The sequence below is a fragment of the Lithobates pipiens genome, unplaced genomic scaffold (genome assembly GCF_037356315.1).
Source record: "Lithobates pipiens isolate NorthernLeopardFrog02 unplaced genomic scaffold, aLitPip1_a1.2 Scaffold_8, whole genome shotgun sequence".
Taxonomy (NCBI): Eukaryota; Metazoa; Chordata; class Amphibia; order Anura; family Ranidae; genus Lithobates; species Lithobates pipiens.
Window position 1 is genome coordinate 468,636,957 of NW_027507903.1, and position 121,896 is coordinate 468,758,852.

Below are 121,896 nucleotides of genomic sequence, written 5' to 3' on the forward strand. Positions count from 1 at the left end.
GAGGTGATACTGGCCAGCTCAGTAGATTGCTTTAAAAAAGTCCTGGATTCTTTCCTAAATGTACATAATATAACTGGGTACTGACATTTATACTGCGTGCACACGACCGTTTTTTTCCCTCAAAATAAACTGAAAACGGAAAAATCTGCCGGTTTTTCCGCAGGAGTTCTGCCGAAACGGACATGCCTACACACGATCACACCAAAGTCCTATCGCTCACAATGCGGTGACGTACAATGCGTACGACGGGACTAGAAAAAGGAAGTTCAATAGCCAGTAGCCAATAGCTGCCCTTGTGTCGTTTTTGGTCGATCGGAACAGCATACAGACGAACGGTTTTCCCGATAGAAATTGATTCGGAAAGATTAAAAACATTTTCTATTTCTAGGTCCATCAGAATTTTCGAAAAAAAAAAGTCAGCTGAAACATGATCGGAATGTCCAATGAAATGATTCCGTCTGACTTTTTCTGCCAGAAAGTCCGACCGTGTGTACACGGCATTATAGGTAAAGTTGATCAAGGGAAATTCGATTGCTTCTCGGGGGATCAGGAAGGATTTTTTTTCCCTGCTGTAGCAAATTGGAGCATGCTTTGTTGGGGTTTTTCGCCTTCCTCTAGATCAACTGTGGGTGAAGGATTGTGTATATGGGATGTATGATTTATTTTTTTTGGTTGAACTAGATGGACTTTTTTCAACCGGACAAAATATGTAACTACATAACTCTGTGTGAACGCTGCCTGTACAGACCCCTGGCTTGTCCCTGGAATATGCCACTGTCTGCTCATCTGCTCTGCTGTTACTGACCCTGGCCTGTTTTCTGACTACTCTCCTGCCTGCCGTTTGAGCATGATCTACTCGCTAGTTGCTGACCTGGACTGTCCGACTCTGTCTTGTGTTTATCACTGACTCCTGTTCCCTCGCCAGTGTGTCCAGTCCTGCTATCCTTGCATTCCAGACGCACTTCTTTTTTGTTTAGCACGAATTGGCCAAGATTCTAACCATGTATGGGCAGGCTGAATGTACCAAGTTGATCGATTGATCAACTTGGGTACAACCAGCATGTCGGGTTTTACCTGCGATTATCACTAGCGGCTGCTATAACTGCTAGCGATAATCACTGTCTTCTCTGGGCATGGACAGCTTATGGTTATGGTTGCAGGAAAGAAATTTGCTCCATAAATGGCTGACCTAAAGAAAATAAATGTCAGCACCCGTCGGAGCTGCTGTACTAACTATGCAAAGTAAGTACAGCGATCTCCCCCTTGCTGAGCTTTTGTGTTCTGACAGGGCCCCCCCCCCCCCCACCAGAACACTCCGATCAGCGCTCCCTGCCATTGACAGAGAGCGCTGATCGGGAGTTGGTCTGCTGCTGGTTTTCGAGCATGACAGACCAACATGTGGCAAATGTCGACTATTTTTTTTTGGAGCCAACAAATGTCTCCCGACATTTGGCCCCTGTGTACTCGGCTTAGGTCTACTGGTTTTTGATTATACTGGACCATTTGATTATAGGATTGTGATGGGGCATTAAAATGTAATTTCATGAGGCCAGGGACTGACATGATTAGATTAAGGAACTCTGTAAATGTTGACACTATCTAAGGATAGTAATTCTTCATTTCATCCATTTGTAAATTTCAGCTTACTATGACAGGCTCAAGAGGTCAGCTACTATTATCTGACTGCTGGTAATTGTTAGGACACAGATGTATTACCAATTCTGGCCAGCAGATGCAGATAGTGAACTCTAGCAGATTCATTTGAAATTACTGGACTGTAGCAGTGATTGTAAATATTGGCTAGTAATGTATTTAAACTTCATTTGTTAACTGTGAGGTTTTGTATATATTTGCTGGGCAGAGAAGGAGGAAAACAAAAAAAGCCATTTTCGGCCTCCTTCAACACCCATTCATTTCTCCTGTGTGTATAGGAGCTTTGCTTGACCTATTAAATATTCATCCCATTGTACTTTAGACCACTTATGGACTGCTAAGTGCAAAGCGATTGCCAGCACACTTCTTGGTCCTCTATGAATGCAAACCTTAAAGTGTACGTTAAGGTATTTTTTTTTACATTTTTTTTTAATATTGTGTAGAAAACTTAGAACCTCTTTTTTTTTTTTTTTCTTTTTTATTGCGGTCTGCCTCCCCTGTAACCCTTCATTACTCTATCCAAAACTAATAGGAATAAATAGTAGCCAATGAGAAATAATGCCTTTTACTTATCTGCCCTTACCAATAAAAAAAATCATAATTGATCAATATCACACATCCATTATGATGGCTCTTTGCTTTTCTAAATAGGTTATATTAACCCTTTCATGACTAAGCCTATTTTTGGAATTTGGTGTTTACAAGTTAAAATACATATTTTTTGCTAGAAAATTACTTGGAACCCCCAAACATTATATAGATTTTTTTAGCAGAGGCTCTAGAGAATAAAACGGAGATTGTTGCAATATTTTATGTCACACGGTATTTGCGCAGTGGTGTTTTAAACGCAACTTTTTGGGAAAAGGGACACTTTCGTGAATAAAAAAAAAACAAAACAGTAAAATTAGCCCAATTTTTTTGCGAAATGTGAAAGATAATGTTACGCCGAGTAAATAGATACCAAACATGTCACACTTTATAATTGCACGCACTTGTAGATTGACGACAAAGTACGGTACCTAAAAATCTCAATAGGCGACGATTTAAAAATTTTTTACGGTTACCAGGTTAGCGTTACAGAGGAGGTCTACTGCTAGAATTATTGCTCTCGCTCTGACGATCGCGGCGATACCTCACATGTGTGACTTGAACACCGTTTACGTACGCGGGCGCGACTTCCGTATGCGTTTTCTTTGCTTCGCGAGCTCGCGGGGACGGCGGGCGCTTTGAAAATTTTTTTTTTATTTTTTTATTTATTTTATTTATTTTTAAATGACTAAATTGTTTAAAAAAAAAAAAAAAACATTTGATCACTTTTATTGCTGTCACAAGGAATGTAAACATCCCTTGTGACAGTAATAGGTGGTGACAGGTACTCTTTATGGAGGGATCGGGGGTCTAAAAGACCCCCCACCCCTCCTTTACACTTCAATGTATTCAGATCGCCGAAAACGGCGATTCTGAATACCGGATATTTTTTTAAAACCGGCGCCATTGGCAGCCGAGTAAACGGGAAGTGACGTCATGACGTCGCTTCCGTGTTTACGATGAGGAGACTGGAACGAAGCCGATTACGGCTTCGTTCCAGTTCCTCCCCAGCAGCCAGAGCCGACGGATCTTTAATCGGTGCTCCCGATCGAGCGGGAGCACCGGTAACAGCGGCGAGAGGCGGCGGGAGGGGGGGACGTCCCCTCCCGCTCCTCCGGCATAACAGCCGAGCGGCTTTTAGCCGCATCGGTTGTTATGCCTGGATAGCCAATCGCCTGCTGTAAAAAACGGTACCGGGATGATGCCTGCAGGTGCGGGCATCATCCCGGTATAACCCCCGGAAGCCGAGTACGCAGATGTGCGTACGCTCGGCGGGAAAGGGTTAAGGTAGCTGTAAACGCTGATTGAATGACATTTCGATTTCTAAAGCCATGCGTATCATAAACAGATGTTATGTTTGTTTGTTTGTTTTTTATAATATACTTATCACCGTTTTTATGCTTCGTTGCAACTCAGTGCTGCAGATCTCCTATATCCTCTTTGCAGCCACCTTCTGTCTACATGCACCCCAATGATGACTGAGTTGAATTTCTCAGGGCAGGTTCTTGGATGTTGACAACAGTAATCCATGTCTGCAAAATGTGTTTTGAAATGGCCAGTGATAATTATGTGTTACATGTCACAAACTGAGTGGGACAGATTGAGAAAATGTGGACTTACATATCCCCTACTTGAACTCACCTCCTATACCCTTTGTAATATCCCTTAACCTGATGACACTCCCATACTCACCCTAGTTGCCACCTCATCCATTTAAACCCGAACACCTTTGAATTACACAGGTTCTGAGGCTAATTAAATGCAGATAAGGCATAAGGGTTACATCCCCTACCCACTTTATCTGGCTCAAGTGGGAGCATCGGGAGGATTTGAGGGTATGGCACTTGTTTCTGGAACACTGGCCGATCAGTGTGGATGTCAGGGCCGGTGAGTAATTTTTACCTGGAACTCTTTACAGAAGAGGCTGGGTCTTCAGGCTATGGAGCTTTTTACCATGGGCATTGGAGCGTGGAACCTTGGCTGCATTCCAGAATAGCCGCAGGTTTGATTGGTAACATGGTTCTCCTGGAGCTTTTCCGGTATTGCTGGCCTTGGAAATATGGGGCGAGTCGTTTCAAAACTCTAAAATCTGTTTGAATTGTGACAACATGGGAGTGGTTCAGGTTATTAACTGCATCTCATCATCATCGCAACCCGTCATCAGGCTATTGCAGCACATGGTGTTACGCTGCCTTTAGTTGAACATATATTTGTATTCTGTGCACCTCCCGGGGGTAGAAAATACCATAGCTGATGCCCTGTCTTGGTTTCAATGGGACAGGTTTCGGGAACTTGCACCAGCGGCAGCAAAGTCGGGGGGGGGGGTCCCTTGTCCAGGGTGACTGTGGGGAATTGCCCTGGAGCCATCGGGGGTCAGATCAGAAGGTCTGTGAATGAGACTACATGGACGGCCTACTCCAAGGTAATCCAAGATATGGTGGGAATGGGGTGAGGTGTTACGCTTAGCTGGGGTGGAGCAGGGAGATTCGGAAGTACGGTTGCTGGTTTTATATTTTGTGTCTAGAAACATGGCGCAAGGAGTGTCGGTGTCCGCTCTGGAGTGAAAACTGTCAAGTTTGGTGTTTTTCTTTAAAGCTCCATACACACTATCAGATTTACTGCTGATTTTTTCCTTCAGATTTACCAAAACCATATAATATGAGGTCAAACCTTAGGAGTTTCAATTTCTATGCAATCAGGCAGGCCCTTGCACTATATGGTTTTGGTAAATCTGAAGACAAAAATCAGCAGAAAATCTGATAGTGTGTATGGGGCTTAAGTTACAGGATAGGGTGGATTTTACGAAGGATTTTTGGGTTTGGCGGGTGGTAAAATGGTATCGTAAATCTCATAAGCACAAGGACACGAGACGGCACATGTCATTTATTCATTTACAGGCCATATTTGAGGGATTGGGCTCACTATGTTCCTCCGTATACGAGGTTGGATTATTCAATGCAGCCTTTTCCTTGGCATTTTTTGAGGCGTCCGGATCAGTGAGCTGGTCAGCCCATCTCTTAGGGTCCCTGGGGGATTATTGGTGCAAGATGTACTCTGTAGCGGGGAACGGTTGCAAGATTTGCTGCGCAGGTCAAAGACAGACCAGGCGGGCAAGAGTGTGAGGGTCGAACTGCTTACACTGCTGAGTTTCCCAGTCTGTCTGGTACATGTGGTGTGGGAGTTCATGCATAGGCGCCTGGTTGTTGAGCGTCCGTTTCTAATACATGGGGATGGGTCCCCATGTATTAGGTTTCAGTTCATAGTCATATTCAGGAAGGGGCTTCGGGCAGTGGGCTTGGAAGTAAAACAGTATGCTTTGCACTCCTTCCTCATCGGGGCAGCCACAGAGGCTGCGCGGTGCGGGTTGGATGAGGTGGCTGTTAGGCAGATTGGCAGATGGAACTCCAAGAGGTTTAGTTCCTACATTCGCCCACATTTGTTAGCGGATTGAGCATTTGATCAAGGAGGTGGTGTCCTATGGATGGCTGTTGTACAGTGTGGTTCTTGTCATGTGAGGTGAGTATTACTGGGGAGATTGATTTTATCTGGTGGTTTGTTCTCTTCCTTTAGATGGAGTGCAGCCATGCCTTGTCTGGATCTTGGGCCACTCCTATGTTTTTAGGGGGGCCAGGTGGGCGGATGTTAGACCTGATGGGAAGCAGCTGGGGATTTCCAGGAGGGAGGCGTGTGTTCGATGGTTGGGAGTACCAGGAATGACGTGGAGCAGGGCCGGCCCGAGGCACATTATTTTGCACGCCTTGACAGGCCACTCGACATATTAGTGCTTCATGTCAGTTAGAACGATCTGGGGGTTTGTTCCAGTAGAGAGCTCATTTTGGACATCAAAATCGATTTCCTTAGGCTCCGTACGGCCTTCCCCAATATGATGGTTTTGTGGTCCGACATGGTAGCTCGGATGACTTGGTGCATGGCGAGGTTGGTTGTCCGAATCAACAAGACTAGCATAAAGGTTAATAAAGTGGTGGGGCATTTCTTTATTGGGAATGGTGGCATGGTTATCCGCCACTTGGAATTGGAGTCGGACACTAGGCTGTACCTGAGAAGGGATGGTGTCCATTTATCTGCAGTGGGAATAGATTTATGGTCCCTGGGGTTGCAGGATAGAATTTAAAGGGCATTGTGTGGAGGGGCCTGCAAGGGTAAGGTGTCATCCTTTTGGGCGGTGGCAGTGGTTGGTCTTTTGACGGTGGAAGAAAATACATTAGAGATGGAAGTGTGGGGGACCGTCAGTGGTATGTGTCCCACTGGTGTATTCCTTTTAAATAGGTTAACTGGAATATGGTAATGGTTGCACTGTGGGTAGTTACGGTTGTCTCTGAACTGGTGTTCGTGGCTGGAGGCCTATAATGGGAAATGGCCCATGGTGCAGGAGTGGAATAGTACTGGATTTCTGGGTACTGTCAAAAGACCAATCAGGCTGAAAATAATGTTCATTTTAATAAGTGTTTTGGTTAATAAAGAAGGCTGTTATGGCCAGTGGCGTCGCTAGGGGGTGGCTATTGAGGCTATAGCCCCGAATCTGGGGCCCATAGCCCAGAGTCTCTTGTTGCAGGGGTCACTGCCTAACCAGCGAGCCGTGGCCTCCCTGCAACCGGGCCGTGGGGGCGGCGGGCAGCTGCATGAGAGAGCTGGGCAGGTGGATGAGAAAAGGAAGTGGGCGGACGAGCAGAGATGACAACTGTGGCAAGTGACACAATCGGGGCACCCACTGATTCTGCATTATGGTGAGTTGAACCATTTCATTATATATTACAATGAAATAATAGAAATAATGCTCTTCAATCAGCCTGAAAGCATGTCAACCATGTCATGATGATTAAAGTGCCAACACCAGCCATAGCCCATGAAAAATTGCTTAACCCCCGTGCCCCCCCCCCCTCCGGGCCTGAAAAAAGGTTGATGATCACTGCTATGGGCTCTTGCCCTAGATCTTTTGCAGACCTAGCAACGCCCCTGGTTATTATGACCATTTCTACTCCATTACAGGTGTGGTCTCATTAATTGGAATTAATATTAAGGGGTAAGCTGAGTACGGTGGTTGGGCAGACATAGAAGATTGGTAACATATGATCTACACCGGTCATGCATTGCAATAGTAATTTACAGGCATAACTAATTACCTAGGCAAGCTGGCCAACCCCAAATTTCTGATTTGTTGTAATCCTGTGTCCCCTCTCGGTACTCCCTAAGTTTGGTGTCCCTGTCACTTATGGTTCGGGAGCAGTGCCAAGTCAAGCTGACCAAGATATTCCATGGACTCCTATGTATCTGTACTCACGAGTGTACGTAAAGTGGGGTATGCCTGTACTTATTTCATAATGTTATATTGTACCTATAATATTTACCACGTACAACTTTGAGCACATGTATAGACCCTCTATTTTGTATTCTCTTTTTTGTGTAAAATTCTTAATAAAGAATCATCTGATTAAAAAAGAAGTGACTCATACAGATAGCAGAAGAACAAAGTAGCAGACAAAAATGTACACACTTTAGATGGATATGTTTTCTTCATATTTCATGTCTGAGGTTTATAACCACTTTATTAACATTTCTGGACTCACCTCCTACCCACTGTATTTTATCCTTTACCTCTAAAAATGTCCCAGGCGGGGCAAACAATCCTCCTCCTGTCTCCTCTTCCTGTCTCCTCCTGGTGCTTCACAGCAACTTCCCCTGCATCTCCTCCCTCCTTCTCCTCAGCGGTCAATAGGAACGCTTCTCCTCTCGGCCAGTCGGGGACCCGCGTCCTGATTGGCTGGGAGGAGAATCAGGAAGACAATAACGAATATAAATTCTCTATTGTCACACAACTGGGTGGGCTCAGGGGTGCAGTGCTCTCGTGCTTCTAAGAAAAAAAAAAAACACTGGAATCCATGTGCCCTCCATTATGGGCCACCACTGCTCCTGATAATGTCCTTGGACTCACGATCTATAGCCTTCATATTTTCCCTTACCCCTGAGAACATTCCCAGACTCAGCCCTGATAGTGTCCCTGGACTCATCTCCTATTCTGTTTATATTATCCTTTACCCCTGATAATGTCCCTGGACTTAAATCCTATCATCTTTATATTATCCTTTACTGCATATCATGTCCCTGGACTCTTCTCCTTCTATCCCTTTTTATATTATTCCTAAAGCCAACCACAGGTTGCAGGAAAACAAAATCACTTTATTCCCCCATCACACATCCTGTGGAGGTATTTGGTTCTCCTGGCAGGGAGGTGGAAGGAGGCCAACCTCCACTTCCCAGGAGAACACAGTTATTAAAGCTATAAAAGCCGCAATAATTGCATATAAAACGTGTAAAAACTGACAGGTTGGTTGCACCCAAGTTGACCAATCGATCAACTTGGGTACATTCAGCCTGCCCATTCATGGTCTTAATCTCAGCCGGTTCCTGCTAAACTGGCCGCGATTTGAACCGTCTATGGTTGGCTTTACCTTGGGAATGTCCCTGCCCTGGACTCACCTTTGTCCCTTTTATAATACCCCTTACCTTGATAATGCCCCTAGACTCATCCCTATACCCCTGATAATGCCCCTGGACTCACCTCCTATCCCCATACTTGTATTTTCCTTTACCCCTAATATTGTCCTAGGAGTTGTCCTCCCCCAATCAAACCCATAATAACTTCTTAATTGCTTTGATAATGCTAAAATGTATTTGGTCCTGCCAATGACTCCTATTTTAATTGATGGCATTTACATTTTGAGAGACAGAGACATAGCCGGAGGGAAGAGAGAGGGATGGGAGAGAAAGAGAGGGAGGAGAGCGAGAGACAGAGGGTAACAAGAGACAAAAAAAAGAGGGGGGGAAGGAGGGAGTTAGCGATAGGGAGAGAGAATAAGAAAGGGATATAGAGCAAGAAGCAGAAGGCGCTAGGAAGTGCAGTGCACTATGAAGATCCAGGATGTCAGAATTGATGTGCACAGTTCAGTGTTTTCCGTAAAACACTGTGAAAAATGTCTGTGTTGCCTACATTAAAGAAATGAATATGAGACAGATAATAAATGCAATTGGAGGGGAACGCAAAAAATATCATTAACCAATTTTTTTTTTACACATGTAGCGCTGCAGATGGCGACTGGGAATGTGGAAGCCTGCTGGCAGCCAACGGGTTAACCTAGTGCTGCAACACTTCACCAACCCGTTACCAGCAGCCACAACAAACGAGCTGGTGTGCAGGTTCTGTTCTTGCGGCAAAGAAGAGACCATTTCAAGGGGAGTATAAAATCCACGTTCTGTATTAGTACATTTATGTACTGTGTAGTCTACGTAAAACAGACATTTTAAAGGTATGGCCCAAAGATCAAAATGAGAACATCCGTGCTTTCTTTATAATATGATAAACAAAGGATTCCCCGTTCTTTGCTCTTTCCTACCCTTCCCCCCATGATTTGTATGACTTGTTGTCTTCTGACCCTCTGTAAGGTCTTGATATAAATAGCTCCTGGAGACCCCAGGGAGAAGGCTCGGTTTATATTTAGCACAAGGTTGTGGGAGTATTCATGTTCTCTGTAATGACATCATTCATTTTCACTGCAGTGAGGGGCTTTCCTGACAAGATAGGTGCCCTTTGAATTCATTTATCCTCTCCAGTGTGTCGTTTAACTCCTGTCATCTGAGCGATGGCGGGATCATTGTCAGCTAAAAAGATTAACGGCATACCTGCAAAATAAGCCAGAAAAATATGACTGTATACAAAAGATAAACACATATTCATACAGTATCTCACAAAAGTGAGTACACCCCTCACATTTTTGTAAATATTTTATCATTTTTTCATGTGACAACACTGAAGAAATGACACTTTGGTGTACAGCTTGTACAGTATAACAGTGTAAATTTGCTGTCCCCTCAAAATAATTTAACACACAGCTATTAATGTCTAAACTGCTGGCAATAAATGTGAGTACACCCCTAAGTGAAAATGTTCAAATTGGGCCCAAAGTGTCAATATTTTGTGTGTCACCAGAGCTTCACAGGTTGTCTCTGGAGTCGTCTTCTACTTCTCCATGACGACATCCTGGAGCTGGTGGATGTTAGAGAACTTGCGTTCCTTCACCCTCTGCTTGAGGATGCCCCACAGATGCTCAATAGGGTTTAGGTCTGGAGACATGCTTGGCCAGTCCATCACCTTTACCCTCAGTTTCTTTAGCAAGGCAGTGGTCATCTTGGAGGTGTGTTTGGGGTCGTTATCATGTTGGAATACTGCCCTGCGCCCATTCTCCAAAGGGAGAGGATCATGCTCTGCTTCAGTATGTCACAGTACATGTTGGCACTCATAGTTCCCTCAATGAACTGTAGCTCCTTCGTTCCGGAAGCACTCATGCAGCCCCAGACCATGACACTCCCACCACCATGCTTGACTGTAGGCAAGACACACTTGTCTTTGTACTCCTCGACTGGTTGCCGCCACACACACTTGAAACCATCTGAACCAAATACGTTTATCTTGGTCTCATCAGACCAGAGGACATGGTTCCAGTAATCCATGTCCTTAGTATGCTTGTCTTCAGCAAACTGTTTGCAGGCTTTCTTGTGCATCATCATCTTGTGCATCATCATCTTCCTTCTGGAAAGACAGCCATACAGACCAATTTGATGCAGTGTGCAGCATATGGCCTGAGCAATGACAGGCTGACCCCCCACCTCTTCAACCTCTGCAGCAATATTGGCAGCACTCATACGTCTATTACCCAAAGACAACCTCTGGATATGAAGCTGAACATGTGCACTCAACTTCTTTGGTCGACCATTGCGAGGCCTGTTTTGAGTGGAACCTGTCCTGCTAAACCGCTTTATGGTCTTGGCCACCATGGTCTAGCTCAGTTTCAGGGTCTTGACAATCTTCTTATAGCATAGGCCATCTTTATGTAGAGCAACAATTCTTTTTTTCGGATCCTCAGTGTTCTTTGCCATGAGGTCAACTTCCAGTGACCAGTATGAGAGCGTGAGAGCGATAACACCAAATTAACACAACTGCTCCCCATTCACACCTGAGATTTTGTAATACTAACAAGTCACATGACACCGCAGAGGAAATATGGCTAATTGGGCCCAATTTGGACATTTTCACTTAGGGGTGTATTCACTTTTGTTGCCAGCGGTTTACACATGAATGGCTGTGTGTTGAGTTATTTTGAGGGGACAGAAAATTTACACTGTTATACAAGCTGTACACTCACTACTTTAGATTGTAGCAAACTGTAATCTTCAGTGTTGTCACATGAAAAGATATAATAAAATATTTACAAAAATGTGCGGGGTGTACTCACTTTTGTGAGATACTGTACATATGTAGAAGCTAAACCATGGCATAAACAACCTAGTAGGAGGACTTTTATTAAAGCAGTTGCATATTAAATAATGTTCGATTTTCATTTGCCAGAACTGCCACATTCCCAGTTAAAATAAGTCCTGGATAACTGCACCTAATATATTGCCACTTGCAAATACATTTGTCCTTAACCTGTGTTATAAAATATAGGGTATTGGGGTATGACAAATTAGCAAACACAATAATTACGATAGTATTGATACATGTGCCCGAGTGACTTAAATGTGCCTAAATTTGCTAAGCTCAACAAAGTTATAATATTTAGAGCTGAACTCATTCCTAAAAACATATAGAATGTACTCCTGTATTTATCTGATTTACTTCACTCAAACCCACCTAGGTGCGGAGCAAGGTAGATTACCTTCCTACTGGGGCATCAAAAAGATTCAACTGCATTAAGATACTTGGGTGGTGGTGCTCAATAATGTTTGGGTTGATATTCTTGAGAAATAGGACTGAGGGTCTTGTTGAAGCAGCTGAAAGGCAACTGTTAGCATGTGGTAAGCCCCCTGGCAACCAGAGGTTGCTGTGGCTAGCCAGGGGCCTTACACCTAAAGGAATTCTAATTTCTCTTGTTATGTTGTTCCCAAGCTATGGGACTGCAGCAGTGCTCCGACTCCAAAATGGTTGCATTTCAGGAGGAAATATGCAGAACACCAGTCTTCCTACCAGCTCTCTTCTCACACATATGACCTTATGGCAAAGATAGGAGCACACAAGTCATAATGAACATTTGCAAGGCCTCGCCAATCCATGGTTACAACTGGGTCCCTGGGACTAGCTCAATACCATGATTGAGGACTATATTACAGTAACCCAGCTGTCTGGTGAGGTTCATTCTGGACCCCCCCACCATTGGGACTGTCTGCCACCTGGCCATCACCGTTCCCCAGTAGTGTATTTAGGTTTTGTGCTGCCCTAGGCCTGACTAAACTCATGCACCCCTAATTTAAATATGACCCACCCCTTCCTGTCAAAGCCACACCCCTTTCTGTTTAAGACTCGCCTTGACATTTTTGAGTGGGGACTATAGTTCTGAGGGCCTGGGGGGGCAATGGATTACCTTAATTTTCATATATTTCCTCTCACTTCCTATTTGGCTATGGGGCAGGAAATGAAGGGAAATCTCTGCAATGGGACAGGGACAGTAAAAAATAATCTGACAGGGATTTTAACCCTCCCTTACTCTATCCAAAATGAAAAAAAAAAGTGTTGCCTATAGTTCTACTTTAAGAAGAAATTTCTGATAATTTTATGGAGAGGACTAAGAAGATAACCAGGCCAATGGTGCAGCAGAAAACATATAGCACAGTGAAGAAGGTTTGTGGTCCAGGATGAGAGGACAGTCAAAATTAGAAGCAGCGCCCCCCACCCACAGTTGCGGAAGGGCAGCTGCCAGTAGACCGGAAGCCGTGCGGCCGCTTTATGGGGGCGCTTTACTAATTTGCCTCTCAGCCCAGTCCGCCCCATCAGACTGGTGCTACACTAATGCCTCGTACACACGATCAGATTTTCCGACAACAAATGTTGGATGTGAGCTTGTTGGCGAAAAGTCTGACCGTGTATATGCTCAGTGAAAAAAAGTTGGTGTTGCGCTCCTAATATACTGAAAATAATTAATCTTGTGACAATAAAATACCATATGTAAACAAAATAAATAAATATCTATCTATCACTGTATCTCCTATATGGAGATCAAAATATCAAATAAATATGTAAAAAGACATATTGCTCATGAATTTTCATTTAGTATAAGTGTATAAAGTGCTGACGTGCTAATACAAATTCTCATGCAACTGTGAATACACACAAACAATATAAGAGCAAAAGGTGACTATAGTGGATAATAAATATCTTGATCCATAAAAAGAATAATAAAAAAAAAACAGAAGTCACAAAAAAACAGAGTAGCTTATAGCTATCCAAAATAAATAAATGTATGGACACGAATCAGGGTCCAAAGTGCAAAGTGCAAATGAGTGAAAGTTCTTATGGGAACAACAGGTGAAGGCTTCCTAGGTAAACCACATCTGGTGATATTGTGAAGAGTGATCCTTCAGTGTCAATAACACCCGTGGCATTTACTGAGTAATTGCCTTTCTGCTGTAAGGTAAACAGTATTTGAAAAATGTCCATATGCCTCTCTCCTATGCGTTACGTCACTGTCACGTGACTTCAGCGTGTGTATGCTCCATCGAGCATTTGTCGTCTGACTTTTTGCCAACAAATGTTGGCTAGCAGGTTCTCAAATTTTCTGCCAACTGTTTGTTGTCGAGTTTTCCGATCTCGTGTGCTCAAGTCCGCCGGACAAAAGTGCACGCATGTTCAGAATCAAGTTCGAGCCGGAGATATAACTAGCGTTCGTAATGGAGCTATCACGTACGTCTTGTACGTCACTACGTTTGTAATTGTTGGGCAACATTTGTGTGACTGTGTGTATGCAGGACAAGTTGGAACCAACATCCTTTGAACAAAAAAAAACACGGTTTTGTTGTCAGAATGCCCGATCGTGTGTACGGAGCATAACAGTGTAGCGCAAGCCGGCGGGGACTCTTTCCATTTTGCTCCCTTGCAAAGTGCTGCCCTAGGACTGAGCCTTGTCGGGCTAGGCCAGGATACAGCATTGCCGCTCCCATCCCAAGATGTGTGCATTCCTCTTTTAGTATCATCGCAATATTTTTTAGACAGGGCTGAGGCCCATCCCAGGATTATTCACACAGTTTCTCAGGAGACACAAAGCCAGGCAATCGGTGTACGTTCATAACTTTACTGGTTTCCAAAAGTAACAATAACATTTCCAAATACTGGTCGTAACAATCCTTAAATAATGGCAAATACAATGCAGTCAATGCCTAACAACAATCCTGGCTGTTTGCAATATATAACACTACTTTATCTCTATCTTCTGGGATGCAACATCCCACCTCCCATGTACCACATTCAGTTCAAGTCCATAGAGAATCATGCCTATTATGGGGAGGAAAAAAAAAGTCCTCTACATTTTTATTTCAGAACCTTCTCAGTCCCCTCAGCCATCTATCTTCTCTTCTTGTATTTATAGCCTCAGTACAAAGGGATTAAAAGACTTAAAACCTACAGGGGGGGGGGGGCACCATAGCATAGCCTGTGGGACTACTGTGAAACGCTGCATCCAATGAGTGTGCAGCCCCTGCTGCCCGTGAAACAGTTTCACACTGAGCAGATCATTCTGCTTGCTGTCAAGTAATGTAACTGAATGCAGAGAGAGACCAGCTGTCAAAATTGAGCGTTGATGTCGGGAGTAGGCGAGATCCAACTGCTATAAAACACCAGCCAATGGGATGGGATCTGGATAGGCTGCTACATGTATGTGGCCCCACCCCCTTTCTTAAGCAGCCCAATCTTTGGCTGGTGTTTGATAGCTGTTGAGTCCTGCCCACCTCCGACATCGCCACTGAATTTTGACAGCTGGTCTCTCTCTGCATGACAGTGTCACACACAGTTTCACTAAGCGTCAATATCTGCTCAGTGTGAAACTCCCTCTTCCCTGTCAGTGCCAATCTGTGCCACCTGTCAGTGCCACCTGTCAGTGCCAGTGTTTCCAATCAGTGCCACCTGTCAGTGCCAGTGTTTCCAATCAGTGCCACCTGTCAGTGCCAATCAGTGCTACATGTCATTGCCAGTGTTTCCAATCAGTGCCACCTGTCAGTGGCAATCAGTGCTTCCAATCAGTGCCACCTGTCTGTCAGTCAGTGCTAATCAGTGTTTCCAATCAGTGCCATCTGTCAGTGTCTATCAGTGCTGCCTAATACTAGTGCCAGTGTTTCCAATCAGTGCCCATCAGTGCCACTTATTAGTGCTGCCTATCAGTGCTGCCAATCAATGCCCATGAGTGTCACCTTTCAGCGCCCATCAGTGCTATAAGTGCTGCCTATCAGTGCTGCCTATCAGTGGCAATAAATACCGCCAATCAGTGCAGCCTATCAGTGCCATTAGTGCTGCCAATCAGTGCAACAGATCCATGCTAATCAGGGCCCATCAGTGCAGCCAATCAGTTCCAATCAGTGCTTTCTATTAGTGCCAATCAGTGCTGTCTGCCAGTGCTGTCAATCAGTGCACTGAGTGCAGAGATGGAGCAATGAACTCAGCAGCTAGGCACATTGTCCATTGGGGGCCGACCTGGTGGGGCACAACTGAAATCTGTTGATGTTTATTAATTCCACATGCTGATCGTTAGTATAATAGGTACACAATATTTACAATAAACTACTGGAGGTAAAATAGAAAAAAGTGTCAGTAAAAGGCATGCTGCTAAGCACCTTTTATGTGTTCCCAAACCACAAAAAAAAAGTGCAGCGCTAACTTACTTGGTAGTAACTATCCAGATGTATGACAAGCAGTATTTTTGGCAGCAAATCTTGATTTTAGTTTTACTCATAGTCTTTTTACTAAAATGCCATTTTAGTTTTAGTTGCATTTTAGTCATCTACAATTGTTTTAGTTTAAATCATATTTAGTCTACAAAAATCTCCATTACATTTTAGTGAACTAAAATCGAATGTGTTTTGTTAAATTCTAATGCATTATTTAAGCATTTCTCTAGACTTTCAAAACTCATTATACACTCCTTGAGCAAAAAAATAAAATTAAAAATATGTTATTATTTATGGTAAGGTTTGAAACTATACAGACACAGATTTAGCCATTATATAATGTCTTTACTCTGTAAAACCAAGTCTTGTTACAAAAATATAGCTTTTTTGAGTTACAGCTTCATTCCTTGCTGTAAGTGCATGCTACTTTTCTGTTGTTGATTGAATAAAATAAACCTGAACACATATATATTGTTGACGTGCATACATCAACAACAGAGATTTTAACAAGATCACTATTAACCACTTGTGGACCGCCCGCCGTCATTGTACTTTGCCTGTTTGAAGTGGAATACTGTTGTTATGGCAGCAGATAGCTGCCATAACCCCAGTATACTCTTCAAGGGTGGACAATCCTCTCTTATATAAAAGTGGTCTCTGTGGCAGATTTACCGGAGCCGCCAATAGCGGTGGAAACAATCAGGTCCTTTCTCCTGTGAGGCTGGATGCCGAGTGAGGGAAAGAGGGAAAGATGGCCCCCCACTCGGCTCCATACCATTGGATGACGGAAGCGTCGTGAAACGTCGCTTCTGCCCAATAGTCTTAAAGGGGAATTTTTACAAGATGAATATATACCATCATATGACTGAAGAAAATAAACAAAATAGAAGGAACTAAAAAAAACAATAATGTCCAATGACCAATGAGTCCCACTAAATACGTGTTGCTTTTAGGGATACACATCTTCACTGGTCTCACGATTCGATTCAATTACAATTATCCTGTCCATTTGATTAGACTCCTCGATGCATCACGATGCATCACGATTACGGTGCATGGTTTTTATCCAAAAATTCAAGCAGTCAGAAAAGTTAAATTTTTTTATTTTCATTTGCTCTTAGTGCAATATCCTGTTTGGAGAGGGTAATTCTCATAACCATCCAAAAATAGGGCTTCAAGTTATTCACTTTGAGTTCATTACAGAGAACAAAGGGGCATTCTTTACATCTAGAGGAAAAACAGAAAGGCTTCTTTGCCATAAGAGCTGTGAAAATGTGAAATAAACTGACTCTCTCACAAACTAGTTCTGGGCTGCTCAGTAGAATTGTGGTGGAGGGATGGGATCAGGCAGAGGGATGGTGTGATGGATGGGATCAGGCAGAGACATGGTGGTGGGATGGATGGGATCAGGCAGGGGCATGGTGGTGGGACGAATGGGATCAGGGAGAGGCGGGGGGGTGGGCAGTGACACTGGCACTCACCTGCTCTCAGTGTCAGTCGATGTGTCTGTGTGTCTCTGCCTCTCTTCTCCCTTGGATTTATATCATAACCAAGTTAACTCTTTGAGGGCCAGAATTGTGAGCACCAATTTACTCTACACCGCTGGATGTACCATTATTGTTGCCATGTATTTTAGATGGTATAAACAAAAAAGCAACAGATACAACACATGTTAGCAAACAATTAAAAAAATAGAAAAATTAAAACAATCTGTGTGGCGTTTTTACAATTCATTAAAAAAATATCACTAATCACTCTCTATCTTCATAGTGACATCTACTGGGTTATATTGTTACTACACATATGAAGATCAGTATAACTAAGGTTACATATATTAAAAAGATAGCTCTCTTAAATAATTACATACTAAAAAATGAAAAATCATGTAAAAAAAAAATATACTGTATAAATACACACACAGTATATACAGTGCCTTGAAAAAGTATTCACACCCCTTGAAATCTTCCACCTTTTTTCATGTAACGACCAAATATGTACATGTATTTTATTGGGATTTTATATGATAGATCAGTGATGGTGAACCTTGGCACCCCAGATGTTTTGGAACTACATTTCCCACGATGCTCATGCACTCTGCAGTGTAGTTGAGCATCATGGGAAATGTAGTTCCAAAACATCTGGGGTGCCAAGGTTCGCCATCACTGTGATAGACCAACACAAAGTGGCACAAAGTTGTGAAATGGAAGGAAAATGATAAATGGTTTACACGTTTTTTTACAAATAAATATAAAAAAAAAAGTGTAGCGTGCATTTGTATTCAACCCCCTACTGTGATACCCCTAACTAAAATCTAGTGGAACCAAATGCCTTCAGAACTCACCTAATTAGTAAAAAGAGTCCACCTGTGTATAATTTAACCACTTCAATACAGGACATTTATATACCCTTCCTGCCCAGACCAATTTTTAGCTTTCAGCGCTCTCACATTTTGAATGCCAATAACTCAGTCATGCAACACTGTACCCAAACAACATTTGTATTATTTTTTTCATACAAATAGAGCTTTCTTTTGGTGGTATTTAATCACCACTGGGTTTTTTATTTTTTGCCAAAAGTGAAAAAAGAGTGAAGATTTTGAAAAAAAAACACTTTTTTTTGTTTCTATGATAAAATTTTACAAATAAGTCATTTTTGTGCGGTTACATCTCTTTGGTAAAAATAACCCAAATTAGTGGATATTATTTGGTTTCTGTGAAAGTTAGAGAGTCTACAAGCTATGGTGCAAATCATTGAAAATTGATCACACCTGATGCACCAATGGCCTCTCATTTCTTGAGGCCCTGAAATGTCAGAAAAGTACAAATACCCCTCAAATGACCCCTTTTTGAAAAGTAATCAGTCAAAGGTATTTAGTAAGAGGCATGATGAGTTTTTTGAAGTTGTCATTTTTTCCCACAATTCTTGAGAAAATTAAGATTTTTTTTTTTCAAAAAATTGTCATAAGTTATTTCTCACACACAGCATATGCATACTTCCAATTACACCCCAAAATACATTCTGCTACTCCTCCCAAGTATGGCGATACCCCATGTGTGTGATTTTTACACAGCCTGGCCACACAGAGAGGTCCAACATACAGGGAGCGCCATCAGGGGTTCTAGGAGCATAAATGACACCTCTAATGTCCTAAAGACCTATTACATTTGTAAAGGCCCTGGAGCACCAGGACAGTGGAATTACCCACAAAATGACCCAATTTTGCAAAGCAGACTCTCCAACGTCTATTCTATGAGGCATAATGAGTCTTTTGAACTGTTAATTCTTTTCCACAAGTCTTCGGAAAACGTGGAGAGAAAATTAAAACATATTTTTTTTTTACACAGAGTGGTCAGTTTATAAGATATTTATAACTCAAAACATGTATATAGCAAAAATTACACCCCAAAACACATTCTGCTACTCCTCCTGAGTATGACAATAACACATATGTGAGACTTTTACACAGCCTGGCCACATACAGAGGCCCAACATGCAGGGAGCATGGTCGGGCGTTCTTGGAGCATTAATGACATCTCTAATTTCCTAACGACCTATTACAATTTTGAAGGCCCTGGAGCACCAGGACAATGTAATTACCCACAAAATTACCCCATTTTGGAAAACAAACACCCCAACGTATATTCTATGAGGCATTATGAGTCTTTTGAATGGTTAATTTTATTACACAAGTCTTCAGAAAACATGGAAAGAAAATTCAAATCTTTTTTTTTTTTTTACACAAAGTTGTCAATTTATAAGATATTTCTAACACATAGAATATATATAGCAAAAATTACACCCCAAAACACATTCTGCTACTCGTCCTGAGAATGGTGACACCAGATGTGTGAGACTTTTACACAGCCTGACCACATACAGAGGCACAACATTGAAATAATACCTTCAGGCATGCTAGGAGCATAAATTACACATCTCATTTCATTCCTACCTATCACACTTTTGAAGGTCCTTGAGCACAAGACTGTGGAATTACCCACAAAATGACCCTGTTTTGGAAAGCAAACACCCAATGTATATTCTATGAGGCATGGGCTGCAGATAGGTACTCGGGTACTCTGTTGGGCTGGAGACAGGTACTCTGGTACTCTGATGGGCTGGAGATAGATACTCGGGTATGCTGATGGCCCGGTGACAGGTACACGGGTACTTTGATGGCCTTGTGACAGGTACTCTGATGGCCTGGTGGCAGGTACTCTGTGTCAGAAACCATGAATCAGACTGAGACAGGAGTACAATTAAATCACACTTGTTTATTAATAAAAATAAAAAGGTAACTAGAAAAAGAGTAGTCAAAGCATAGCCAGAGTCCAGTAACCAGATAGCCAGGCCAGAGTTCAATAACCAGATCGGGTAGTCAGCCAGGCCAGAAGTCAGGGATCCAAGTAGAGCAACAGCAAGCAGGATAAGGAGCCAGAAGGGATGTCAGCAAGCCAGTCTTAAAACAGAACTGCAGGAGATGGTTTCTTGTGATGTGACCAAGGTGAAGGCAGAGGTGAAGTGAGCTGGATGGCTTTAAGTAGGCAGGTCAGATGAGCATGATTAGGAACAGCTGGTAACTGTGGAGAAAGAGATGAGAGCTGGCAATTAGCCGACAGCTGAGCAGCCAGCCCAGAGAAGGAAGGGCTAAGCCAGCCCTGACAGTACCCCTTCCTCAATGACCCCTCTCCCTCGGAGGGCCACCGGGCTTGAGGGGAAACTGTCTATGGAACTTACGGAGAAGGACAGGGGCATGTAAGTCCAAGGATGAAACCTAGGAGCATTCCTCCGGACCATACCCCTTCCAATGCACCAGGTACTCTATGCGCCCACAGAACCTACCGGAGTCAACAATGGATTGTACCTCATACTCCTCATGGTTCTCAACCTGAATAGGGTGAGGACATGGCACCGAGGTGGTAAATCAGTTACAGACCAACGGTTTCAATAAGGAGACATGAAACACATTTGAGATGCGCATACTAGGAGGAAGGTCCAATGCGTAAGCCACTGGGTTAATCCTGCAAAGGATACGGAAAGGCCCAATAAACCGAGGTGCAAACTTCAGTGACGGAACACAAAGCCGGAGGTTGCGAGATGACAGCAAGACCCTGTCCCCAACCTAGTAGGAAGGCGCAGGCAGGAGTCTGTGGTGAGCATGGAGTCTGTACCTATCATTAGCATGACGCAAAGCCTCCTGGACTTGTACCCAAGTGGAGAGAAGACCACGGAGATGCTCCTCTAATGCAGGAATACTCTGCGGAACAAACGAGTCAGGCAACATGGAAGGTTGGAAACCATAATTCGCCATAAATGGAGACAATCGGGAGGCAGAATTCAAGGTACTGTTATGAGCAAACTCGGCCCAAGGTAATAAGTCTGACCAGTTGTTATGATGGTCAGAAATATAGCAACGTAGGAATTGCTCCAAGGACTGATTGGCTTGTTCCTTGGCCCCATTAGACTACGGTTGATACACAGAAGAGAACGCAAGCTTGATTCCCAACTGTGCACAAAAGGCTCACCAGAACCGGGAGACAAACTGACTGCCCCTGTCCGAGACAATCACCTTGGGTAGCCCATGTAAGCGAAAGATCTCCCGAGCAAAAATGGAAGCCAGTTCCTTAGAGGTAGGCAACTTCTTAAGTGGAATACAATGACACATCTTTGAGAACCGGTCAACCACCATAAGGATAACAGTGTTGCCTTGGGAGTTTGGCAAATCCACAATGAAATCCATAGACAGGTGAGTCCAGGGCCTCTCTCCATTGGGTATGGGTTGTAGGAGGCCCACTGGAAGGTGTCCTGGAGTCTTACTCTGAGCACACATGGGACAGGCAGCTACGAAGGCAGTAACATCAGCCCATAGACTAGGCCACCAGAATTGTTGGGAAATGGCCCAAATTAGTTGATTCTTCCCAGGATGGCCAGCTGCCTTGGGAGAATGGTAAGTCTGGAGCACAGCAATACGGAGACTCTCTGGGACAAAGCAGCAGTCACAAGGTTTCTCAGGAGGAGCATGGACCTGAGCAGCAAGAATTTTGTCACCCAAAGGAGAAGTAAGACTGGTGCGAACCGTAGCCAAGATACGATCAGGAGGAAACCCAGGAACCGGAACCGACTCCGACTTGGAAGCGGATTAAAATTGTTGTGACAAGGCATCAGCCCTTACATTCTTTGTACCGGGTAAGAATGAAACAATGTAGGATCAGGATATGCCAACACAGGAGCAGAAACAAAGGCAGCCTTGAGAGTCTCAAAGGCCTTAACCTCCCTGGCGGTATGATTCAGTCTGGAATTAGGTGCTGGAAGCGGTACAATTATTTTGCATGGAAATCTGGCGTTTTATTTTGTAGTCCTGTAATTCTTAGGATGCATTGCACAGACCACTAGGGACAAAGGGGGTGTGTATTTTTTAATACAGTACTGTAATCTGTAAGATTGCAGTGCTGTGTGTGTTTTGTGTCTTTTTACATTTTTGAATTTGCCGCCCTTCTCCGCTCCCGTGCGCCGTAACGTCGCAGGGAACGGAGCTCGGCGGCATTCGGCACTGTGAATCGAGCAGAGGACAGCTCGATCACACAGCGCGGAGGACATTGCTGGATCCAGGGGACAAGGTAAGTAAGTCTCCCTGTGTCCTCCCCTGCATCCAGCGGTGCGATCCCGAGTCTGGCTCGGGGTTACCGCTCCTGCTAGTAAATTCCCAACCCGAGCCAGACTCGGGATTACCGCTAGGGAGGTTAATGGACTCCGGAGACCAACTCTGTGGGTTTCCGTCCTTTCTGGTCATATCAGTCAGGGGCTTGACCAGAGACGAGAAGTTACGAATAAACTTCCGATAGTAGATGGCAAAACCCAGGAAACGCTGCAGAGGGCGTAAACCTACGGGTCGAGGCCACTGTAGGACTGCTGAAAGTTTCTCTGGGTCCATCGAAAAACCAGCAGTGGAAATGAGAGCCCGGGAATGTAACCTGTTCACGATGGAACTCGCACTTCTCCAGTTTACAATAGAGATTGTTCTCTCTTGAAGCACACGACAGACATCTGTGTGGTGGCTCTCCAGGGACTTGGAAAATATGAGGATATCATCGAGATAAACCACCATACATAACTGCAACAAATCTCGGAGGACATCGTTAATAAATTCCTGGAAAACTGCCGGGGCGTTACAGAGGCCAAAAGGCATTACCAGGTATTCATAATGGCCTGTTCTGATATTAAACGCAGTTTTCCACTCGTCGCCCTCCTTAATGCGCATGAGATTGTATGCCCCTCTCAAGTCAAGCTTTGTGAAAACTGTTGCTCCCTTGAGGCGGTCAAATAACTCTGTAATCAATGGAATCGGGTAGGCATTTTTAACCACTTAAGCCCCGGACCAATTGTCAGCCTAAGGACCAGAGGTCTTTTTACAATTTCGCACTGCACTGCTTTAATTGGTAATTGTGCGGTCATGCAATGTTGTACCCAAACGAAATGTGCGTCCTTTTCTTCCCACAAATAGAGCTTTTTTTTTATGGTATTTGATTGCCTCTGCGATTTTTATTTTTTGTGATATAAATGGAAAAGACCATACATTTTGAAAAAAATAAGATATTTTCTACTTTTTGTTATAAGAAAAATCTCAATTTTAGTCATACATTTAGGCCAAAATGTATTCAGCCACATGTCTTTAGTAAAAAAAAATGTCAATAAGTGTATATTTATTGGTTTGCGCAAAAGTTATAGCGTCTACAGTACATTTTCTGGAATTTACACAGCTTTTAATTTATGACTGCCTATCTCATTTCTTGAGGTGCTAAAATGTCAGGGCAGTACAAAACCCCCCAAAGGACCCCATTTTGGAAAGTAGAGACCCCAAGGAAATTGCTGAAAGGCATGTTGAGCCCATTGAATATTTTTTTCTTTTGGTCCCAAGTGATTGAATAATGACCAAAAAATAAAATGTTTACAAAAAGTTGTAACTAAATGATATATTACTCACACATGCCATGGTTATATGTGGAATTGCACCCCAAAATACATTTTGCTGCTTCTCCTGAGTACGGGGATACCACATGTGTGGGACTTTTTGGAGGCCTAGCCGCGCACGGCACCCCGAAAACCAATCACCGCCTTCAGGATTTCTAAAGCCCCATACACACTATCAGATTTTCTGCTGATTTTTGTCTTCAGATTTACCAAAACCATGTAGTGCAAGGGCCTGCCTGATTGCATACAAATTGAAACTCCTAAGGTTTGCCCTCATATTATATGGTTTTGGTAAATCTGAAGGAAAAAAATCAGCAGAAAATCTGATAGTGTGTATGGGGCTTAAGGGTGCAAATTTTTGATTTTACTCCTCACTACCTAGCATCGTTTTGAAGGCCATAAAATGCCAAAATAGCACAAAACTCCCCCAAATGACCCCATTTTGGAAAGTAGACACCCCAAGCTATTTGCTGAGAGGCATGTTGAGTCCATGGGATATTTTATATTTTGCCACAAGTTGCGGGAATATTACAAACTTTTTTTTTTTTTTTTTGCACAAAGTTGTCACTAAATGATAAATTGCTCACACATGCTATGGGCATATGTATTTACACCCCAAAATACATTCTGCTGCTTCTCCTGAGTATGGGGATACCACATGTGTGGGACTTTTTTGGAGCCTAGCCGCGTACGGGACCCCGAAATCCAAGCACCGCCTTCAGGATTTCTAAGGGCATTAATTTTTTATTTCACTCCTCACTACCTATCACTACCTACTACAGTTTTGAAGGCCATAAAATGCCAAGATGGCACAAAACCCCCCCAAATGGAAAGTAGACACCGCAAGCTATTTGCTGAGAGGCATGTTGAGCCCATTGAATATTTTTTTTGTCCCAAGTGATTGAATAATGACAACAAAAAAAACAAAAACATTTTTTTTTTACAAAAAGTTGTCACTAAATGATATATTGCTCACACATGCCATGGTTATATGTGAAATTGCACCCCAAAATACATTTTGCTGCTTCTCCTGAGTACGAGGATACCACATGTGTGGGACTTTTTGGGAGTCTAGCCGCGTACGGCACCCCGAAAACCAATCACCGACTTCAGGATTTCTAAAGGTGAAAATTTTTGATTTCACTCCTCACTACCTATCACAGTTTCGAAGGCCATAAAATGCCAAAATAGCACAAAACCCCCCCAAATGACCCCATTTTGGAAAGTAGACACCCCAAGCTATTTGCTGAGAGTCATGGTGAGCATTTTACAGCTCTCGTTTGTTTTTGAAAATGAAGAAATTAAAGAAAAAAACATATTTTTTTTCTTTTTTCAAATTTCAAAACTTTGTGACAAAAAGCAAGATCTGCAAAATACTCACCATACCTCATAGCTTGGGGTGTCTACTTTCCAAAATGGGGTCATTTGGGGGGGAGGGTTGTGCCATGTGGGCATTCCATGGCCTCCGAAACTGCCAAACTAATTGGCAGTGAGGAGTGAAATAAAAAATGTACACCCTTAGAAAGCATGAAGGTGGTGCTTGGATTTTGGGGTCCCGTACGCGGCTGGGCTCCCAAAAAGTCCCACACATGTGGTATCTCCATACTCAGGAGAAGCAACAGAATGTATTTTGGGATGTAATTCCACATATGCCCATAGCATGTTTGAGCAATATATCATTTAGTGATAACTTTGTGCAACTTGGTGCAAAAAAATTTAATAAATTATTTTTCCCACAACGTGTGTCAAAATATAAAATATTCCATGGACTCGACATGCCTCTCAGCAAATAGCTTGGGGTGTCTACTTTCCAAAATGGGGTCATTTGGGGGGGTTTTGAACTGTCCTGGCATTTTATGCACAACATTTAGAAGCTTATGTCACACATCATCCACTCTTCTAACCACTTGAAGACAAAGCCCTTTCTGACCCTTTTTGTTTACATGAAAACTTTTTTTTCTTTTAAAGAAAATTACGCTGAACCCCCAAACATTATATATTTTTTTTAAAGCAAAGGCCCTACAGATTAAAATGGTAGGTATTGCATTTTTTTTTCCACACAGTATTTGCGCAGCGATTTTTCAAACGCATTTTTTGTGTGAAAAAATACATAAAAGCCAATCATTCCCTGAAAAGAATGATACCAAGATGATACCTAAACCCGCAGGCATCATTCTGGTATAACCATTCAAAGTTCAGCAAAATACCAGTAAGTTGCTGGTCCTTGTTGGACATATATTGTAATCTTTTTTTTCATGCAGCCTGTTGGCTGAACAAAAAAAAGAGATTGATCGGTGGGTATGCCCACCATTAGAATACCTCCCTTTATCCACGCACTTCTAATGATGGGCATACATGCACTATTTATATATGCCGAAGCATGGGGGCATCCTCCCGCAAAAAAGTTATGCCGCGTACACACGGTCGAGCTTTTCCATGGGCAAGCCCTCTGTCTGAATTTCGACCGTATGTACGCGGCATTAGGAGCAAAATCGCTCCTCCGCCCCTGCTGCCCCCATGCTTAGGCATTTATATGCTCTTTTTTTTTTTTAACTATAGTGGTGAAATCACCTCCTACAGCGTTGGAGTCACGGCTTTATGTATCGTGGGAGCAAACGCTGTTGCTGTCAAGATAAATAAATCTGCACTGCAACTGAATGGCATACCTGCTAAGAAAATTATGGTTAACATTAAAACAAAGTAACATTACAGTATAACAGTAAAACCTTACCATACCATAACTGCAAAGCAAATACCAAAAAAAAAAAATAGTAAAAAATAAAACATTTTTTAACTCAACCTGTGCCTAAAATATATATATGCCGAAGCATGGGGGCATCCTCCCGCAAAAAAGTTATGCCGCGTACACACGGTCGAAATTTTCCATGGGCAAGCCCTCCGTTGGAATTTCGACCGTATGTACGTGGCATTAGGAGAAAAATTGCTCCTCCTCCCCTGCTGCCCCCATGCTTCGGCATATATGCTCTTTTTTTTTTAACCGTGGTGGTGAAATCACCTCCTACAGCACTGGAGTCACGGCTTTATGTATTGTGGGAGCAAACGCTGTTGCTGTCAAGATAAATAAATCCATGCTGCAGCTGAATGGCACACCTGAAAACAAAAAAATGGTTAACAATAAAACACACTAAACAGTAAAGTATAAAAAAAAAAATTACATACCTGAAAAGCAAGCATGATAAAACATAATAAAATATTTCAGAATAGAATACAGTAAAAAAGAGCAACAATAGAGAGAGAGAACAATAAAACGACAACTATTTTTGGTTTTTATATTTTATATATATATATATTTTTTTACTTTGTTTTATTTTATTTTTTTACACTTTTTTCTGGAACTGCAACAACTGTAACGGTTCGGGTCTCTCAAAATGCGATGGCATCTTGGGAGACCCTATGTAAGTGTGTCCTAGCCTGTGAAATGCTGTACCCTATGCTAAAACTTTACTAGTGTGTGGTAGCGTTCAAAACAAAACCAATGCAAAGACCAGGATTGCCAGGACAGCATGGACAATAACAACGGGTGTCACGCCTATATCCACGCTTGGTACAGACACGACATCTTCTTTGGGGGGTTCGTTGGGTAGGGGTACTCTCTAGGACATACGGAAAATGCCTCTCATGCAGCCGGCTTACTGCATTTGGTTGGCAATGGTGAGGTGCAAAAACGTCTGGATACAGAAGGTCTGTGACAATCTCTTTCTGGAATAAAAGAAAGGATAAAGTCCCGCCTGAAGCTCTGTATAGCACATGAGTGTTCAGCAAAGCCAATTGAAATAAGTAAACAGACAGTTTTTTGTACCAGCGTCTGGCCTTACAGGCAACTAGATACGGCGCCAACATCTGGTCATTGAGATCCACCCCTCCCATATTTTGGTTATATTCGTGGACACAGAGGGGTTTCTGTCATGTCTGCATGAAGGGAGGTAAGAACGAAAACATTCTTATCATCCCACCACTTCATAGTGAGCAAGCTATTACACCGCAAGCAGGCTCTCTCCCCCAGCCTAAGACAGGAATCTACAAGCCCCTGCGGAAAGCCCCGGCGATTAGGTTGCACGGTGCCACATGCTCCAATCTGATGATCAAACAAAATACTAAACAGTGGCATGCTCGTGTAATAATTGTCCACGTACAAGTGGTACCCCTTTCCGAATAAGGGTGACACCAAGTTCCACACTATCTTGCCAGCGCTCCCTATGTAATCTGGGCAGTTCTCCAGCTCTACGTAACTATCTTTTTCCTCATAAACCGTAAAGCTCCATGTATAGCCTGTTGCCCTGTCACAGAACTTATAGAGCTTGACCCCATATTTGGAATGCTTGTTGGGAATGTACTGTTTGATTGACAAGCGGACAGAAAATGTAATCAGGGACTCATCAACGCAGACAACTTGATGGGGAATAAATAAGGCTGCAAAGCATTGGTTGAAGTGGTTTATGAGGGGCCGAATTTTGTAGAGTGCCGATTGTATTCAGGGTCTCCACGAGGACGACAAAGTTCATTGTCCTTGAAGCGCATGAACCGCAAGATCTGCTCGTATCGTTTCCAGGACATGGAGTTAGAGAACACGGGCATATGGTCAGTCGGATGCGTGGACCAATATGTCCGCAACGTCATGAATTTATGTGTGCCCATGTTAAGGGGAAAGGCCCAGAAAGGTCTTAAATTCGGAAACCGTAATTGGTTTCCAATCTCTAGCAAGGGAAGGCAACCGGGGATTAGCGGCGATGTGTTGACCAGCATATAAATTAGTTTGGTCCACAATAGATCTATAGAGATCATCCGTGAAAAACAGCGAATAAAAATCAAGTGGCGTAAAATCAACTGTTTCCAGCTGAATACCGGGTCGGCCAGTGAATGGGGGAAGTACTGGTGCTGCAGAAGTGGTGGGCACCCAATCAGGATAGGCGAATTCTGCAGGAACGGCACTATGGGAACGACAGGCCTGCCTTTGTCTTCTTCTTGGTGGCAGCGGGACACTACTTGTGCTTGCCACCTCGCCAGCTTAAACTGCACTTATGGGACTCGCCACGTCACCACGTGTTACTGCAGTGCTGGATGTACGTCCAGGGTGTACTAGGCCGCTGGTGCTTGCCAGTTCACCAGAAGCATGAGCGGCACTAGTACTGGCTCTCTGCTCCATACGAGGGACCTGCGGTTCTTGCACCTCAACAACATCAGAAGATCGGGGTCTGGTACGCCTGACCTTAGCAGGGACTTCACGTTCGTCATCAGAGCTATCTGTTATGGAGCCGCTGTCCTCTACAGGATCGTATTCTGAGCCTGAATCTGACAGATGAGTGACTTCCTCTTCACTATCTGTCATGCTCAGAAACGTGTAGGCCTCTTCACTAGTGTACCTTCGCCTTTGCCATTTTGGGCTCTAAATTTAGTGGTACACTAGTGAGATTCACAGGTAAAAAAGCACCTAGGCTGTCAGCGACTGTATAAAACGCTACCAAAAAAAACTGTTAGCGATCACAGGGATCAGGCCTGACTCTGCGAAGGCTGCAGTTATGTGTGTTGTGTTTTGTAAGTGACAGTGATCGATCGATACTGCACTTGGGAGGGCTGGACAGAGGGGCAAAATGCAGGTGCTAGCAGGTATCTAGACTGACCCCGCTAACAATGCGTTTTTGGAACCCTAAACTGCTGGGGACGCTAGTATAGATCTGATCAAATCAGATATTGATCTGTTCAGATACTATACCACTAACGGAGGTGTATGCTTTGCGCGTGGGTGTTAGCGATACTGGCACTAACCCAGCGCTGCCTGGGGCGACGCAGACCCTATCTGACCCTAAAACCTAATTGATATCACCCGCCGGGTGATCAGGGGGTTAAACCTTTATTGGGTAATAAATTGCGGGTGCCCTGATGCTATAAAAAGCAAACTAAGCGTCACCCGTAACACTTATACGGTGATCACTGGCGAAAGGGTTAACTAGGGGCAATCAGGGGGTTAAAACCTTTATTAGGTAGTATATGGGGGTACCTGACGCTATATAAAAACCTGAAGGGGATCCTGACTAACTAAATAACTAACTGGCTAACCAGCGCCACCAGTGACACTTATACGGTGATCATTGGTGAAAGGGTTAACTCTAGGGGCAATCAGGGGGTTAAAACCTTTCTTAGGTTGTATATGGGGGTACCTAATACTATAAAAACCTGGCGGTGAACCTAAAAAATAACTAGGTACCTAGTGGCACCAGTGATCAGAAAAACGTTTTCTTAGTGACACTGACAAAAGGGGGTGAAAGGGTTACCTGGGGGGCAATCAAGTGGTTAAACCTTTATTAGGGGGGTAGGGGGCTACCCTGGACCTAAAGGGGCCTAACACTAACTGCCCTGACACTTTTTACAGTCACAACTGACACTAAATGCAGTGATCAGTAAATAAATGATCACTGCAATCAGTGACAATGTGACTGGGGGGGGGGGCAGAGGGTGATCGGGGGTGACTGGGGTGAAAAGTGTGCCTATGTGTACCTACGTGTCAGTGTAGTGACTGGTGCACTTACTTGGATGTCTTCTCTCCTTGCCGTCCGGCCAAAAAGACTGCCACGAGGAGAGTGACATCACTTCCTCCTGCCTGTGTTTACACTTACACAGGCAGGGGATCGCGAGAGGATGGCCAGAAACCAACGGCCATCCCCTCATCCCGGAACACTCCTGAAGGGAAACGGACCGCCGCAGCCAGCGGGAGGGGGTCCGATCGGACCCCCCACCCGCTGGAAGGCAGGCACGTATGGGTACGTGCTTGTGCCTGTCCGTGCCATTGTGCCGACGTATAATTACATGCAGCGGGCCTTAACTGGTTAATCGTGACACGATTGAGACCCCTATAATCTATACAAGGTCTCAGTTCACCACTCTTCTTCTTCACAAAGAAGAAACCAGCACCAGCAGGAGACAAGGATTTGCGGATGAAACCTCGAGAAAGTGCGTCAGCAACATACTCCTCCATGGCCTTATCCTCCAAGACCGACAAAGAGTAAACCCGGCCAGGAGGAGGTATGGCACTAGCTTGAAGGTCAATTGCGCAACCATAAGACCGGTGTGGAGGCAAACTACCGGCTTGACCTTTATCAAAGACATCGCTAAAATCACGGTACTCCTCCGGCAGGGAGGGGAATGAAGAGGTGCACAGGACCTTGGATACCTTCAGGAAGCATGTCTCACTGCATTGTGGTGACCAGGAGAGAACCTCAGCACGGAGCCAATCAAAAGAGGGGTTGTATCTCTGTAACCAAGGATAACCAATAACCAGCGGAAACCTGAGTGAGAAAATAACTTGGAATTGGATTATCTCATGGTGAAGAGCCCCTACGGCCATGGACAACGGAACCGTCTCATGAGTCACATGGGCAGGCTGTAAAGGTCTCCCGTCAAGAGCCTCAATGGCAAGTGGAGTGTCGTGCAGCTGCAGCGGAATCGAGTGTTGTGAAACAAATGCAGCATCAATGAACAGGCCTGCAGCCCCAGAGTCGATTAGAGCCTGTATCTCGATGGACGACTCAGCCCAAGAAAGGGTGACCGAAACCAGGGGCTTATCCTTCTGGATAACTGGGGACGAAACAACGCCAACTAAGGTCTGTCCATGACAGGACCTCAAGGCTTGGGCGTTCCCTGGACGGGTAGGACAAGACTTCAAAAAGTGACCTGCCTGGCCACAATAAAGGCACAATCTATCCCTCCTCCTAAAGGCTCTCTCATGCGCAGAGAGACGCATGAAGCCCAGGTGCATGGGTTCATCTTCACTGACCGACTCGGTACCAGGAGGCATGGGAGGTGAGGGAGGCATGGGTGGGACTACAACGCTCAAAGGCAAACATACAGGAGGCTTCCGCAAGCGCTCCTTAAGAGAAAATCTTTCTCTGAGTCTGGATGAGGATGGCAAACGAAATCAAGCTCTCCAGCTCAGTGGGTATATCTCGGGCTGTTATCTCATCCTTGATGGAATCCGAGAGACCATGAGAAAAAGCAGCCATGAGGGCCTCATTGTTCCAAGCAACCTTTGCTGCCAGAGTACGGAATTCAATGGCGTAGTCGGCAACAGTTCTCGTACTCTGATGGACATGAGGCACTTGGCAGCAGAAGCAGAGCGTGCGGGAACGTCAAATACCCTTTAAAAGGAGGCCACAAACTGAGGATAACTCAAGACAACAGGTTTTTGCGTCTCCCATAGAGAGTTAGCCCAGGCCAGGGTTCTCTCAGAAAGCAAAGGTATCAGGAAACCTACTTTGCTTCTGTCCGTGGGAAACGCCTGGGGCAGCATCTCAAAGTATATCTCAACCTGAATGAGAAACCCTCTGCATTGAGCTGGATCACCCCCAAATCGCTGAGGAAGTGGAGCGGAACCAGACATACCTCTTACAGAGGTAATATTCGAGGCCGGTGCCTGCACAGAGACTGGCGCAGCAGCAGGGATGGCCTGTGACTCGGGTTGTACCGAAGCAGCCACCGTGGAGGATTCCAGGTGAGCTGTGAGACTCAGGAGAATTTGTAACGCCATGGCAAACTGATCCATGCAGTGATCTTGCTTATCCAATCCGGAAAAAATATTACCAACAAGTGGATTGACTGTATCTTATGAATTCATGGCCTTCACCTACTGTCAGAAACCATGAATCAGACTGAGACAGAATTACAATTAAATCACACGTGTTTATTAATAAAAATAAAATGGTAAATAGAAAAAGTATAGTCAAAGCATAGCCAGAGTACAGTAACCGGATAGGGTAGTCAGCCAGGCCAGAGTTCAATAACCAGATCGGGTAGTCAGCCAGGCCAGAAGTCAGGGATCCAAGTAGAGCAAAAGAGGCAAAAGGAGCCAGAAGGGATGTCAGCAAGCCAGTCTTAAAACAGAACCGCAGGAGATGGTTTCTTGTGATGTGACCAAGGTAAAGGCAGAGGTGAAGTGAGCTGGATAGCTTTAAGTAGGCAGGTCAGACAAGCATGATCAGGAACAGCTGGTAACTGTGGAGAGAGAGATGAGAGCTGGCAATTAGCCGACAGCTGAGGAGCCAGCCCAGAGAAGGAAGGGCTAAGCCAGCCCTGACACTCTGATGGGCTACAGATAGGTATTCGGGTACTCTGATGGGCTGATGACTGGTACTCGGGTACTCTGATGGGTGCTGACAGGTACTCAGATGGGCTGTGACAAGTACTCAGGTACGCAGATGGGCTGTGACAGGTACTCAGGTACTCTTGTACTCAGATGAACTGTGACAGGTACTCAGGTACTCAGATATACTGTGACAGGTACTCAGATGGGCTGTGACAGGTACTCAGGTACTTGGATACTCAGATATACTGTGACAGGTACTCAGATGGACTGTGAAAGGTACTCAGATGAACTGTGACAGGTACTCAGGTACTTGGGTACTCAGATGTACTGTAACAGGTACTCGGGTACTTGGATACTCAGATGAACTGTGACAGGTACTCAGATGAACTGTGACAGGTACTCAGATGGACTGTGACAGGTACTCAGATGGACTGTGACAGGTACTCAGATGAACTGTGACGGGTACTCAGGTACTCTGGTACTCAGGTATACTGTAACAGGTATTCAGATGGGCTATCACAGGTACTCAGGTACTCAGATATACTGTGACACGTACTCGGGTACTCATATGGGCTGTGACAGGTATTCAGGTACTCAGATATACTGTGACAGGTACTCAGATGGACTGTGACAGGTACTCTGGTACTCAGATGGGCTGGGACAGGTACTCAGGTACTCATTTATACTGTGACAGGTACTTGGGTACTCATATATACTGTGACAGGTACTCAGGTACTCAGATGGACTGTGACAGGTACTCAGGTACTCAGATGAACTGTGACAGGTACTCAGATTTTTTGCAATACTGCACTGCAATACTATAACTTACAATTGCACAGTGCGACACTGTACCCAAATAACATGTATGTTCATTTTTTTCCCACAAATATAGCTTTATTTTGGTGGTATTTGATCACCTCTGTGGTTTTTATTTTTTGTGCTATAAACAAAAAAGACCAACAATTTTGAAAAAAAAAACAAGATTTTTTACTGTTTTCTTCCAATAATTTTTTTTTTTAAATCTAATTTCTTCATCAATTTAGGCCAATATGTACTCTGCTACATATTTTTGGTTAATAAAATCCCAATAAGTGTATATTGATTGGTTTGCGTTTTTTTAGCGGGACTGCAACATTGAAGCAGACAAATCTGACACTAAATTACACTTTTTTGGGACCAGTGACACAGATACAATGATCTGTGCTGAAAAAATGCCATGACACTGTATAAATGACACTGGCAGTGAAGGGGTTACCATCAGCGGTGATCAAAGGGTTAACTGTGGTCCCTGTGTGTACTTTCTAACTGTAGGGGAAGTACTTTGACTAAAGGATAATAGATCCATGTTTATGATCTACATTTTGCAAAAGACTTGAGACTGGGGTTCACCTTCCAGCAGGACAATGACCCTAAAAATACAACCAGAGCTATAATGGAATGGTTTAGATCAAAGCATGTTTATGTGTTAGAATGGCCCAGTCAAAGTCCAGACCTAGATCCAATCGAGAATCTGTGGCAAAACTTGAAAATTGCTGTTCACAGATGCTCTCCATCCAATCTGACAAAGCTTGAGCTACAGTGTCTTACAAAAGTATTCACCCCTTGGCATTTTTCATGTTTTGTTGCCTCACAACCTGGAACAAATGTATTGTTTGAGGATTTGCATCATTCAATTTACAGAACATGCCCACAACTTTGAAGATTTATTTTTTTATTGTGAAGCAAACAACAATTAGGACAGAAAAAGAACAGCTGAAAAGAACAGAAAAAGTCAATGTGCATAGCTATTTACCCCCCTAAAGTCAATACTTTGTAGAGCCGCCTTTTGCGGCTATCACAGCTCCAAGTCGCTTTGGATAAGTCTCTATGAGCTTGCCACATCATACCACTGGGATGTTTGCCTCTTCCTCCTTGCAAAACTGCTCCAGCTCCTTCAAGTTGGATGGTTTGTGCTTGTGAACAGCAATCTTTAAGTCTGACCACAGATTTTCTATCGGATTGAGGTCTGGGCTTTGACAAGGCCATTCCAGCACATTTACATGTTTCCCCTAAACCACTCAAGTGTTGCTTTAGCAGTGTGTTTGGGGTCATTGTCCTGCTGGAAGGTGAACCTCCATCCTAGCCTCAAATCACACACAGAGTGGTACAGGTTTTGCTCAAGAATATCCCTGTATTTAGCACCATCCACCTTTCCCTCAACTCTGTCCAGTTTCCCAGTCCCGACTGCTGAAAAACATCCCCACAGCATGAAGCTGCCACCACCATGGTTTCACCGTGGGAATGATGTTCTTTGGGTGATGTGATGTGTTGGGTTTGCACCAGACATAGCGTTTTCTTTTATGGCCAAAAAGTTCAATTTTAGTCTCATCAGACCAGAGCACCTTCCGCCATACATTTTGGGAGTCTTCCACATGCCTTTTTGCAAACTGAAAACATGCCATTTTTTTTCTGCTGAAAGTAATGGCTTATGTACAGATACTCCAGTCTCCGCTGTGGAACTCTGCAGCTCCTCCAGGGTTTCCTTAGGTCTCTGTGCTGCCTCTCTGATTAATGCCCTCCTTGCCCGGAAGTGAGTTTTGGTGTGCGACTGTCTCTTCACAGGTTTGCTGTTGTGCCATGTTCTTACCATTTGGTTATGATAGATTTAATGATGCTTCTAGGGATCATCAACGATTTGGATATTTTTTTAGAACCAAACCCTGACTTGTACTTCTCAACAACATTGTCCATTACTTGTTTGGAGAGTTCCTTGGTGTTCATGGCAGTGTTTGGTTAGTGGTGCCTCTTGCTTAGGTGTTGCAGCCTCTGGGGCCTTTCAAAAAGTTGTGTATATGTAATGACAGATCATGTGACACTTAGATTGCACACAGGTGGACATCATTTCACTAATTATGTGACTTCTTAAGGTAATTGGCTGCACCGGAGCTTTTTATGGGCTTCATAACAAAGGGGCTGAATACATACGCACATGCCAATTATCAGTTTTTTTAAAAATAGTTTTATGTATATATTTTTCTAATTTTACTTCACCAACTTAGACTATTGTGTTCTGATCCATCACATATAATTCCGATTTAAAAAACATTGAACTAAAGGCTGTAATGTACAAAATGCTTAAAAAGCCAAGGGGGTGAATACTTTTGCAAGGCACTGTATTTTGCACAGAAGAATAGGCAAAAATGTCACTCTGTAGAGACATACCCAAAAAAACTTGCAGCTGTAATTGCAACAAAAGGTGGTTCTACAAAGCATTGGGCTGAATACAAATGCATGTCACTCTTCCCTTAATATTTAAATTGCTAAACAAAAGTCATTATACTTACTATGCCAAAACCCATGTACAAATAAATACAAGAAATTATATAAATTAATCTAAAAAGTGTGCAAGGTTAAAAATGACTGATAAAACATTTAAGATTGATCTAAATATTGAGGCCTTGAGGTATTAGGTTCTGCAATTAATAAATTCATTTGGTTTCATTAGGAGAAATATTTCTTTTTAAATTGGACCCTTGCCAATGTTTTTCAACTTTATCAATGGTATAAGAAGATAAATGTTTAGGGTTTTTTTCATGCAGTAGTCGAAAATGGTTTGAAACACTGTGCTTTTTGTACCCCTCATGTAAAGTTATTTATTTGTGCACCTATTCTTTTTTACAACATACGTGTATGTGGGTCCTTCCCACAGGTTTCTAAGTCCTGAAGCTCTCCTATAGACAAAGGCCAGTTTGCTCTGTAGGACTTTTCTTAATGTTATTCCCTCTTCATATTGACTGTTATACCCTGTAACAAAGGTCAGATCATATGGTCTATCTCATGTTTCCTTACCTTCCAGAAATGATTCCCAGATTACAGTCTGAATGCTGTACAGGTGTAGTTTGGCCTATGGTCCCCGTTAAACTGCCCTACAGAACATTGTTTCCTGTTGCAACTTGTTATTCTTCTAATCTAATTGGTGGACAGCACAGAAAGGAGAAAGTATCCCCCAGCATGGAAGAGTGGTGGCCATTTTGGTGCTGTCCAAGGCTGGTGAGAGCACTTTCAATGGCTGTCGCCACAGCTGAGTGGGAAGCCCACCCCAAATAATGGGAAGGGAGGGGAGTCCCTGCTTGTTGAAGAGTGTTGCTGCCAGGACCTGTGTGCAGAGAAGGGGTGGGTCCTTTTGCCTGAGCTGAATCAGCATCAGTGGTGAGATAAGCACACCCCAGCTTATCTGCTGTTCATACCATTTAACAGTGGTGCTGGTGTTCTGCTAATATCAGACCATCTAGGCTTGTGGCCAAGGCATAGTGTTACCATTAGAGGTTGCTGGCTTTCATACTATGCCTCCTAACAGCATTCCAAAATTCATCTGTCCTATTTACCCTTGTGAGTGAACTGCTTCTACTTTTTAATATTTTTTTTTACTGAATTCACTTACTACACTATGCAGGCTTTGCACTATATATTTTCCGCTCCCATTTGTGCATTAGATGGAACTCCCCCTCCAGGCTACCCAGCAATACTCCATGAACGGTTAGATCAATTTATACTTAATTGGTGTTGGGCTCCCCACATACCTTGTGTTCGTTGTGTAGCCAAGTCCCCATAAGGGTGGCTAAATTTGGTGGTTCACCTGTCATCCTGCCCAGCCAGACATCCATCTCTCAGTCAGAGACATAGAACAATCCATAGCTTTGTTTTTTTTATTTGAGGGGATTCAACTTAGATGGGAAATTGGGAATTATGGGATGCCCAGGAATATTTAGTGCAAACTTGCTTGGGACTTCTATATACACTCCAGTATATACACTCCAGTCTTCTCTGCAGCACAAACACTTGCTGCACACCGCTTCTCCTCTAGAACTTCCCTTGCTGCAGACTGTTACTCCTCCAGACTAACTAGCAATGCATGGGTAAGCCTAGACACTACTTCAGCCAAGCCTCAATGAACTGCTTTTTGTGGGCAGGGACCTCGAGCCCCCATGGTAGAAATAGTTCAGGTGCTAGCTGTCCTCTATTCAGCTACCACTCCCAGATATCTCTCTTCAGGTCCTGCCAACCAGCCTGGCTGCAAAGACCTCTTTCCACTGCCCTTCCCACAATCAAACTGCAATCTCCCAGTAATCTCAGGCGTGCCTCCCCGTCCTCACTCAACAACCCTCCCGGCTGCGACCAGTTGTCATCCCTGGAGACTCTTAGAAGTGTTCTCTTGTGCTGTTTTCTCCTTGCTCTCTCATGTGCCTCTCCATCCAGGATCTCTTCACTGCTCCTGGATGCACCCGAGCCCTGGCCAGGGTCACCCCCCCAGACTGCGGAGCTCCCCGTTGGACACCGACAGCCTCCACACTCTCACTCTAGCTCTGCCTCCCGACAACTCCTCCCTAGCTGGGCTGACCTCAGGTATTTGAGGAGGTCTGCCCACTGCCAATCCAAGTTGGGGATTGGTCAAGGTTCCTCAAAACACCCCAGGCATCCCCACCTCTCCTCTCCTCCTTCCCTTCTAGTATCTTCTAGAAACAAGAGGAAGACAACAGCGATGCCACCTTTGAGTCACCCAGCCCTGCCCTAGGCCACTCCCAGCCCAGAATGAAAACAAACAGGCCTAGCCACCAGCTAGGCCTGCCTACATTTCCCTGCTCTCCAGAAAAACCCTTGCTCTAGCACGTACCTAACTAGAGGGTGCTACATTTGTATGTACTCAGTTTTTCTATTTTTTATTTTTCGCATTGGTTTCAGTTGTTAATACCTCCATTTATTATGCTAAGTTGATAACATTTCAAAGTACCCTAACCACTTCAAGACCACAATTCGTATATATACATTACGGCCTCAAAGTGGCCTACTGGGGTTATGGCTGAAGCTATCAACTATCAGCCATAACCCTGGTATTTTGTTTTTCAGCCAGCTATTCTTTTTCTCATAAAAGCAATCTGAGCAGCTGATTAGCCACGGAATCACCGTAAGCTGGTGTTTCTTGGGCTTACTACTCTTACCAGTGAGCCCAGGAAACAATACGGCGGTTCACACAGCTTGTCACAGAGGTGAGGAGAGACCAGATTATCTCTAAACACCTCTATGATCTAGAAGGACCAAAGTGACATCATTACATCACTTCCAGTCTAGGGCGGAAGTAAACACATTTTTTTAAAGCATAAGATCAATTTTTTTTTTTGCATCTTTTGCTCTCAAAGGTAGAGGAGAGATTTGGGGTCCTATAGACCCCAGATATCTTTATAAAGAGAACCTTGTAATAAGAATAAAAGTGATAAAAAAATAAAAAAATAATAAAAAATTTCCCTCCATGCTTGCGCACAGAAGCAAACGCATACTTTTAAAGATTTTTATGTTTTGTAGTTTGTCACCATTCCACAAGCTATTTGCTACTTACGCATAACATCTTTTTATACCTTACCAAAAAAATTGGGTTATAAATTGTGTTTTTTTGCATTAAAATTCATCAAGTGTATTTATTCAAAAAAGTTGCATTTGAAAAACAGCTGCACAAGTAGCATGTGAAAAAATTGCAGCAATCGCCTTTTATTCTCTAGAGTCTCTGCTAAAAAAAAAAAAATATATATATATATATATATATTTTATGCAAAAGTTATAGTGTCTACAAAATAGGGGATATATTTATGGCATTTTTATTATACTTTTTTTTTCTTACTAATATTGGTGGTGATCAGCGATTTATAGCAGGACTGTGGCAGACAGATCAGACACTTTTGACACTTTTTTGGGACCAGTGACTTATATTCCCATGATCAGTGCTAAAAGTAGCCACTGATTACTGTATAAATGTCACTGGCAGGAAAGGGGTTAACACTAGGGGGCGATCAAGGGGTTAAGTGTTCCCTAGGGAGGTTTTCTAACTCGCGGGGGGGGGGAGTGTAGTGACTGGAGGAGGAGAGAGATCGCTGTTCCTAATCACTAGGAACAGCAGATCTGTCTCTCCTCCCCTGACAGAACGGAGATCTGTCTGTTTACATTGACAGATCCCCAATCTGTCTATCTCAGGAGTGATCGTGGGTGGCCAGGGGACATCGCAGCCGCCGGCTACGTGCATCGGCTCTGGCATCATGCCCCCTAGAGCTCTTACAGCGGCAGACCGGTGATTCACCCAGGAGAGCCAATCTGCCACAGTACAACTGCGGTGGCTGGTCTGAAAGTGGTTAAAGTAATTGTAAATGATCACCTTGTAAACCAACTATTCAGTTAAAAATAGAAATGAAAGGGAAAACATTTGTGTGTAGACATAAAAAATATATATAAATACCTTTTTCCCTTTTTCATAAGTGATTTCATTCCTTCTGTTCTCAGCTACATAAGAGCTGGGGGAGGAGAAGTAGCAGCACACTGAGCTTCCCAGTGAATTGCTGTGCAGTGGGGTCATGTCAGGAAAAGGCTGATCATTAGAGGAGAGTACAATGAGTTCCTAGCATAGCTAGAGAACTGACCAAGGTGTGCTATCCTGTTACTGTGGTGAGTTTTTAATAGGAAAGCAAGGGGACTAGCAGGAACACCAGAGATTTCACATAAAGGAAGCAATACAATGAGAACTCAATACTTTCTCATATAAGTACATGGTACAGCAGGCATATATCTAAAATATGAAGTGTTGGGTTAACAAACATTTTAACTATATTGTGAGTGCTTGAATGAAGTTAAACTTTATTTGTAGTTTGACTCTTTTTATTAATAATGACATTTTAGTGACTGGGGTAGTTAAAATCGGGGAGTGGTAACCTTACTATGTATTCCATACATTAATCCTACACACCATCCTTATAATTTTTCCAAATTGCAAATAAGGTACTTTATCATTGGTGGCATTGTATATAAAGACTGTTTTTATTGTATGGGTGGCCCCATTTGTCCTCTCGCAGCACACCTGCAGAGCAGAACATGCAGCAGTGGAAGTCACAAGTTAAGCTGTTTCGTATTCGTTGTGTTCAGCATTTTATAGAAGAGAGAAAGAAACACAAGACACAGTGTGCAGAATGCTGAATCACTGCTATCCCCAAAACACTTTCCTGTGTTCCTGAAAATCAGGATAAGAGACAAAACAGTGAGAAAGCCCAGCTCCTGATTTCTGCCCATTGTTATTATTATTATACAGGATTTATATAGTTTGCACAGCTCTTTACAACGTGAGGGCAGACAGTACAATTATAATATAATTATAATATAATTCAATACAGGGGGAATCAGAGGGTCCTGCTAATTAGAGCTTACAATCTAAAGGGGAGGATCAAGTGATACAAAAGGTAATATCTGATTGAGAAAATATAAGTACAGTTGTTAGATGAAGTCGGGATAGGCTTTTTGAAGAGAAAAGTTTTCAGGGATCGCCTAAAAGTAGGAGTAAGAGATAGTAGGACAGGTTGGGGTAGAGAATTTCATAGGATGGGAGAGGCTCGGGAGAAGACCCGGAGGCAAGCATGGGAGGAGGTGACAAGGGAACTAGAGAGCAGGAGGTCTTGGGAGGAACCAAGAGAAATATTTGGTTGGTATTTTGAGACTTGGTTAGTGATGTAGCTGGGGGCCAAGTTGTGGTTGGCTTTGTAAGTTATTGTTAGTATACTGAATTTAACATGTTCGGTAAGTGGCAGCCAATGAAGGGATTGGCAGAGAGGGGTGGCAGACACTGAATGGTTGGTAAGATAGATGAATTTGGCAGCAGAATTCATGAAGGACTGAAGCCTATGGGAGGGGGAATAGCCTATGTAAAGGTAAGCCAAGGGAGTTGTAGTTTTCGGGGGCAAGAGATAACCAGGGAGTGAATTAGGAGCTTTGTGGTGTCATGTGACGTATTTTAGAGTTGTTGCTGGGGTTGAGGTGGAAAGCTTTGAAAAGTGATTGGATGTGGGATTATGCCCAGGATTACACCGAGCATGGGACGGGTTGATGGTTGGTCCATTGATCTTGACAGAGAAGTTAGGGAAAGGGGCACATGGGGGAGGAATTATAAGCTTGGTTTTGGACAGGTTGAGTTTGAGGAAGTGGTGTGACATTCAGACTGATATGTCGGTCAGTAAATTAGTGATGTGTGAGGAGACTGATGTTGTGAGCTGAGGAGCAGAGAGATAGATTTGGGTGTCGTCGGCTTAGAAATAATATTGAAAGCCATGGGAGGCTTTCAGCTGACCCAGGGAGGAGGTAAAGATTAAAACTAAGGGAGATCCGAGAACAGAACCTTAGGGGACTCTGACAGAGAAAGGAAGAGGAAACAGGGTAGAATGAGAGTCAGCAAAAACCACAGTCATGGATACCAAAGGAGTAGAAGTTTTTTGAGGAGGAGGGGGTGGTCAACCATATCAAAGGCAGGCAAAAGGTCCAGAAGTAGGATTATAAAATAGTGTCCATTGGTTTTTGCTGTTAGGAAATCATTTGTGATTTTTAGGAGAGCAGTTTCTGTGATGTGTTGAGGGCAAAATCCAGACTGAGGGGGTCAAGAAGGTTATTCTTTATGAGGTAGTCACTCAGTTGGTTGTAGATCAGGTGTTCAAGGGGTTTGGAGGAAAAGAGAAGCAAGGAGATGGGGTGTGGGTTGTTAAAATTGGTTGGGTCCAAGGGAGGCTTTGTGACTAGTGCATGGTATAACTAGATACTAACATTTATAGGTAAAGTTGATCCAACTGGGCCTTTTTGCCTTCTTCTGGATCAACTGTGGGTATAGCATTTTGTATATACGATTGTAAGACAAATTTCCCCTTTCATTGGTTGAACTAAATAGACATGTGTCTTTTTTAAACCAGACTATGTATGTAACTATATGCGACTATGTAAGCCTATGATAAGACATTTGTTCTGAGGGGTGTAGCTGTTGTTACTCAGCTACGGTAGCACAAAGCACTGCAGGAACGAATCTGTATATTTTACTGAGAGAAAAAGCTGTTTTTAAGCATTCCTTGGAGAAATCCATCACAAATTATAACATGCAGGGTTACAGGGCTTTATAGAGATAAAAAGGTGTGAGACTTCAATTTTAGGTAAAAATAATTCAGTTCAAACAGAAGAATGGTAATTTAATTTTGAAAAGACTGCAACTTTTAGAAGATTTGGCTGACCTAAAATTGGTTAAAATTGGTCTTCTGAGGTGAGTCACTCAGTGGCTTCTTCTATCTGTTAGACCCCCAGCAGTAGAGATGGCAGGCAGGACGCACTATGAGAGTATGTTTAAGAACATAAGCTGATCCATAAGCTGTGCTTGGGCTGGTTTACTGGTAAAAAGGACCAATTATGTGTTCACTTTCCAAAGTTAGGGCAAAGTGGGATCCCTGTGAGTCTGAGCTCCGAGAGCAACTCCTGTGTTACATTACTGCCCTAATAAGGAAGTACTATACTTCCTTGTAATGTGCACCTAAGTCCTACACAGCTACCTAAATAAATGACTTTGCAGGGTTGGGACTCTTGTTCCATCAACACTGTGACATTAGAACTGTGATTGTGTAAGAAAAGCCTGGTACATATTGGAACTAGAAGACTACGGCATGCTCAGAATTCTGAGCAAAGGCTCACTGCAAGAGGACATTGGCATGCATTCGCAAAATTATTAGCGTGCGCACAAGACAGAATGTGCCCGGCCCTGGCATTGAAGCTAAACAGCCTACTTAAGCTGGAACTATGACATGAACAGACTGCTGAGTTATTTCCTGCCTTGCCTACGCTGTAACCTGCTATATTTACCTTCCTGTGCATGACCTGGCTTGCTTCCCCTAAATTCCTGCCTGTTGTGACCTCGACTTGTACCTTGACTCTGCTTCTGCCCTTCGTTCCTGTAATTTTCTGCCCAGCTGTATACCAATAGTGGCTTGTATCCTGACTCTGCCTATTGTTCCTGTGCCTTGATGATCCACGGTCATCTGCATCCTGCAAACACCTGCAGACACCAGCTGACACACTATGCTACACTGGCCCTTGTGCCATTCCTCACACCTCCTTTTATCACTACTGGGGGTGTTGGACAAGGAATGAAAGAGAAGCCCCCTCTCCACTAGGTAAGCGACAGTACCACTCAGCCAGATCTCAGAGACCTCTCAGGTGATCGGGACAAGTTTCAGGCATTTAAGAATGCTTGTTTGCTGTATTTTGCCCTGTAGCCACAGACTTTTTCTCTTGAATCTACTAAAGTGGTATTTTCCATCTCACTACTTCACAGGAACTCACAGTCCTGGGCTCATCACTTTCTGGAACAGATCAATCCTGTCTTGAACACTATCACGCATTCTTTGAAGCTATGGCTCAGCTCTATAATGACCCACAGTGATTTTCTACTGCCAAATCCACCCTACATGGGCTCCAGCAAAGTCACAGACCTGTTGAAGATTATGTTGCAGAATTTCGCAAGTAGAGCTCTGACATTGGCTGAAACAATGCAGCACTACAGCATCATTTCCATTTGGGCCTCTCTGAAGGCCTTAAAAAAAAAAAAACTTGCTAAAGTGGGGGTTACCAGTTCTCTTAATGGCCTCATAAGTGTTGCTATCCAGCTTGACTGCAGATCAGGGAGAGGTGAACTGAAAGATCCAGTAGTGCCAGACCTACCTGGATATTGCCACAAAAGTCATCTGCTCCCATACTTCCACCACCTGTCAATATACCCAAGTCTTCTGATGTCGCAATCTAGGACTCATACATTTACCACTTGCTAGTATGAAAAGACTGCGTTAATACCAGAATAACCTATTCCTTTACTCTGGGGAAGCAGGCCACTAACTTCAAAAATGTTCTGTGAGACCCAGTAAGTCTAAGTCTGCTCCCTGTACTTATTTCGCTAACTGCTCTGTGGGAAGTCAGTCTACTAACATTACCTTATCTCTCTCACTACAAATTTCCGGAAAGTAAAACCAGGTTCGAGCTATCATTGATTCTGGAGTCTGCAGCTGTTTCATGGACATCAGCTTTGCTCAGCAGTCCCAGATTCCCCTGCAAGCTAAGCATCAACAATTATCCATCCACCTGGCCAACTGATCTCACCTTAAGTCTGGAATAATAACTCAGTAAAATTGCCCGCCACTGACTTTATCTGATACCAGTCATCGAGAATATTTTGGATTTTGGGCATTATCCCATGTCCCCTGTTCCCTGGCATTCTGTGGTACAAGCACACAACACTTCAATAAACTGGGGATCAGAGAAAGTGACATTTCCTTCTGTTTCCTGCTGACAGTATTGCTTCTAGTCTACGTACATTAAACCTTCGCCCTTTCCTGGCCTCTACTCTGATTGTTCTGTATCATAGTTTGTTCCTCCAGTGTACCATGAGTTCCTAGATGTTTCTTTAACAAAAAAAAGGCTGACCAGGAGCTGAAATACCCTTTGGGCACATTCTTCTCCTGTCTGAACTAGAACTTGAAGCCTTACACCAATACATTATTGATAATCTTGAGAAAGGTTTCATTTGACATTCAACATCCCTTGCAAGAACCAGAATATTCTTCATGGAAAAGTCAGATCATTCTCTGTGTCCTTGTGTTGATTACAGGAATTTTATAAAATAACCATCTGTCAGAAACCATGAATCAGACTGAGACAGAAGTACAATTAAATCACACTTGTTTATTAATAAAAATAAAAAGGTAAATAGAAAAAGCGTAGTCAAGCATTGCCAGAGTCCAGTAACCAGATCGGGTAGTCAGCCAGGCCTGAAGTCAGGGATCCAATTAGAGCAACTGCAAGCAGGATAAGGAGTCAGGAGGGATGTCAGCAAGCCAGTCTTGAAACAAACCGCAGGAGATGGTTCCTTGTGATGTGACCAACGCGAAGGCAGAGGTGAAGTGAGCTGGAAGGCTTTAAGTAGGCAGGTCAGACGAGCATCATCGGGAACAGCTGGTAACTGTGGAGAGAGAAGAGAGCTGGCAATTAGCTGACAGCTGAGCGGCCAGCCCAGAGAAGGAAGGGCTAAGCCAGCCCTGATACCATCAAAAACACATATCCCTTGCCCCTAGTTCCAGAACTCTTTCAGCATTTTAGAACTGCTAAAATATTCACAAAACTTGACTTACAAGGTGGGAGAAACTTGGTACGGATTTGTGAAGGAGACAAATGGAAGACAGCTTTTCGCATTCGATTTGCCCACTTGGGGTATCTAGTCATGTCCTTTGGGTTGTGTAATTCACCAGTAACCTTTCAGCATTTCATAAACTATATTTTCAGAGACTTTTTTGATCTCTTCATAATCATGTACCTTGATGATATTCTCATCTTCTCAAAATCTATAGAGGTGCACTGTAAACATGTTAAGAAGGTACTTGGACATCTAAGCCCTTGTACACACGGTCGGAGATTCCGACAACCAAATCCGCCGGATTTTGTCAGACGGATCTTGTCCGAAACTGCTGCATACACACGGTCGGACAAAGTTGTCGGAAAATCCGATCTTTCAGAACGTGATGACGTAATTTAGTTACGATGGGACTACGTTCAGGCTAGTTGCCAATAGCTTTGATGTAGGAATTTGATCTGAGCATGCGTGGCACTTTGTCCGATCGGAATTCTCTACACATGATCGGAGTATGTCCGATCGGAGCATTTTGTCGGAAAATATTTCCGGCAAGTTGGAAAAGTTGGTTCGACGGATATTCCGACGGAAACAGTCCGATGCAGACCACACACAGTCGGAATATCCAACAAAACGCTCCGATCGGACACATTCCGTCAGAATCTCCGATCGTGTGTACAAGGGCTAAGAGAGCATGGACTGTATGCAAAAGCTGAAAAGTGTGAATTTGAAAAAGAAACATTCCTATTTCTGGGACTTATTGTTTCTACTTTAGGTATTTCTATGGATCTACAGAATGTCAAGTCCATGCTTACATGGCCTGCACCAATGTACAGAAAATCATTTGTAGTATTCACCAACTTCTATCGCATGTTTATTAAGAATTTCTCTGCTCTCATTTGTCCTATTACTTAGTTGACATAGCAGAACACTCAATTTCAATGTACACTGAGTCACAGCACAAGCCACATTTGATCAGCTAAAGACTTTATTCACCACAGCAACAACAGAATGTGCAAGTGCACGTCCCCTACTGGCATTGTTGCCAAACGGCCTATATAAGCTGGACTATGACATGAACAGATTGCTGAGTGGTCTTCAGCTAGTTCCTGCTTTATATATGCCCTGACCTGCTATATTTGCCTTCCTATGTACCACCCGATTTGCTTCTGACCTGCCTGTGGATTTCTGCCTGCCTTTTGTAACCTTGGGTTGTATTCTGCTCCTGTCCTATATTCCCGCACCTTGCTGCTTAGTTGTGTACCCATCCTGGCTTATATGCTGATTCTGCCTCTTCCTATTGTTCCTGTACTTTGCTGCCTGGCTGTTGTTAACCTTCTGGATTGTGTCCTGGCTCTGCTCATGTCGGCCAATCAAGTGTCATTGTGTTCTGGTTCCTGGTCACTGCCTAGTAAATTGTTTGGAACGCGTTTTAGTAGTCTACTGCTAACCTGAGCATATTAAATACTCACTCAGCAGAGTAAGTACAGACTTTAGCTATTGTTCACTCATCTTCGTCCTGAGTTTCCGCTTCCTTGAAGTTCTGGGTTTCACTATTCCTCTTGCTTTTTAATTATACTGTACAGAATGAAAAAAAAATCAAAGCTGAGAGCAGAACCCCCTTCTAACTGCCCTGGAAGAGGTTCAGGGTGGGAAGTTATTCCAAGAATTATGAGGTTTTGCAAAGCATTGCTCTTGGTCTAACTTATAAAAGAAAATTTAAATTGTATATACTAATATAAATGTTCATAAAGCATCAATAAATTTGAGAGATAGAACTATGATGCATGACCTTATTGGAAGGAGATGCAAAATTTTAAAAAGGTGACTTCCATGTGCTGAAAACTGAAGATTTGGGGGCAAGCAGATACATCCATTTTACTGTATATAAGGGTCCAAGACAATAGGCAAATCTTCATAATTTAGGAGGCATTCCTAATAGGCTCTAATCATTGTAGAATGTTCAAAATAAAAGTTGTATTTTACCCTCAAAAACCACAATTACAAAGGCTTCTTGTGAGTTTTGTTCAAAAACTTTAGTAATTTTAAAATTAGACCAGGTGTTTGTCTCCTTAGGAATTATTATTCTATATCCAAAAATGCTCTTTGATTGTGGTAAACTTTTCCTACGTGTACTCCTTTTCAGAAATTGTGATCTGTGCTGTGCTAGGCTGACCATTGCTATCAATTTAGGAGCTACAGGAATGACATTTCAAAAAATTGTAGTCACATGGTTGCACTTGCACAAAGTTATGGAACGAAGAAGCTATATGTGTCATATTTCAGTTCCCCATGCTAAAGATTAATAAAAAATCTCGTACTACTCGCCATGCAACCATTTTGGAGGATTGTGCCAATATCATTTGTACAACTAAAAATGAGCCATAGAAGTACAGTACAGTAACATGTTCCAGATCTGGGGATCACGTGCATGTAATTTTAGCTGCATGATTGTACAATCACAAGTTGCCCCCCTGTAACTCTAGCCTTTAGACGATCTAGTGATCTATATGTCTGGAACACCAATTGAATATTTTAACGCCAGGAGGATGTAGGATGAAGATTAATCCTGAAAAAGATGGAAAAAGGCTATTAAATACAGCTGAGTATGTGAAACAACAACGCTTAGGCAGCTGGATGGTACACAGTGGATAGGAAACAGTGAACTTGGGCTTTGAGAAGGTTATTCACATTGCATACTGTAACATTCAGAGCTCCAAACAAATCCCCTACATTCTGCAAATGCATCAGTTTCCAAGGTCAGCGGTGATACTCCAATCTGGCAAGATGCTAACTGTATGCCAGGAGTAATCTACTACCTCAAAAAACAAAGCTGTTAGGACGAGGCTGCAATTCTTCAGATGCTGTTTAATCATTCTACTTGAAATGCTTCTCGTTCCTCATGCTTTAAAATCAGTTCAGGGATCAGATGTGCTTGGTGCACACATTTAGGTGATACGTTTTTCTAGCAGATTATTTTGTGTGTTCAATTTAAGCCCAAACTATTTTCTATGTAATATCAATTTCATTTTGTGGTAATTTATTTGTGATAATCTTTGAAGTTATAATTTTCAATGTTACATTATACTTTAGGGATAGATCGATAGATAGATAGATAGATAGATAGATAGATAGATAGATAGATAGATAGATAGATAGATACAGGGCCGTCTTTAAGGCAGGGCAAAAGGGGCAGCTGCCCTGGGCCCTGTCATTGTTGTGGGGCCCAAAGCAGCTGCCTCATGCTTGCCAACTATCCCAGTTTACATTCCCTTGTCCCTTGAGGTTTTAGTCCTGTGCTGTGTCCTGATATCTCAGTGTGAAGTGCTGCTACTAATGCTGCTCAGCTAAAAAATAGCTGAGCTCTGACCTATTGTTGTGTACAGATGACTCACCTGCAGACCCTGTGTTGACATGTAAATAACCAGCATTCATATGTAAATAGCAGTGACATGCATATGTAAATAGCTGAGGCCAACGGCATTGATATGTAAATAAGGCAGCATTCATATGTATATCATGCCCCCTGCAGTGAGGAGATAATGTGCTGCAACCAGTGAGCAGTATTACTGTACAGTAATCTCTAGCAGCCAATCAACAAGCAGAAATCATGTGCTGTAACCTCTAGCAACTAATCAGTGAGCCTTAAGGAGTGCTGTAACCTCTAGCAACCAGTCAGTAAGCAGTAATGATATGCTGTAACCTCTGGCAACCAATCGCAATTGCTGCCTGATCTGATACAGTAAACTGATTTTAAGTCTAGCTGCTATTTATTGTATGTCTCAGAGAAGGTGGAGAGCGAAATTGCATGGGGGGAGGGGGGCCCTAAAAAAAATTTGCCCATGGCCCAATCAATATTAAAGACGGCCCTGGATAGATAGATAGATAGATAGATAGATAGATAGATAGATAGATAGATAGATAGATAGATAGATAGATAGTATACTACAATTGTATTGTAATATTTACATTTTTTTATTCATGTAAAAGGGGGGGGGGGTGTTCATTTTCTTGTAATGTTTAGGGCTAAAGATTTCTATTTAGTTACTTTCCTTTTTTGTCCATCAGCTCTATTTTAATGATATTTAATTTTGTTAGCCTTCCTTCCTTCCCTTCTCAACAGCATCAACAGAATAAGGTTGTTAGCAACACCACAAAAAGCTTTTGGAGGGCATGCTTTGAAGGAACTTGACTACCATCTTTCCAAAGGCTGGCAGTATATTGTTTCATGGAAAATGGGGCATAGATCCGGTTGTTGTTGAAAGGGAGGTGTAGAGGTGGGAGTGGCCGACCAGAGGGTTGAACAAAAATAACTAACCTGATTCCCTTACCACCTCAAAAATCCTCCCCACTGAGCTATTGTAATCTGACAGCTGGGAGACGTCCCCACCATTAGAATACATTAAGTAGGGAAAATTCGACAGCAGTTGTACAAAGGTCCATTGGTAGATTGACAACCACACCGCCCATACATGCATCAAAAATTTGGCAGGTCCCTGCTGAACTGGTCGAATTTCAATCTATGCATGGCCAGCTTAAGCAAGGCATTTAAAACAAGGCATTCTTTCCCCAGTGCCCAGAATTATCCACTGCCATATGGTGAGGGATTACATGGGGTCAAGGGCGAATGTTGACACCCTTACAATGGAGATCCCACTTGATGTCTGGTTAATCGGGATGGACCACTGACCAGAGCGTCCCCAGTATGCAATTGATCTGCTGGGCTGCATGCAGCCAACGTCCTCACTGAGCATACATTTAGTGATGCAGGGGGCTTAGTGATAGGTAAAAGAGGTTGTCTATACCCATACACAGTAGACCGTCTTACATTTGATGAAATAAACCAATCCAGGGCTTCTGCTACCGAAATTATTTATTTCTTGTACAGCCTACACCAGGGGTGGCCCGCCACGTCTTGCTCCGAGATGGCAGGTCAGCAAGCCCAGATCACGGGTTCCAGACCCGGCATCTCCAAGCATCAGCGCGAAGAACTGCGCCACCGCTAGAGGAAGTACCTGTGACAGGAAGCATCAGCTCCACTCTCTACTGCAGCCGCATGCTTCTGTCACACTAATTCACAGGAACCCACAATCTTGGACATCAGCCAGCAGTGCCAGAGCCAGCAGTACCAGTATCAGCCACCAGTACCAGCCACCAGTACCAGCCACAAGTTCCCGCCAGCAGTACCAGTACCTGCCAGCAGTACCAGTACCAACCAGCAGTACCATTACCCGTCAACAGTATCAGTACCCACCAGCAGTACCAGTACCAGCCATCAGTACCAGTACCCGCCAGCAGTACCAACCAGCCACACCAGCCAGCGGTATCTGCCAGTAGTACCAGCAGGCAATACCCAACAGCCCATTCCCCTCACCTGGAACGCAAACATGGCGGCATGCATTCCAGGCATTGTAATTGATCAGGAACGCTGTTTGCTATGCGGGCGTGCTTACAGCTGTGATGGAGCAGCCCTATGCACGGTAAGATCCTCTATCAGTCACCCTAAAGAGTGCCAAGAGCCCTAACGTTTTTGCTTGATTGAGTATTGTTGCAGCAGTTCAAATGTTTTTGCTGCTGGTAGCCGACAATGACTGCCTAGTTGTAGCCTTTTGTATTTTGTGATGTCTAATAGCACATGCAGTATAGGCTTAGTGATGCCCCTGTCAGTGGGAATTTTATTGTTTGGGCCGCCCACTGGGCTAAGTGGGAGTGGCCTAGGCCTTTGCTTGATTGATTGATTACAGGTGCATATGTGCATACACATGTGGCTACATAAGTGTGTGTGTGTTTGGGTATTAATATGGGGACTGCTGAGGGATTACCCACTGCTGAGCTCTGAGGAAGAAGGGATGGTCCCTTCTAAATGCTTCAGTTGGTAGTGAGTAGTGTGAGCTCCTCTGTGACCTCTGGAGAGTTCCGTTCATCTGTGACTAGATGCTGCTACTTGACGACTATTCATATTACAAGAATTTATACAACTGTGTGAGTAGTTTACTTTTTATGTTTTCAATAAATACATATCCAAAGGATAATGCACAAGGCTGGTGTGCCCTTTTTTCTCTTTTTTTTTTTTTTTTTTAGTAGCCAACAGCAGTACCAGCCCTGGAGGACAGCCAGCAGCAGCCACCAGTTATAACTACCTGGGGGACAGCAGAAACTAGCTGCAGGAATCATGAGGAAGAAGTGAAGATCAAGGTCAGTTGAGATGCAGGTAAACCGCCATGCATCAGTGTGAAAGCAGCCTTAGGCCCTTTCACATGATCGGTCTGATTGGGTCTGCCTGTCTGTTTTTCAGGCAGACCCAATCGGACCCTCCATTCACCTCTATAGAGCGGCAGATGTAAACAGACTCGTGTCTGCTTACACCCGCTTATCTGCAATCCGATCTGCTTAAAAAACAGAAGGGGATCTGTCCCCTTCTGTCTGGGCAGATCAGAGGGCCCTTAGGGTAGAGTGGGTTGCATCTGTGTCTGTTCTACATATGCAGAGTGGACACAGACCTGCCATCCGCCCGCTGCGCTCATTGTGGCCTGTGACCTGTTACCAAGTCGTTAAAGTGGCCTTTGCTCCTCAAAAGGTTGGGCACCCTTGGCCTACACCTCTCCTTTCTTCTCTGTAGGCCTGAAGAAAATCCCACCTCCAGCCCCCATGAATACACTCCACCACCGTTAAAGTATAAATTCACTTTTAGGATCATGTTTCATGTTCCACCCATATTTAGGGTGGAACATGTAACATGTTCCAGCTCTTGCAGCTCTCCCTCTGCTCCCTGCCTCAGTGTAACAGCTGGTGAAAACATTGTGGCCGTGCGGGTGTCATTCATTCACAGTTTCCTGTGAATGGATAGATTACAACTATCATCAGCCACAACAGCTGATGGCCTGTAGTTCTGAATAGATTGCAAGATCTCTGATGAGGGCTTGACTGCAGAAGCCTGACATTGCACCCCTGATCCCCTGATTATGAATGCAATCCTTTCCAGGCTCCTGCAGGAAAAATAAATGCACTTACTTTATGCAAAAATATGTGCATTTGTTATTTTTTTCGTAAAAGATGAATTTCTCCTTTAACACTTTCTTCCACCACTGCTGGCCTGGCACTACCACCGCTGTAGGCCCATCATCATTACCATTTGATTTTGTATTTATTGCTGAAATATCCCTGCTCTTTCACTAAGAAATAGTTGTCTATGCGAGTACTGCTTGGACCTTGAAGAAGGGGACATACCCCGAAAGCTTGTCCTGAAAAATTGTATGTTAGTGCAAATAAAAAAAGTATCACGGACAGTACTCAATTTTCTCTTGTCTATGCAAAAAGGCTTAAAATGTCTACTTGAAATAACTTACATTTTTGTGATATAAATTTAAAATAAAAATTGAATAGTCTGCTTTTTTTTCAGATGCAAGCTACCTGCTCATTCCCTTAACACTAACAGCTAATCCTAACATGGATTAAAGGCTGTGCTGCAGTTCTTTATATTGTTTCTCTCTTCTGTATGGAAAGAAATAACCTGAAATATATATATATATATATATATATATTTAAATAAGCAATCTGCTTGTTGTATGGCTGACATTTAGCAGCCTGTCTAAACAGGATTAAAAGCCGTGTGGCCAGTCTGTTAAAATGTACTGCCCTGTTTCACTCTTGGAAAAAAAAGAAAATAATGTATTATTTCTATCTGCAATCAACTTGCTCTCTACCTCAAAAAGCACCCTGGCCAAAAAGGATTACAAACAGTAACAAATCTGTCTAATTTGTTTTAATTTAGTCTGTGTAAAAGAAAGCTATCGTTTTCCTTGGAGATGTAATCTGCATAAATATGGAAAAAATGCCTTGCGAGCTACCAGAGTTTATCACAGAAAATGATGATATATATCCTGGAAAAATATATACCACTGCAGAAATTTACAGCTGCTAGCACTAATCACACTCCCATATCTTTGTGCTCAAAAAAAACATAAACCAAATCAATGTGCCGCGCTATACATAAAGATCAACATCCTTAAATGTGCAAAATATCATATATCGTTTACAAAAATTAATCCATTTGGGAAGTATTGGTTACTTTACATAAAGTGCAAAACGTGCCAAATATTAATAATAAGTCTTTAGGTAGATGCAACAAAGTGTTCAAAAAAATATATAATTCATCAATAAAGTCCTCTTCATGTATAGTGTGGCACATTGATTTGGTTTATAGATGTAATCTGCATATTCTTTGCCTCAGAAAGTGCAGCCTCTTCTAATGAAGGCTTGAAATGCATGGTACAATTCTGTTTAATGTATATATTTTTAATTGTACACAAAACAAATCTACTGTTTTTGTTCCAGATGCAATATGCATGCTCAGTCGCTCAGAAATTGACACTAGACCATACATCTGTAGTTCAAATCACTAACTCGTCTTCAGTCTCCAAAACGAGACACTTATTTTTTGTTTCCAGATGCAATGTGCTTGCCTTAGAAATGTTGCCTATCCAAAAAAAGGTTACTTCCACCCTCCGTGGAACGCACGTCGAGCCGCCACGAACACAGAAGAGCCTCATGATTGTTTCATGCCTGTTTTTACTTGGAATCCTGTATGTGGATTCATGTTATTGCACAAATAAATAGTTTTAAAAGTACCTCATTATGAGTACCATTCTGTTTTATTGAGTTTGGTGGATATCCCATTTGCCCCAAGATTAACATTTTTGGAAACCCTATTGAGGACGCCAAGAGGTCTAGCACACCCATCAACAGATATAAGCACATTTGACCCCGAAACTGAAAAGCTGAGGGTCAATTTTCTCTGGTGAGTAGGGATGCGAGAGGGGAGTGTGGCACACTGCACAGCATGTTTATATGAAGCACTTCAGCACTTTTGTATGGAATTTGGAGCACTGAGCACTTCATATGAAGATTTTTGGAAAGACTTTGATTTTGTTAAATACCTTTTTTATTTGCACTGTTTCATATATGCAAATAATTCGATTTGTAAGCACTGTATTATTGCATTAGTACAGTATATGGCCAGCTTTACTTACAGATAAAATCTTGCAAGTCTTGAAAGTCTCTCCATCTTCCATTGTGGCCTAGCAAACTTGCTTACATGGTGAGCAGTGTGTACGTGAAATATTTCTGGGTCTTGACTGTGAAATAATGAATAGATTTTTTTTTTTCAGAACGACATATGTCTCATCTTATCCTATAACATAATGGCTAAGCAAAAATACTTGCATAATGTGCAGCAAGTGTTTACAATATATATGGACACTGTCTTTGAAATATCATACTTCCCAAAACTTCAATCAAGCTGCTTACATATTCTCCAGCAACTATGCTGTATGCTTGGCTGTTGTTTATGAAACATTGCACTGTAAGTCTTTTTTAATTAACTATACCTTAACAATTGACTGATCTTTGGAATGTGGGGCTGTGGTTTCGAGGTGTTTTGATGTACTCTGGGTTGACATTTTGTTAAATTTTGTACACAACAAAGTGTGGCACTGAAAAGAAGATCACGAGCTATGCTATGTAATATGTTTTGACACTGTTTGGCAATTTACATGAAGTTGCTAGTGTTAGCTTACATTTTTTTTCAAAGTATATACTTTGTGATATATTTTAGCTATAATGTCCCTGCTCCATTATGATCCATCACACAGGGGCAACTTTGGATCCGACTTGAAGTTGCCCCAAGGCGCCCCTAGTCGCGCAACATGATAAAATCAATGTAAGTGAATGAGAGCCATCTTAATGCACACTACTGAAGTCGCTCCGACTTCAGAAAAGGTTCTTGTACTACTTCAATCTGACTTCTAGGCGACTTGTACCCATTGATTTCAAAGGAAGTTGCCTCCAAGTCGGATCCCCTGTTTTAACTGAAGCAACTTTCCAGGAAGTAAAAATAGTTTTCTAGGCAAACCCCTTCCTCCCACAAAGCTGATTATTATGTGATTGGCCACTGGCAAAGTCCCCTGTCCTGGAGGCAACTTCAAGTTGCATTGTAAGTTGCCCCAAGTCACGTTGTGATTCATACTCAAGTCGTGTCCAAGTTGCTTCCCAAAGTCACACTGGAAGTCGTATTGCCCCTGTGTGAATGGACTCTAAGTCCTACTATGGTTGTCTTTGAAAAAACGACCTAATAAAACTTTTTTTGGAAATCAACCATATTAGGTTGTTGCTCCTGTATGTAAGACAATGAATAATGTAAAAGTAAACAAAATAATTTCACATGCAATTTATGTGATGTCACGGTACAGTGTTGTTGTGCTCATGCTGTCCCTGGGAATTGTAATGTTCTGTAAAACCAAATACAGCTTTAGGGCATCCCATAAGAATGTAGTTTGAAGAATTTATATATATATATATATATATATATATATATATATATATATATATATATATATATATTGGTGCACAGTCTGTGCAGGCCATGAGTGAGTTTGGGGTAGAGGAACTTGACTGGCCTGCACTGAGTCCTGACCTCAACTTGACAGAACACCTTTGGAATAAATTAGAGTGTAGACTGCGAGCCAGGCCTTCTTGTCCAATAGCAGTGTCCGACCTCACAAATGTGCTTCTGGTAGAATGGTAAAATATTACCATAAACACACTCCTAAACCTTGTGGACAGCCTTCCCAGAAGAGTTGAAGCTGTTATAGCTGCAAAGGGTGGGCCAACTTAATAGTAAACCCTACGGACTAAGACTGGGATGACATTAAAGTTCATGTGTATAAAAGCAGGTGTCCCAATATTTTTGACCATATAGTGTATTTATGTTCATTTTCTAACTTGCTTTCTCTTTACTTGCTACAGCAGGCTGCCCAATTCCATACATACTCTGCAACAGTTGCATTGACTCTGATTTCATCACAAACAAGAGCACCTCAGTAACCACAGTAACCAAAAGTAGTGCACTTACTAGGGACAGCACATAGAATTGGGTTTGATTTTTAAAGAAGAACCCAGTAAGAGTCTTCTCATATTTATGGGGAATCAGTGATGACAGGCACATGGAACCTTGTGCTGCTGACAGTGACGTCACTAGGGTTGGTGTCACATATATATATACTGGTCTGTATATGATGTACAGTATGGTGTCAGGGTACAGTCTGGCCTGTATATAATGTACAGAATGGTGCCAGGGTATAGACTGTACATTATATGTACACCATACGGTACATTATATACAGACCAGTCTGTACCTTGACACCATACTGTACATTATATACACTGGTCTGTATCTAACAAGAAGAGAGATATGGGGGAGAGAGAGAGAGAAAGGGGAAAAAAGAGTTGACCAAGGGAGAGGGAGGCAAAGAGACAAAGTGGGGTGAGAGAGAAATGGGGGGAGAAAAAGAGAGAGATATGGGGGAAGAGAAAGAGAGAGGTAGGGAGAAAGAGAGCAGGGGAGAGAGAGAGGGGGGGGAGAGAGAAAGGGGGGAGAGAGAGAGAGGGAGAAAGAGAGAGAGGGGGAGAGACAGGAGAGAAAAGTGATGTGAGAGTGGAGGGTAGAGGAGCAAGTCAGAAGGGGAGAGAGAATGGAGAGATGGAGACAGAGGGGAGGGGCAGTGCAAAAGGTGGTGGGGGGAGACAGGGGTTTTGTTCTGTGTGCAAAAGTTTCACTCACCAATTATGCCTCCCTCCTCTCAGGCTGGTTCCCCTTTAGATAGCTTATGCAGCTATAGCAGCCATTGTTTCATATCTCCCACCCAGCTGCTCACAAAACCCTCACCACAGCTCATTGCATGCAGGGGGTTGGATTGTGGGCGGGGTTGGGCAGACACAAATGAGCACTTGCAGCCTGACTCCCATGCAAGATGGCTCTCCTGGTGACAAGTCAGGCAGAGCTATCTGCCCTTGGTAATTACTGCGAGGCAGAGCAGAGATAGGGCACTGGCCACCTGCATCTCTGATAAAGAGATAAAAAGTGCCACGGCTCCTACCTCCTACCTGCCCACATGGACGGGCAGTGCATACTTACGGTAGCATGGTACCCCGGTGCGGCCCGCACCCCTTGTACCCCCCTAACGATGCCACTAGCTGCCGATTTGATTTTTGAAGCTGCAGACTCCAGGGCTCTTATGTTTATCCTGGCTTCACTATCATGTGAGTCACTAGTCAGAACATATGAGCAAGAAGGGAGTTTGCATTTAATGACAGCATGCCTTTTCCAGGGTATTGACTCCCTGCACCTATAAAGTGATACAAACTGTTTAATTTACATTGTCCCTTCTATTTCTGTTAATGGATGATGGCACTGTAATTATTTTAATTAAAATAAAAAAAAAATCTAAGTGCCTTTTTCCTAATCCATATACAGCTGTCGCAGATCCCAGCTTCTTCCTAGCCTGTCTACTGGGAAACATAAGCAGGAGGAGCTTCCAGACCTCTGCTGCTGGTCACATGTTCAAAATAAAAAAACAGTCTTTGGAATACAGAGTAAAAATAAATACATAATATCATTAAACTGTTTTAAATTGCCATACAAATATGTATCTGAAATCAAATCCTTATTATTTTGTGGAAATAACATGTAGTGATGGCCGAACGGTTCGCCCGGCGGTCGTTTCGCGGCGAATTTCCGACTTTCGCCGTCCGCGGGTTCGAACGCCTTTTTCCGTCGTTCGCCCCGGCGGACTTACGTGTTTAATGTATACAAGAACTTTAACCTTTCGTGACACGTTTATCATGTGTTACAGGACAACCAATTGAGACATGACAGCTCATGGACACTTGGACATTCCCCCTAACCTATAAATACACCCGATCCGGTGGCCATTTTACATTCTTTCTTCTGTCACTGTAGGGAAAGGATCCTGTGTGGAGTAGGGACAGAGAAAACGCTAGCTATTTGGTACACAAAAGTTCTTTTCAGGACTGGTATAGGTGTTAGGTCAGCAGCCTGAGTTTCTTTTGTCAGTTTAGATAAAGGGACAGAGCGCTGTATGCTGCTATTTTAGGGACAGCTCAGCCAGATTAGTCTTTCTTCATCATCATCATCATCATCATCATTAGCTGTTACTATCAGGTCCACAAAAGAGCTGTTCCAGCTAATCGTTCCAGCCTACTCTTTTTTGCCAATTTGTATAGGGACAGGCAGGAAGCAGTGTGTCAGGCAGTGAGGATAATTTTAAAGACTTGCTGTTACTATTAGTTCCACAAAGGTTCTTTTCAGGACTGGTATCAGTGGTACGGTAATAGGCTTGTACACGTATAATATTCTTTCTTCCAAATATAGAAAGAATATTATACTTGACTGCTGCCCTTCTGCTGCAGTCTGCTAATCATTCACAACTCACTTGTTCCACAAAGCTCTTTATCAGGACTGGTAACTTGGTCTGTCTAGGGTGCTACGGTACATAGGCTTGGGTGCGGTACAGTCTGCTGTTCTGTAAGGACCGCTATCGGTCCACAATACATAGGGTTGCCGTGCACTACTGCTGACCGCTGCCCTATACTGCAGCAGTCCTTCATTGGTATAGGGACTGACGTACAGTCTGCTAATCACTAACACACAACCTGCTTGGTCCACAAAAGTTCTTATAAGGACTGGTAACTTGGTATAGGGTGCTACGGTACATAGGCCTGAGTGCGTTACAGTCTGCTGTTCTGTAAGGACCGCTATCGGTCCACAATACATAGGGTTGCCGTGCACTACTGCTGACCGCTGCCCTATACTGCAGCAGTCCTTCAGCGGTATAGGGACTGACGCACAGTCTGCTAAACACTAACACACAACCTGCTTGGTCCACAAAAGTTTTTATAAGGACTGGTAACTTGGTATAGGGTGCTACGGTACATAGGCCTGAGTGCAGTACAGTCTGCTGTTCTGTAAGGACCGCTATCGGTCCACAATACATAGGGTTGCCGTGCACTACTGCTGACCGCTGCCCTATACTGCAGCAGTCCTTCATTGGTATAGGGACTGACGTACAGTCTGCTAATCACTAACACACAACCTGCTTGGTCCACAAAAGTTCTTATAAGGACTGGTAACTTGGTATAGGGTGCTACGGTACATAGGCCTGAGTGCGTTACAGTCTGCTGTTCTGTAAGGACCGCTATCGGTCCACAATACATAGGGTTGCCGTGCACTACTGCTGACCGCTGCCCTATACTGCAGCAGTCCTTCATTGGTATAGGGACTGACGTACAGTCTGCTAATCACTAACACACAACCTGCTTGTTCCACAAAAGTTCTTATAAGGACTGGTAACTTGGTATAGGGTGCTACGGTACATAGGCTTGAGTGCGGTACAGTCTGCTGTTCTGTAAGGACCGCTATCGGTCCACAATAGATAGGGTTGACGTGCACCACTGCTGACCGCTGCCCTATACTGCAGCAGTCCTTCAGCGGTATAGGGACTGACGTACAGTCTGCTAAACACTAATACACAACCTGCTTGGTCCACAAAAGTTCTTATAAGGACTGGTAACTTGGTATAGGGTGCTACGGTACATAGGCTTGAGTGCGGTACAGTCTGCTGTTCTGTAAGGACCGCTATCGGTCCACAATAGATAGGGTTGACGTGCACCACTGCTGACCGCTGCCCTATACTGCAGCAGTCCTTCAGCGGTATAGGGACTGACGCACAGTCTGCTAAACACTAACACACAACCTGCTTGGTCCACAAAAGTTTTTATAAGGACTGGTAACTTGGTATAGGGTGCTACGGTACATAGGCCTGAGTGCGTTACAGTCTGCTGTTCTGTAAGGACCGCTATCGGTCCACAATACATAGGGTTGCCGTGCACTACTGCTGACCGCTGCCCTATACTGCAGCAGTCCTTCATTGGTATAGGGACTGACGTACAGTCTGCTAATCACTAACACACAACCTGCTTGGTCCACAAAAGTTCTTATAAGGACTGGTAACTTGGTATAGGGTGCTACGGTACATAGGCCTGAGTGCGTTACAGTCTGCTGTTCTGTAAGGACCGCTATCGGTCCACAATACATAGGGTTGCCGTGCACTACTGCTGACCGCTGCCCTATACTGCAGCAGTCCTTCAGCGGTATAGGGACTGACGCACAGTCTGCTAAACACTAACACACAACCTGCTTGGTCCACAAAAGTTCTTATAAGGACTGGTAACTTGGTATAGGGTGCTACGGTACATAGGCCTGAGTGCAGTACAGTCTGCTGTTCTGTAAGGACCGCTATCGGTCCACAATACATAGGGTTGCCGTGCACTACTGCTGACCGCTGCCCTATACTGCAGCAGTCCTTCATTGGTATAGGGACTGACGTACAGTCTGCTAATCACTAACACACAACCTGCTTGTTCCACAAAAGTTCTTATAAGGACTGGTAACTTGGTATAGGGTGCTACGGTACATAGGCTTGAGTGCGGTACAGTCTGCTGTTCTGTAAGGACCGCTATCGGTCCACAATAGATAGGGTTGACGTGCACCACTGCTGACCGCTGCCCTATACTGCAGCAGTCCTTCAGCGGTATAGGGACTGACGTACAGTCTGCTAAACACTAATACACAACCTGCTTGGTCCACAAAAGTTCTTATAAGGACTGGTAACTTGGTATAGGGTGCTACGGTACATAGGCTTGAGTGCGGTACAGTCTGCTGTTCTGTAAGGACCGCTATCGGTCCACAATAGATAGGGTTGACGTGCACCACTGCTGACCGCTGCCCTATACTGCAGCAGTCCTTCAGCGGTATAGGGACTGACGCACAGTCTGCTAAACACTAACACACAACCTGCTTGGTCCACAAAAGTTTTTATAAGGACTGGTAACTTGGTATAGGGTGCTACGGTACATAGGCCTGAGTGCGTTACAGTCTGCTGTTCTGTAAGGACCGCTATCGGTCCACAATACATAGGGTTGCCGTGCACTACTGCTGACCGCTGCCCTATACTGCAGCAGTCCTTCATTGGTATAGGGACTGACGTACAGTCTGCTAATCACTAACACACAACCTGCTTGGTCCACAAAAGTTCTTATAAGGACTGGTAACTTGGTATAGGGTGCTACGGTACATAGGCCTGAGTGCGTTACAGTCTGCTGTTCTGTAAGGACCGCTATCGGTCCACAATACATAGGGTTGCCGTGCACTACTGCTGACCGCTGCCCTATACTGCAGCAGTCCTTCAGCGGTATAGGGACTGACGCACAGTCTGCTAAACACTAACACACAACCTGCTTGGTCCACAAAAGTTCTTATAAGGACTGGTAACTTGGTATAGGGTGCTACGGTACATAGGCTTGAGTGCGGTACAGTCTGCTGTTCTGTAAGGACCGCTATCGGTCCACAATAGATAGGGTTGACGTGCACCACTGCTGACCGCTGCCCTATACTGCAGCAGTCCTTCAGCGGTATAGGGACTGACGTACAGTCTGCTAAACACTAATACACAACCTGCTTGGTCCACAAAAGTTCTTATAAGGACTGGTAACTTGGTATAGGGTGCTACGGTACATAGGCTTGAGTGCGGTACAGTCTGCTGTTCTGTAAGGACCGCTATAGGTCCACAATAGATAGGGTTGACGTGCACCACTGCTGACCGCTCACCTATACTGCAGCAGTCCTTCAGCGGTATAGGGACTAAGAGTTTTGTCACAGGGTCATTTAAAAAATGACATGCAGAGGAAGAGGCAGGCCCTTCCGCAGGGGTGGTAGGGGTAGGGCAGGAGCAACAGGCTTGAGCCAAAGTGGGAAGTTGCAGAAGGTGCGTTCAATTACTTTAAAGGATGCACCAGACTTGGTTGAGTGGCTCGCTCAGCCTTACTCTTCTGCACCCTCCTCATCCTCTCGATCTGCACCCTCTTCTTCACTCTCTGCTATGTGCACCCCCAAAGACACTACCACCAACAACACGACCACCACCACCACCACCACATACCTTCCGCTTGAGTCACTGGAATTATTTTCCGATCCATATCAAGAGGACATTTCTGATGCGCAGCCACTCTTGGTATTGGATCAGGAAGAGGAGGTAGCAACAAGCGCTACTCAGCAGTCTGACGCCAGTACCCAGATCAGCCCAAGGAGGAGGTTGGTCCCCGGTGTTGCTGCCTACTCTACTTATAGCGGTGGGGAAGGTGACGTTGATGATGACGTGTCTAGTGATGTCACGTGGGTGCCCACAAGAGAGGAAGAGGAGGGGAGTTCAGAGGGAGATATGGACCAGCAGATAGGGAGGAGAAGCAGCAATGACTTACATTGCACAGCAGGGACAAAGCAGACTGCAAATGTATCAGGAGCGAGTCATCGACCATGTACGGTCACATCTGGCGCTCCCAGGACACCGGCACATGGCTCCGCAGTGTGGGCTTTTTTTAACGTGTCCGCTGCTGACAATAGCGTTGCCATCTGCAATCTTTGCAGTCAACGCGTTAGTCGCGGTAAGCCCAATACTCACCTAGGGACGACCGCCTTAAGAAGGCACATGAGCAGCCATCACCGAGCCCAGTGGGAGCAACGGAACACACAAAGCCACACTGCAGGCTCTCACCGTCCAGCCTCGTCTTCTACTTCTCCTTCTCCTCTCTCCTCACAATTGTCCTCCACTCCACCTTCCATCACGCCAAGCTCACATTTTTCTGCAAAAAGGCAGGCTTCCGTGGGCCTAATGTTTGAGCGTAAAAAAATGATGACGCCGGATAACCCTCTTGCCCAACGGTTGGCGGCTGGCTTGTCAGAACTCATAGCCCGCCAACTACTGCCATATAAACTGGTGGACTCGGAGGCCTTTCGCAAATTTGTGGCCATTGGAACACCACAATGGAAGGTCCCAGGAAGGAAGTATTTCTCAGAGAAGGGCATCCCAGAGCTATATGGCCATGTTCAGCGGCAAGTGAATGTATCTCTGGCACACAGTGTCGGTGCCAAGATACATCTGACCACAGACACGTGGTCTAGCAAACACGGGCAGGGAAGGTATATCAGTTTTACTGCCCACTGGGTGAACCTTCTGACGGCCGTCAAGCATGTAACCCGTGGCACCCGTGTAGATTTGGTTTTACCGCCACGGATTGCATGCAGGCCTGACTCTTCTTCTCCTCCTCCTACTCCATCCTCCTCCCTCTCCTCCTCAGCTGCCTCCTCCTTTTCCGCTGCTAGCGTCTCTTCCACTGCACCGCCCAAGCTCCCCAGAACCTATTCCACATGCCAGGTGAGACGTTGCCATGCCGTGCTGCGTCTGTTGTGCCTGGAAGCAAAGAGCCACACTGGCCCGGCACTCCTTTCAGCTTTGCGTTCACAGGCAGATGAGTGGCTAACACCGCTCAATTTGACAGTTGGTAAAGTGGTGTGTGACAACGGTGCCAATCTGCTTAGCGCATTGAAACAGGGCAAAATCACGCACGTGCCGTGCATGGCACACGTCTTAAACTTGGTCGTGCAGCGATTCCTTGTCAAATACCCTGGGGTCCAGGACATCTTGCGGCAGGCAAGGAAAATCTCGGCCCATTTCAGAAGATCTTACACGGCCATGGCTCGCCTTGCTGACATTCAGCGGCGACACCATCTGCCGGTCAGACGTCTTATTTGCGATTGCCCGACGCGATGGAACTCAACCTTCTATATGCTTGATAGGCTGCTCCAGCAGAAACGTGCAGTTAACGTCTACCTGTATGAACTCTGCGAAAGAAACGGTTCTGGGGAGCTGGGTTTTTTTTCACCGCGCCAGTGGCTGCTCATGCGCGACACATGCAGACTTCTGCGGCCATTTGAGGAGATCACCAAACTGGTCAGTCGCAGCCATGGCGCCATCAGTGACATGGTACCTTATGCCTTCTTTCTGGAGCGTGCATTGCGTCGTGTCATTGATCAGGCTGTGGAGGAGCAGGAGCGGGAAGATGAGGAAGTCGCAATGCTGGATGAATTCCCAGGGGGGGCTACTCTATCTGAGACAAGTCAACAACAGGAGTCTGATGAGGAGTCAGAGGAGGATGGTGCCGGGGCGGATGAGCAGGAGCAAGAAGAGCATGCTTTAAACCTTTCTGGGATCCCTGTTGTGCGAGGATGGGGAGAGGAGAATGAAGAGGACGACATTATCCTGGATGATGAGCAGGAGCCAGGCCACCACACCGCTTCCACTTTAGTGCAAATGGGGGCCTTCATGCTCCAGTGTTTTAATAGGGACCCCCGTATAAAAAGCATGAGGGTCAAGGACCAGTACTGGGTGGCAACGTACTTAGACCCCCGGTACAAACACAAAATGGCGGAAATGTTACCGCCGTCGCAGAGGGCTGTCAGAATGCAGCACTTCCAGGCCTTGCTTCGAGAAATGCTGCATTCTGCTTTTGCGTGCGCTGGCAGAGGAGCAATTCCCACTCCCAGAGAAGGATTTGCGGGTACCAATCCAACAGCGCCTGCAAGAAGAGGCCGGTTTGAAGATGTGTTGGTGACTTCGGATATGAGGTCATTCTTTCAGCCGACCCATCGACAGGTGTCATCCGGATCCAGCATCAGGGAACGCCTAGACCGTCAGGTGTCCGACTACATTGGGTTAACGGCCGATGTGGACGCTCTGAGGAGTGATGAACCCCTAGACTACTGGGTGGGCAGGCTTGACCTCTGGCCAGAGCTTGCCCAATTTGCAATCGAACTGTTGGCTTGCCCCTCATCCAGTGTCCTGTCCGAAAGGACGTTCAGCGCAGCAGGGGGGATTGTGACCGATAAGCGTACTCGCCTAGCTCACCACAGTGTTAACTACCTCACATTTCTAAAAATGAATGAGGCATGGATCTCGGAGGAATTCAACACATGTGATCAGTAGACCATGTATATGTCTATAAACAATTTTTGGAATCAAGCACACAGACCTTCTTAATTCATTTGGCTCACTTCCCTGACCCAAAAAAGCACACCGTACTATATGCCCCTACCCTCCTCTTTGAAGAGGTTGAGCGGTGTCATATTTCTACTGGGGCTGCTTATTATGAGGGGTTCCCACCATCCCTGTGCTGTGCTGACTTCCTCCTGGGTGTTCTTATTATGAGGGGCTCCCACCATCCCTGTGCTGTGCTGACTTCCTCCTGGGGGTTCTTATTATGAGGGGATCACACCATCCCTGTGCTGTGCTGACTTCCTCCTGGGGCTGCTTACGGTGCTGCTGTCAGCGCTGTATGTCACGGAGCTGCTGTCAGCGCTGTATGTCACGGAGCTGCTGTCAGCGCTGTATGTCACGGAGCTGCTGTCAGCGCTGTATGTCACGGAGCTGCTGTCAGCGCTGTATGTCACGGAGCTGCTGTCAGCGCTGTATGTCACGGAGCTGCTGTCAGCGCTGTATGTCACGGAGCTGCTGTCAGCGCTGTATGTCACGGAGCTGCTGTCAGCGCTGTATGTCACGGAGCTGCTGTCAGCGCTGTATGTCACGGAGCTGCTGTCAGCGCTGTATGTCACGGTGCTGCTGTCAGCGCTGTATGTCACGGAGCTGCTGTCAGCGCTGTATGTCACGGAGCTGCTGTCAGTGCTGTATGTCACGGAGCTGCTGTCAGCGCTGTATGTCACGGAGCTGCTGTCAGCGCTGTATGTCACGGAGCTGCTGTCAGCGCTGTATGTCACGGTGCTGCTGTCAGCGCTGTATGTCACGGAGCTGCTGTCAGCGCTGTATGTCACGGAGCTGCTGTCAGCGCTGTATGTCACGGAGCTGCTGTCAGCGCTGTATGTCACGGAGCTGCTGTCAGCGCTGTATGTCACGGAGCTGCTGTCAGCGCTGTATGTCACGGAGCTGCTGTCAGCGCTGTATGTCACGGAGCTGCTGTCAGCGCTGTATGTCACGGAGCTGCTGTCAGCGCTGTATGTCACGGAGCTGCTGTCAGCGCTGTATGTCACGGAGCTGCTGTCAGCGCTGTATGTCACGGAGCTGCTGTCAGCGCTGTATGTCACGGAGCTGCTGTCAGCGCTGTATGTCACGGTGCTGCTGTCAGCGCTGTATGTCACGGAGCTGCTGTCAGCGCTGTATGTCACGGAGCTGCTGTCAGTGCTGTATGTCACGGAGCTGCTGTCAGCGCTGTATGTCACGGAGCTGCTGTCAGCGCTGTATGTCACGGAGCTGCTGTCAGCGCTGTATGTCACGGTGCTGCTGTCAGCGCTGTATGTCACGGAGCTGCTGTCAGCGCTGTATGTCACGGAGCTGCTGTCAGCGCTGTATGTCACGGAGCTGCTGTCAGCGCTGTATGTCACGGAGCTGCTGTCAGCGCTGTATGTCACGGAGCTGCTGTCAGCGCTGTATGTCACGGTGCTGATGTCAGTGCTCTGTATTACGGTGCTGCTGTCAGTGCTCTGTATCTCCTGCACCCTCTTGTTTGCCTACCCTGGTCCCTGACCTTCCCTCTCCTCCATTGCCTTCATTAGCTCCATAGTCCTGAATTGTCAGAACAATTTCCCAAATAAAAAAAAAATGCTTGTAGTTATCGATCCCAAATTCACCTCATACATGTATTATGCTATTGTCCAGGTGGTGGGACTACGTGCTACCCCCTAATAATTACCCCGTGGCCGCAAATTCGACCTAAAGGTTTGCGAAATTCGCCTCCCATTGAAGTCAATGGAGCCCGCGGCGAACGGTCGTTTTCGCGAACGTTTGTGTCCGTTCGCGTTTCGCGTTCGCGAAACGTCCCGTCGGAAGTTCGTCCATCACTAATAACATGGTGTGGGTGGATTTTTTGGCAGTCATGCCCATCCAGCTTGTGTCTTAGAATAAGAGGGAGGTAAAGCCTCCATCAATCTACATGTAATATCCCACCCCCATTGTGTTTAGCTGGTAAGTGGGCATGGAGGAGGAGGTCATAGTGACTGAGTATGAACAGCATGTAATACACCATTTATTGATAGTCTTTTATGATGTGGGCTTAGTGACACTTTAAGAGTCAATTCACACGTGTGTTTTATTAAAGCGTGTTATACAACAGCACAAAACACCACACCTGCTCATGCCCATGCGCAGTGCACTGCAGTACCATTCATTATGAGTGGCACACCAATGCATAGTACAGTAGACAGCAATGCATAACACACTGCTGTGGTGTGCTGTGTTAATAATAAATGGCCATGTTTGTTTTTTCATCATTCAAAATTAATGGGCTACCTTAACACTTGGATCTTAACCTTCTCCAGCTGGCCTTTTCACTGTTCAAAATGTCAGAGTTACATGGGCTTCCTGGCCATGTGATTAATGAGCTTGGCTTTCACACTGATCACATGATTGGAAGTCTAGTCCACTGTCTTCCAATCTTAAACAGTGACTGTATGCATATATTTAACAGTTTGACCCTAAATTGGTTGTAAACACTTTCATATACCCAATGAAGGGACAATCCTCGGATCATTCAAAGATGAAACAAATCCTTCTACATAAGTTGTACCTATTTATCTGCAGTCTCTTCTATTCACTACATTGCTTTAAAATTTACGCTTGTCTGAAAATTCTGAAATAAGGGGGCAGAGAGCTGAAGTTATACTATGCAAAGTTCAGTGAGCAGAGTTTTGAGAGCTGATTGGAGGAAAGAGACACACCCCCTTCATATAACACACAGAAACAGAGCTAAGGCTGTCAATCTGCTGGAGGTTCCTCCCCGTCACCATGTTTCTCTTGGTGTCAGGAAAAAAATGTCAGAAGTGATTTGTGATGATAGAGGAAAGAAGCAGCAGACAGAAATGGCACTTAGTGCTTTTGATTGGGACAATTACACACTATAGAGCAGTGGTTTTCAACTCTAGTCCTCAGGACCCACTAATTTAAGTATTACCTTGGGGAGAGGCAGACTAGAATACTGCAATCAATGAGCAACAAATTATATCACCTGTGATGTATTTCAGTTATCTTGTAAACCTGGCTTGTTAGTGGGTCCCGACGTCAGGATTTGAAAACCACTGCTATAGAGGGATATGCTTTGTTTATATTTTATGTCTGAGGTTTACAAAAGACCACCGTCACAGTGGTGGAACTACCAGGGTCACAACAGTTGCATTTGCGACAGGGCCCTGGCATTCTGTCACTGTGGGGGGGGCCCCAGCGGGGTTACTATTCACACGACTCTGAGTGGAGAGCGTTTCTCTCATGTAACAGCAGCACAGAAACACAGGCATTGACAGTTCTATCTCCTCCTTGGTCCGCCCTCTCTCACACGGGATGACACAGGACACACAGCTGATCTGCTCCACCTTCTCGCCCACCCCCCTCCTGTGTGTGCTCCATGGGAATGTGAGATCATTAGCTTCACACTTGACTGCCCACGGAACACACAGAAGGGAGGAGAAGGGGGAGCAGATCAGCTGTGTCCTCTGTCATCCCATGCGAGAGAGGATGGCCGACGGAGGAGATAGAACTGTCAATGCCGGTGTCTGTGCTGCTGTTACATGAGAGAAGTGCTCTCCGCTCAGAGCCATGCTGCCCTGAGAAGACAGAGGACTCTGTTGGACACTGATAGAAGGCACTGATTGACACTGATAGAAGGCACTGATGGGAACTGATAGGATTCACTGATGAGCACTGATAGAAGGCACAGATGAGATGCACTGGTGGACACTGATAGGAGGCACTGATGAGCACTGAAAGGAGGCACTGAGGGGCACTGATAGAAGGCACTGATGGGCCCTGATATGAGGCACTGATAGGTAGCATTTATAGGCACTGATAGGAGATACTGATAAGAGGCACTGATAAGCACTAATAGGAGGCACTGATAAGATAATAGGCCGTATTAATGAGCACTGATAGGCAGCACTAATAGGAGGCACTAATGGGCACTGATACGTGGCACTTATGGGTATTGATGAGCACTGTCAGGCAGGACTCATAGGCTGTGTACAATATTCCTTATCTAAACAATAGAATAAGCAGCGCTGAATATAAATCCACACCAGTGAATTCAAAAATATTAACCACTTCCCACCCGGCCAATGCATATATACGGCCGGGTGGGAGCCGTCTACTCCTGATAGGACGTTCAGGAACGTCCTGCAGGAGTAGCGGGATCGCGCGCGCGCGCGCCCGCGCAGCGGCGCGATCCCGATGTGCTCGTGTCACCCGGACACGGCACATCTCAGATCGGCAGGAGGGCTATGTGATTGGCCCTCCTGATCACATGACGGCCGTGTCCAATCACGGCCGTCATGTGATGTAAACAAACAGCCGGTTGCTAGGCAATCGGCTCTCCTCTCCTCACACGGAAGTCACCGCTGAGGAGAGGAGAGCAGAACGCTGCAGCCAGCTGATGATCAGTGAGTATGGGCTGCTTTTTACAGCTTTTTACTCACTGATCATCAGTGTAGTGTAAACACACAACACACCACACAGTACAAACACAGTCCCCACACATGTCCCCAAAACACACATGTCCCCAAAACATACATGTCCCCAAATAATAAAAACACATGTCCCTAATAATAAAAACATGTCCCCCACATATGTCCCACTAAAATCACATGTCCCAATGATTATCTGCACACATATGTACGTGATCACCTGCACACATATGTACATGATCATTTGCGTACATATGTCCGTGATCACACAAACCAATTATTATACACTTAACGGATTTTTTTTTACCAAAAACATGTAGCAGAATACATTTTGGCTTAAATTTATGACAAAATTTGATTTTATTGGATTTCTTTTCAAATAGAAAAAAGAAAATATTGTTTTTTTTCCAAATTTCCGCTATTTTTGCGCTTATATCGCAAAAAAAAAAAAACGGAGTCGTGAATAAATAACACCAAAATAAAGCTCTATTTGTGCGAACAAAATGATAACAATTTCATTTGGGTACAGTGTAGCATGACCGCGCAATTGTCACTGAAAGCGCTAGAGCGCTGAAAGCTGAAAATTGGGCTGGGAAGGAAGGGGGTGAAAGTGCCCTGTATTGTAGTGGTTAAAGATGATAGACCCAGTCCAGTGAACATGAATTACTAAATGTTACTACACTGTGCAAACCCTGCCCCGAGCATACAGAAAATAGAGAAAATTAATAGTTTGTATCGAAATTAATTAACACAAATTATTATATAGTGCATATCACCAGATGAATAGTGATAACAAATATATACATCTGTTGAAAAAAATATCCTGTGACTAAATATTATTCAACACTAAAAATAAATAAACAAATAACGAGAATCAAATGAATTGTTTCAAGTTCTATCAAACAATGTCCACTTCCTAAAAACATTGTTACCAACACCACTGTGAAAGCTCCTGAGAATATAATATATCCCAGTAAAATCATAGTCCATACGTTGAATCTTCAGATCATAATCCAAATAATGGAATAGTGAAAAAAACGTTTAACCAGTGTCTCTTGAATAAACAGCAGATTACATCTACACTCCTCCACCACACCGCTCTAGATGTGACTCCTCTCCCCTTATGTGATTACACTCACCCGCTGTATATGCCTCACACTTCCGTGTTTGGCTGGATGTGCTTTTTCCCTTTACAGGGTTTAAATGGGGTATCCAGGTTTCCACTCCAGAATGCAGGGCTAGTGTCATGGCTGTTCTCATAGACGCCACAAATGTTTCCATAGGTGTCACGGCTGTTCCCATAGATACTCTCATGCAACAAAGAAAAGATTTGCTTCCATAGCGTGATACAGTATAAAACTTTTTAATCACACATAAAAATCTCTCACATTGCACTCACATCAAAGGATGAATAAACACGCCAAATATAAAAATTCACAGCACTCTTGAGTAACCCATACTGAAGCATAGGTGGTCATGGCGGACCCAGGATATGCGGGAATGATGGATAGTTTCTCACCGCTCCCTAACTGTACCGCCGCTTTACAGGGATCAATGTAAGATGTTCAGCATCCTATATGTATCTCTCTCATTCGCCTAGTAGCCAAAATCCGACATGTTTCGTCGTAAAATTGACTTAATCATGGACTCATAGGCTGCACTGAGGAACACTGATAGGCAGGACTCAGGCAGCATTGAAAAGTACTAATAGGTGGCACTGATGGGCACTAATAGGCAGCATTTATGAGCACTGATGGGAAACAATTGGAGTCAGAATTGATGGGCACTGATAGACGGCATTGATGAGCACTGATAGGGAGCATTGATGGGCACTAATAGATGCCATTGATGAGCACTGATAGATGGCACTTACGATTGGGGCACAATTTACTGACATTCTTGACAGTTAATGTCAGTCCTTTCCTAACACAGACACAGTGTAGGAGGAAAGGGCTGCGGATAACCAGCGAGTCTGTTTATATGTGATCAGCTGATCACATGGTAAAGGGCCACTGTGATTGCACTGGTGCACGTCCCAGGGGGGCACGCGGGAAGCACGGTTTTGAGAGGATGTCCATGGACACCCTCCCAAAATTAGAAGCCCAGGGCTCTCATGGAAGGGGGTCCCAGCATGGTTTCTTGCACCGGGCCCTGAAGGTTCTAGCTATGCCTCTGCACTGTCATGCTGTCACATATAATGCCGCGTACACACAACCAGACTTTAACGGACTAGATCTGACGGTCTTCCCGACGGACTTTCCGCGGAGTTCCAACTGACTTTTCCAAATGAACAGACTTAGCCATACACAATCCCACCAAAGTCTGATGGATTCAAACGTGATGACGTACGACCGGACTAGAATAAGGTAGTTCATAGCCAGTAGCCAATAGCTGCCCTAGCGTCGGCTTTCATCCGTCGGACTAGCATACACACGAGTGGATTTCTCTATAGGAACTGGGTCCAGCGGCGTTCTGGCGAAAAAATTTGAAACATGTCCTATTTCTAAAGTCCATCAGATTTTTGTCAAGCAAAGGTCCGATGGAGCCCACACATGATGGAATTGTCCGACGGATTCGCTTTGTCGGACCTTTGCTGTAGAAAAGTCCGGTCATGTGTACGTGGCATTAGTGTATGGCCGTAGTGAAGGGGTAAAGTCGATGACTGGAATATTTCCAGGACATTATCACTTTCTGGCAGAATACAATTTATATTGTAAATTACTAAACTGAGAAAGATATGACAGGTTGAGTTAGCGCAGGGAAGAAACAAATAATCTTATTTAAAAATTATGATTTATCTGAAATCATCTTAGTTTTACTTTTTTGTTATATCAATAAATTAGACAGCAACATGACTTTTATCTCTTGTATCAGTGTAACATAGCTCACTAATGTCACACTGACAGTTCCCAGATAGTGTTTATGTGTTACCAAGGCAGTAGACAGTGCACAGCAATTTCTTGCGACAGCCATTCCCAAGATAGGACTTCAAATAAAGTCCAGAGTGACAACAGATTCCCACAGCCCAGTGAACAGCAAGCAGACTGGTGAAGATGCTCATGGAAAACGATGGGTTTTATTAAAGGCCCATTACAGCAAAAAATATTGTATTCTATATGGGAACGTTATGGGGTTACTATCTTTAGTGATATTAAAATTGTGGTTGGAACAAACCATATAACACTGCCAGGGGCTGAATTGTACTGCCTAAAGTGTGACAACAATGTTGTATGATCTTGCCGCAGAATGAAGAGTGTTCACCCTGCTATTTGAAATGGAAAGATAACAAATCTTCCTTCTGGCAGGATCAACTGACAGTAAAAATAAGTTATAAAGGAAGCTCAAAAAGAATGCAATGTTTTTTGGGATTGTACGGGTTTCTTTGCTTGTAGGAGATGCCAAACTTGTTCTAAGGTTAACCACCCTATTCGAGGATTGATCGAATTTACTTCTACTGGTAAATATGGGCCGTACGAAAAGAACCCTAAAAAAACGCATTTCGGAACACATACATAACAGAGATTGGGTTTAAATATCACAGAATTGATATGCATTTTAAAGTGGTTGTAAACCCTTACAACACACTTTGACCTACAGGTAAGCCTAGATTAAGGCGTACCTGTAGGTCCAAGAAATATCTCCTAAACCTACAAGATTTAGGAGATACAGTGCCTTGCGAAAGTATTCGTCCCCCTTGAACTTTTCAACTTTTTGCCAAATTTCAGGCTTCAAACATAAAGATATAACATTTTTATTTTTTGTGAAGAGTCACCAACAAGTGGGACACAATTGTGAAGTGGAACGAAATCTATTGGAAATTTGAAACTTTTTTTAACTAATAAAAAAATATAAAGTGGGGCGTGCAAAATTATTCGGCCCCCTTGCATTAATACTTTGTAGAGCCACCTTTTGCTTCAATTACAGCTGCAAGTCACTTGGGGTATGTCTCTATCAGTTTTGCACATCGAGAGACTGAAATTCTTGCCCATTCTTCCTTGCAAAACAGCTCGAGCTCAGTGAGGTTGGATGGAGAGCGTTTGTGAACAGCAGTTTTCAGCTCTTTCCAGCTCTTTCCACAGATTCTCGATTGGATTCAGGCCTGGACTTTGACTTTCTATTCTAACACCTGGATACTTTTATTTGTGAACCTTTCCTTTGTAGATTTTGCTGTATGTTTGGGATCATTGTCTTGTTGGAAGATAAATCTCCGTCCCAGTTTCAGGTCTTTTGCAGACTCCAACAGGTTTTCATCCAGAATGGTCCTGTATTTGGCTGCATCCATCTTCCCCTCAATTTTAACCATCTTCCCTGTCCCTGCTGAAGAAAAGCAGGCCCAAACCATGATGCTGCCACCACCATGTTTGACAGTGGGGATGGTGTGTTGAGGGTGATGAGCTGTGTTGATTTAACGCCTAACATATCGTTTTGCATTGTGGGCAAAAAGTTCGATTTTGGTTTCATCTGACCAAAGCACCTTCTTCCACATGTTTGGTGTGTCTCCCAGGTGGCTTGTGGTAAACTTTAGACGAGACTTTTTATGGATATCTTTGAGAAATGGCTTTCTTCTTGCCACTCCTCCATAAAGGCCAGATTTGTGCAGTGTACGACTAATTGTTGTCCTATGGACAGACTCTCCCACCTCAGCTGTAGTTCTCTGCAGTTCATCCAGAGTGATCATGGGCCTCTTGGCTGCATCTCTGATCAGTCCTCTCCTTGTCTGAGCTGAAAGTTTAGAGGGACGGCCAGGTCTTGGTAGATCTGCATTGGTCTGATACTCCTTCCATTTCAAAATGATCGCTTGCACAGTGCTCCTTGGGATGTTTAAAGCTTGGCAAATCTTTTTGTATCCAAATCTGGCTTTAAACTTCTCCACAACAGTATTACGGACCTGCCTGGTGTGTTCCTTGGTCTTCATGATGCTCTCTGCGCTTTCAACAGAACCCTGAGACTATCACAGAGCAGGTGCATTTATACAGAGACTTGATTACACACAGGTGGATTCTATTTATCACCATCAGTCATTTAGGACAACATTGGATCATTCAGAGATCCTCGCTGAACTTCTGGAGTGAGTTTGCTGCACTGAAAGTAAAGGGGCCGAATAATTTTGCACGCACCACTTTTCAGTTTTTTATTTGCTAAAAAAGTTTAAAATATCCAATAGATTTCGTTCCACTTCACAATTGTGTCCCACTTGTTGGTGATTCTTCACAAAAAATTTTAATTTTATATCTTTATGTTTGAAGCCTGAAATGTGGCAAAAGGTTGAAAAGTTCAAGGGGGCCGAATACTTTCGCAAAGCACTGTATTTGCTGAAAGACAGGCACCGCTGTCTACGGCCCACCGAGCGCGCCGCGGTCAACGGCAATATGCCGCGAGCGGCAGCTGCCGTGCGCATGCGCGGGAGTGACGTCATCGCGGCTTTGCCAAATGACAGCGGCAGAGCGGCGAGACCCACCGAGAAGATGGATGCACCGGACTACAGGGGACAGCGATGCATAGTAGTCCATTATGCTTTACCTTTGCAGGGAATAAAAGAGGAAGTAAACTCATCAGGGTTTACTTCCTCTTTAAGAACTATCATAATCAAGATCCGTCTGGTCTAAAGTTTTGAGGGGGGTTGAGAGGTTCTAACCTAATATGTAAAATATCTAAGCCCTTATACACACGGTCGGACATTCCGAACGAAAATCTCCGATTGGACTGTGTTGTCGGATAATCCGACCGTTTATGGCCTTATCTGACTTTTTCCGTCGGAATGTGCGACCAACAAAGTATAAAATTATAAAAAAGTATAAAAATTTTCCGACAACACGATCCGATCGGACTTTGTCCGATCGTTTGTGGAGAATTCCAATCGGACAAAGTGCCACGCATGCTCAGATCAAATTCCTAGACCAAAGCTATTAGCTACTAGCCTGAACGTAGTCCCATCGTAACGAAATAACGTCATCACATTACGAACGATCGGATTTTCCAACAACTTTGTCCGACCGCGTGTATGCAACACCAGTTTCGGAAAAAATCCGATGGATTTTGTTGTCGGAATGTCCGACCGTGTGTACAAGGGCCAAGAGTGAAACTCGCTGGATATTTTTGATGAACACACTTATGCCCAGTGGCTTGAATGTAGAACTGGACGTTAATTGTTTAATCAGTAATTATTGAGACAGTATGGGGCAAGTCCCCTATATATTTATATTTTTATCTTCATTTTTACTGTATTCTAATTTGTAGGGTTTTGCCTATTTGGTACTACCCTTTAGGCAGCTAGGGAGATAGGTTAGCCATTGATCTTATTCCATTTCAGCTCGAGCACAATTGCTGAATAATTTATATTTTAATGTGAAGTGTCTCCCTTAGTTTTACTTTATGGCATAATTTTTTGAGGATTGACCATTTTTTCTAACTATGTAGGAAATGCCAACTACTGTATAATGGTATATGCTAAGGGGGGCTGTATAATGTGAAGTCAAGTGTGTAGCTCATTTATTCCTATATATACATTTTATATTTATATATATTTGTGCTTTACATCATCTTTTAGTTTACGTTTAAAATCAGTATGAATTTATTCTATTGTGATAGTCATTGATTTTGGTCTGATCGTTGCCCAATAGGTCACGTGTATTTAGTATCATGTATATGATTGTACTATGTAATCATGTATAATTACCGTTATAGGTAAAAGTGAATGCATTTTATATGTATTTTTATACGTAGGTATTATATTATCATGAGTTAATACTGTTGGAACAATTGCTATGGTTAAGTTATACAGGTGATCGATCCGTGGGCATTAGTACATGCGTGGAGCTCCCTTACCAACATTTCTAAAGCCCCATACACACTATCAGATTTTCTGCTGATTTTTTCCTTCAGGTTTACCAAAACCATGTAGTGCAAGGGCCTGTCTGATTGCATACAAATTGAATCTCCTAAGGTTTGACCTCATATTATATGGTTTTGGTAAATCTGAAGGAAAAACTCAGCAAAAAAACTGATAGTGTGTATGGGGCTTTAGATTTATGGCTCCTGTATGTCTTTGCTAGCTGAGCATGTTACCTCTGCTGTCATAGTGACACTTCAGCTTAAAGAGGAGACTATATAACGTGAGGGGTTAAATATTCCCAGTCAAGCTCTAGTATATGTATGGCCACACCCTCAGATGATGACGTGAATGACAAAACGCGTGAGTTGAAGCCATACAATGAATAGTAGTGACATCAACATGTCGTTTGATGACACAGTAGTGACTGGAGCTGGAGAGACAGGCTCAGTGGGGTAGGAGATGCTGTAACCATCCTTGATCGTTCCTGCTGACTACATGTGAATGTATGCCAATTTTGTATGCATAGTTTGCAAGTGAAAGGAGTGTTTGAGTTTTGAAGCTAAATAAAGAGGTTTTAAATGGGATTACGCTATGGTGTTTCCCCCTTTTTTATCCCTGGAGAGATTGCCCATACAATACTCAGATATTTATGTGCAGTGTTCAAGTGTTTTCTGGTAAGTTTTATATGTGGGGGGAATCTGCACCCCCCACTTCTGTGCACCTGTGGAGGTGTTGGTGACAGCAGCCTTATTTTACTGAATCAAAGTATTATTGGACTTTCTCACTATCTTCAGTGTGATTTACACAGCACCCCTCTGCAACACATTATGGACTAAAAATAAATGTGTATATGTATACACTTCTGATTAGCACACTGTGAAGATTATAGTGTGTATAGCGCTGTCTGGGTCTGTTGGACTTTGTTTTGTTTTATCTGTTGTACTTGCCTTTTGGGCTGGTTACATTGTATTAGCTGTAGCCTTAATTGGCCCCCTTTTTTATACCCAGATAGGGTTTGTATATTCAAATTTCACCGGCACTTGAGTGATTATTTACTAGGAACGGCCCATCTTCTTTTTAACTAATGCAATGTGTTATTGTTAGCAACAGACCACAGCATATAGTTTATGAAGGACAGGTAGAAATTACATTTACTTGTTTAACTGCTTGCCGACCGCTGGCTGTCAATTGACGGCCAGGCAGTGCAGCTCTCGTTGTGGGAGGGTGTCATATGACGCCCTCACCTTCCCGGGCCACAAGGGGGCGCTCACCGTGTCACTGCAGACTCAATGCGCGTGCCTGATGTCTGCCAGGCACTCGCGATTGCCCGGTAACACAGCAGGACTGTGAATCTGTGTGTGTAAACACACAGATCCACGGTCCTGTCAGAGGAGAGGAGACCGATGGTGTGTTCTCAGTACAGAGAATCGATCGGTCTCCTCGCCTTGTGAATCCCCTCGCCCTACAGTTAGAATCACTCCCAGGGAACATATTAACCCCTTGATCACCCCCTAGTGGTTAACCCCTTCCCTACCAGTCACATTTATACAGTAATCAATGCATTTTTATGTGTCCAAAAATGTGTCAAAAGTGTCTGATATGTCCGCTGCAATATCGCAGTCACAATAAAAATCGCAGATCACCGCCATTACTAGTAAAAAAAAAGAATAATAAAAATGCTATAAATCTATCCTCTATTTTGCAGGCGCTATATCTTTTGCTCAAACCAATCAATATACGCTTATTGCAATTTTTTTTTACCAAAAATATGTAGAAGAATACATATCGGCCTAAACTGAGGAAAAAATATTTTTTTAAAAAAATGGATCTTTTTTATAGCAAAAAGTAAAAAAAATATATATTTTTTTTAACTTATCACTCTTCTTTTGTTTATGGTGCAAAAAATAAAAACTGCAGAGGTCATCAAATGCCACCAAAAGAAAGCTCTATTTGTGGGGACAAAATAATAACAATTTCATCTGGGTAAAGTTGTCATGGTTATGTAGTGATCTTCCTCTGTTTGCTTACCTCCCCTCATGTTTTCTGAGGCCAGCCACTTCCACCTGGTGGTTTTTATAACCCCTCCTCTAAGCGTGGCTCTATCAGGGAACCCTATATTAACCTGTGCACTACAAGCCAGCGGTGCTGATCAACCATTGTGTGTTTGGCTTCCGGTTTCCTGCTTGCCGTGTGCTCTACGTTTGACTCTGTTACAGACCTTGGCGTGTTCTCAACGATTCCTGTCTGCTTGCGACCTTGACCTTTTGCATGTCCCCAATCATCCCTGTCTGCCTGTGACCCTGAACCTTTGGCGTGTACTCTGTTGTTCCTGTCTGCTAGTTGCCCTGACCTCTGCCGTATCCCCTTACTATCCTTGTCGTTCCAGCCTGCTGCTTCCTTCTCCTGTAGTCTACTGTGAGCGTGAGCTGTGAAACCCTAAGGGCCGTGACCTGGAGCCAGACTGCACCAAAGTCCATCCTCACCACTGGAGGCTCTGGCGAACACCCGCTGGCTCTTAGACTGCGTACCCTGGGGTATCTATGCTCCAGCTCCCATTGGGATCTGTGTTAGTGATCCTGTAGACCTGTGTCCTAAATCTTCCTGGGTACAATCCGAAGCAGTCAGTCCTAAGGTCTACTACCTAGCATACTTCCGACTCCTACGGAGTGCATCTGTCACCTGGTCTCAGGTGACCTGACAACAGTGTTGTATGACCACGCAATTGTCATTCAAAATGGCTTGGGCAGAAAGGGGGTGAAAATGCACTGTATTGAGATGGTTAAAAAGACTAGTCATGAATGAGTCAATTCATTAATATGAATTTAATGTGAAAATATTCAGTTGTAACATTTGAACATATTTACCTCATAAAGATCACAGCACTTTTCCTGCCTTCTTCTACTTTTTGCTCTCCAGAAGTACAGCCCTGGCCAAAAGTTTTGAGAATGACGCAAATATTAATTGTCACAAAGTATGCGGCTTCAGTGGTTTTAGATCTTTTTGTCAGATGTTACGATGGTATACTGAAGAATAATGGAATTGTACACCCCACGCCCATCATAACATAAGAACATACCTAAAATATAAAATAAACACACAAGGATTGTGGAAAAGTTTAGGCCATGGCCCCTTTATTGGGTTTAAAACAATTTTTATTATGAAATTACCTATAACCTTTAATACCAAAACAGAATCACAGTTAAACATTAACAGACCAACATTCTTAGTCACTAAGACTCAGGCAGCAATATCTTATACCAACCAAATAACAGTTGTGAGGGGTTAGCTCGGCAGCGGGTGTGTGTGACCCCCTGGATGGGTTCACAACACAAAATCAGGCACAGCAGACAGCGTTGTAGGTGCAAAAAAACAAAAGATGCGGTTTATTTATGCTACATGCAGTGAAACATATAACAGCCAAACAAAAAAATAAAACATGAAAATAAATCCTGGTCAGCTTGACCTCTAATTACACACTTAGATTCCCTGTCTAACAACTGAGTGCAGCCTTGTGCTGCACCAGTCCCTGTCTCTGTTGTAGAGGTTTGCCACACAGGCGTTAACTCACCGCACAGGACAGGTGTCACACTCCCCAGTCTATACAACACAAAACTGGTTCCAGGATGGAGCATCTCCCTAAGCATGCTGGGGTTTTTTGTAGAGGTCTTAATGAGCCCACTTACTTCAGCTGGGCTCATTAACTCTTCCCCTCTAGCTGTACAAGTCTGCATAAAGCCTGAATCTGGGGCACACATATTTCCCATCCTGGATACAACCAGGTGACTTTACCTGCGTGCTGCCACACAGTTTACCAACCTCTGTCCACACACAAAGTGGTCGACATTACCCAACAAGATGGACCTTCAATATCAAACAGAACTGTTGGTAGCCAATAACAGACCAAAGTGCTTAGTCACTAAGACTCAAGCAGCAATATCTTATAGCAACCAATTAACAGTGTACCAACCACTGTCCACCCACAAAGTGGGCGACATTACCCACATAAAGAGAGACCGCGATGAGGGGAAATGACAAAGGGGAGGGAGGGAGGGTGGGAGAGCAGGTCAAAATATCTAGAAGGAAGGCTGAGGAGAATCCAGAGGTGAGTCCAGCTGACAGACCTCAGGTAAATACTGACTCCGCCCAGTGACAGGAGAGGATATAAGTAAAAGGTTACACTCATTGGCTAGATGTTTCCCGTCAAAGGATTTGTCACCAATCCAGTGCTCAGCAGCTGAGGTAAATCTTCCTAGCAACAGCAGGCAGCTTGTCACCTGAAACACAAAACAGAAAGAACCAGCAAAGCAACCATAGGGAGACATGTACTTAATTATCATAGCCCTTTACTAAGAGTAAAATGTATTTATAATACAATCCCAAGGGGACACTTCTTTTTTGTTCTTTCGTGGCCCTGACATTCCAAGCATTTTTTAAGTGTTAAGGGCTTTTATTGACAATTACATTAAGTTTATGTAGAGTCAACATTTGCAGTGTTGACCCTTCTTTTTCAAGACCTCTGCAATTCGCCCTATCATGCTGTCAATCAACTTATGGGCCACATCCTGACTGATGGCAGCCCATTCTTGCAAAATCAATGCGTGGAGTTTGAATTTGTAGGGTTTTTTTTTTGTTCACTCATCTCTTGAGTATTGACCACAAGTTCTCAATGGGATTAAGGTCTGGGGTGTTTCTTGGTCATGGACACAAAATGTTAATGTTTTGTTCCCCAAACCAATTAGGTGCTCCATCGTGCTGGAAAAGGCATTGTTCCTCACCAAACTGTTCTTTGATGGTTGGGGGAAGTTGCTCTCGGAGGATTTTTTTGTACCGTTCTTTATTTATGGCTGTGCTCATAGGCAACATTGTGGCTTGGCTGAGAGGCAACCCCACACATGAATGGTCTCAGGATGCTTTACTGTTGGAATGACACAGGACTGATGGTAGCGCTCACCTTTTCTTCTGCAGACAAGGTTTTTTTCCAGATGCCCCAAAACAATCAGAAAGGGGATTCATCAGAGAAAAGAAAGAAGGGAGGAGCAAAGAAATTTGTGCCGCCCACCTATGGAACCGTGGCTGACTATACATTTAAAACATGACAGTTAGGACAGTTTTTTAAAATATCAAATATTGTTGGTTAGTTAGGGTCATATGTTAAATTTGTCACGAGCTAGGCACTATAAAAAGAAAATCAAGTGTAGTAATAGTCGTCAGAAGAGCAGCAGAGAAGACGACGCATCTCCAGATTACCTCCTTGCCATGCAGTCACTCGTGCGTCAGATTATGGAGTTAGCCGGTGCTCCTGACGGGGACGACTGGATTAAGAAATGCTTGCCATTATCTGCGGCTGATCAACCTGGGGCTCCCCGGTCTAACCTTCCACATCATTTACCTCTCTGGTTCCAGTTTCATCTCCGGTTTCAGTGCCTGCGTTCCCCATTTCTATAAGTCAAGTCACTCTGGGTTTCTCCAGCCAGGTCCCACATCTACACGACGATTACCTATTGCCTTCTTCTTCTAGGTCATCTTTAGTATTGTCTCTACCTGCTAACCTGCTTGTCCATGATGATTTCCATGCTAAGAGACAAATGGGGCCAAAGGACAAGTCGGGCGCATGTGCAGTAGCATCGGTAAAATCTTCTAATAAGAAAAAAGTCAGAGGCTTCGCCAGATGGAACCCCCGGGCCCTCCCTACTAACTGTTATTTCAGCAGCTTTAGAAAAAGTGTGCCATTCAATGTCAGAATCTCAGCTGGGAGCCAGCACTGTTCAGCTGGATGTGTCTTCTAGGGGAAGAATTCAGAAACATTGCAGGATCGCATCCCCTTCACCTCCTCGCTAGTAAGCAATTTGCACGTTCACAGGCTAGCCGTTTTCCTAGAAGTAAACAGAGGCGTAAAATGCTTGTTTTAAAAACAGTCTCTGCTGCATCTATTGCTTCTCAAGGTCCTTCTGTCCAGGAATCACTTGTTTTCGGTGGACGTGCTGCTATTATTAATCCACCTAGCTTGTCTCCCTCTGCTCCTCTAGAGCCTGCACAGAATTTCACAGATGGTATTGCTTCAGTGTCTTCTGAAATCCAGGACCCACCTTTAAATCCTACGGGAATTGACCCTTTTGTACAGTCTGGGGAGTTACAGAATTTTGAATCTTTACGTGATTTGACTCACACTTTGAGTAAATTAGGTGATAAATTAGGACAAGACTTTTCCTGTCTTTGATGAATGCTGCTACTGTACAGGTTTGGGTTGACGATTGCTCTGGTAATTTGGTTCCAGCAATCTCCAATCCAATTAATACGTCACATTTATTACCTGTTTCTTCTCTGGCTGGTTCTTCTTCAGTCCCTGAAAATTGTTTTAAAGAGGTTTTATCATGTGAACCTCTAACCGCTGGGTTTTCATTTGAATACAGCAGTCAAAGATAAAATTTGCAATGGAAATTATATTGACATTTTATCTTTGCTCCCTTCTTTTAAGGATAATAGATTTGATAGAAAGGATTCTGGAAATTTTTCTGAAGACAAACTTAAATCAGTTCCTCGCACCTTTTCGAATTTGCTTCATGCTTTTTGCATCTATGCCAGCGTTTTGGGTGAACGTCATCCTGAACTCTGCAGCAACCTTTTTCAGCACATCGATATTTTGGAGGTGTGCAAAAATTTGAATGGCCTGGCTTGGTTTTATTGCGACAAGACATTCAGGCAGAAGCTTTCTGTACACAAAACATTGAAGGTGTGTGTGTTTGGGGGGGGGGGTTAAAGATGTCGGTTTGTGGCAAAATGTATTGTTGCCACAAAAATAATCCGTGAAACCGACACCTCTCTCTAATTTAGGGTTACGTTGTGGTTTGTGTTTTAGCTTTAATGAAGGGCAGTGTAAATGGCCCCTTTCCTGTAAGTACAAGCATGAGTGTGCAAATTGCGCTGGGATTCATCCAGCATCTCACTGTTTTAAAAAAATGATATTTTTCAGCAATAGCTTCACCAAGAGATCTTTTTCTCAAAAGCAGTCACGCCATTGACCGTACTAAACATGCTGCCGTGTCTTCAACAGTGGCCAAATCAACGGACGGCAACCATGTTATTTGAGGGTTTCCGTGATGGTTTCCGGTTGCCAACGTTTAAAAGTGCAGGTTTTAACTGTGTAATAAGCAAGTGGTTCAGCGTAATAAGGTTCAGCGTTATGCTGCAGTAGTGGAATGTAAGATCTGGCAAGAAATTGAAAATGGTAGGGTAGCGGGTCCTTTTGAATTTCCCCCTTTTCCAGACTTTCAGGTTTCTCTTTTAGGACTTATTCCCAAGAAGGATCCTAATTGCTTCTTGTTGATCCACCAACTCTCTTACCCAAAAGGTTTCTCATTAAATGATTAACATTGACCCATCACTTTGCTCAGTCTCCTATTCTTCTTTCCATGATGCCCAAATTAAGATTCAAAAAGCTGGCCAGAAAGCACTGCTGGCTAAAGCTGACATTAAGTCGGCTTTCAGGCTTTTACCAATTCATCCCAGTGCTTTTAGTTCTTTGGGTTTTTTCTTTAATGGTCATTTTTTTTGACAAGTGCCTGCCTATTGGCTGCTCTTTGTCTTGTCGTTATTTTGAAATGTTTTTTAGGTTTTTTAGAATGGGTTGTATGTTCTTCTCCAGGTTCGGATAATTTACTCCATTATCTAGACCAGGGGTAGGGAACCTCGGCTCTTCAGCTATGACGATTTTCTTTTTATTGGCCCTGCTAATTCTGTTGAATGTTTATTTCTGCTTACAGAATTTCAAGTCATTTGCTGATGTCTTGGGGTGCCCCTTGCTCAGAAAAGACTGTACTTCCTACTACCTGTTTGGAATTTTTAGGTATTGCTATAGATACTGACCTTATGCTGTTCCACTTACCTCCAGATAAAGTTGCTAAGCTTATTTTTGAACTGATTATATGCTTGCAAGACTTAAAGTTGTTTTAAAAGTTATGCAATCATTGTTCGGTTTGTTGGCTTTTGTCTCTAGGATTATTCCAGAGTATTCTCTAAACATATTTACAGATCTATATCCGGCATTAAATCGCTGTTCATTTTGTGCATATCACAACTGAGTTGCGTGAATATTTGGTGGTATGGAAAAAGGTTTTATCGTCTTTTAATGGTTCTTTTTGGCAAGCTCTGTTCTGTACTGATGTTGAGCTTGATTTGTCCACAAATGTGTCTGGTTTAGTTGGATATTGCATTTATTGGAAGGGACATTGGTCTGCTGATAGATGGCTAGTTTATTGGCAGGCACAGGTTTTTACAAATAACAAGCTCTTTTGGAAATTTTTCCTGTGGTAATTTCTCTTGATCTTTTGGGGGCCTATTTTGCTAATAGATGTATTGTTTTGCATTCTGGTAACAAAGCTGTAGTATATGCCATCAACTGTTTATCCTCTAAATCTTTGCCCATTTTGGCTGTTAGACATTTGATTTTCAAGTGTTTAGAATTAAATATATGGATTAGAGCTAAGTGTTAAGCCAGGGAAGGAGAATGTTATAGTTGACACTCTGTCCCGTTTGCAGTTGGATCATTTTCAGGAGTTGGTTTTGGGAGCAGACGAATTCGGCCTTCCATGCCCGCAACATTTATAGACCCTGGTTTGACTCATATTGGATTGGCTATTGGTAAATCGTTAGCCCCTTTCCATATGGGCGGACTACTATGCCCCGTGGATGTCTTGGTGTAGTTTACTGGATTCAAATAATCAAAATTTCCCTAATTTTTGGAAAATTTGGCATTGTCTTTTTAATTTTTTTTAATGTCATCTCATTGTTCTTAAGCCTCGTTCACACGATCAGATTTTCCGATGGGAAATGTTGGATGTGAGCTTGTTGGAAAGAAGTCCGACCCTGTGTATGCTGCATCCGTCAATTGTTGTCGGACTTTCTGCCAACAAATGTTGGCTAGCATGTTTTCACATTTTCTACCAACAAATGTGTTTTGTCGGATTTTCCGAGCGTGTGTACATAAGTCCGTCGGACAAAAGTTCAGAGTACAAACACGCATGCTCGGAAGCAAGGATGAGCTGGAAGCAGTCAGTCTTGTAAACTAGCATTCGTAATGGCAAATTAACATTCATGACGTGGCAAATTATGAAATCTCCAAAATGCAGAGCACATTCTCTTCTTCTTTAATGGGATAATAATGAAGCTGGTTTGCTGGTAATACTGATGGAGTTATTGCAAACAAATTTTCAAAGGCTTTTTTTCTAGCAATATCAAGAATAATATTATGCTTTTTTTTGGCCAATTTACCACAACACCATTATCCTGTAGTTTTTAAAATCAAAGATACAACTATGTTGGTGCCCCTTGTCAATTTTACATTGTATTTTTTAAAATGTAACTGCCTACTCCCAAACGGTCATTTAAAGTAAAACACATAGCTAAGTATTATTCTGCACAATTTTTTTATTGTGCATAAAATAATAAAAAAAAATTAGACATGCTATCTGCCAATAGAACTTGAATGAATGTGAATTCTATGCATCCACAAATATAGAAGATATACCAAATCAAAATTCAACCAAAAAAAAAAAATGTCAAAGCAATAACTCCAAGGTCAATAATAAATAACACGTTATCTCTTCCGAGTGCTACAAAAACATAAGTATATATAAATTATCAAAAATAACAATTATAAAGTGAAACATCAAATAAGAGGGAAATGCCAAAAGCCAAATTTTCAAGTTGTAAAGTGCAAAAGATATATATGTCCACAAAAGTGAACAAATACAAATTAAAGTGCATATGCAAATTCATGTGTCAAAATTAATGTTTTAATATATCAAAAAATAAATAAAAAGTTATAGTCCAATAATAAAAAGAAACATCCCAACACGAAGCCTCCACAGTGTGTGATCCTCCAGGGAGTGTCATTGGTATATAGAAAGAAAAATCCACCACCAAGTAGTAGTAATTACCATGTGCCTCCTACCAGAACAGTTGGGCCACAAATTATAATGGCTGGGAACACATAAATATAGATCTTAAGCTTGGCCTCCTCTGGAGGGAACAATCATTGCAGTCAGCAATGGTATGATACCGGAAAATAGAAAACACACATCTCCATCGTGAAGCCGGTTTAAAATGGTGTCTTTTACTATAAGATTTTGGAGTTCCAGCTATCAAGTATTCCAAAAGACAATCCAATACAGCAGGATGAGCGGCAGGCATTTTTTCCAGTGCTGCAATATTGTGACTGACAATTACTCTGTCATGCAACACTGTACCCAAATGAAAATAAATGTCTTAAGAACGACAGAGATTTCTTTTGGTGGTATTTAATAACCTCTTTCGTAGTGCTCCCCTGACTTGAAAAATTAGGACAAACCTCACCTTTTTAGAAAAGAATCTCCACGACTCAGCCAGGCATGTTTAGCTAAAAGGAAAGAGGTGGAAAGTATTCATGGTCCACTGTTGTGACAATCATCAGGAAGCCAGTTCTTCTGCTATCACTGTCCAATCTCAGGCAGAGGTGGGTCCAGGATGACTTGCGCTCAGAGGAAGTGAGTTGAATGATACTGCTCATCGGACTGAGGACATCTTGTGGCAGAAAAAAGGACTGCAGTAGAAATCTCTGGATTGAAAGTGAATATTGTAATAAATTGCTGCCTTTGTTGTTTTATCTTTTAACGGGCTATAAATTTAATCTTAACATTTTTATCTGAAGTTCTGATTTAATGAAAATAGATGTAAAAGTAGAGTTTTCCTTTAAATCAAGCATATGAAAAAGGAAAAAAAAAAAGCATGCAGGCCGAAGCCTTTGCTGGGAGAGTTGTGGTAACATCACCAGGCCGGGTTAATGTGCTTTATATTCCTGATGCAATTATTTGTGAATCTAATGCAGTTGCGATCAATAAGAGACTCCTTGAAGGTATGTGGATAAATTACTCATGAAACAAATCATGCTCAGCCAGCACCTTCCGTCCATTTTACTAAAAGGCCTCGTGTATGATGTAGGGACACGAGGATTACATCACTTCTGTCTTCGCCACGGCAACCTTTACCACCAGTGTCTCTTCAGGATTCCTATAGTAAATACCCCAATCAATAGAGGAGCATGAATAAATAAATATTCCAGTCGTAGGGAGAGATGAGGGGAATATGAAGACCACATTTTATTCTTTCATTTGAAGTCCAGCACAAAGAAAGTAATATGGGAGCCTCCAGCATCATTTAAAATTAGAAAAACAGCTCCAGCTGCAATACTCACCCAGTCTCTGACATTGCCCCACTTGGACCCTTTTAAAAATCCATCAGTGCTCCTCTATCAAGTTAAATGACTGCCAGGATCATTTAATCAATTGCCGCCAAATCACATACTTGGCGGCACATTTGACTTCAAGTAGTTGTACCAGGATGATGCCTGCAGCCGCAGGCATCACACCAGTACCATTTTTTAGAGCCGACATCTCTCTTGTAATAGCAAACGGAGTGGCTAACTAGCTGCTCAATTCCTATTACAAGCAGCGGGAGGGGATGTCCCCCCCCCCTGCGGCTCTCTTGGGCTTTCCCACCCCACCGGGAGACCTGAGCTACTAGCCGGCGGAGACCCATACTAAGCCATAATTGCCTTTGATTGGGTCTTCGTTATAGTAACCCGGAAGCGATGACATGACATTACTTCTGGTTTACCTGGATGTCAATGGCACCTTTTTTTGAAAAACAAAAGTATTAAAAAATGCCAATCTTGGTGTTTTGAATGCTTTTAAGTGCAAAGGAGGGATTTGGGGTCTTATTGACCACAGATCCCTCCATAAAGAGTACCTGTCACATATCTGTTGCAATACCTACAGCAATAACAGTGGTCATAAAAAAGAAAAAGGTTAACCACTTCCGCCCCGGAAGAATTTACCCCCTTCCTGACCAGAGCACTTTTTGCGATTCGGCACTGCGTCGCTTTAACTGACAATTGATTTGTGCGACGTTGCATCCAAACAAAATGGAAGTCCTTTTTTTCCCACAAATAGAGCTTTCTTTTGGTGGTATTTGATCGCCTCTGAAGTTTTTATCTTTTGCGCTATAACCAAAAAAAAGCAATATTTTTTAGTTTTTGCTATAATAAATATGCCCCAAAAATTTATAAAAAAAAAAATTTTTTCCTCACTTTAGGCCGATATGTATTCTTCTACATATTTTTGGTAAAAAAAAAACAAAAAAAAAAAAACACACATTCACAATAAGCGTATATTGATTGTTTTGCGCAAAAGTTATAGCATCTATAAAATAGGGGATATATAGCATCTTTATTTTATATTTTTTACTAGTAATGGCGGCGATCTGCAATTTTTATCGTGACTGCGGCATTAGGCCGGACACATCGGATCAATGCTATAAAATTGCATTGATTACTGTAAAAATATCACTGGCAGTGAAGGGATTAACACTAGGGGGTGCTCGAGGGGTTAACTATGTTCCCTGGGAGGTGATTCTAACTGAAGGGGGAGGAGACTGACTGGAGGAACTGACGGACTGTGGTTCCCAGCTAATAGGAACACACAATCTGTCACTTCTGTCAGAACAGAACAGGGAAGTGTGTGTTTACACATACTCATCCCTTTTCTGTCTCTCCTGGTCGCGACCATCAGCCACGAGCACCGGCACTCCCGCTGCTTGCGCGCGCCTGCTATCCAGACAGCGCTTGCCGATGTATAGCTACGATGGCTCGCTCAGGGGAGCCAACCTGCCGCAGTATAACTGCGACGGTTGGTCAGGAAGCAGTGTAAATATAAAAAATAAATAATAATATAAAAAATTGAATTGCCCCCGTCCTAGCACGCAAAGGCAAACACGTGTGTCGGTCCCGCATGCACACAAACGGCGATTGGCCCACACGCAAGTATCAATGCAAATGTCAGGTCATGGGAAGTAATTCTAGCAATAGACCTCTTCTGTAGATCTAAAGTGGTAACCTGGAAAAGCTTTTAAAGCGTGGATAGTCAAATATACATAATTTATTGCTGTTGCATGGGCATCTGCAATTTTAAAGTGTGACATTATAGGTTTTTATTTACTCGGCATAACATAATTTATATTTTGCAAAAAAATGGGTTATGAATGGTGCTTTTTTTTTGCATAAAATTTTAAAAAAGTGTATTTTTTTTCCCCAAAATTGCATTTGAAAAACCACTGTGCAAATACCATGTGACAAAAAAAAATTGCAAACCCCACCAATTTATTCTCTAGGGCCTCTGCTTTAAAAAATTTATAATGTTTGGGGTTCTAAGTAATTTTCTAGTAAACAAAACTGACTTTCACATGTATACAAAACGTTCCAGAAAATGTCTGGTCTTCAAGTGGTTAAAGCATAAATTCATCTTCGAAACATGTTACACATTCCAGCTTCTGCTGCTCCCCCGGGGTTGTGACATTGAGGTGCCCTTTTATTTAGGTAGGAGATGCCTAGGTCAAAAGTGATTGCCTGGAGCCATAAAGGAGAGAGCATCAGAGAGGGTTTAGGTGTACTCTCCTCTTTGGGGGAGGGGCTGATATAGACTCTGATGCTCCGTGCACACTGGCTTTAAAAAACACTGCTTCTACAGGAGTTTTGGGCTTTGCCTGTGGAAGCAGCGCAATGTTATCCTGTGTGTCCATGCACATTAGGATGATTATACCATATTTTAATCTCAATGTTTATAGTCGCAGGAAAAATAACCCTTCTGGTTTGTGTTTCTGATTGGAGCTTTCTGGCAGAAAAAAAACACAAAACTCTCCTAAACTATGTACAAAAAACGCTCTATATGAGCATTTTTTTTGCCAAGGTAACTGGAGTTTTTTTAAGCCCAGTGTGGGACTAAGCATACCATACAAGTACCATGATGCTCCCCTCCTGGTCAACATAGTTCAGTGATGTAATTGTTTGAGCTGATTCCCATTGAGATAAACAGTTTATTACATTGCTACCAGGTAAAGAAGTTACTTTTGCCACATGAAGCCTCTGCGTGATGCTCTGCTGGGAGTTATGTGTTAAGCCAATGCCTGGGGTGAATGAAGAGATATGTGATTTTATTGGTGCAAATATAGTTGGCTCTGGAATTAGGGGTGATAGTGGAAACAAGGTCCTGTGCTTGATGATGAGAGAAAACTCCCTTATGCAACATGTGTCAGGGGGCCCGGGCCCCCATGTCTCATGAGCTACGGTTGGTCAGTGGGACTTCTGGAACTTCTATCTGGAGCACGGAATACATGTGAGGGGTCTTCAGGCGTTAATGGGTTAATGTGTGCAGTGACCAGAAGGAGAGGTCTAGGACCGGCATCTGTGCACGTGAACAGTATGTGGGTTGGGTGGAACACAAGCGTGATGCCCTGAGACCTTGTATGCATAGATAAGGCCCAGCTGTGCATGTCAGTCTTGTCAAAACAAGCTGGGTCCCTGCCTTACATACTACAAGACCATTCTTAGCTCTCCTGCCTTAAAAGTCTATAATCAAGATACCATCAGAACCTTAATCTCTAAGGAGCATCATTTAAAGAGATAACTGGTCCTCTGAGTCTGTAGAATCAGACTAGATAAATACAGAGACTGTAGATAAAGACAGAGAGATAGCTATTGAAGAGGAATATAGAGACCAGTCTGGTGATTGAGACCATCTGCTATTTGACCCGATTTGTTCCTCATTCTTTTCCCCATATTTGCCAATGTTAATCAACAGCTTTACAATTTATTTCCACAAAAGTGACTGGCGTTATTAGACAACCTGGAGAAGAACCTCATGTTAGACTGAATGTACCTGAGGCCTTATTGCTATGTAGGCGTATTTGGGAAATAGTTATTGTGAGCTGTAAGTTATTTGAAAATCAATTCTTATTGGTCAGTGCTAATATGCACCACATATAAATCCATCTGGTGATAACATTTAACAATGACAGTCAATAAAAGGTCAGAAGTGAACAGAACTAGGGGCTCTGAGAAAAAAAAAAACGTTTTAATAGTATTTTATACATTTCGCAAATACATTATTTTCTAAAGTGAGCTCTAAACAGATAACCTATGATCTATTCATGCCCCCCCCCCCCCCGACCCCCCACTCCTTTCTCTAAATACTTGCTGGAGCATTTATAAAAAAAAAGTAAAAATCTTAAATACTCAACCAAATCAATGAACAAGTCCCATCAGGTCTTGAGTCTTTTTGCTTGCTATGCATGGGAGGGTCTTTCTTTGGGTGTCCTTGCCGCTGCCTGGTGATGTGGGTACTTCCCATTGCCTGTTCATTGGTGGGTTCTCACAGATCTTGAATACTCTAGCAGAGGTATGATGACATTACATAGCGGGGTGGTAACAAGACCAGCTGACAGCAGGCCACTAGGTCACTGGTCTCCACTAGTGGAAGATACGCCAGTAAGGGGCACACATTGAAGGAGTCAGCTAAGAAAAAAGAGCTTTGTCCAGAGATGGGCTTTAAGCAGGGCTTTTAATAAATGTTTAAAATGACTAATAGGTATTCCGTTTTGACTTAAGTTTCCTTTTAAGCTTTATACGTTTAGGCTTCCTTCTACAAGCTTCGATTGACTAAATTAAGTTTGTTATACTCTGAGTTATTCCCTCTGGAACTGACCTCAGTGGGGTCCTATAGATGTGCCTTTGGTCCTGGATGAATGGATGGATCCAGCCTTTGTCCAAAATAAGTGCTTTCATCTCGTACATTTGCTCTCTCCCTTATGTATTCGCCCCCCCCCCCCCCCCCCCCCGGGCCCTGACATTGATTCCGCAGTCAAAGTAATAATTCATCTGAAACTTGCACTTGTGCATAAATTAACTATTAAATAAGCAGACCTTACCTCAAAAGCCATTACTTGTGCATTAAAATGATGTGCAGCGCATAATTTCTGCTTGGTTCTAGTTGACGTAGAAATTATTACTTTAAAACTCAAAGCTGCTTACAATGAAAGATTTAAAGGGAAACTCTTGTGTATTTTTGGTTACTGGTCACATTCAGTTGCAACGATAATAGTAAATCATTTTTGATGTGAGTATAACATTTTAACTTACTTGATTTGTCATTTTTTTTAATTATTGAATTTCATGTTCAGATTTCTAAATGCTTCCTAGAGCAGTATCAGTATATTAGGGAATTTGATTAGTAACCTGTGACTTTGCCTATTTGGGGCAAAGTGACAGTGGCTGTAAAATAGACAATCCCCCCCCCCCAAATCCCTAACCCATTGATCCCTCTCCAGCAATCAACTCAATCAATCAACTGATAATGAAAAATAAAGATCTATATAAAAACCGCGCTATTCAGCACCAGGAGAGGCTTAAACCAAATCAAATAAAAAGCTCTGTATGAATATAACGTACCTGCATGTAAAAACACATAGGCTGCTGCCCCCCGGACAAAAAGGAAACCCCTTAGTAGGGTTCCTTTTAAAGAGTGAAAGTATTAGAATATTATCGGGTTAATTGGCGCTACCTAGAAAACAGGTCTCCATTACAAAAGGGTCTTATGGAGAATAAATGAATGGAGAGACAGGACACGGTCTTTACAAAAAGCCCAGTGTTCCCTCTCAACCTACTTCTAATGACACTGTATATTGGCAAACCCAGAATCACATAAAGAGCCAGGACACCATGAAAAGCCCCAGCTCCGCCCAAAGAAAGGTTTAAATCTTTCTTTGGGCGGAGCTGGGGCTTTTCATGGTGTCCTGGCTCTTTATGTGATTCTGGGTTTGCCAATATACAGTGTCATTAGAAGTAGGTTGAGAGGGAACACTGGGCTTTTTGTAAAGACCGTGTCCTGCCTCTCCATTCATTTATTCTCCATAAGACCCTTTTGTAATGGAGACCTGTTTTCTAGGTAGCGCCAATTAACCCGATAATATTCTAATACTTTCAATCAATCAACTGTCACTCTTTTAGTGCCACATATTACTGGTGCTTCATGGTATGGGGGTGCATGTGACCTCTGGCCATATGACACTGCTCAGGTCTAGCAGCCAATCACCTGAAACAAGAGGGGGCGATGTCTCATTCTAGGCTCCAGCATCAGTGGATCCTCTGTATTTTTATGCCAGCTGCGATGGAAGGAGCATCAGTGGATTGCAGAAGAAGTGGTATCAGTATGTCAGGGGAAGCCTTTCCACAGGCATTCTTCCTTTTCCTTAAATGGGTATAGTAACAGTGTGGCTGTTATATTAAAGGTGATACCTTATAGCAGCTGTAGCACAGAACCTTCCCCATCAGTTTGCTGCTATCTCCAAATGACAGAGGTATTTCAATGAAACACCCACACAAAACTCCATGTTATTTATAACCTCTTGAAATTCAACATAAATGACTGGCAAGAGACTGTAGCCCCAAAAAGGATCTAAAATTCAGATTTTGGGAAACTGTGTGGACTTTTTCACGTTACAGCTACAGTATTTCCTGGATACTGTTACAACTTCAGTAAATAGGTTCATTGTCAAGAACTGTTCCTAAAAGTAAAATTCAGCTAATGATGTAGTTTAAACGCTTATACAAATACTATTTTATCCATCATAATATTTGTAGTTCTGCTAAGCCACTTTTGAGGTTCACACACCTCTGCCACAATGCACAGCCATGCAGGTGACCCCACTATTTACTAACCCAAATCTGCCAGTTGCCTATAGTAGTGGTCATCAACCCTGTCCTCAGGGCCCACTAACAGGCCAGGTTTGCAAGATAACTGAAATACATCACAGGTGATATCATTTGCTGCTCAGTGATTACAGTAGTCTAGTCTGCATCTTCCCAAGGTAATACATAAAACCTGGCCTGTTAGTGGGCCCCGAGGACAGGGTTGAGGACCACTGGCCTATAGCACCTGTATGCTCACTGGACTATGAGTGAGTATCATCATACTGCTGACACCTATACTGCCAGTCTTATGCCCCTAAGGAAAGAGAAAAAACAATCTTTGGTGGAATTTTGTAAATTGTTAGTATTGTTATTAATTTTCTAATTGTTTTGGTATAAATTATTTTGTAAGTTATATTAATTTGTGTTCTTTTGTCCATTATTCTACTGTAGCTGATGAAATGTCATAATAAAAGTAATAATGATAATCAGATTTCAATATTATTTCATATTTGATATATAATAATGTTTTTATATTCAATATTATTTTATATATGATTTAATAATATTTCAATTTTGAATAAAGTATTTTTTATATTTTCTTTAGAGTGTTATTTATTTGTGCATTGTTATTATTTGTATTATTATTTCAAGTTTAAGTATTTTGTACTTTTCAACTTTAAAGTGATTTTAAAGTAATTTTCTTTCAAAAATAACAAACACAATATACTTACCTGTTCTGTGCAATGGAATTGCACAGAGTAGCCTCACAACCTCCTCTTTTTGGATCCCCCACAGGCGCTTCTGTCTCCTTCTCTTCTGAGTGTGCCCCCATAGCAAGCTGCTTTCTATAGGGGCACACCTGCAGGTTCAATCCTGGGCCCTGGTCCCCAGCTCCCTCATCACAGAATTTGACTGACAGCAGATGGCCCATGGCTCCTGTTGTCTCAGCAAAGACTGTGAGACCAGGAAGTGAGAGAAGGCCACTACAGATGGGCACAGTGCTAGATTGAGTAAGAACTCAGGTAATTGTAAGGGGGTGAGGGGTCGATGCTGTTACCAAAACATTTTTTACTGTAATGCACGGAATCAGGGTCCCCTGAGGAAGTCATGTGGCTATGACGATACGCATTGGTCGGAGCCGGGTGACGTAACATAGGTACACAGGCACTACCGTCCCATTGGATGATTTACACCAAAGCACATTGTCTCTGTTTTAAATGTAAGTGGATGTTATTTTAATAAATGCAAAAAAGTTTTAAATGCTACACCATGGAAGCCAAATGAGGTAATGGAGGATGAGAGAGGAGTACATCTTATGCCGCGTACACACGAGCGGACTTTTGAACATCCAAAGTCCGACGGAATGATTCTGTCAGACTATTCGATCGTGTGTGGGCTGCAACGGACTTTTGATTCGCCAAAGTCTGACGGACTTTAGAATATGGAACATGCTTCAAATTTTTCCGACGGAACTCCGCCGGACCCGGTCCCTCCGAAAAATGTGCTCGTGTGTATGCTATTCCGACGGACTAAAACCGACGCTAGGGCAGCTATTGGCTACTGGCTATGAACTTCCTTATTCGAGTCCAGTCGTACGTCATCACGTTCGAATCCGTCGGAGTTTAGTGTGATTGTGTGTGGCCAAGTCCGCTCAGTCGAAAAGTCCGTCAGAACTCTGTCGGAACTCCGGCAGAACTCCGGCAGAACTCCTTCGGAAGTCTGTCGGACATAAGTTCTCTCGTGTGTACGGGGCTTTAGAGGCACATACAAGGTTTACTTATAGAAGTGCAATCCAATGAAACAGAGGAGGACGGAAGGAGATTTACCAACTGAGCAGCCTGGATAAACACTCTGGTCGGGGAAGGCGTTTTTAGACCTGGAAACAGGTCTATACTGGAGGTGAGTGAAGGGTGGTGGGTGGCACCACGCACTAATGTTTTAAAGATTCACAAAAGGGACAGCTAAAGAAACAGTGGCACAAGGAGCATGTTTAGAAAGGCTATTTGGATGGAAGATTGATGTGTTGCATATATATTGCATATTAACTTAAACTGTATATATTTCATTCAATGAACTGGATGTTTATTTTATGTATGAAGAATTTAGGTCACTGAATTTTAATTTTATTGCACTGTTCATGCACTATGGTATAGCTTGATTTATTTGTTGGGATAGAATAGGCACAGAATGCATTAAGGTAAAAAAAAAAATGTTTAGGCTTTAGAACCACTTTAAGTGTTTTCTATTGATTTTTATTTATTATTAATTTGTGACTTAAAAATAATACTACTAGTAGCTACTCATTTGTTATAAATGTGTGATTTTAATACATTCTTATTAATTAATTTATATATTTTTTTGCATTCAGGTATTTTCATTTTGTTTTTTTTATTTGTTATTCATTTTTTACCTAAATCATAATGCGGCGTCGTTACTGTTTTTTCAAGTTCTATTATGTTACATTTTAGTTGCATTAGACAGCATCAGTGGAGCACAGGGTTAAGTTGTTTCTCAGAAGAGAGAGGAAAGAATATTAAAATGCAGGCATTACACAGCCGGAAACATGCTGTCTTACACAGGCATCTTAATCATCCCATGTGAGTTCCTTCAAGAGCAGGACAGGTGCATTAGTTTTACAGCGCTCAGCAATAAAACCTCTTTAGTATGCACTGAGGCATTTGGGTGTCAGACGTTTCAGCTGATTTTATATCTTAAAAAACATCTGAGATGTTGGCAAATACTCACTCAGTCTTCATTTTATTTTTATTTTTTTAAAGGAGAATTACAATTACAATAAAAAGTGAACTCATACCGAGGAACTCATAAAGGGTATTGTAGACACCCTCTAGAATTCCCGTGAGGGAGCAGGACTGAAAGTGTCACATTTATAACGTTTCGTTTTAGGGCTCATTTAGACAGGCAGTAATTCTTAGTGCCCTCTGAATAGCAGCATCTGGCAGGCATTCAGCAGTGTTAATTTCATCAGTAAAATATATTTGTCAAATAAAATAACACTATTTTTAGTCGACTAAAATACAACAAAAATTAAAACAAACTATTCACATGACTAAGATACGATGAAAACTTAAAATGGCATTTTAGCCAAAAGACTAAAATACAACTAAAACGTAACCACAATATCGGGCACCATCCTGCCCAGACCAATTTTCAGCTTTCATCGCTGTCACACTTTGAATGACAATTGTGCGTTAATGCTACACTGTACCCAAACAAAATTTGTATAATTTTGTTCCCATAAATAGAGCTTTCTTTTGGTGGTATTTAATCACCTCTGGGATTTTTATTTTCTGCTAAATAAAAAAAAAAGAAAATTTTGAAACAAAAATGATTTTTTTGTTTTGGTTACAAAACTTTGTAAATAAGTACGTTTTCTCCTTCAATGATGGGGCTGCACTGACGGGCATTGTTAAGGCGGCACTGATGGGCACCGATGAGGTGGCACCAATGAGGTGGCACTGATGATGGCCACTGATAGGCAGCACCGATGGGCACTGATAGGTGGCATGGGTGGGCACTAATATACTGTAATGTATGGTACTGATGGATAGTGATGGACGAACTTCCGACGGGACGTTTCGCGAACGCGAAACGCGAACGGGCACAAACGTTCGCGAAAACGACCGTTCGCCGCGGGCTCCATTGACTTCAATGGGAGGCGAATTTCGCAAACCTTTAGGTCGAATTTGCGGCCACGTGGTAATTATTAGGGGGTAGCACGTAGTCCCACCACCTGGACAATAGCATAATACATGTATGAGGTGAATTTGGGATCGATAACTACAAGCATTTTTTTTTTATTTGGGAAATTGTTCTGACAATTCAGGACTATGGAGCTAATGAAGGCAATGGAGGAGAGGGAAGGTCAGGGACCAGGGTAGGCAAACAAGAGGGTGCAGGAGATACAGAGCACTGACAGCAGCACCGTAATACAGAGCACTGACATCAGCACCGTGACATACAGCGCTGACAGCAGCTCCGTGACATACAGCGCTGACAGCAGCTCCGTGACATACAGCGCTGACAGCAGCTCCGTGACATACAGCGCTGACAGCAGCTCCGTGACATACAGCGCTGACAGCAGCTCCGTGACATACAGCGCTGACAGCAGCACCGTGACATACAGCGCTGACAGCAGCTCCGTGACATACAGCGCTGACAGCAGCTCCGTGACATACAGCGCTGACAGCAGCTCCGTGACATACAGCACTGACAGCAGCTCCGTGACATACAGCGCTGACAGCAGCTCCGTGACATACAGCGCTGACAGCAGCTCCGTGACATACAGCGCTGACAGCAGCACCGTGACATACAGCGCTGACAGCAGCTCCGTGACATACAGCGCTGACAGCAGCTCCGTGACATACAGCGCTGACAGCAGCTCCGTGACATACAGCGCTGACAGCAGCTCCGTGACATACAGCGCTGACAGCAGCTCCGTGACATACAGCGCTGACAGCAGCTCCGTGACATACAGCGCTGACAGCAGCTCCGTGACATACAGCGCTGACAGCAGCTCCGTGACATACAGCGCTGACAGCAGCACCGTAAGCAGCCCCAGGAGGAAGTCAGCACAGCACAGGGATGGTGTGATCCCCTCATAATAAGAACCCCCAGGAGGAAGTCAGCACAGCACAGGGATGGTGGGAGCCCCTCATAATAAGAACACCCAGGAGGAAGTCAGCACAGCACAGGGATGGTGGGAACCCCTCATAATAAGCAGCCCCAGTAGAAATATGACACCGCTCAACCTCTTCAAAGAGGAGGGTAGGGGCATATAGTACGGTGTGCTTTTTTGGGTCAGGGAAGTGAGCCAAATGAATTAAGAAGGTCTGTGTGCTTGATTCCAAAAATTGTTTATAGACATATACATGGTCTACTGATCACATGTGTTGAATTCCTCCGAGATCCATGCCTCATTCATTTTTAGAAATGTGAGGTAGTTAACACTGTGGTGAGCTAGGCGAGTACGCTTATCGGTCACAATCCCCCCTGCTGCGCTGAACGTCCTTTCGGACAGGACACTGGATGAGGGGCAAGCCAACAGTTCGATTGCAAATTGGGCAAGCTCTGGCCAGAGGTCAAGCCTGCCCACCCAGTAGTCTAGGGGTTCATCACTCCTCAGAGCGTCCACATCGGCCGTTAACCCAATGTAGTCGGACACCTGACGGTCTAGGCGTTCCCTGATGCTGGATCCGGATGACACCTGTCGATGGGTCGGCTGAAAGAATGACCTCATATCCGAAGTCACCAACACATCTTCAAACCGGCCTCTTCTTGCAGGCGCTGTTGGATTGGTACCCGCAAATCCTTCTCTGGGAGTGGGAATTGCTCCTCTGCCAGCGCACGCAAAAGCAGAATGCAGCATTTCTCGAAGCAAGGCCTGGAAGTGCTGCATTCTGACAGCCCTCTGCGACGGCGGTAACATTTCCGCCATTTTGTGTTTGTACCGGGGATCTAAGTACGTTGCCACCCAGTACTGGTCCTTGACCCTCATGCTTTTTATACGGGGGTCCCTATTAAAACACTGGAGCATGAAGGCCCCCATTTGCACTCAAGCGGAAGGTATGTGGTGGTGGTGGTGTTGTTGGTGGTAGTGTCTTTGGGGGTGCACATAGCAGAGAGTGAAGAAGAGGGTGCAGATCGAGAGGATGAGGAGGGTGCAGAAGAATAAGGCTGAGTGAGCCACTCAACCAAGTCTGGTGCGTCCTTTAAAGTAATTGAACGCACCTTCTGCAACTTCCCACTTTGGCTCAAGGCTGTTGCTCCTGCCCTACCCCTACCACCCCTGCGGAAGGGCCTGCCTCTTCCTCTGCCTGTCATTTTTTAAATCACCCTGTGACAAAACTCTTAGTCCCTATACCGCTGAAGGACTGCTGCAGTATAGGGCAGCGGTCAGCAGTAGTGCACGTCAACCCTATGTATTGTGGACCGATAGCGGTCCTTACAGAACAGCAGACTGTACTGCACTCAGGCCTATGTACCGTAGCACCCTATACCAAGTTACCAGTCCTTATAAAAACTTTTGTGGACCAAGCAGGTTGTGTGTTAGTGATTAGCAGACTGTACGTCAGTCCCTATACCAATGAAGGACTGCTGCAGTATAGGGCAGCGGTCAGCAGTAGTGCACGGCAACCCTATGTATTGTGGACCGATAGCGGTCCTTACAGAACAGCAGACTGTAACGCACTCAGGCCTATGTACCGTAGCACCCTATACCAAGTTACCAGTCCTTATAAGAACTTTTGTGGACCAAGCAGGTTGTGTGTTAGTGTTTAGCAGACTGTGCGTCAGTCCCTATACCGCTGAAGGACTGCTGCAGTATAGGGCAGCGGTCAGCAGTAGTGCACGGCAACCCTATGTATTGTGGACCGATAGCGGTCCTTACAGAACAGCAGACTGTAACGCACTCAGGCCTATGTACCGTAGCACCCTATACCAAGTTACCAGTCCTTATAAGAACTTTTGTGGACCAAGCAGGTTGTGTGTTAGTGATTAGCAGACTGTACGTCAGTCCCTATACCAATGAAGGACTGCTGCAGTATAGGGCAGCGGTCAGCAGTAGTGCACGGCAACCCTATGTATTGTGGACCGATAGCGGTCCTTACAGAACAGCAGACTGTAACGCACTCAGGCCTATGTACCGTAGCACCCTATACCAAGTTACCAGTCCTTATAAGAACTTTTGTGGACCAAGCAGGTTGTGTGTTAGTGATTAGCAGACTGTACGTCAGTCCCTATACCAATGAAGGACTGCTGCAGTATAGGGCAGCGGTCAGCAGTAGTGCACGGCAACCCTATGTATTGTGGACCGATAGCGGTCCTTACAGAACAGCAGACTGTAACGCACTCAGGCCTATGTACCGTAGCACCCTATACCAAGTTACCAGTCCTTATAAGAACTTTTGTGGACCAAGCAGGTTGTGTGTTAGTGATTAGCAGACTGTACGTCAGTCCCTATACCAATGAAGGACTGCTGCAGTATAGGGCAGCGGTCAGCAGTAGTGCACGGCAACCCTATGTATTGTGGACCGATAGCGGTCCTTACAGAACAGCAGACTGTACTGCACTCAGGCCTATGTACCGTAGCACCCTATACCAAGTTACCAGTCCTTATAAGAACTTTTGTGGACCAAGCAGGTTGTGTGTTAGTGTTTAGCAGACTGTGCGTCAGTCCCTATACCGCTGAAGGACTGCTGCAGTATAGGGCAGCGGTCAGCAGTAGTGCACGGCAACCCTATGTATTGTGGACCGATAGCGGTCCTTACAGAACAGCAGACTGTAACGCACTCAGGCCTATGTACCGTAGCACCCTATACCAAGTTACCAGTCCTTATAAGAACTTTTGTGGACCAAGCAGGTTGTGTGTTAGTGATTAGCAGACTGTACGTCAGTCCCTATACCAATGAAGGACTGCTGCAGTATAGGGCAGCGGTCAGCAGTAGTGCACGGCAACCCTATGTATTGTGGACCGATAGCGGTCCTTACAGAACAGCAGACTGTAACGCACTCAGGCCTATGTACCGTAGCACCCTATACCAAGTTACCAGTCCTTATAAGAACTTTTGTGGACCAAGCAGGTTGTGTGTTAGTGATTAGCAGACTGTACGTCAGTCCCTATACCGCTGAAGGACTGCTGCAGTATAGGGCAGCGGTCAGCAGTAGTGCACGGCAACCCTATGTATTGTGGACCGATAGCGGTCCTTACAGAACAGCAGACTGTAACGCACTCAGGCCTATGTACCGTAGCACCCTATACCAAGTTACCAGTCCTTATAAGAACTTTTGTGGACCAAGCAGGTTGTGTGTTAGTGATTAGCAGACTGTACGTCAGTCCCTATACCGCTGAAGGACTGCTGCAGTATAGGGCAGCGGTCAGCAGTAGTGCACGGCAACCCTATGTATTGTGGACCGATAGCGGTCCTTACAGAACAGCAGACTGTAACGCACTCAGGCCTATGTACCGTAGCACCCTATACCAAGTTACCAGTCCTTATAAGAACTTTTGTGGACCAAGCAGGTTGTGTGTTAGTGATTAGCAGACTGTACGTCAGTCCCTATACCAATGAAGGACTGCTGCAGTATAGGGCAGCGGTCAGCAGTAGTGCACGGCAACCCTATGTATTGTGGACCGATAGCGGTCCTTACAGAACAGCAGACTGTACTGCACTCAGGCCTATGTACCGTAGCACCCTATACCAAGTTACCAGTCCTTATAAGAACTTTTGTGGACCAAGCAGGTTGTGTGTTAGTGTTTAGCAGACTGTGCGTCAGTCCCTATACCGCTGAAGGACTGCTGCAGTATAGGGCAGCGGTCAGCAGTAGTGCACGGCAACCCTATGTATTGTGGACCGATAGCGGTCCTTACAGAACAGCAGACTGTAACGCACTCAGGCCTATGTACCGTAGCACCCTATACCAAGTTACCAGTCCTTATAAGAACTTTTGTGGACCAAGCAGGTTGTGTGTTAGTGATTAGCAGACTGTACGTCAGTCCCTATACCAATGAAGGACTGCTGCAGTATAGGGCAGCGGTCAGCAGTAGTGCACGGCAACCCTATGTATTGTGGACCGATAGCGGTCCTTACAGAACAGCAGACTGTAACGCACTCAGGCCTATGTACCGTAGCACCCTATACCAAGTTACCAGTCCTTATAAGAACTTTTGTGGACCAAGCAGGTTGTGTGTTAGTGATTAGCAGACTGTACGTCAGTCCCTATACCAATGAAGGACTGCTGCAGTATAGGGCAGCGGTCAGCAGTAGTGCACGGCAACCCTATGTATTGTGGACCGATAGCGGTCCTTACAGAACAGCAGACTGTAACGCACTCAGGCCTATGTACCGTAGCACCCTATACCAAGTTACCAGTCCTTATAAGAACTTTTGTGGACCAAGCAGGTTGTGTGTTAGTGATTAGCAGACTGTACGTCAGTCCCTATACCAATGAAGGACTGCTGCAGTATAGGGCAGCGGTCAGCAGTAGTGCACGGCAACCCTATGTATTGTGGACCGATAGCGGTCCTTACAGAACAGCAGACTGTAACGCACTCAGGCCTATGTACCGTAGCACCCTATACCAAGTTACCAGTCCTTATAAGAACTTTTGTGGACCAAGCAGGTTGTGTGTTAGTGATTAGCAGACTGTACGTCAGTCCCTATACCAATGAAGGACTGCTGCAGTATAGGGCAGCGGTCAGCAGTAGTGCACGGCAACCCTATGTATTGTGGACCGATAGCGGTCCTTACAGAACAGCAGACTGTAACGCACTCAGGCCTATGTACCGTAGCACCCTATACCAAGTTACCAGTCCTTATAAGAACTTTTGTGGACCAAGCAGGTTGTGTGTTAGTGATTAGCAGACTGTACGTCAGTCCCTATACCAATGAAGGACTGCTGCAGTATAGGGCAGCGGTCAGCAGTAGTGCACGGCAACCCTATGTATTGTGGACCGATAGCGGTCCTTACAGAACAGCAGACTGTACTGCACTCAGGCCTATGTACCGTAGCACCCTATACCAAGTTACCAGTCCTTATAAGAACTTTTGTGGACCAAGCAGGTTGTGTGTTAGTGATTAGCAGACTGTACGTCAGTCCCTATACCAATGAAGGACTGCTGCAGTATAGGGCAGCGGTCAGCAGTAGTGCACGTCAACCCTATGTATTGTGGACCGATAGCGGTCCTTACAGAACAGCAGACTGTACTGCACTCAGGCCTATGTACCGTAGCACCCTATACCAAGTTACCAGTCCTTATAAAAACTTTTGTGGACCAAGCAGGTTGTGTGTTAGTGATTAGCAGACTGTACGTCAGTCCCTATACCAATGAAGGACTGCTGCAGTATAGGGCAGCGGTCAGCAGTAGTGCACGGCAACCCTATGTATTGTGGACCGATAGCGGTCCTTACAGAACAGCAGACTGTAACGCACTCAGGCCTATGTACCGTAGCACCCTATACCAAGTTACCAGTCCTTATAAGAACTTTTGTGGACCAAGCAGGTTGTGTGTTAGTGTTTAGCAGACTGTGCGTCAGTCCCTATACCGCTGAAGGACTGCTGCAGTATAGGGCAGCGGTCAGCAGTAGTGCACGGCAACCCTATGTATTGTGGACCGATAGCGGTCCTTACAGAACAGCAGACTGTAACGCACTCAGGCCTATGTACCGTAGCACCCTATACCAAGTTACCAGTCCTTATAAGAACTTTTGTGGACCAAGCAGGTTGTGTGTTAGTGATTAGCAGACTGTACGTCAGTCCCTATACCAATGAAGGACTGCTGCAGTATAGGGCAGCGGTCAGCAGTAGTGCACGGCAACCCTATGTATTGTGGACCGATAGCGGTCCTTACAGAACAGCAGACTGTAACGCACTCAGGCCTATGTACCGTAGCACCCTATACCAAGTTACCAGTCCTTATAAGAACTTTTGTGGACCAAGCAGGTTGTGTGTTAGTGATTAGCAGACTGTACGTCAGTCCCTATACCAATGAAGGACTGCTGCAGTATAGGGCAGCGGTCAGCAGTAGTGCACGGCAACCCTATGTATTGTGGACCGATAGCGGTCCTTACAGAACAGCAGACTGTAACGCACTCAGGCCTATGTACCGTAGCACCCTATACCAAGTTACCAGTCCTTATAAGAACTTTTGTGGACCAAGCAGGTTGTGTGTTAGTGATTAGCAGACTGTACGTCAGTCCCTATACCGCTGAAGGACTGCTGCAGTATAGGGCAGCGGTCAGCAGTAGTGCACGGCAACCCTATGTATTGTGGACCGATAGCAGTCCTTACAGAACAGCAGACTGTACTGCACTCAGGCCTATGTACCGTAGCACCCTATACCAAGTTACCAGTCCTTATAAGAACTTTTGTGGACCAAGCAGGTTGTGTGTTAGTGTTTAGCAGACTGTGCGTCAGTCCCTATACCGCTGAAGGACTGCTGCAGTATAGGGCAGCGGTCAGCAGTAGTGCACGTCAACCCTATGTATTGTGGACCGATAGCGGTCCTTACAGAACAGCAGACTGTAACGCACTCAGGCCTATGTACCGTAGCACCCTATACCAAGTTACCAGTCCTTATAAGAACTTTTGTGGACCAAGCAGGTTGTGTATTAGTGTTTAGCAGACTGTGCGTCAGTCCCTATACCGCTGAAGGACTGCTGCAGTATAGGGCAGCGGTCAGCAGTAGTGCACGGCAACCCTATCTATTGTGGACCGATAGCGGTCCTTACAGAACAGCAGACTGTACCGCACCCAAGCCTATGTACCGTAGCACCCTAGACAGACCAAGTTACCAGTCCTGATAAAGAGCTTTGTGGAACAAGTGAGTTGTGAATGATTAGCAGACTGCAGCAGAAGGGCAGCAGTCAAGTATAATATTCTTTCTATATTTGGAAGAAAGAATATTATACGTGTACAAGCCTATTACCGTACCACTGATACCAGTCCTGAAAAGAACCTTTGTGGAACTAATAGTAACAGCAAGTCTTTAAAATTATCCTCACTGCCTGACACACTGCTTCCTGCCTGTCCCTATACAAATTGGCAAAAAAGAGTAGGCTGGAACGATTAGCTGGAACAGCTCTTTTGTGGACCTGATAGTAACAGCTAATGATGATGATGATGATGATGATGAAGAAAGACTAATCTGGCTGAGCTGTCCCTAAAATAGCAGCATACAGCGCTCTGTCCCTTTATCTAAACTGACAAAAGAAACTCAGGCTGCTGACCTAACACCTATACCAGTCCTGAAAAGAACTTTTGTGTACCAAATAGCTAGCGTTTTCTCTGTCCCTACTCCACACAGGATCCTTTCCCTACAGTGACAGAAGAAAGAATGTAAAATGGCCACCGGATCGGGTGTATTTATAGGTTAGGGGGAATGTCCAAGTGTCCATGAGCTGTCATGTCTCAATTGGTTGTCCTGTAACACATGATAAACGTGTCACGAAAGGTTAAAGTTCTTGTATACATTAAACACGTAAGTCCGCCGGGGCGAACGACGGAAAAAGGCGTTCGAACCCGCGGACGGCGAAAGTCGGAAATTCGCCGCGAAACGACCGCCGGGCGAACCGTTCGGCCATCACTACTGATGGATGGCAATCAGTGCTAAACAATAATGCCTGCCAATCAGTGATGCCCATTGTGGGCACTGATTGGCATCCCTGGTGGTCTAGGGTAGCATACCTGGTAGTGACATCCCTGGTGGTCCAGTGTGGGCATCAATGGGGGTGCTGCGCTGATAATCGATCAGCACAGCCCTCCCCCCCCCCCCCCCGTCTGAGGGGCAGACGAGCATCTCTCCTCTACTCGCGTCTGACGCAAGTGAGGAAAAGCCGATTGATGGCTTTTCTCTTCCTGTTTACATCGTGATTGGACACGGCTGATCATGTGGTAAAAAGTCTTTTGTCAGAGACTCTTTACCTAGATCGGAGTTGCGGTGTATAAAACTGACACACCGCAACAACGATTCATGCGATGCGTGCCCCGGTGGGGTGCGCAGCGGCTTAATACTCTGATCCACATGATGAAGAGATGTTCAAAACTTCATAGATACTGTGAAGGGGTTCTGACTACTAGAAGATTGGTTTTTCAGGTTACTTCAGCAGAAGATCCAGGAATATGTGTATTGAACATGTTGGACGAGACTACTTTACCAGAAAATATCACTCACAAATAAATCATACTTTATGTAAATGGAAGCTAATCTACCAACACAGAAAATGCCCAAATTAATTTGAAAAAAAATTGTAATAGGTGGCTTGTTACCCCGTGTTTAGCTCTGATTTCATTAATTCTCAATAGATTCTTGTCTTAAAAAAAAGGAGAGACTGGCTGGTGTATCCTATATTGGAGGGTACTTGTGTATTCATGATGATCAGCCAGTTATTATATTGTTTATGGCTGTATGAAATATATGTTGGATTTAGAAGGCAAAAACAAAACAAAAAAAGTGCACTTTTTTGGTTTTTTTGTGTTTTGTATATTTATATTGGATTTTTTTTCTTTGTTCTTATATAAGAATGATTTAAGATGTTATTTGGATAATTACCTTTCTAGAAGGTTCATAATTATATTGACAAGTAATTGTAACTTAGAGAATGGATTGCTGGTAATGTAAAAAAAATGTCTAAAATCTAACAAAAATGATTGCAGATAAAAAAAAAGGCTTTTCTTACTTTTTTCTTAACCTATCTGGCGGTAATCCCGAGTGTGGCTCGGGGTGAATTTTCATTACCAAAAGCAGTAACCCCGAGCCACACTCAGGATTTTATCACAGTATTCTGGGAAAGTTACTTACCTTGTCTCCAGGTTCCTGCAATGTCCTCCCACTGTGTCTGCGGGCTGTGTACTCCACTCAATGTACTGTGTGCCGGACACCATTCCCTGCAAACGTTGTGAGGAACGGGGACGGAGCCCGGCGCCAAATTCAAAAAGTGCAAAACACATACAGTAATGTAATTTATAAGATTACAGTGTACTTTATCAAATCATTTCACATCCCTTTTGTGCCTAGTGGTTTGTCCAGTGCCCTGCATGCAGTTTTATAATATATACTGTTCTTTCTGCCTGGAAACTGAAACGGAGATTGTCCATAGCAACCAAAAAATGTCCCTTTACATCAAAAGCAGTTTTAAACCAGCTAGAAAATAGGGATAATAAATTATAATTGCTTGCAGAATTGAGTGATAGTGATTCGTGAGGAAATTCGTCATCAAACACTGAAAGTGACAACAGCGACAATTCTGCAACTGAGCAAATTTCAGTGGCTTTTTATTTGATTACATTATTGAATAAATTGTATTATTTTTATATTATAATTATTTATAGTTATTTATTATATTATAATTTATGATTTCGCTTTTCAAACGTTATCATACCCGGGATGCCTACTAGACTCTTGTTTGGACAGATTTAAGTGAGTTATTCCGAAGAATTGCAGACCTAAAATATAAAACGCCAAATTTCTATGAGAAACAATGTACCGCTTTGAGATTCAAAAATCTGACATAATCATACCGCCAGGGAGGTTAATATTTAATGTTGGTAATATGTACAGTGGCATTACAGCCAATAGAGTTTACAGGGTTTTTTTTGTTGTTATTTTTTATAGTTGCACTTCTGTTTGTAAAAATCTATATTTGTGTTTGTTTATGAAACTTGGTTTTATTTTATAAAGACGTTATATTTCACAATGGCTAAATTTGTGTCTGTAGTGCATGTTCAAACCTTAATACCATAAATAATAACATGTTAATAGATTTTTACTCCAGGAGTATTAATGAGTTTGTAAATTCTAGAGAAATCCTTAAATAATGCATTACAATGCTAAACCCATTTTAGTTGACTAAAATACAACTAAAACAAAAACAATTCTGATGACTAAAATACCAAAACTAAAAATGTTCCCCGCTGACAGCTGAATGTAAAAAAAAAAAAAAACATGCCGGCAATTTAAAATGATGAATTATGGAAAAAAAACAGCTGGGGGTCTCCCCCCCCCCCCCAATGCATACCAGGCCCTTTGGGGAGGGGCGCATGTTTTTTTTGCTTTTTTTAAATTCTAATTGCGTTGTTTGTTTTTTTTACATTCAGCTTAGCAAACAGCTCAATGCAGTAAATTACCGCATGAAAAAATGCTCAATTGAACAAATACAGCATTTGTTATTTAACGCAAAATTCTCAGTGAATTTCACTTTCAAAACTGATTTACCGCAAGCACTATTTTACTGCTGTTATTTAACTCTTCATGAATTGACCCCGCCATAACTAGTTTATACGGCCTCTTGGCACATTGTATTCTGGTAATGGTGTTTTAGCATATGAATTATTTTTTTTTTTTAACATTTACATGCAGAGCAAGCTCTTCAGCAAAAGTGATCGTTATCAGGGTTGGGACAATATAACACAAAAAAAACTCATTGTGCTTACAACAATCAGTTTTCTTCATGTTGTTTAAACCCGTTTATAAAAGATAAAAAAAAAAACTGTTGATGTAACTGATTGAAAAGTGTCACCTACAGTCAGACTGTATTTGTAAGGCGCTTTTTTAAAGCTACACATCTATTCTAAAACGACATTGTCCATAGGGTGACAACACTGCTACACAGTTTCACTGCAGAGTGTTGTCACCCTGCTATTGGAAGTGTAAAAATAATGGATTGACTAGCAGTAGTAACACGTAATAAAACTTTTTTATAGGGGGAAAAAAAAAATGATAAAAACTGTACATATGCTAGTGCCAAACTGCATTATATATACAAAAAAAATTATATATTTATATTTATATATATATATATATATATTTATATTTATATTTATATATTATACTGTCCACAGTTCCAATTTGAATAGCTGTAGCTTTGCAAAAATGCAAGATAGCGTGTTCACTGTTTCAAGCACCGCCCTCCTGCGTCTACCGTACACAAAGTGAATCACATGATGAAAATCAGCTGAGTCAAACAGTAATACCGCATACACACGATCGGAATTCTCGTTGGAAAAAACTCTGATGTATTTCCTGACAGAATTCGGCACAAGCAGTCTTGCCTACACACGGTCCCATCAAATTCCGATCATTTATAACGCGGTGATGTACAACACGTACGACGTGACTAGAAAAAGGAAGTTCAATAGCCAGTAGCCAATAGCTTCTGTCTCGTAGTTGAATCTGAGCATGCGTGATTTTTGGCGTGTCGGAATTGCATACACACGATCGGAATTACCGGTAGAAACGTTTTTCCGTCTGGAAAATTGAGAACATGTTATCAATTTTTGGCTGGTGGAAATTCGGACAGCTAAATTCCGATGGCGCATACACACAGTCGAATTTTCCGATGAAAAGCTCTCATCGCTCTTTTACTGGCTGGAATTCCGATCATGTGTACACGGCAAAAGAGTATCCTTATAAAAAAAACTTGCTAAATACAGTTGCATTTTTTTTTTTTTACCGTTATGGTCAATGAGCTGACTTTAGCACAACTGCAGTACTTTCTGTTATAGCGTTAGAAGTTCGTCATTTGGCTCGCCTTTTTGCCAGGAGATGCTTTTTAAGCACATTGCACAGATAGAGCAGATCTTCGTCTCATTAAAAACCTCCAGTGGGGAATTAGACATTAGTCATATTTATAGTTATTTTCAGAAATACAAGAAACACGGAGACATCAGCAAATAATGCAGAAATCAGACACCTGCTGTTCCCATGTGTGATGAGCAACAACATAACCACAGATGTAGACAAGCCACAGAGGAAAGGCATTCCCTGGAGGAGAGACAAAAACAACTTTTCAGTTTTGCCTACAACTCTCTCACACTTACATGATAGGAATATCCCAAATTAAAAATATCACTGAGCCCAGGTTCACTCTGAATGCGGGTTTGAAATCGTGCAAATTCAGCTGACGATTTCAAACCGGCATTTCAGTGCGACTTTGGGGGTGATCTGAGAGACCTCTGTGCGGGTTTACAGATATCTATTGAAATCTCCCCCCGAAGTTGCTAAAAGTAGTGCAGGAACTAACTTTTTGAATCGGTGCAGTGCCTTAAAGTCGGCGTTTTGCACCAATTTGGACAGTGCCATTGCCGGCAATAGGCTCCGATTTGGCATGCAATTTGACATGTCAAATCGGCCCAATGTGAACATGAGCTGAATCTTTTCTTAAGAAAATCATAAAAACACTGAACTTTTTGTAACAAAAGTGGAAAACCCTTTAAGACTGTGTTCACACTGGTGCGAATTGGATGAGGATTTTCTCCGCATCCAATTTGCATGTCAGGAGCCTGTGACCGGCTCTCAATGGAGCCAGTTCACACAGCTCCGGGATGGCTGCGGAGCTCTGTGCGTCTTCTGGTCCGTTTCAGGTCTGAGGTCAGCCAAAATTTTGGGCCTGTTTTGGCCTTGAAAAGGAGAACAGGGACGCACCAGATCCCTGCTGTAAGCCGCTCCACACAACAGTATGAACCCAGCCTAAAGGGGGAGCAATTGACTAATTTCTTCATACATTTGGCCAAAAAGTATTCTGCTACATGTCTTTGGTAAAATAAACAACCAAAGAAGTGTATATTGATTGGTTTGTTTTTTACATTTTTTTTCATACTACTAATGGCAGTGATCAGTGATTTATAATGGCACAGCGATAGTGTGGCAGGAAATCTGACCCTAACTGACACTGGGGGGGGGGGGCACCTAACTGCAACTGACCACCAGTGACCGGTGCTAATACTATGCTACTGGGTAGGAAGGGGTCAAAGAGGAGTTCCACCCAAAAATGGAACTTCCGCTTTAAGGGAGGTGACCACCTGACATGCCACATTTGGCATGTCATTTTTTTTGGGGGGGGGGGGCCCAGAAAGAGGGTCCCAGCTCCCACTTACTCCCCGAGCATCGTAGCACCGGAAGGGAGATCACCTCTCCCCAATCATATGGGACACGTCAAAGGTGGCAGATGATTGCCAGTGATGATGACAGTCACGGCACGTCGCTCGCGCATTTGCAGTGGGTGCCCGGCTGTGAAGCCACAGCCTGGCACCCACAGTTACAATGCTGGTGCCACAGAGAGGAGGGGGAGACGAGTGGAGCTTCGTACACCCACATCGCTGGACCCTGGGACAGGTGAATGTCCAATTATTAAAAGTCAGCAGCTGCAGTATTTTTATTTATTTTTAAGCAGAACTCCTCTAACATCTAGGGCAATCAAAGGGCTAAGTGTGTGCCTAACTATGGGTAATGTGTGTAATATGCCCTGCTTTTACTTGAATAAAAAAACAGCAAGATCCCCTGTCAGTGAGCAGATCTCTGTATTGCTTACAATCACAGAGCTCTGTTCTGTGAATCACTGAGCCAATCAGCAGGTGCCGGTTTAGTGTTACATTTTGCTGCCTATCACAGGATGCTGCGGAAGTGACGTTGCCGCCAGATATTGCGTACTGCGCATGCGCGATGCGTTCCAAACACTCGCGCCGTGCGTTCCAACATAGTTTCGGCAATACCGTTCAGCGAAACCATCACATAATGTTACGGAAGTGATGTTACACACAACACAAACACTGGGCCCTTCGTTACAACACTAATACTTCCCTTGTTACCTAGTAGGTTTTGCATTGCTGGGACTTGTAGTGCCTATCCTGAGCTACATGCTTCAATGTTCATTGAAACTCGCGGATAGGGATGAAGACACTGAACATTGAAGCATGTAGCTCAGGATAGGCACTACAAGTCCCAGCAATGCAAAACCTACGAGGTAACAAGGGAAGTATTAGTGTTGTAACGAACGGCCCAGTGTTTGTGTTGTGTGTAACATCACTTCCGTAACATTATGTGATGGTTTCGCTGAACGGTATTGCCGAAACTATGTTGGAACGCACGGCGCGAGTGTTTGGAACGCATCGCGCATGCGCAGTACGCAATTTCTGGCGGCAACGTCACTTCCGCAGCATCCTGTGATAGGCAGCAAAATGTGACACTACACCGGCAGTCAACCATTGGCCAAAACCCACTGATCTGCTTGTGCTGTAACAAATGCTGTACTAGGTATCAACGCTGTATCCTGGCCAAGGCCTAGGGCAGCATTTTGCAGGGGGCAGCACAGAAAGAGTCCTCGCTGGCTTGCGCTACACTGTTAGTGTAGCACCAGTCTTATGGGGCGGACTTTGCTGAGAGGCAAATCAGTCTAGTGCCACCATAAGGCGGCCGCACTGCTTCCTTATGCGGGCGGCCGGCATTCCGCAAGTGTTGGGGGGGGGGGGGGGCGCGCTGCTTCTGGTTTTGACTGTCCTCTCATCCTGGACCACAAACCTTCCTCATTGTGCTATGTTTTCTGCTGCACCATTGGCATGGTTATATCTTCTTAGTCCTCTCCATAAAATTATCAGAAATTTGTGCTTAAAGTAGAACTATAGACAACACTTTTTTTCCCCCATGTTGGATAGAGTAAGGGAGTGTTATAGCCCCTGTCAGTTTATTTTTTACCATCCCTGTCCCATGGCAGAGATTTCCCTTCACTTCCTGCCCCATAGCCAACAAGAAGTGAGAGGAAATCTATGCAAATTAAGGGAATCCATGCCTCCCCTCCCAGGTCTCGAAAATGGCAGGGCAGGTCTTAAACAGCAAGGGGTGTGTCATATTTAAATTAGGGGGTACACGAATTTAGTCAGGCCTAGGGCAGCACAAATCCTGAATACACTACTGCTAGGTATGCAATCCAGCGCAGGGAGAGAGCTTTAGCGCTGCACATCTACGTTAGGTGGTCAGCAAGCAGTTAAAGTACCATTCAACTTATGGAAGAAATGGGACGACTCTGAGTTCCCCCTTGAGTCTGCTAACCCTTAAACCTCCTGATTCCCATGATGCAAACGTCTGATTAAGTTGTACCTTGCTATCTTTTTCTTTCTTTTTTTTCTGTATTGTTATTCGTAACTATATATCCTCTTCCGCTTTCATTTATCACATGATATGGTATGCTAATTGTACTTGAATGATCCATGGTTGGAAGATGCTTACTTTATGAACATACCTGTATGTACGCTCAACTCCGTACGTTTCTATATACATGGCTTTGTATTATCGAAAGTTGAAATGCTTTTTCTTTATACTATATTGTACCTTTTTCTTTTTTTGGAAAAAACTTTATAAATAAACAATAAAAAAAAAAAAGTACCATTCAACTACAGTTTAATTCTGAACACAGATCCCAATAGGAGTGCTGATTGCCACAACAAGCTTCTAACAGGCTTCAGCACTAATTGAAGTTTGTTGAAAACCTGCTAAAGCCTGCTAGCAGCTTGCCTAAAGTGGCAATCAGTACTCCCATTAAGATCTGTGTTCAACATTTAGAAACTGGAGCTGAATGATACTTTAAAAGCTTCAAAGCTTGCTGAAAGCCCTGCAAATGCTTTGTCAAAGCTTGTGGTTCACACTGCTCTTATACCAGATCAAGCCTGTGTGAAACTGGACCTATTTACTCAGCCTCCTGAAGAGCAAAGCCCCATTTATAGACTCCCCCGCAAGCTTCTCAATGCAAAATAGGGCCATCCTGTGCCCATACCACTCACCAAAACAAATGCAGGGTGCAGGGACAATGGGGAGCACAGCTGAAATTTCAGTTCTGAAAAAGACCAGCACTTCATTGTTTTTTTAAATTAGTGAAATCCTTAATAGCAAGCAACTAATGTGTTTCAATGACTCACGGGAACTTTGCTTTTCAAGGTTTGAATGTGCAAAGCATACATTTTCCCTAATTTTTCTTTTTTTCAAGGGCTAAAAAGCCTTGCAGTCATGCAGGTTGAAACCATATGCCTAGGGGACAACAAGTATGTAACCCCCCTTTTACATTTTTAAACACATGTTAAAATCAATTTTTTTTTTTTTTTAGAATTAACCTAAAAAAAAAAAATATATTATTTTCTGAAAGCAGTGGCCCTGTAAAATGAATGGTCATAGTTGCAATTTGTTTTATGTTACACAAGATTTTGTTTTTCAAATGCATATTTTCAGTACATTTCAAGACACATTAAAATGAATTTTAGTGCAAACACAATATAATAATCAATGCTTTCTAAAATCTAAAAGAAGGGATCATGTCAATGTCAAGCCTTAAAATTGCATGTGCCCATGGAATTGCGTAAAACTATGGGGCATATGCATCCTTTCCCCACGTGAGGGCCGTGTTTCTATGCATTCAGTGCAATCAAATTAGTCTGTTTTTGTTAGTTTGTTAATAATGCACTTTTCAAGGTGGATTATCCTGTATTGGTTTTATTTCAGTAGTTTTATGCAAAGAAGCTAAATATATGTTATATATATTGTTAGAACTATGGAGAGCATCCAGAGGGAAGCATAGGTTAAACTATGAAAAAATAATAATAAAAATATAGGGAAACCAGCAAGCAAAATCACTATAATACATAAAAAAATAGACCCTTTCACGTTTTACAATATTTTGGCAGAAACGCGTTAATGTTCACTGTGTTCAAGCAGCCTATTAATTTTAAATGAGCTGGCAGCACACCTTCAAGTGGTTGTAATCCCTTACATGTACCCAGTCAAGTGACTATCCTCAGGTGATACACAGAGATTAAATACATTCTTCTACATAACATGTGCCTGTTTATCTGCAGTAGGGACGAGCTTCGTGTTCGAGTCAAACGTACGTTCGACTCGAACATTGGCTGTTCGGCCGTTCGGCGAATTCCAAACGTTTGGGCCGTTCGCGTCAAAATTCGAGTGACACGCGCGCGGACCACAATGCACTGCGGTGGTGCAGTGCATTGCTGCCCCATGATTGGCCAAGCATGCACTGTGACCCCGCATGCTTGGCCAATCGCAGCGCCGGCAGCAAGGAGAGCCATGATTGGCCACAGGCATCCTGCCTGTGGCCAATCATAGCTCAGGCTGTGTAGTGCACGCCCCACACTATATAAGGCCGCCTTTGAGGCGGCCTCGTGTAGTGTGTTACTTAGCATCTGAAGCAGTGGGTGTTCTGTGTACCTTCAACACAGTACACACCAATCGTTTTTGGCTGATTTCCTATCTTGCTGCTGTGTAGTGGTTGTTGTCTGTGCCCTGACTGCAGTATACACCACTATATTCACCTCACCTATATAGCTAGTGATCTAGCTTTAACCACTTAACAACTGCCCATTGCCGATTAACGGCTTCAGGGGGGTTGTTTAACTCTGAGAGGCCGTTAATTAACGGCCTCCCAGAATTCTGCTCTCGCGTGCCCTGAGGTGTGCGCACTCGAGAGCATCCGTGACCGCCGGGTCGCATCACGGATCACGGTAAACGGCCGCTCATAGCGGCCGTTTACCACGTGATTGCTCCGTCAAATGACGGAGTGATCACTTGGAAACAAACCGGCGTCATGTTATGACGCCTGTTCCTCCCTCCCCTCTCTGTACCGATCGGTACAGCAGAGGGGAAAGAGATCGGTGTCAGCAGCGATGTGGGCTGCATCTGCAGTGCCCACATCGCTGCTCACCGAATTTAACCCCTCAATTCCCTGCCAATACTCTGCAATACCAGTGCATACTCTGCAGTACCCTGCCATTACTCTGCAGTACCCCGCCATTACTCTGCAGTGCAGTACCCTGCCATTACTCTGCAGTACCCCCCATTACTCTGCAGTAACCCCCATTACTCTGCAGTAACCCCCATTACTCTGCAGTACCCGCCATTACTCTGCAGTACCCGCCATTACTCTGCAGTACCCCCAATACTCTGCAGTACCCTGCCATTACTCTGCAGTGCAGTACCCTGCCATTACTCTGCAGTACCCCCCATTACTCTGCAGTAACCCCCATTACTCTGCAGTACCCCCCATTACTCTGCAGTACCCGCCATTACTCTGCAGTACCCGCCATTACTCTGCAGTACCCGCCATTACTCTGCAGTACCCCCAATACTCTGCAGTACCCTGCCATTACTCTGTAGTACCCCCCAATACTCTGCAGTACCCTGCTATTACTCTGTAGTACCCCGCCAATACCCCGCCAATACCCTGCCATAAATTGCCATACCCAGCCATACTCAGAGATACCCAGCCATACTCGGTGATACCCTGAAATACCCAGCCATAGACGCCCCCCACCCCTCACCGCCCTCCGGTGCTTCTACCAACTCGCCAGTACGATCAAAGCCAGAATCTTTTTTTTATTTTTTATTTCAGGCTTCCCAGCCTAGAGGTGAGATGTGGGGTCATATTGACCCCCCAGATTTCACTGTAAAGAGGACCTGTCACCCCATATTCCTATGACAAGGGATGTTTACATTTCTTGTAATAGGAATAAAAGTGATCAAAAATATATTTTTGGGGAAAAAAATGTCAAACTAACATAAATAAAGTAAAATGAACAATAAAAAAATAAAATAAAAATTAAAGCGCCCATGTCCCCATGTGCTCGCATATGCCACACATGTGAGGTATCGCCGAGAATGTTAGAGCGAGAGCAATAATTCTAGTCCTAGACCTCCTCTGCAACTCAAAACATGTAACCAGTAAAAAAAAAATTAAAGCGTCGCCTATGGGGATTTTTTAAGTAGCGACGTTTGGCGCCATTCCACGGGCATGTGCAATTTTGAAGAGTGACATGTTTGATATCTATTTACTCAGCATAACTTCATCTTTCACTTTATGCAAACATTGGGCTAACAAGTGGTTAATAATAGAGCTTGCAGTCAGTAGTGTTAGGAGATCACCCAGTACATACCGCTATAATATAGGGCAGGCCCCTACTTTCAAACATCCAACTTACAAACATCTCCTACTTGCAAACGCAAGGAGACAGCAGCAAGTGAGATGAAAAAAGATGGACGACAAAACAAATTATACAGGGGTGATAACCCTTCCCTATGTTTTCCAAAAAGCTTAAAGATAGTTTTTTTGACTGGAGCTACACTTTAAAAATGTACCGGTTGAAAATGACAAACAGATTCAACTTAACACAACAAACCTACACAGTCCCTGTCTTGTTTGCACCGCCTGTATACTGCTGTTCTGAGTATATAGGGCCTGGGGGCCACACGCATTTCCTTTTTTTAATATGGGTACGGGGTTCCCCTTAATATGCGTACAAGACCCAAATAGGCTGGTAATGGGCAGGGAGGGCTACCCATGCCATGTTTCTCAATGATTTTCAACCATATTGCAGGAACCAGATATAACATTAAAACCGCAAGCAGTTTTAAATGGTGTTATTTCCGTTTAATGTCATTTTGTGCAGGGACTGTTCTAAACACGGGAAACACGTGGCACTTCACAGGCATACTACAGACACCCCCCAGGCACCATATTTAAAGGAATATTTCACTTTTTTTTTCACTTTAATCGTCATTAAAATCAGTGCTCCCGCCAAAACGGCAGTTTTTAAAACTTTTTTTTGCAGTGACCCATGTCCCCTGAGGCAGGAGGCAGGTCCCCAAACCCTTTTTAGGACACTATCTTGCATATTAGCCGTTAAAATTAGCACTTTCCAATTCGAACGTTCGAGTCCCATAGACTTCAATGGGGTTCTAAAGTTCGTACCGAACGCGGGGGTCGTTCGCAAGTTCTGGTGCGAACCGGGGGGTGTTCGGCTCATCCCTAATCTGCAGTCTTCCCTTCCTACAAACTCCAGAATTTATAAAGCGTGTCGGAGAAAGGGGGGGCGGAGAGCTGAAGTTACACTTTGAAGGGGGAGGTGAGGAGAGCTTCCCAGCCCCCCCCCCCCCATTTCATGCAGCACACAGGAACAGAGCTGAGGCTGTCAATCAGCTGGAGGTATCGCCCCTGTCACCATTTTTCTTTTGGTGTCAGGAAAACTTGTCAGAAATCACTCATGCTGATAGCAGAGGAACAAAGCAGCAGACAGAATTGCCACTAAAATAGACTGTGCACTTTGCAAAATGAAGTTGCACTCTGCAAGTGCAGTTGCTCCAGAGCTTAGTAAATGAGCTGAAGCTGCTGTGCTTGTGCTTGGTGCTGGAATGATCGGGTTCAGGTAAGAGGGGGGCTCTTGGGGGAAGCTGCAGGGCAGAAGCTTTTTCACCTAATGCAAATAATGCATTAAGGGTGAAGAACCTTGAGGGTTTACAACTCCTTTAGGGCACAAGAAATCGTACCTGACCCATTTTTTTTTTAAAGCAGCACAAAGAATAGTACATATGCTGTGCTGAACTGCTGTGCTGAACTGCTGTGCTGAACTGCTGTGCTGAACTGCTGTGCTGAACTGCTGTGCTGAACTGCTGTGCTGAACTGCTGTGCTGAACTGCTGTGCTGAACTGCTGTGCACATGCATTGTACACTACTGTAACAGTGCTTTTGACTGCCATTTAGGTTGAATGGCATGGCAATACACTGCAGTTGCATGCACGTGTTATAGTGCTTTGCAGTGATTCGGTCTGTGGGAAACATTACAATAGTAACTAAAAATGTGAATAAATGCTCTACAAGACTTATTTTATTCCCTTTCTGCTGGTAGGAGCCAGCCCTTTTAGCCCTTGTACACACGGTCGGACATTTCGACAACCAAATCCATCGGATTTTGTCCGAAACTGTTGCATACACACAGTTGGACAAAGTTGTCAGAAAATCTGATCGTACTTAACGTGATGGCGTTATTTCGTTAGGACGGGAGTACGTTCAGGCTAGTAGCCAATAGCTTTGGTCTAGGAATTTGTTCTGAGCATACGTGGCACTTTGTCCACTCGGAATTCTCTACACATGATCGGACAAAGTCCGATCGGAGCATGTTATCAGAAAATTTTATAGACAAGTTGGAAAACTTGGTCCGTCGGATACTCCGATGGAAACAGTCCGATGGAGCCCACACACTGTCCATTATCCGACAACACGGTCCTATCGGACATTGTCATCGGAATATCCGACTGTGTGTACAAGGGCTTAGAGGATCTTAAAGGGGTTGCAAACCTTTTTGTTTTTTCACCTTACTGCACTCTATGCATAAAGGTGAAAAACAGTGACTGCTCCCCCCCCCTGTTTTACCTGAACCCTGTCTCTCTGCCCGGGGTTTCTCGGCTCTTGATTGGATAGATTGATAGCAGTGCAGCCATTGGCTCCCACTGTTGTCAATCAAATCCAATGATGCGGAGGGGCGGGCCGAGTCCTGCATTCGGCCTCTATGGATGCGGAATGCTGGACTCAGGAGCATGCCCGCAAGGTAACCCCTCCGGGAGAGCGCTTCTCTGCGGGGGTTATCAGATGTGGGGAGGAGCCGCAAGAGCCACCGGGGGACCCCAGAAGAGTAGGTTTGGGGCCACTCTGTGCAAAACAAGCTGCACAGTGGAGGCAAGTATGATATGTTTGTTATTTAAAAACAAAAAAAAAGTTACCTTTACAACCACTTTAATTCTGTGGCTTTTAGTTCATGTGGCTATCACAGTGATCATGTGTTCAGGCACATCTTCTGCCAACTCTCGATCATACACAGTGACAGAGCTGTTGGTGACAGCGCGGTCCCAGTACTAGGGGTGCACAGAGTGTGCTTTATCAGAAAACAGGGGTGCCAACTATGCGCTTATACGGTATGTGGCAGCACACCTACAAAGCCCACTCCCTTGCGCTCTTAAAGGACTATTGATTCCAGGAAGGGGTTAATGAATGCTCAGTTAAAATAAGTAATGCTTGTAACTATTGTTTAGCATCACATGCCAATTTTTCTCTGCAGGTATTTACAGAATGAACTGTTAATGATTGTCCAAGAATTACATTGTTAATATTGTTTTCATTCTGCAATACCCAAACAGTATTTTTCCCATCTAGATACATTGTAGATCTGTATTGATTGTCTTTATGTAGCCCATAATATTATGAGCTATCTGTTGACTTATAAAAATTTGCAAGTTTATAATAAAAATATTCATTTGTTTGACTTATTTATATGGCCTTGCCCCTTTTTCCTGGAAGGTTTACAGAAATTATCCGATCGCTCTCTGCGTCCAAAGGGAGTTTCAGTCCAACATAGGAAGTCATTTAAAGGAACCTGTACTGAGAGATATATGGTGGATGCTATTTCTGCCCACTTTCTACAATGATAGCTGCTTGACTGCCTTTGGCAACAGTGCTGTCTGGGCCACCGCCATGCAGCAAGAAAGTGGGCTGTTGGATGACCACTCCTAATTTGCATTCTTTTCCACTACAGAAATGACTTAAGTCAATGGATCAGCATGTCATGGGGTCTACCATTTTCAAATGGAAGGATCAAAAATAATTTCCTATACTTTTCTCCCATGGCTGGTTGCTTTCAACATGCTGATATGATTGGAGGGGAGGGCGACCATGCAAACATGAGAAAAACTTGCAAACTCTATGAAGACGATGTGAGCTGGCACCTTAAGGTAAAAATGCTGACTGCTTTGCCATTAGAGTGGTGACATAATATGAACTGCTATGTAAACCATGTAATGACAACAACCCTCCCCTTCCCCAAGCTACTTACAGCCACATGACTCTGCATGTTCTTCTATGCCATTGGAAATGTGGTTGCTAAAATCCTGTGACTATATCAGCACACGTCTTACACTGCAGAGAGGTTTTGTATCATTGTCTCCTCTGGAGGTATTTCTAAGTATCTCCCTGATACAAAGGAAGATGAACAGGGAGAGGGTGTCATCTGGTGGTTGAAAAGCCAGAGGACACTGTACTCTTCGACATTTCCTGTTAGTTGAATGGCAGACAAGGTTTCCTAATTTATAGATTAGCAAATGTCTTCCCGGTCCAGAATGGGCATGATTGGGTATAATACATAAAATGTGGAGATGTTTAAGTGAATAGAGGACCAGGGTGGGTATGAC

The 121,896-nt window shown here is 43.7% G+C and overlaps 1 long non-coding RNA gene across 1 annotated transcript; it reads right to left on the minus strand.

The window, feature by feature from the left end:
• Positions 1-45,542: 45,542 nt before the first annotated feature.
• LOC143963262 (uncharacterized) lies at positions 45,543-121,659 on the minus strand. The gene is made up of 2 exons (XR_013270922.1): positions 121,542-121,659; positions 45,543-45,839 (listed from the first exon to the last, which is right to left on the minus strand). It is a non-coding gene; the product is annotated as an uncharacterized LOC143963262 (long non-coding RNA).
• Positions 121,660-121,896: the final 237 nt, after the last annotated feature.